The sequence below is a fragment of the Hyperolius riggenbachi genome, chromosome 8 (assembly GCF_040937935.1).
Source record: "Hyperolius riggenbachi isolate aHypRig1 chromosome 8, aHypRig1.pri, whole genome shotgun sequence".
NCBI lineage: Eukaryota > Metazoa > Chordata > Amphibia > Anura > Hyperoliidae > Hyperolius > Hyperolius riggenbachi.
Window position 1 is genome coordinate 229,624,079 of NC_090653.1, and position 144,179 is coordinate 229,768,257.

General features: G+C 44.9%; 1 protein-coding gene across 2 annotated transcripts; it reads right to left on the reverse strand.

The window, feature by feature from the left end:
- Positions 1 to 1,784: 1,784 nt before the first annotated feature.
- On the reverse strand, positions 1,785 to 85,385 carry LOC137527627 (syntaxin-binding protein 1). Of its 2 annotated transcripts, XM_068248281.1 has the most exons (20): positions 85,251 to 85,385; positions 61,329 to 61,378; positions 59,523 to 59,604; positions 58,142 to 58,218; positions 51,993 to 52,071; positions 51,750 to 51,853; positions 49,377 to 49,525; positions 46,976 to 47,060; positions 45,023 to 45,153; positions 44,654 to 44,761; positions 44,511 to 44,571; positions 44,363 to 44,428; positions 42,756 to 42,836; positions 40,906 to 41,044; positions 38,781 to 38,890; positions 36,440 to 36,541; positions 32,254 to 32,339; positions 29,065 to 29,219; positions 14,046 to 14,181; positions 3,322 to 3,410 (listed from the first exon to the last, which is right to left on the reverse strand). In XM_068248281.1, the coding sequence occupies exons 1-19, from the start codon at positions 85,285 to 85,287 to the stop codon at positions 14,072 to 14,074; spliced, it is 1,812 nt and encodes a 603-aa protein (XP_068104382.1). In that variant the 5' UTR covers positions 85,288 to 85,385; the 3' UTR covers positions 3,322 to 3,410; positions 14,046 to 14,071. The 2 variants fall into 2 exon arrangements, with proteins under 2 accessions (XP_068104383.1, XP_068104382.1); XM_068248282.1 differs by lacking the exon at positions 14,046 to 14,181 and having other exon boundaries at positions 1,785 to 3,410; positions 85,251 to 85,383.
- Between the last annotated feature and the right edge of the window lie 58,794 nt (positions 85,386 to 144,179).

A 144,179-nucleotide genomic window follows, 5' to 3' on the forward strand; every position in this document is an offset into this window, starting at 1 on the left:
AAATCCTCTCATATGACCCGTCCGGAGCATAGGCTTACACAACAAATTGCAAATGTTACTAAGGCCCAGATTGCAGCTTCCTGGAGGTCCCCACTTTTATCTTTTCAAAACATTATGAGAAACATAGACTCAACTATGGTCTCGGAGCGCATCAACGCCAGGATAGATGACAAGTTAGAAAATTTTGAGAATACTTGGCTGCCATGGATAACTTTCCGGGGCTTGTCTGGTTTACAAACCTAGACCCCTCTTAGCTACTTTCTCTTCCTCTCGGGAACCCTAACTCCTCTGAGCTTATATAAAACCCTATAGTTATTAATAAATGTACCCAAACACATACATATGAGACCAAATTTCTACCTAACCCTAAAATGTTATCAATAGCACTTGACTACCTAAGTAACAGCCACTGGAGCCTTTACCCTGGATTCCATATTCTATACTACCTTAATCAGCTATTACCATAATAACTACTTTGTTATTCTGTTTCTTTTTCGGTTTTCAATTTAACCTTTGCTATTATTTATGTTTTATATGGCATCTGACTATGCTTATTTGCTGGGGCCTATGTGTCCTGTAAGGTGTTTTTTGTAATTCTTTTGCATACCTGCTGGTAATTATGCTAAATAAAGAGATTTTTGACACCTAAAGAGGAGCTGTCAGCCATACTATCTCAGGAAAAAAAAACAAATATATAAGTAGATAAATACTTGCTCTACTCACATAACATATGTATTGCACTGTCCACATTATGATTCCAGTGAATTTTATAAAGGAAAAGTAGAGAATCCTATTCTAGAAAGCTTCCATATTTACTGTGGCTATTGTGAAGCTAGTCGTGATGTAATATCTGCCCTTAGTCTCCTCTGCCTGATTTACCTGCCCTTCACTATCGAAAGTGCATTGTATCAGCGTGAGAAATTTTGGCCAATCAGAGAGGAACAGAGGTGTGGGAGGGGAAAACAGGAGGGAAAGAGGCTTCAGCCAATCAAGCTGCATTAGTTAAGTCTGAGGGGAAGTAGAGAAGCAAAAAAAGACAACCCAGCATGCCCTGCAACTTCTCTTTTGTGTACCAAATTTTCTGTGTACCAAATAAGAGTCATGTAAACTGGGGAATGATAATTTATCAACAAGAAAAGTAATAGTGATTTTAACTTTTGGATTGCCTGATTAGCATCCTTATTACTTGTTTACCAGATAAAAATAAAGAGACAACGGCCCTAAACATAAAGCCAGGGCAACAATGGAATGGTTTAAAACAAAACATATCCATGTGTTACATCTAAATCCAATCGAGAATCTGTGGCAAGTACTGAAAACTGCTGTTCACAAACGCTGTCCATCTAATCTGACTGAGCTGGAGCTGTTTTGCAAAGAAGAATGGGCAAGGATTTCAGTCTCTAGATGTGCAAAGCTGGTAGAGACATACCCTAAAAGACTGGCAGCTGTAATTGCAGCAAAAGGTGGTTCTACAAAGTATTGACTCAGGAGGCCGAATAATTACGCACAACCCACTTTGCAGTTATTTATTTGTAAAAAATGTTTGATTTTCTTTCCACTTCTCACGTGTACAGCACTTTGTATTGGTCTTTCATGTGGAATTCCAATAAAATTGATTCATGTTTGTGGCAGTAATGTGACAAAATGTGGAAAACTTCAAGGGGGCTGAATACTTTTGCAAACCACTGTATATCTGGTTTCAGGTCTCTAATGTATCATAATTCCTTAGTGCTATCTAAATTTTGTGCAAAGGGTTTTTCACAAAAAAAAAACACTTCTCACCATTCCTTTTTTTAAATATCTTTATTACTTGCAGGCAAAATGACAAACTGTTTCACAGAACAAATATTACAAGAAATGGCAGAGTGAGGCTGAGGGCTTCATGATCTCATTTATGATTCAACGTAGTCTTACCAACTTACCCTCACAATATAAATCTATACAGTAACTCATACAAACATTGACTATTGCCATAGCAGCAAAGCAAGCATCAACTGAAATAATGTCATTTCACGGCAAATAACGCACACATAATCCACTGCCCACTACAACACTAACACAGTGCATTCCAAGAGGGTTTCCGCTGAGGGGGCCATTTTCAACAGGAATGAGTCTTTTCCTCTTTTCCTATTTCAAACATCTGAGTGAACAGGGCTCACTTCCTGTTACAAAATGGCCACCCTAGACTTATAGTTTATAAAAAAAAGGCTGTCCTCCAATCAGGTAAAATCAGAAGAAGCTGATCCACAGAAAAAAAAAAATATTCTGTAGATCATAAATGGTAAGTAAGAAGCTTATTAGGCGGAGTTAATCCGTGTCGGTTTCCAGTTATGACCAGCCTATTTTTGAGGCCTCAGTCTCACTCCCGCTTTTCTATGAACATAAATATCTCTTTATATATTTTATATATGACAGGAACTAAATGCGGACATTTAGTTCGCTACACACAATAAGGATGCAAGCATTCATTTCCATGTGGTGGAGCAGGACAAGCTCACTCAGATACAGAGACACGCATTTCCAGAACACTTAACAAATAATAGGGTAAGCAGGTCAGGGAGTACCGCAGGGCGTGATGATGTCATCAGCTATGTAAGACGAAAGCTACATCGGTAAGTGGGAATGGGGGGCTGTGTCTTCTAGATATGGTTTAAAGACGTAAACTTAAAGAGGCAGAGATGCATGGCATCACTAGATTTTGAACCCATCATTCGTTGTGCTTTGTAACATGGGGGATGCTACAAGTCAAAATGCCCTGCTATATTCCCATACAGCCCGAGAAAAATATGAAAGCAAAGTGCATTGTGGGAAACACAGAAAAGTTATAAACAAAACAATGTAGCAGTATCTGAAAACAGATACTAGGCTACAGAGCTCTAACTATAAAAAGCAAAGCCTAATGTGCAAAGAGAAATTAGAGTATGGAAGATAGGCTATGTAGATGTCCAAGCCGGGGCTGAATGCAAGAAAAATAGGCAATAATCCAAAACACAAGATCCAGAGTGCACCGAGATCATTACAAGTTCCAGGACAAACAGACAGAATACAACCTCCACAATGCAGGGCATAACAGGAAGGAAGGAAGGGGTGAGGAGTACAAAATGGTTGACAATACGTCCATGCCTTAATATTAAGAAGCCTCAGTTGAAGGCCGTGAATTAGCATTGGTTTAAAAGTAGGGTAGGGCTGGAGGAACTCCCTTTCTGCTGGTGGGGCGAAGAATAAACTGAAGAAGATATATCTTCAGCAGCCAGTGGTGGGATTGGTAGGAGAAGGACGGAGGGTTAGGAGGGAAGATAGGCTATAACATCTGGGAAAAGAGGAAATCTAACTGCTGATTTCATCATCTGTCTTATTCAATCTCTTCAAAGCATCCAGGGTTTTCTGAGGGGTGAGGATGTGAGTGGAGCCTGGAACACAACACGGGAAGAGAAGAGAAAAAGAAAGAAACAGTAAGTAAGAAGTAAGAGGGACATCTGATCTTTCTCATTTACACAGAAACCTTTTCTAGCTTGACTATTATGGGCCTCATTTACTAAACTATAAGGACAGGTGAAGTAAAATGAACATTCAATCATCTTAAAGCATATGCTCTGTTTTTTTAAACTGAACTCCAGACCTTTCAAAAAGTTATTGCCATTACATAGTTTTCAATAACGTTCTTATGCTGAGGAAAGCTGTGATTTTCATCACCGACTTCTTCCTTTCAGCAGGGAGACCCCTCTGTTTTGGAAGCCTTGTCTCAGACATGCCCCTTCTAGGTTTTTATATGGAAGCGCAGTGAGAGGCTTTCACGTCTCCCTCCCCAGAGGGAAAGACAGCATTGTGTAAACACACAGCATCATGGGAGGCTCATATATGACATCACGTGAATAGATTATTTTTGTAAGATGAACAAACTTTTCTTTTTTTGACTGCAATATATCTATAGCGTAATTTTTTAGAATGCAGGCTTGGAGTTCAGCTGAATTGTCCAGTACATAATTGGATTTTTGGATGATTGAAGTCAACACAGATTCATTTTACCTCAGTTCAGCACACTTGAATTCTAAGTTCACAGTTACAGAAGTCTTTTTCCAAGATGGAAAATTAGACAAAAAAAAAAAACATTTTAAAAGTGACTGACTTACTACAATTCACTAACAATTCAGTTTTAGCCAAATTTCATGTTTGTCAGTTGAAGGGTGAGTTTATTCCATAGTTATTTTAAGTTTTTACTGGACTCAAACGGGCCAAGTGAGTTAATGTTTTTGCCTACTAGGTAACCTGAGGGGAAATACTTACAGTTCCCTGATCTGGCCCCTCCCCACCTCAACAGAAGGTATGATATACTCAAGACCCCTGACCATGTGGCAGAATTCTAGGATTTCCTGTTTGCATACATTAGTTTAGCACATTGTTTCTGCCAATATTCTGACGCTGTACAATGTTGGCACAAAATTAGCAACACTAATGACAATTTGGTGTAACATACATTTTCTACAGATCCACTTCTCAGATAAAGTTATAATTACTTGTAGGGTGTTTCCTTCAGCTCAAAGAAATGTTGTGGCATTTCCATGGCACTCTCTGTCTTGGATAGCGAGAGTGCCATGGCACTCCTCTGCAGGCGGGCAGGACTATGCTCTGGAAGGCGGTAGACACAGGGATCAAAGAGCGAATTGGTGGAAATAACCCGGCAAGTAATTATAACTTTATCTGAAAAGAGGATCTTTAGAATGTTTATTTTATGCTAAATAGTCTCTGGACTCACACTTAAATGCGTTAAGTTGCGTTGTGCTGAAGCATGGTTTTTGCAATGGGTGCAATGCCACCCACCTCTACGCAACGCATCTAAGTGTGAATATAGCCTAGAGATAGTATTAGTGCCTAACTGCACCCCCTCATCCTAACCTCCTAATACAGATTCACAATAAAGTTCATCTACAATTCCATTGTTTCCACTTTTAAAATTAGGCCTCCTTTATACGATCACTTTAGAGTTCAGTGCTTTGATTGGCTACCGTAATTACCCTAATCTGGTTTTCCAAAGATACATTCACAAAGCTACATGCATATAGCTTCACCCCAAAAAAATTTGATCTGCTGCCCTTTGCTTACATTTTTTTTTCCATATACGGTAAGCGTATTGCATTCTGCACTTTCACCATTTGGTGATCTACATAGTTGAAAACAGCTGATCCTTACTTTCAAAACATGGCTACCATCAATGAATTGCTAATAATTAACGGCAATAATGATGACTGTGATCTCACATGTATGCCTCACAGTCACCCAACAGCAGGCGGAATTGACTAGTCATTTGTCACTCCATATTCTCTGATGAAATTATATAGGAACCAAAATTCTGAATGTCCTGAGATGCCATCAAGTGAATGTGTTGGTAGGATCTGTGATTGCCAGTGCTGCAGGGATATTGGCAGATGTGCCGTAAATCCTGACGTCCCTTATTTATCGCTATACCCAATAACTAGTTACATAGTAATTTTGGTTGAAAAAAGACATACGTCCATCGAGTTCAACCAGTATAAAGTACAACACCAGCCTGCTCCCTCACATATCCCTGTTGAACCAGAGGAAGGCGAAAAAACCCTTTCAAGGCATGGTCCAATTAGCCCCTAAAGGGAAAAATTCCTTCCCGACTCCAGATGGCAATCAGATAAAATCCCTGGATCAACATCATTAGGCATTACCTAGTAATTGTAGCCATGGATGTCTTTCAACGCAAGGAAAGCATCTAAGCCCCCTTTAAATGCAGGTATAGAGTTTGCCATAACGACTTCCTGTGGCAATGCATTCCACATCTTAATCACTCTTACTGTAAAGAACCCTTTCCTAAATAAATGGCTAAAACGTTTTTCCTCCATGCGCAGATCATGTCCTCTAGTCCTTTGAGAAGGCCTAGGGACAAAAAGCTCATCCGCCAAGCTATTACATTGCCCTCTGATGTATTTATACATGTTAATTAGATCCCCTCTAAGGCATCTTTTCTCTAGACTAAATAAACCCAGTTTATCTAACCTTTCTTGGTAAGTGAGACCTTCCATCCCACGTATCAATTTTGTTGCTCGTCTCTGCACCTGCTCTAAAACTGCAATATCTTTTTTGTAATGTGGTGCCCAGAACTGAATTCCATATTCCAGATGTGGCCTTACTAGAGAGTTAAACAGGGGCAATATTATGCTAGCATCTCGAGTTTTTATTTCCCTTTTAATACATCCCAAAATTTTGTTAGCTTTAGCTGCAGCTGCTTGGCATTGAGTACGATTATTTAACTTGTTGTCGATGAGTACTCCTAAGTCCTTCTCCAAGTTTGATGTCCCCAACTGTATCCCATTTTGTATGGTGCTAGACCATTAGTACGTCCAAAATGCATGACTTTACATTTTTCAACATTGAATTTCAACTGCCATGTATGTGCCCATATAGCCATCCTATGCAGATCCTGTTGCAATATGACACTATCTTCCTGAGAGTTGATGATTCTGCACAATTTTGTATCATCTGCAAAAATAGCAACATTGCTCACTACTGCATCTACTAGGTCATTAATAAATAAATTAAATGGTTGCTTTTGGAATTTATTTTCCCTAGAAACACACTCAGGGTGGCAATGCTTTTAGCTCGCAAAGCTTGTGTAACTAATTCTGCAAGATAAAAACTTTTCTCAAATTTTCTGCATATCGCCACCATTATAAACTTTACTTAGGAAATTTCCCTAATACTGTACAGATCTTTCTTTTTCACTCATCCCTGTTGCTAACATTTAGTTTTCAGTAACTGAGACCTTCTCCTCATCACTCTCTGTAACCCTAAGGGCCTATTTCCACTAGCATGCATTGCGAGTCGCATTGCAATTTGCGAATTTAACAACGCATGCATTTTTATGCGCATTTTTAACGCAAAAATCGTGTTGCGATTTTAAAACTGCCTAGCAACATCACATGCCCAGCAACTCATTAGCATTAATTAACTTCCTGTGTAGGGAGGCCTTTCCTGTGTATGTTGGGTTGTAGAAGGTGAGGAAATGACAATGTGCATGCTGGTTAAATTTGCGTTCGGAACACGAATTTCTGCATTTGTAACATGAATAAATGCGGCCCCACTGACTTACATTAGCCACGATTCGCATCCAGATTGCCACGGAATGTGAAAAAAATGCGGCATACCATGTAAAAAAATTTCCGCACCGCATCTAGAAATTCGTATTAAATGGAAATAGCTCCATTCACAAACGTGTTGAATTTTGGATACAAAAATTCGCATTGCAACAGTGGCTGGATCGTGTACTGGTTAAGGGCTCTGCCTTTGACACGGAGACCAAAGGAGAATCCTGGCTAATGTCAGTACCTATTCAGTAAGAAGTCCTGAGCATGACTTCCTAACACTGCAGGGTGGCCCCTTGAGCGCGCCTTTAGTGGCTGCAGCTCTTGAGCGCTTTGAGTCCAACAGGAGAAAAGCGCTATACAAATGTTCGGATCACATCAACAGCAGCACCGGAAGAGCAGCCATGTAGTTCCTCCTACGCTTCAGATTTGGTTAGGACTACAGAGAGAAATGAGAAGCTCTCAGTTATTGAGACATGTAACAATGGAAGAGGTAGATTCACACTATGCATCTTCCATTGTCCCACTAAGGCCAAGAGGGATTCTGCCTTGTCAGCTGAGCATTAATGGGTATTTTTTAGGTAGTTGGACAGTGTGGACAAGAGGTAGACGGGCAAGTTTGTAAAGATGTAGAGAAGGTTAACATGTGCCACATAAAGGTGCCCATTAATGGTACAAGCTCCAGAATGATGGACTGTGCAATCAATCAGATTGGGTGTCGGTAATGGTGCCGTTTGATGAACGATCGTTCTATCAATAGTACTTTCAATCGGAACTTCTGAGATTGTACAGTTAATAGACATCTTAAGATCTACCTGGAGTTCTGCAACATGGTCAGGGGAAAACTGTTTGATCATACCTTGTATCCGATATTTCCAAATATATTTGCATCACTTCCTTAACCTTACTCTGAGAAATACATAGTGAGTGAGACAAAAGTAACATGCTCAAGGACTGCAGTGTTATCGACAATCACACACAGCTTTCATTTTAGCTTTGCAGCCAGAAGAAAAGGATCAGACAGCTTGGATGTTGCCTGTCTGCCTATACAGTTCTCTGAGGGGAGTTATCATGCAGCCTCCAGGTAAGTCTGTTTCCACCTTCATCTGTTGCTGTATATATACATTAATTGCTTAAAGGGACTCCGAGCAGTGCAGAAACTATGGAAAGATGCATATCATTTTAAAGCTCTCTTTCTCCTCTTTCCAATGATATATAAACCGCTGCCCTACGCCTTTTAGTTTTCGCTATTTTCGCGATTGAAATTGCAGCGGCCGCGATTTCAATCGCGAAAATAAAGAAAACTAAAAGGCGTAGAGTGACGATTTAGGTGTCGCCAGAAAGAGGAGAAAGAGAGTTTTAAAATGATATCCATCTTTCCATAGTTACATTGTATTACACAGGACGACACTTTCCCCAGTGTCAGCAGCTCCATTCAGCAGAAAAAATCGTCCTGTGTAATACAAGTAACTATGGAAAGATGGATATCATTTTAAAACTCTCTTTCTCCTCTTTCTGGCGACACCTAAATCGTCGCTCTACGCCTTTTAGTTTTCTTTATTTTCGCGATTGAAATCGCAGCCGCGGCAATTTCAATCGCGAAAATAGCGAAAACTAAAAGGCGTATGGCGGCGGTTTATATATCATTGGAAAGAGGAAAAAGAGAGCTTTAAAATGATATGCATGTTTCCATAGTTTCCGCACTGCTCGGAGTCCCTTTAAATAATGGATGGTGGATAACAGAACACCCTCGATGAAAACGTCTTGACTTGGACCCTTTTAGAGCCTTTGGTATCAATGAGGCGAATTCTCCTGAATGGAACACAACAACTGCCAGGGAAGCAGCCCTCCTAGCCACTGGGTGTTGAGTGTCTGGGGTAAGGGTGTGGCTTTTGTCTTCCTTTCCCTCTGATCTAATGCCACACCTCTGCCATACTGTCTTGATAGTCGCAGCCCACAACCACTGAGGATTATAAGAAGGGTAGCGCTGGATGTGGTAAACACAGAGCATTAGATCATAGGCATCATCATAAACTATGTCTTATCCCCATATTCCTCTCATATAGCCTAGACCAGCTGTAAAATATGAGATGCTACTGTTGGTAAATCCAACTTGAAGATACTAATAAAGTCAGTCAATATGCTTTAATAATGAAAATTATCAAATGCATTGCTCCTCTTAGGGCGCTGTATGGTCGTAATCTGGCTCAATGGGCATTTTGTGATTTGGGTAAGATTTTGTATTTTTACAGACCTCTCAGGAGCTCTGCCCCCCCCCCCCATATGTAGCAAACAGCACCCTTGCACCCCTAAGGTCCAAGGGCCCCACCCCTTCTCACTTACCTCCTGCACAGTGCAGCAGAACCATGTAAATATGTTTACCTGCTCTCATTGCATCTAGTCTCCTCTTCCTCCTGGGAGCCACTTGCTCTGCTGCAAGCATGTCATATAATCAAGAGCCAGAAGGGGGAAGCATAGAATGACTCAGGAGAAGGAGGAGACCAAATGCAAAGGAAAGGGGATGAGGGGGAAGGGAGGAGGAGTGGGCCCCACAGCCCCCGAGCTCCACTGCTGTCACTGGGGTTGCATGGGATATTGTTACACACCTGGGTAGAGGGAATCCTAACACTATCTAATCAGTTAATCATTGCTAGGGTGTAATATATTGCTTATATATGGATGCTGCTTGATAACAATATTGCTATGTTTAAGACCTGAGAGGTTTCAAAAGCTTGTGTTTTCAGTCTGCAGCAGTGGCCATTAAGTGGCAACATTTTTATTAAAACATTTTCACCGGTTCAGTTCTGAGCAGTTCAGTCTCACTCTCAATGTAGAGTAGTAGGAACATTAGCTACTGTATGAGAGTCCAAGTCTTGGGACCATCTCCCCTTTCCTTTAGAAGCACTATGTGCATGCCTGAGCACACATCTTATATATGACTATCCTAGACCACTGAAGGGGCTCTGTACACGTGTTTTATTTTGTATCTGCAAATTAGCTATAGCCATATGGGCCAAATATAGTACCTTATATTACTACAACAGTTCTTGTACCAAGTATTCAAGAAGACAATGTCTGTCTGAGAAGCTTTGAGCAGGCTTATATTATATATTACAGATTGAAGTGGGCATGTCACTAAAAGTTACAGAGGGTGCCATTTTGACCTCCTTTTAACATTTGCTAGTTTTGTGGCTGTGACGCTTTCATTCAACTGGAACCAGTATGGAAATCGGGAAGTAGATAGGGAATCAGCGTACCTAATTAGTATCCTTGTACTTCTTTGTATCTTTGCGCACTACAGATGGTAAACCAGTACTAACCAGTACCCAAAATGGCAGTGTCCATAGTTACCTAATGAGAAGTGCACCAAATGACCCAGCAGTTGAACCAAGCATATTCTGAAAGCAATCAGGTTGAAAAGTGAATATACCCAGCGTATATAACCAAAGTGATGGACACAGTTACTCCTTCATGGGCTAAATATGCTCATAACATTTCACACCACCTCTCTCCTCTGAATTTAGCTCACTGGATTTAGTCTATTGGCTGTGACCATTTGGTACATAAAGTAGCATGAGCATTACATGTCAGACCACATTTCCTGGCAAGGTCGGCACTACAGTAGAAACCATTTATACTCTGTAAGCTTGTAGTTCACAGGAGGCACTGTTGGTCCTACATCTGCAAGGATAGGTACACAGAGAGGAGTATAGCTACGAAATGAATTTTTGAACTTGACATTCATGGGTGATACTTTGCACTAATCAACATGATTGCTTTGAGAATTTGTCTTGTTCATTTTTGGATTTAGTTGGTCTTAGATAAGAAATATTTTCGGTCTACATTTTAGGCTTCTAGATCTTATTTCAGGTTATTTTTAGGCCTTATTTCAGGATGGCTTTAGGCTTAAATTTCACTGTTTCATTGAAGTAATGTCATAAAGGTCACAGTTTTAGCTACAAGAAACAAGTCCCAAGAAAAACAAAATACTGCCAGATGAAAGACTAATAATGAACAAGGCAATCGCCGTGTTTGTTCCACAGAAGAAATTAACTTTCCAAATTACTGCATTTTTTATTACATTTTGGAATAAGAAAAAATATATCTTGTTTTAAATGGGACTGACATTCAAAGCATCTTATACAAGTACATCACCCATAGAAGACAGGCCAGAAGTCACACAGCTTTCCCATAATTCCCAACATGCAATGTCCCTCTTGGATGTCCCTCCCGACTCCCCAACTAGCCTCAAAATCAGCTAGGTCCCCTTAAATCGCATGCATTTAGGTACAACTCTGGCACTTTAACAGAAGAACCAATCAGCTTTCATTCAGTAGACCAAAGAGACGGGCAATGCATGTCTTGCCAAAAGTAACCAGATGGAAGTCAGCTTTTGCATTTCTGATAAAAAGCCATAAAAATGACTCATGGAATTTGAAAGGTTTTATTGGGCAGGGCAAGGCACTTTTGTTAATGGACATGCAGGTATCTGATTGGTTAGTCGTCGTCAGTGCTAACGTTGTCCTTAAATCCATGTAAGTGAACCCCAACATTTCAAACAACCCCACCCCCAAAATCAATGCTTGCTGAGCTGGAATCCGTGACATGCACAGATCCTGTGAACGAGCAATAAAGTAAAAAAAAAGTGAGTTGAATGTGCTGTGGCCTAGTCCTGCCACATTCCCCTGGGAGAGAAGGGGGTTAATGGAACAGCTCTCCATGGAATAACATAGACAATACCAAGTAGATTTTCTGAAACCGAGAGACCAAAACCTTCATGATTAGCGCAAATGCAATGTACCTTGAAATGTTGGGCTCAGCCAATTTGAGACTTAAACTCACAGTGTATCTGTAGCCTATATACAGGAGAGCAGCCATTTTGTCCAGTGATCCAGAGCCAATCAAAATGGCTGCCCTTTAGTTTATAAGCCATGAGAACATTTCAAAAGAGGTCTTGGATGGACAGCTGTGGCATTAATCCGGTCTCCGCCATAGCAGGGTCAGAGTGAGCGTTCTTTGCTTTGTGAATCATGACTTCATGCAGCCAGTGGCAATGTTTTTGTGGGGGGGGGTCTATGGCTACCCCCGTGTCAATTTTTTGCAGAAATTGTTGTGGGGCTGACAAGTGAACCGCTTGCAGAGCTCTATGCTTGAAAATGTTTGTCCCATGGCAATAATGACACAAGACATGGAGAAGAAATAGAGATGAGGATGGGATGGACTGCGGCAGTTGATGACAACTATGACAGAAGCATTACCATGCTTCTTGTGTTAAAGTGACCCCAAAGTCAACATAAGCAATATAAAATTAGCATATGACACTAAAGTACATAATCTGTGGTCACCTACAGTGCAAGATAAACTGAGTGTTTTCTTCTAGGGCCACACCTGGGAAGAGTACTAATTTTGCTAAATGTGTCAGGAAGAAGTCCCAAGTGTCATGAGGAAGTACCTCCCCTTTGACTTTTGAAGCCTTCTCCTTTCCTATTGGTCCTTTCATGTGATGGATGGCTACTGACTAGATGGCTTCACTGACCAGTAGGGTGAAGCTAAGAGCTCATTTCATTTTGCTCTCCACTTAAACAAGTGCCAACCTCAGGAGCTGCTAAAAATGTAGACACACTCTGTTCACTGCAGGCAACCTCAGATCATGTAATATATTATCACATGCTTAGTTTATATCACCCAACTTGCATCAGGGCCACTTTAAAGGTGATATATCACAAAAAGGCAATCTAATATTTATTTTACATTCTTCCCTATGCTGCATTCAGATAACTACAAGTAGCCAATGCAGTGGGAGCAGTCCTGACAACAAATACCGGGCCTTTAAAGATTGTACATAATAGTGTTCTTTGGATTTTCCATCAGTAACAGTTTTTAATATAAGAAAAATGTTTTTGATGCTGGTTAGTATAAAAAGGGTCCTTCATATTTACCTTACATGTCCAGCAGGTGGCATGCTACTGTACTGTTTAGAGTATCAAGCTCTACTTGCTCTGTAGAAGCCATTACCACCAGCATAAGCTAAAATTATTCATTGGGACATTGGGATTGATTTACTTAGCCAACTGCTAAGATATATCACCTGAATGATTAGGGATCTTTTCAAGTGATAGTTTAGCAATAAGCCACATAAAATATTACCACACAGTTATGTGATATAGCAGCTACAAGTTTACATATAAGGTAAATGGAGAAAAGGTCAGCTAAAGACCCTTTCATCTATGTATCTGTGAAGTAATAGACATTTCATCACACTCTTATTAAGCAGGAAATCTGAAAGCCCCATTAGTCCTTCCCCCCATCGTATTAACCACACCTCCTTTTGGGGATATGCAGAGTGCCTGTCCTTCACATTGGGACATGTTGAGTAGCCTTTCTGGCTACTCAACATTCATGATAAAATAAGTAATTAATATAGCTGGAGGATTGCTACTGTTAAGATATTATTTTGTAGTCTGCAATGCTTCAGTTATGGGGCCTATAAGCTAAACAGTATATTAGGATGCCAGTGTAAACAATCAGATGTCCACAAAGAATATCAAGAAAACAAGAGATCATGAAGAATATGTAATGATTTGAAGAAAATAAATGGTAGAGGAAGATGAGATGGAGATTAGTCTGAGAAAGGGAATAAAATGCAAGGAAAGTAATAATGGAGAAAGTATTGCATAGGGTTATAATATAACAATACAAAAGAAGAAAGAGCATGAGTTTAATATTGATCATGGAGTGACATGATCAGCCAGTGGTGACAGGACACATTTTCAATTCCTCCTATAATGACATTTCCAACATAAATAAAAACCAGCAAGCATTTGCTTATTGTAAAAAAACGAGAGAAATTAATCTGTGATGTCCGAGCTGAGGGTGAGTGGGGCAGAGAAATCCACAAGGGGTGGGGGTTTTGGGGGGTTTATTAAAGTCTCTCTTTACTTTTATTAGTCCCAGCTCGTTAGACCTCACTCCATGATGGGAGACGGGTCCTCGAATGACACCCGACTGCTGTCTCGGAAGTCTGGGTGTCTGAGGTCTCCAAGAAATTTGATGGGTGTTAATATGTGAGTGGAACCTGTGAGAGAAGAGAGGGGGGCTGACAAAGGCCTAACACGGACAGGTAGGAGCAGTATGGGGAAGGAAGAGAGGGGGTTGTTAAAGGATTAAGACAGACAACAGACATACAGGTATGAGGCATGAGGTAGGCCCAACGTAAGACACAAAGCCAAAGAAGTAGCAATAAAACAATGAAGATTGCACGAGGACACAGTGGTGACAAGGAAGGTGGTAAGCATCAGCAATGCAGAAGATAGAGAAATAGTAGCTACTCACAGTAAGTAGGTAAATTAAAATTCAGAAAAAAACATGAAGATAATGTTAGCAGAAAGAGGAATAAGAAGGTTAAACAAGGGTGAGGCCTGAGGGAACACCTGGAAGCTTGAGCAAGCAACTTAAAGCACAGTGGAGAAAGTTAGCAGAAGGCAACACACAGGAGGTGAACCAGTGAGTGGATACTTAATTTTGGCTTAGCTAGCAGGATGAAGCAAACAGTAGGTTAAGGTGGCATGAGGATCCACACAGGAGACAGCAGTATGAGGAAGCAAAGAAAAGAAAGAATAAGAAATAGACCTGGGGTAGAGGGTTAAGGCATACGGGGCGGACAACACACAAGAGAAAGTTTAGGGGAGCCTTAGAGAGAAAGGGGAAGCACAGAGTAGCCTTACACACAAGGAGAAAGCACACGGGAGGCAGTTTAAGAAGAAACCTGAAATTATAATGAAATAAACAGAGGAAGCAAAAGTGACATTATAAATGGAGGAGGAAGCACTGGATAGACTCAATGGAAGTGGAAAGCATGGGAGGAGGAAGGACAGGGAAAGCTAAAAGGAGGAGGAAGGACAGGATAAGCTGAGCTAGAAGAAGGAACATGGGAAAAGCTGTAACAGAAGGAGTAAGGACAGGAAAAGATGACATAGGAATTGGAAGGTCAGGAAAAGCTGAGACAGAAGAAGGAACATAGAAAAATCAGAAGGAGCGGGTACTGAAGATAACATTGGAGTAGAAAGGGCAGGTAAAGTGATGACAGAAGAAGGAGGAAGGTCAGGATAAATGGAGACAGAAGAAGGAACATGAGAGAAGCTGTGACAGAAGGAGAAATGACAGGAGAAGATGACATAGGAGGAGGAAGTTTAGGAAAAGCTGAGACAGAAGGAGCAAGGACAAAAGATGACATAGGAGGATCAGAGAAAGCTGAGACAGGAGGAGGAAGGGCAGGATAAGATAATCCTTATCCAATGAGAAAAGGGAGATGGTAAGCTGAGAAAGAAAGAGGGAGGACAAGAGAACCTGAGGTACAAGGATACAGAAGAAGAAAGGGAAAGAAGAAGGATGGGGAAAGCAGAGACAAGCTCGTATAGATGGGAAGATAAGAGAACAGCAGAAGTTGAGAAAAAAGAAGGAAGGGGAAGAGGAAGGACAGAGAAAGGTGGTATATAAAAAGTAGGGCATAGCAAACTGATACAAAGGAAACAAGGACAGCGAAAACTGAAACAGAAGTGGGAGGACAGGAGGAGCAGGCACTGAAGGAGGTAGGTCAGTTGAAGGTAAGAAGAAAAAGGTAGGTTGGGGGAGCTAAGATAAAAGAAAGATAGATGGGAAAAACTGAGCCAGAAGGAAAGCCATGGGCAAAAAAAGGAAGGAGCGGGAGCACAAGAAATAAAGAGGCTGCACCGGAAAGTCTGAGACACAGGAAATTAACACAAAAGAGGGAAAAAGCATAGCATTGGCTGAAATAGGAAAAGGGAGAACAGAAAGTATGAGAGAGGAACAACTGCGGAGAAAGAATTCAAGACACTTAGCAAACCTGAAGTGAAAATACATTTATGAAATAATTAATTGTATGTCTAGTACTAATGTAAAACAGAACATTAGTAACATACAACGGTCTCACATCTTTATCTCCCATTTTTAAGACTGCATTGTAAATAGCAGCCATAACAGTCTGCAGTAACATCTGCTTCATTAAGCTGTAAATAAAACGGTAATGAACTTTTTAAATGTCCAGCACTAATCTGCCATTACCCTTATCAGCTCTCCTTTGCCAGGCATATAGAAATGTTTTGGCGTCTATTTACTTTTCAGGACAGTAGGCAGCATTAGTAAGCTGTTCCACAAGCTCATTTGCATAATACCAACTAGTTTTTTAACACTTGCTGTGCAGAAAAACAGCAAGGGACTTCACGCAATTTCTTAGTAGGACTAGTGCTATATATAGCTATGTTTATGTCATCATGGAGCATATTCCCTAATTGTCTATAATGTTGCTGTGCACAGGAAGCGTATTGAAATGTTACTGTTACTGAGTAGGTAGAGTGTATTGTGCAATTCATGTGACTACTGTTACCTAGGTAATGCAAGCCTCACAAGTGTGACATGCGATAGACTCCTTGCAATACCCTTGTAATGCTTGTGTAACCTAGGCAATGTGGGTTGTGCTACTTGCGCAATGCATGCTACCTACTCAATGTAGGTCACAGCAACTTTACCGACAGTTAGTGAGTATGGCCCCATGTTACATGTCACTTCAGGTGTGCTTTAAGCATGAATCAGAAATAGGAAAGGATAAAACTGAAATCCAAAAGATAGGAAGGTAAGCTGCACTCAGTAATTTGTAAAACAGAAACATTAGAATGGTAAAGAAAAGAAAAACAGGACTTATGTACCATTCACATAAATGCATTTTAGAATCTATGGCTATGGACAAGCCATTGTCTGAATGGAATTATGTTGCAGTAAATTATTTTATTTCAAGACCATTCTCACTTCCCTCAAAACAGAGCCTGTGATGCAGCTCCTAGTTCCCCAGCTGTCATGCTGATCAACTGAAGTAGTGAGTACTTAGGAGTTTTGAAGACAGAGGATCAGCTTTTGACAGTCTCCATATTTTTTCACCACAGGTGGTTTATTTACTGTGATGTTACAGGATAGCTGTAAAAATCAGGGCCAGCACTGCCAGTAAGGCAAAGGCGGCAATTGCCCCAGGGCCCCTGACTGCTGGCAGGCCCTTGACCCCCCACCGCCAGATGCCAGGTGGTGTCCTCCCCCCGCCCCCGACTGCACCCCAGTCCCTCCCCTGCACAGTGCATGGCTTCATTGTAATAACTCACCTGTCCTGCCACGCTACTCCATCAGCCCCAGCCTGCTTCTTCTCCATGACTGGCACAGGTTATTTACACATAACATGCGTAGGGTCATGGTGAAGAGGCAGGTAGTGGGGATGAAGACAAAGCATAGATGGAGCAGTGCACAAAGACAGGTGAGTTAATACAATGCAGCCACACATTGTGCAGGGGGCCCGCAGAGCAGTCAGGGAGAGACCATTCGGGGCGGAAGGGGGGGGGAGGGGTTCGGCAGCTAGCAGATGGGCCCCGGGGGCTAACTTTGTTAGTGAAGGGGGGTAGGGAGCCCCCACGTTACCTTTGCTAGTAGATTTTTGTACAAGATGACCATGAATCTGCAGGCCTCTCTTCACTCTAGACCATACATGTCAAACTCTGTCCCGCGGGCCAAATCTGGCCCTCAGAGCCATAACAACTCCCCACTTTACATTATGTTTGGCCCCTTCTAGACACCAGGGAAGCTATATTGAAGGTGAAGCCCTAGAACACCAGGAAGCCATATGGAGGAGGTGGGGGAAAGCACTAAACACTAGGGAACTGTACAGGGGAGGTTGGGGGCCACTAGACACCCGGGAACTGTATAGGGGAGGCAGGACCACTAGACACCAGTTAACTGTACAGAAGTTGGAGGGGGACAATTAGACATTAGGGAACTTTACAAGGTGGCCAGACATTGAGGTTGGCCCGCGACTAGGTCCCAGTGTTCAATTTTGGCCCACTTTGTATTTGAGTTTGACACCCCTGCTCTAGACCCAAAACCGGAGTGCCTCTAGAACTTAAGAAAGGATGTGGGTTGTATTGTATGGTGGTTAAGTGGTTAGCACTCCAGACCCGGATTCAAATCCAAGTGAAATGTTTGTTTGCATGGGGTTTACATGTTCTCCTTGTTTATGCATGTTTTTTTTTCGGCTGTTTCAATTTCTTTCCACACTTTAAAAGCCTACTAATAGCTTAACTGGCCACCCCCAAAATGGACACAAGATGGTACGCCTGGCTGAGGGGCAGGAAGTATTGGGAGGAGTTTAGTGCACCCTGTAAAGCCTTGCGGAAGATGCCAGCCCCATCTAAAGTCATAATAATTGTTAAAGTATCTGCATTTCTAGTGCATTGCTGTGAATGGAAGCATAAGATCACTGAGAGAGATAGCAGAACAGGGCTCTGGGAGCAATGGATAAGATACAGGAGAGGCACACATGGATATAGCAGGGAGGAGGACACAGCAAGGGGGGGGAAGATCTCAGGGAGCACAACAGAGACAAGTGATTGCATGATGCACTGATGGACAGTTCACTGAGGGATAGACCAGCACTGGAAACGGAGAAGCTTCATAAAAGACAAACAGACTGACAAGAGACAGCAAAAGACAAAACTCTTAACAAAATAGGAAGAGACATCAGACAGACACTTCTCCAGGGGTGAAAAAACTGTATTCATTCTCTGCAGATTGAGATGTTTCAGAATGAAATAGAACATTACGTTTCAATTAATTTGGACATTTTAAAACATTTCCCTCAAGTATCAGCTACCTAACTACCTATTTAGCTGCCAGACTAATAATATCTATGGCCGGTTTCACACTCTAAACTGTTGGCAGCGATGGGACGCATCACGCCCGCCGCACTGCATTGCACCGACAGAACCAGGCCTTCAGGGAAAACCACGTTAGTACACAGTATTCCTGTCTGGCCACCAGCAAAGATGCGCGTTTGCTTCAGGGTATGCGGCAGTGCAAACGCGGAAGTGTATTGTAAAAATCCAGCTTCCGTGCATGCGCGCCACGACGTCTTAAAAAACCCTAAACTAACATGACTTCCAGGCCATTGCAGATCGCCCCGGATCCCACATCAGGAAGGTATCCAGATAAACAGATAGTTTGATTAACAGCTCCAAAGACAGAAGGAGGTTGTCTGTACATTACTTGATATTGCTGCCTGATCAAACTTCCTATTCAATAATTTTATTAAGAATTTTATCGAGAATCGGTGCCACAACACGGCTGCCTGATTGATATTTTGATCAGTCTCTGTCCGAAATCAGTCAAATGGATTGATCAGGAATGGTGGAAAAATCTCGTCGGAACAATCGGGTGCCTGGCGGTATTGGTGTTTGATATAGCGACAACCAATGGACCCAACAGACCCCTAGCCGGTGTCCACCAAGTGTATGTGTCTCCCCTGTGCCCCTGTTCAGTGTTAAAGAATCATCTCTGTGTCATGGCTACTCTTGGCCTCCTCTGGTGTCCAACATCACCATGTGAGCCTATTCCACGTGACACTGGCACATGTTGCTCTCGGTGATACTGAACACCAGAGGAGGTCAGGAGTGAGTCTTTAAACCTAATGGAAGTTTACAAAAAAAAAATGAACCAGATACTTACATAAGGAGAGGGAAGGCTCTGGGTCCTATAGAGCCTTCCTGCTCCTCTCACGGTGCCCTCGTTGCAGCGCCATCACCGCCATTATAATATCCCCGCCGGAGGAGGCTTCGGAAGTCTTTGGGAGCCGAGTGCGCCCAAAGCCTGGCGACTCTGTACTGCGCCTGCGTGAGAGCGCAAGAAATTGTGCTTGCGTGTGCGCAGTACAGAGCCGAACGTCTTTGGAAGCACTCAGCCTCCTTCGGTGGTGGAAAGACTGCTCCGTGGGAGCCAGAGCTGGAACGACGGATCCGTGAAAGGAGCAGTAAGGCTCTATAGGACCCAGAGCCTTCCCTCTCCTTAGGTAAGTATCTGGTTAATTTTTTTTTCACGGGTTCCCATTCACTTTAAGACGGCACAGGCATGAGGGGATTCACTTATACACTTGGGGTGGCCTGGAAGGCAGCGGCGCGAGGATGATTTCCATTAGATTTCATGCTGAAATACTGTATACAGTGAAGTAAACTTTGAAGATGGACAGGGACTTTAATGAGAATAGAATGACTGCATTCTAATTGAAAGAATCTGTTCCTTTAGGCATCGTGGACATTAGACACATTGCCATCCATATTTCGGCAACGCGTGCGGAGGCAGACATGCACGAATATCAGAAGTGCATAGACTGCACTGTCTGATGTTCACATTACATGCCTTGCATAGCAGTGCGGTGCGCAAACTCGCTGCTGCGCGCATTTTTGGCAAAACACACGGCTGACCCATTCACTTCAGTAGGAGAACAGAGGCGCCAGCAGAATAAAAGTAGATACAACCTTTAAAATTTGCTTGGAGGAAGTGGTGGACTTACCTCCATAAAGCAGACACGAAAGACTGTCTGAAAAGTAGCAATCACATTTATTATATAGTACCCCAAAAGTGCAACGCGTTTCGCAGGCCGAGCCCGCTTCATCAGGCAATAAAACGTGGGGAAAAAACAGAATTCCGGCAATAGCAGGTGTAGCGCCTCCCTGAGGAATTCTGTTTTGTCCCCACGTTTATTGCCTGATGAAGCGGGCTCGGCCTGCGAAACGCGTTGCACTTTTGGGGTACTATATAATAAATGTGATTGCTACTTTTCAGACAGTCTTTCGTGTCTGCTTTATGGAGGTAAGTCCACCCCTTCCTCCAAGCAAATTTTAAAGGTTTTATCCACTTTTATTCTGCTGGCGCCTCTGTTCTCCTACTGCAAAATCATGCCCACCCCTGGTGGAGGGGTGATCTACCCCTTTTTCTCATCTACAGAGAGCGACTTCTTAGCCCTGAGTGAGGACAGGTCTAATCTCCTCACCTGCTTATATAGTGGTTGCCTGTGTGGTAACCCACATTTGTGAGTATATTCTTCTCACTGATTTGCCTTACTTCGTTTATGTTTTAACATACTACACTATATTGGGCTCTCGGTTTCTCTACACTTTACCATTCACTTCAGTGAATGGGATCAGCCACGCAACTCATGGAAACGCAGATGGCATGCGATCATATGCGTTGCGTTCCGATCGCATGCCATCTGCGCATCATGATGTGAACGAGGCCTAAGTGATTTTGATGAATCATTCAGCATGAGTCGGGCAGCTAGCTAGAAAGAGTCTAAGGGATATTCAAAGTTTTGCAGTTGGCAACTTCTGAGGGACAAGAATATTTGATCAGTTGTAAAATGCAAGTGTTATTCCTAGTTATCCCCAACGCAATGACACTTAAAGGGGCACTATGCCAAAAAAAAATTTAAATTTAAAATTTGTGCAAACGTACACAAATAAGAAGTACGCTTTTCTAGAGTAAAATGAGCCATAAATTACTCTTCTCCTATGTTGCTGTCACTTACAGTAGGTAGTAGAAATCTGACAGAAGTGACAGGTTTTGGACTAGTCCATTTTTTCATAGGGGATTCTCAGGGATTTATTTTCAAAAGCACTTAGTGAATGGAAGTTGTTCTGTCCAACAGCCAAAAAAGCTGTGTAGCAAGCAGGGAAGCTGGCCAGCATTATTGTTTAAATCCTTTTTAGGAAATATCTTTATAAAGAATAAAAGCCTTGCTGAGAATCCCCTATGAAGAGATGAACTAGTCCAAAATCTGTCGCTTCTGTCAGATTTCTACTACCTACTGTAAGTGACAGCAACATAGGAGAAAAGTACTTTATGGCTCATGTTACTCTGGAAAAAAGTACCTCTTATTTGTCTGTTTGCACATATTTTAAATTTTAGTGCACTTATACTTAAATGTACTTAAACGTCGTAGATAACGACCGCCTCAGACAATAATCTAGCATGTGTACGGTAGCGCCAGACTACTGATCCCAAAAGCGATCCGCCAGACAGATCAACTTGGCTGAGCGATAGCAACAAAATGCGTTGTCAGCGGTACAGTTAACTTGGCGTCTGTACAGCGTTGGCCCAGCAATGTCACCTGAGGGATCAGGTCTCAATCCCTGATGAGAGAAATCAATCCACTGTGTTTGGGCCTTTAGGGGCAGAGGATCAGCAGGGCAGCCAGGTCTCCTGAGCTTAGAATCTGGTGTGTGTACAGATATCCCCCTAGGTGTCCAGGTGTCCACCGAGGGTGCTTCAAAATCTGGCAGACGATATCGTGCACAGCACTGTCATCCTTCTATCCCTCCCAACAGCAACAGTACGTGTCGATCCAGTGTACCAGGGTGACAAGTCTGTACAGAGCCAGCCCCAGGATTTAACTCTATTCTGATGGGCAGCAGTAATTGTGCGTGTTATACACACCTAAGGGCAGTGAGGCATTCATTTAAAAAACAGAAATAAACCCATGATACAAGTGCACGGAATTAGTGTAGAGTCTCATATGAAGTACACTTAAATATAACTGCACGAATACTTAGATGCTTCCTCTTACTTAGACATTGTGCATTGTGTAAAATGTGCACATGTAGCATCACAATGCTGCGCATACGGCACTAGACGTGGTACTGTGAGTTCAGAGTTGGGCTCTGTTTGAACTGACCCACCCAACAACCTTCCAGTGTGGTGCAATCAGAAGGCATTAGTTAATTTAGATTACCAATACCAAATGGGTCTGTTCAGTAAGCTAGCACCTATTCAGCAAGGAGACCTTAGGCAAGACTCCCTAACACTGCTACTGCCTACTGAGCGCACCCTAGTGGCTGCAGCTCAAGGGCTTTGAGTCTGCCAGTAGAAAAGCACAATATAAATATTCTGTTTCTTGTCTTGTAAAAGCCAGAATCATGATTCAACTCCTATTATGAGCTTACTGGAACTGCCAATAATAATGTTAGGTCCAGGTTCCTTTCACATAAATATCCGTGTTTTTTTAAGTGGAGAAACAGTTTTTTCACCGTAGGAGAAATGTCAGCCTTAAAAGATCAAAATCAGTGATAAGAGACAAGCGATTTATACAGTACAGTCATCGAACAACATACACAAGATTATTTCATAAGACTGTCCACAGAAAGCCATTCTGTGCAATATGAGGAGAAGCGGATCTATTGCTAAAATCCCACTCCACATGAACCCTTTGCATAGATGCCACAGTGGAGGCTGCCATGTTCCCTGTTTTATGAAATAGTGTTAGTTTCTTAGCTGTGTGTTAAAGTGAACCCGGGGTGAGAGAGATATGGAGGCTGCCATATCTATTTCCTTTTAAACAATATCATTTGCCTGGCAGCCCTGGTGATCTATTTGGCTGCAGCAGTGTCTGAATGACACCAGAATCAAGCATGCAGCTAATTTTGACAGAAACACCTGATATGCAAGTATTAGAGGCAGAAGATCAGAAGGACTGCCAGGCAACTAACATAGCTTGAAAGGAAATAAATATGGCAGCCTCCATATCACTCTCACCTCAGGTTCACTTTATGCTATAAACAGACTGTAAATAAGTGAATAATCATTCTGTCCTATGGAGAGGGGCATGAGGAGGATGAGCAGATGTCTGACTGCAACCATAGCAGGGTATTATAATAACCTTCTAGTGAGAATTGTCTACCTCAGTGGATTGCTGAACAGGAGTCTGCTGACTTTGGGGACACCTATACACACAGTAGGCTGTCACCCGAAATGATCATGAAGTATCATTTTGGGTAGTGAAAGTCTACTGCGTTTACTGCTCCTGTTACCTTACTTGGTGCTTCTACTATCTCTACCCAAACATATCTATCTATGTGAAAACAATAAGGGCTTGTTCACACCTACAGCGTTTTGGGGATTTTTTAAGCGCCGGCGATTTTGAAAATCGGCCTAAAAGTGCTTGTGCAATGAATCCCTATGAGAGTGTTCACATATGAGCGGTTCAATTCCGATCCGCTCACCAAAGCGCTGCCTGTACCATTTTCTGGGTGATTTCCCTATAATGGAAGGTATAAAGGTATAGGGAAATCGCAAAGCACTTTGTATAGCGATTTCCCAAGTGCTTTCATGAATAAATACATTGGGCTCGATTCACAAAGCGGTGCTAACCCAGTAAAAGACTTTAGGCGTGATAACCATTGCACCACGCTGGTGAAAAGCCAGCTTAGGCGTGATAAGTTTAGATAAGTTTAGATCGCGCACAAAGTGCCGTGCACAAAGCAGCGCCATTAAACTCTATGCGAAGTGCGCCAGACTTTGCTAGCGCAAAACTTTTGATCAGCTGTGCACTGCGGTGCTAACCCAGTTGGTGCTTAAACTTATCACGCCTAAACTTATCATGCCTAAACTTATCACGCCTAAACTGAGTATATGCGTAATAAGGGGCTTTTCAACAGGGTGCTAACTGTTAGCACCGCTTTGTGAATCAAGCCCATTGTATTTATTCATTTCCGCGTACAAGAATTCACTTCCTGACTGACGTCAGTAAGTGAAAAAAAAAATCCCTCTGCAATCCCTTAAAAAAGCGCTTTATACAGCGCAGGGAAAGGCAATTTTAAAAATCGCAAAAAATTGCTCAGCGCTTGAAAAAGCGCAGGCGATTTATAGTGTGAACATAGCCTAAACCCTTTTTTTTCTGTCTACAGTTCATAATGGCATCAATCTTGAGAAGACTTGCCCCTCCCTCATCACAGGAAGCCAGGGTCCATGGTGTAGCTATGGGCCCCAGAGCAAGGCTTACCTTGGGCTTCCTCAAGCACTCTATACATAAATAATGATACGGATGCCAAGACCTGCCAAAGACAGCCGCGGTGTCAGAGATGCGTAAGCGGGGGGGAAGGGGGGGGACAGTTTGTTAGGGCAGAATCAGACACCTTTGAATTGTGAACCCAGCCTGTCAGTTTTTAACACTCATCAGTTTTGTATGAGTTTTCTATGGCTTGGTTCACACACATAAGGGGTACGTTTCCGGTCCAGTCCAGTCCTGTCAGTTTTGTATCAGTTTTCCTTGGGTGCGTTCACACATAAAAGGTGTACAGTTCCAAATCCGTCAGGTAAAACTGATGCAACACTGACATAACAAGTCAGGACTGGACCGGAAATGTACAGATTTATGAGTAAACCAAGCTTTAATGATTACCACTATATAAAGCGCATACAGGGGTGATCATTCCCAATGAAGTGCTAATACAGTGGTGTAAGGTAGGCCCCCTCTGGTCCAAGCGCCTGCTGTGGTCAGAGCTTCTGCTTCTCCTACTGCTACACTACTGGTCTGGGTGTGATATATTTGTACCGCCTTAGCTATTTATTTACCGAATAATAATGTGATAATGCTATACCTTGTCAATCGGTATATTCTGATTTTAGTAATATGTCCGCTTTACCTCATAGCATCCCATAAATCGATTTTAAACTTAAAGCAAATCTGTAGCGTTAAAGGAAAAAAGTCTGATACTTACCTATGGAGAGAGAAGGTTCGGATCCCATTGAGCCTTCCCTGTCTCAGGGCCCTCATTCCAGCACTGTCCCCCAGGGAAGTTACACCACCTCCGTGGGCCCTCAGAAGGTTTTAGGAACCCTTGTGCTCTCAAAGATGGACAGCTCCGTGCTGCGCATGCACAAGTGCGTGAGTACCGTCTTCGAAAGCAACCCGGGGACACAAGTGCTCCCAAAGACTTCCAAGGGTCCCTGATGGCGTATTCGACCACTTGGTTGAATACGTGGAACGGGGTGATATCACTGGAAAAAGGGGATCGAGAGGGAGCAGGGAAGGCTCAATAGGACTTTCCCTCTCCATAGGTAAGTATCATTTTATTTGCTTCAGATTTACTTTAATGTCAGCTTATTGTGGAGTCTGAGTGGCTGCCTTATTAAATAAGTTCCACAGATTTCAAACAGGCATAGAGCAGTCACAGGATGAATCGCACATACAGACGTGAATCTGCACTAACTCCACACTCACCGACGCCCATCCGTACAGCACCAAATACACAGACCCACAGAGCACTGCCAACAGCACCCACTCACATTATACCTATCGTTCTTCTACCAAACGTTAAAATGTGACGGCCAGGATATGACTAAATGTTGTGGATTGTGCATACATTTTTCTTCCATTTCTTATAGGCTGGCTCCTAAGTCTATTGTTGGCTTCTAACTTGAAAACGGGCATCAGAGGGGTGGCCAAGGGGCAAATATTCCCTGGGAAAGTCTGAAGTAACTGGTAGAGACATGAGGACATATTCACTAAAGGAAGCACATGGCAATTTTACCATTACTTACACCAACTACGTAGCATGTGTTGTGCAATTAGGCAACCTACGCTACCTAGGTAACTCTCCGGTTGCTAGGGTACGTTACTTCAGCGCATACCACTAAGGCTGCATCTGAAATGACCACCAGCTCAGTGTGCAGCACCTATATAGACTCTCTGCACACTTCGCATTCAATTCAGATGCAAATCATATGCAAATCTGCTACTACTTATTATGCAAACAGGAAACTCAGAAGGAGGGGCTGGGAGCAGCTAACCTGATAGTTATACAGTTACAAAGTTAAGAAAAAGTGGGAGGAAGGCTGCGCATCCCTAGACACATGCTGCAATGGAATGGTTGATCGCACAGGCATACACCGCCTCTATTAGACTGAAAAATGCATGCCCTGCATCCAAAACAATGCTAACATTTTGGATGCAGGGCATGCATTTTTCAGTCTAATAGAGGCGGTGTATGCCTGTGCGATCAACCCTTCCACTGCAGCATGTGTCTAGGGATGCGCAGCCTTCCCCCCACTTTTTCTTAACTTTGTAACTGTATAACTATCAGGTTAGCTGCTCCCAGCCCCTCCTTCTGAGTTTCCTGTTTGTATAATAAGTAGTAGCAGATTTGCATATGATTTGCATCTGAATTGAATGCAAAGTGTGCAGAGAGTCTATATAGGTGCTGCACACTGAGCTGGCGGTCATTTCAGATGCAGCCTTAGTGGTATGCGCTGGCGTTCTCCTCGCTCTCCAACAAAATGTAAGTTACATGTTTTTTTTGCTTAGCTGTTCCCAAGCTTTTAAATTTAGGTTAGGTCACTTGCCCGGAGGTCTGCCTCACCGTGGCGCAAGTGTCTAGTACTGTATACTTTGCATGCAAACCATACTGGAAGCTAAAGTTCCTCCTAGCGTAATAAATTTTAGCATTGTTTTGGATGCAGGGCATGCATTTTTCAGTCTAATAGAGGCGTTGTATGCCTGTGCGATCAACATTCCATTGCAGCATGTGTCTAGGGATGCGCAGCCTTCCCCCCACTTTTTCTTAACAGGGTACGTTACTTGCTTAGTTTGCATTGCCCTAGCAACACGCGCGCTATATAGATGGCATATGTAACAGTATAATTGCTAATGGAAAGGGAAGGGGAGGTAGCAGGAACCTTCTACCACTAATCCAATATATAAAAGGTGCAAAAGATGGGGGTCACCTACACAGGCGTCATTGCGGATCATCTCTTCTCCTACACAGACATCAGTTGCAGGCCAAAATTATCACAAACTATTCCTTGAGACATCAAAACTCAAATATTTGTATGGGGTATTTACGTTTCCTCCTAACCAGCTCCCAGCTTTAACCGGGAAACAAAACATGGGGAGAGCAAATAACTGAATGATTAATGAAGATATTGTAATCATGGATCATCTGCTAAAAGCTTTCATTAGTTAAACCCAACTTGTCCCATCTTTGCAGAGCTGATTAGCATATTGGGAGATTTTGTGCTCTTCTACTGTAAGCCAGGACCCTTCCAACCTTGGGAAGACCATCACCAGTAAAGCTGGATTACGCTGCCATGCATGTGTGGAAAATCAATCGGGTAGTAGTGGCTGATTCAATCTCAATCTTGATTATATTTCAACTTTCTGATCAAGAATAAATCAAACCAATAGTTTCTACTGACTGATGCAGTACAACACTATGGGGTTGATTCACTATAACAAATAGCGTGCCTTATCAGAGTTAACATGCCTTATCAGAGTTAACACGCCTTATCAGAATAGCATAGCAAGTGCTATGAACTTAAGCCTGCTAATTGGCAATGACAAGAGCTCCACTCGTCCTGCCCTGAGCCCCTGCAGGTCCAATCACATTAAAGGACATCCCCACACTTTGATTGACCCAATAGGCTGCCTGCCACTTGGCAGGAAACTCTGATAAGGCATGCTATTTGTTATAGCGAATCAACCCCTATCTGGCTATTGATATGCCGCTGCTACTCCTCCCACCCGCTCAGTGGAGATTTCCAACTTGTCTGATCACTCTTTCAATCAATAAACTGTCCAAACTTGATCCAATGTTGGTCAACTGGACGTGTGGAGGTAAAAGTTCACCAGCAGATTTGATCAAACGTTAATCGAATCAGCTGGAAAATTAATCAGTATGGACAACCTTTAAACGTTCAAAAACAGTACTGACAAGCTCACACCCACACATACAATCACACTCGCATACGTACACACACAGGCATGCATACACACATGCATACACAGTCATACACACACGCATGTACATACATACACATGCCTACACACACATGCATACACCTCCCATACACACACGCCACATGCATACACACACTCATACATACATGCATGTACATGCATACACACATGCATACACACACATGCATACACCTCCCATACACACACGCCACATGCATACACACACTCATACATACACGCATGTACATGCACACACACATGCATACACCCCCCATACACACACACACACGCAAATACAAACACACACACATAAAAAGAAGCAGAAAAGCACATAAATGGCGACACTCTGAATTGCAGGAGACACATATAAACACAAAATATGCCTAATCATAAACACACATATACAGAGAGAGTCACACAGATAAAGAGTGCAGTAGACAGACATACATAATGGAAGACACGCAGCTACATACACACAGATAAAGTTTTTCTGTCATCATTCCATAAGCAGATCCCAGTAAACCGCACAATGAATTTTCAGCAGTTTTGGTATGCGTCACTTACCTATAAGGACCTCCCATTTGCCACTGGCCTGAGATACCTCATATGCACAGCGCATCTCGCTGAATGACAATCCACCAAGGATGAAGATGATCAGACGAGGTCCAGCTCGGTACTCCCCTGGCGCCTTGTTCTTGTGCCAGTGTCCGTATCGGGCACTGAGGATATAATGTGCAGCAGGTAAGTTATAATATTAAATAATACCAGTAATAAGGAGAGCAATTCTAAAATATTAGACAACAAAAACAACACAGCGGGAGCCATACCTGGTGTAAAATATCACCAAAATATATTATGTAAGGTGAATAGTGAGATGGGTACTCGGGATTGTGACTGCCAATATAAACAGGCAACCACCATAAAGGCTTTGGAGGATTAATTATATGAAAGACACTCCCTTTATTAGGTACTATACAGTGCGTACGCAAAATAAAGGTGCTGGGAAATGGCAGCATATAGAATATCGTTAACATTTACCAATATTGTACTATTTTACAGTGCTAATTTTTATGGTAAATTATCAGTAAATATTTTAGTAGTGCTAAACCTAACCCTAATCTCACACAGAACCCCGCCCCCCCCCCCCTCAATCTATGCCTAACTCCCCGTCGTCCCCCGTCCCCCACGCCTAACCTTAATGCCCCCCTCCCTGACACCTAGCATTAACCACCCACCCCCCAACGCAAATCCCCTTCCTGGCGCCTAACCTTAACCATCCCCCCCAGGGAAAATAACCCTTCCTTAAATGTCATTTCCTTCCCTCAACTCCGCCCCCCCTCCTTTGCAAATCCCCTTTCTAAAGCCCACACCATCTGCGCAAACCCCCTTCCTGCCACCTAACCTTAAACCACCCGCCCCCCCTGCAAAAAAAGCAGCCCGCTATTTATCAGATGCCTCCGGTGCCCAAAAATATCTGCCCATAAACAATATTTGTATGGGCGCCTATGGCCGCGCCCACATTTCCTGTTTCCCTACACAGTATCCAGTCTTTCTTTATCAAAGATAAAAGAAAAAAATCAATAAAAGCAGTTAGCCCTTCATCTGTTAGGGTGTGGGAAACAAACTAAGGATAAAGCAGTAAGGCCTGGAACCCACTACAAATTGCAATCGCTAGCGTTTTTAATGAGCGTTTTGTAAGCGATTTCATGAGACTTTTCTAGCGATTTTAGTAGCGATTTTAAAAAGCTTTTTGCCAGTGATTGTGTAGCGATTTTAATACTGACTGGTCCTTTCAATTAATTTTCTTTTTTTTTTTTTTTACAGTGTGCAGTAATTTAAAAACGCTAGCAAATCACTCTGTGTAGGTTTTGATGAGCGATTACGCCAGCGTTTATATATTTTACATTGCAGAAACGCTAACGCTCAAAAAATGCTGTATGTCCTGTGTTTGCAATTTTGGTAATCGCAATCGCTCCAGTGGAATTTGGCCCATCCATTAACATTAGCTGAGCGTTTAGGGAAATTGCTAGGGTTTTGAAAACCTCCCTAAACGCTCAAAAAATCGCTGTAGTGGGTTCCAGCCCTAAGAGGGGCATAGTAAAGAAAAAAATAATTTAAAAAAATTAAAGGAGGCTTAGAGCCATGATAATTGGTATGAAGGACAAAAATACAGGCTATATAGATGGCTGGTAGAGTTTGAAAACAAAAACTTGTTATGCCTCCAATATGCTGAATTCCTTTGCCCTTATATAACCTCTTCTGATCCTGACTTTCAAATAGTCGAACCCTAAATTATCCCCTCCCCCTGACACACACCTGCTCTATGTGTAGTTCAAACCTCTCCCTTCACATCCGTGCCTTATGTGGATTTGTTTAGTTGACTCTAACGTAAAGCCATACTTTCCTCTCCACTTCACTGATAATTTCAGGTTAAAAGCCAAACCTAAACTGACCCTAACCTCCACCTTGGTTAAAGGAATACTATTGATTCACATATTTTTTTCAATTGACACAGGAATTGTTTGGGAAGTGCTGCTAAGTACTGGTGTATACATTTTAGTAGCAACTTCATTGTTTACTGTTATCAAAATACTTTCAAACTTTACTGACGCCAAAACTGACAGCTGACTGAGCCATGAGGAGAGGGGAAATTCCCCTCACACTTGATCAGTTAACTCTGTGTAGCTCTGTGTGTGACAGAGAGAACAGCTGCAGCTGCTGTGTCCTGAGTTTCTGACTCATGTGTCTGAAGAGAGCAGAGAAAATGTAACTAATTGTCACAGCTTTTCATACTGTTTTTGCTTTCAGAGTTTGATATGTTTGATATTTGCTTTCTGTAGTCTGATATGCAACTCTGGCTGTGCATTGAAGCAGACACTCCTTCTGCAATTGATTTGTCCCAATATAGCTAAATCCTACCCTCAATAAATTACAGCTTTTGCCTCTGATATTTAACATGAAAAGTAGGAAAATGTTTACACAGCTACTTAGACATTATTTGCACACTGTCATTTTAGAACACTTGGGTATCAATAGTATTCCTTTAATGTCTAAGTCTAAACTATCTCAGAAACTATTATAAAACCTACCTTAACCCAACACTTTCGTCTGATAACCCAAACATAATTGAACAATAAACTTACCAAGGCCCTAATATTTCCCCCCATCCCCCCGTCCTCTCTGACCTCCCCACCCAAATACTAATAATACTTACCTATGGAAATAACGTCATGGTAAACGTTTCAGTTTGGCTCAGTGTCAAAAACAACTACCTTACCATTTAACACTTAATGTCCATTTCAAACTAGTGATTGAGTTGCTAGAAGCAGCAACTAGTCTCTAATTATTGTAACTGGCTGCTGTGGCTATTCATTAGTAGTTGCGATTGGTTGCAGATTATTCACTGGTTGACTGGGTGCTAACAGTTAGAATGTATGTAAATCCACTTACGGCAGCTAGTTGCGGTAACTTACTTGCTGCGACTGAATCTCCCATGTTATATGAACAGTGATCTTTACCGACTACACTAAACCTTATAAATCCCCTGAGACTCAGACATCATTTGGAAGTGATCTATTAGGGCCTAAAGACAGCCACCTTCAGCATGACTTCCCAAGCAATTCCTAATATAAAATACTTTGCATTCCCTAAACCTAGTGTTCTTTGAGACTCATCCAGTTGGCTGCTTTGTCTGACTTGTTTTTCTTGAATAAGCTTTCCCTTCGTTAATCTAGATTCTGTGCGCAAACCAACCTCACAGCCGTTGTACTAAAAGAGGCAGAGGAGCGGGTGGAGATGTATGGATAGTGTTTTGTGTCCAGCTTGTCATCAATGGTGTCCTGGAGTAAAAAGAAATTAAGGAAGTCAGACACCATTATAAGAATGTGACAGAAACAGTAAAATACTTGAGGCCATCAACCAAATTAAAGATACCGAATATAAATATGATCAAGTGGTCTTGTCACTTCTCTGGTATCTGTAGAAAAACACAGCTTATCTTATTCACTATTTGTCACTTACACAGAGAATACAGTGCTGTACTAGAGGACAATTGTCTGAAGATCTGGAACTCCCTCCACATGCCAGTGGGCACTCTTCAGTCATTCAAATGGTCAATTTAAAATCTCTTCACATAAACATATCATCTGGCATGACAAATCTTTAACCAGTGACCCAATAGCCCTGTCTCCATCTCCACTATCTGCTTAGGTATTGTCAAGGCCAGATGTATCCTTTTTCGACCCTAGGCCAGCTTTCTTGTGGCTGCTTACCTATGTGCACTCTCCTCTTTTATGGTAGCCAGTTGCTGTCTTGCACAGCTTCCTTGGCCAGCAGCTATCCTTCTTCATGTGTGATCATCATTTGAAGCTTCTCTTTTCATTTCCAGCCCACCCTTCCATATGCAGCAACCGCTCTTATATATCCAGTCCTCCACTTCAGCTGTAGCTGCCTAAGGCCCAGGCATTTGTGGCCATTTCAGAAATCTAGCTTTAAGTAGTAATCAAAGGGCATACAGTGGTGTGAAAAACTATTTGCCCCCTTCCTGATTTCTTATTCTTTTGCATGTTTGTCACACTTAAATGTTTCTGCTCATCAAAAACCGTTAACTATTAGTCAAAGATAACATCATTGAACACAAAATGCAGTTTTAAATGATGGTTTTTATTATTTAGTGAGAAAAAAAACTCAAAACCTACATGGCCCTGTGTGAAAAAGAAATTGCCCCCTGAACCTAATAACTGGTTGGGCCACCCTTAGCAGCAATAACTGCAATCAAGCGTTTGCGATAACTTGCAACGAGTCTTTTACAGCGCTCTGGAGGAATTTTGGCCCACTCATCTTTGCAGAATTGTTGTAATTCAGCTTAATTTGAGTGTTTTCTAGCATGAACCACCTTTTTAAGGTCATGCCACAACATCTCAATAGGATTCAGGTCAGGACTTTGACTAGGCCACTCCAAAGTCTTCATTTTGTTTTTCTTCCGCCATTCAGAGGTGGATTTGCTGGTATGTTTTGGGTCATTGTCCTGCTGCAGCACCCAAGATCGCTTCAGCTTGAGTTGACAAACAGATGGCCGGACATTCTCCTTCAGGATTTTTTGGTAGACAGTAGAATTCATGGTTCCATCTATCACAGCAAGCCTTCCAGGTCCTGAAGCAGCAAAACAACCCCAGACCATTACACTACCACCACCATATTTTACTGTTGGTATGATGTTCTTTTGCTGAAATGCTGTGTTACTTCTACACCAGATGTAACGGCACACGCACCTTCCAAAAAGTTCAACTTTTGTCTCGTCGGTCCACAAGGTATTTTCTCAAAAGTCTTGGCAATCATTGAGATGTTTTTTAGCAAAATTGAGACGAGCCTTAATGTTCTTTTTTTAAAAGTGGTTTGCGCCTTGTATATCTGCCATGCAGGCCGATTTTGCCCAGTCTCTTTCTTATGGTGGAGTCGTGAACACTGACCTTAATTGAGGCAAGTGAGGCCTGCAGTTCTTTAGATGTTGTCCTGGGGTCTTTTGTGGCCTCTCAGATGAGTTTTCTCTGCGCTCTTGGGGTAATTTTGGTCGGCCGGCCACTCCTGGGAAGGTTCATCACTGTTCCATGTTTTTGCCATTTGTGGATTATGGCTCTCACTGTGGTTCGCTGGAGTCCCAAAGCTTTAGAAATGGCTTTATAACCTTTACTAGACTGATAGATCTCAATTACAGTACTTTTGTTCTCATTTGTTCCTGAATTTCTTTGGATCTTGGCATGATGTCTAGCGTTTGAAGTGCTTTTGGTCTACTTCTCTGTGTCAGATAGCTCCTATTTAAGTGATTTCTTGATTGAAACAGGTGTGGCAGTAATCAGGCCTGGGGGTAACCACAGAAATTGATCTCAGGTGTGATAAACCACAGTTAAGTACATTTTTTACAAGGGGGGCAATCACTTTTTCACACAGTGCCATGTAGATTTTGAGTTTTTTTTCTCACTACATAATAAAAACCATAATTTAAAACAGCATTTTGTGTTCAATGATGTTATCTTTGACTAATAGTTAACGGTTTTTGATGAGCAGAAACATTTAATTGTGACAAACATGCAAAAGAATAAGAAATCAGGAAGGGGGCAAATAGTTTTTCACACCACTGTATATTTGGGTTTGGTTAAAAGTAAGGATAGGGTTAGGAATTCAGGAAGGGTAGAAGTGATAAAAGATAAGGTTAAGCGTAAGATGAAGTTTAAGATTAACATTAAGTTAAAGGGAAGGTTCAGGGAGAGGGATAAAAAAATAAAAATCAATATCCACTTACCTGGGGCTTCCTCCAGCCCGTGGCAGGCAGGAGGTGCCCTCGCCGCCGCTCCGCAGGCTCCCGGTGGCCGACCCGACCTGGCCAGGCCGGCTGCCAGGTCGGGCTCTTCTGCGCTCCAAGGCCCGGCACTTCGGCGTCCCACGCGGGCGCGCTGCGTCATCGGACGTCCGCCGGGCTGTACTGCGCAGGCGCAGAACTACTGCGCCTGCGCAGTACAGCCCGGCGGACGTCCGATGACGTCAGCGCGCCCGCGTGGGACGCAGAAGTGCCGGGCCTAGGAGCGCAGAAGAGCCCGACCTGGCAGCCGGCCTGGCCAGGTCGGGTCGGCCACCGGAGACCACCGGGAGCCTGCGGAGCGGCGGCGAGGGCACCTCCTGCCTGCCACGGGCTGGAGGAAGCCCCAGGTAAGTGGATATTGATATTTATTTTTTTACCTCCCTCCCTGAACCTTCCCTTTAAGGGGTAAAGGTCAAGAAGAGTTTTAGGTTAGGTCGAAGAAAGGGATTAAGTTAAGGATTAGGAAAAGGATAAGGGGTAAGTTTAAGCTGCTCCCCTTCCCAAATGGTATATGTGCTGTCTGCTGTCAGCAGGCTCTGAGTGAGGGGGAGGAGCCATTCACAAATCATGCCTAGCCTGCACTGCTGCACCATCTGGAGAACTGCTATGAAGCACTTCTTAATCTGCAGCAGTTTAGGGATGGATTTGCACTTTTCTTAACTGTAGAGCAGCTCTAGAAATCCATGCTAAACTGCCGCTATTACATAGGATTTGAGAAGTTTCTTACTATCATGCAGTTCCTCTGCTGGTTAGAACAGTTTTAGAAGAAAGAACTGCCTGTAATGCTTTGATAAATCTGGCCCTGTGAGTTTCTTTGCTGTTCTCAGTCATATTTCCTATAGCAGCATTCTATTTGAACAAAGTGGTCTGTACAAGCAGATAGGCACCCGATGTAACTAGTTAGAACTCTTTACTGAAGAAAACATGCAGAGTTAAATCAAGCACAACCATCAGATAATGCATCTTACTTAGAACAGAGAGGAACACAAAATGAATACAGGAAATCGCAATACCATAGAGATCATTGCAGCACTTTACATACACAGTGCCATTTTGTGGTTGCTTTACTACACTGCAGTTTAAGTAATCCTGTTGATATGAATCGTAAGAGATCAGAACGCTCAAAACCCCCTATCAATTCGACCAGTGAGTGCAGGATCTGGGAAGCCAAGCCAATCCAGGAATATGCACAAAAGGATCCGCAAGCCAACAGTGGTAGAAAATGCTGGTATTCTTTATTCAGGAATTCCACATGGCAAATGTTAAAAGTCACAAGGTTCAGTTGAACCCTGTGACTTTTAACATTTGCCATGTGGAATTCCTGAATAAAGAATACCAGCATTTTCTACCACTGTTGGCTTGCGGATCCTTTTGTGCATAATCCTGTTGATACTTCCAATACATTCTACCGTGATTGACTAGCTAGAAACGCCTTGCTGGGAACTCATGTTAGGGAAGTGCCATTCCTTTGCTAGACAGACGAGTCCTTAGTGAGTGAAGCAGGTCTGCTCCTGTGACAAGACCTGCACTGCTGGTAATGTGATACATGTGTGTTCTGTCTTTGCAAATCACTTCTTTACATACCTCCATGATGTCTTTGACCACTGGAGTCCATCGAGACAACTGGTAGGTCTGCTCACTAATTCTCTCCTTGCGGTCTGGTTTGCTCCTGCGGCGAAGTGTGGACTAAGGATTGAACAAATGGTTATCTTATGAGATACACATGTGACAATTTACTGAAGGACAATGGCAATGATGTGAACCTGTTTTGTGATAAGAGAAATTAATGGGCATCAATGCAGTTTGGCACCATTACTGTTATCATTAGAGATAGTCAATGAGATTCAATTGAGTCAGGGTTACATGCAACTTTTATGCATCCTGAAACTGGGCCAATCCAAATTGACAGGAAGTTCATTTGACTGCCCTATTTCCATGCTGCATACAATTAGCATGCAGTCTACAGTCAAGCCAGAATTATAAGCATCCTATTGACCATCTTAAGTTATTATGAAGCATCATGATTAAAAATGATCATATGTCCTTAAACGGAACCTGAGGTGAGACATACAGAGGCTGCCATATTTATTTACTTTTCTACAATACCAGTTGCCTGGCAGTCCTGATGATCTTTCTGGTCAGTAGTGTCTTAATCACACACCTGAAACAAGCATGCAGCTATAATCTTGTCAGATTTTTATCAGAAACATCTGATCGGCATGCTTGTTCAGGGTCTATGGCTAAAAGTATTAGAATTAGAGGATCAGTAGGTCCACCAGGCAATGTGCATTGTTTAAAAGGAAATAAATGTCAGCTTCCATATGTCTCTCACATTAGGTCCCCTTGAAACCACTTAATTGCAATGCGCTGCATTAAAACGTCCTGTTTTACCCTGTTAACAGCAACAGGAATGCACCACTGGCGCCGATGTGCACGGGCGCATGTATGCCTGCCGCGTGTATCTGCCGGGACTCAGAAATCCGTGATTGGTGAAGGGGAACATGTGTTCCCTGACCTAATCAAAGTGCCTGGAATGAATGAACATGAGCCCAGTCAGGGGCCATGTCCATTCATAATAATGAAAGTAAAAGATAATGTAAGAAAAAAAGATTAAACACTACCTGATAACCCAGGATAGTGTTTGTAGCAAAAATGAAAAACACAGTTAAAATAAATTAAATTTAAAAATACTAAAATTAATCCCTTCTAAAGCCCCCCTTTGTTTTTCCTTTAAACTGCATAGAAAGTAAAGTAATTATTGAAAACAAATATCAACCCCAAAAAGCCCAATTTGTGTCAAAAAAGCAAGGTTTAGATTATTTGGGTGTGATAAGTAGAGATAAAGTTATCGGCGAATCATGAAATGAAGGAGCGCTGACAGGTGAAAATTGCTCCATAAGGGTAAAAAAAACCTTAATGGTGAATTAGTTAAAGAATGCTTCATGCAGAAGGATTCATGAAGCATCTGATCAGCTGATGAGCTTTCGTACCTTTCTGTTTGGTTGGCCAAGATCATAGGACCATAGCAAAAGGCAGCACTGACCACCCAATCATAAACATGTTGTTCACCTGTTCAAAATGATCACATGTGTCCCCATGAATGAGAAATTCTCAAAGCAGAAATGATCATTTGTAGTCATGTTATATGAAGTGCATGATGGGCAGATCAGTTAGGCTCAGTCTGGGCTGGACAAAAGCACACTTTGTACAGTGGGGAACCTACTGTCTGATCAACCAGGTTCACCAATCCTTTCCTCCTTATAATATCACTGCTAAGCATCTACTACCCTGCCTTCTATATGTACAAAACATAATACAGCATGGATACCTTTACTATAATTGCAATACACAGGGCGACTTTTTCTCAAAGTCAGCAGCTTCATTCAGCAGAAAAAGTCGCCCTGTGTAATACAATGTAACTATGGAAAGATGGATATCATTTTAAAGCTCTCTTTCTCCTCTTTCTGACGACCCCTAAATCGTCGCCCTACGCCTTTTAGTTTTCTCTATTTTCGCGATCGAAATTGCGGCCGCAGCAATTTCAATCGCGAAAATAGCGAAAACTAAAAGGCAAAGGGTGGCGGTTTATATATCATTGGAAAGAGGAGAAAGAGAGCTTTAAAATGATATGCATCTTTCCATAGTTTCTGCACTGCTCGGAGTCCCTTTAAGACTTTCATTTTATATAATCTCTGGTACACTTTAAAATCACTCATAATGAGATGTCATCTTTGCCTCATATTGAATGCCTTGCTATTATTGCAAGTGCGATCTAAAGAATTTGTTGCCTCTTGACAGCCCTTTGAAACCTTCTGGGACATTTCAAACATTTCAAGCACCTTTTTCCTTGCAATTGGCTCTCCCACAAATCCAGACAGCAGCCATCTCACTGCACACTGGCCTCACCATGACGTCATGTACTCACATCAGTGATGATGGGGACCCCTAAGTGGCCCATGTTGGTGATGATCTCGCTGTCCTCTGGTGGAATCTGTGCATGCTGAATCAGCTTATTCAGATTCTCTTCAGTGATTCCTGAAATGAAAGAAAAAAGTTATACATCTTCTTTTTCAGGGCCCGATCAGTGTATGCACCCATTTAATATATATTTTTTATCAAGCGTATGTTTTACCTTATCCATGAAAGGTATTTCATAGATAAGGTGACAAAATTTCAGAAAACTTAGGAGAAAAGTTAATTGAATATAGACCTTTGATTTTTAACCCTTAAGGTTGCCATACACACGTTAGATTAGCAGCAGATAGATCATCAGATAGATTTCTGATCTATCTGATGTGTTTAGGAACAGATTTCCAATAGATTTCAGTATGAAATCTATTGAAAATCGATCTGATGGCATTTATTTGCCATCAGATTTCCATTAGGGCCAAAGCAAAATGATAAGCAATCTCAACAGATCGATCTAGATTTTCCAGCATGTCAGATCGATTGAAATCGATCTAAATCGGCCACAAATCAATCGATTGGTCATTCGATTTGCGATCGATCGATCGGCCTAATCGGCCCAGTGTATGGGACCCTTTACAGTGAGAAAAAGGTAAAAAGGAACGTAACTGAGTTCTAAGGACTGGGACTGTACACACACGTTTATGTCATCATGTCACTTGTAGAGGAACTTTAAAGGAGTTCTTTCGTGAAAAAAGTAGGCAGTTAAAAAATGTGACAGATGACAGGTTTTGGGCCAGTCCATCTTTTTAAGGGGGATTCTCAGGGCTTTCTTTGTTTTCAACAGCATTTCCTGAACAACAGTTGCAAAATGTAACTGACATAATAGTGTGCAAGTGATTAGGGAGGCCGGCTGGTATCTTGCTATTTTGATAGTTAAACTGCTGTTCAGGAAATGCTGTTGAAAACAAAGAAAGCCCTGAGAATCCCCCTTAACCATTTGACGACCAGGGGATTTATGGCTGATCTGTGCTGCGTGGGCTCTACAGCCCGCAGCACAGATCAGGATAGAGCCAGGGTGATCAGACTTCCCCCATTTTTTCCCCACTAGGGGGATGTCCTGCTGGGGGGGTCTGATCGCCGCCGGCTTGCTGCGCTTTGCGGGGGGGGCTCTTCAAAGCCCCCCTCCGCAGCGTTCTCTGCGCTCCGTCCCTCTCCCTCCCTCTCCCTCCCCCTGTGAGCTGCGCAGGACCGATATCCGTCCTGCGCATTGAAGGATAGGCTTCAGCCTATCATAGGCCGGCGATCCCCGGCCAATCAGAGGCCGGGAATCGCCGATCTGCCTTACGTCGGCTCTCCGGCTGTTCACGGAGACACCCTCTGTGAACGGACATGGAAAGGCCGCTCGTTTCCATGGAGACCCGCAGACGACCAGTTTACGCCAATCAGCGTTAGCTGGTCGTCAAGAGGTTAAAAAGATGGACTGGCCCAAAACCTGTCATCTGTCACATTTTCTAACTGCCTACTTTTTTCGCGAAAGATCCCCTTTAACTAAGGATTGACTAAATTCCAATTCGTAAGTGATACCCCCTTTCCCATGAGAAATCTTTACCTTCTCTCGTATAGATCATCGGGGGGGATCGTATGGCGGATATTGTGGTGAAACCCCTCCTACAGTGTGATGTCATGACCAAGGTCATGACAGTTTCCTTTCTGTGAACCTTGTTGCATTGTGGGAAATAACAGCTGTTTCTAACTGCCAACCAACCAGTCTCTCCCTCTGTGCATATTTATTTATATATATATATATATATGTATATATATATATATATATATATATATATATGCAACCTTTTAGCCTGCTAGTGGGTTTGGTTATAGATAATGGTAATTGGCGCTGTCTAGTTTTAGATGATTATGTGCAGGCTAATTGTGGATCAAACAACATGAAACAATGACATGGCAAATATCAATCATTTCTCTGTTCTATTTTCTAACTTCTTACTTTGCAATGTATTGGTTTGTTTCCCCCTACTACTATTTTTCGGTAAAGTTCCTTTTTAAGGTACCCTTTAAAGTTGCACGTACGCCATCTCTAATCAGAAATGCAGACACATGCAAACATAGGGAGATGCATCGCTTACCATTTTTAAGGAAGATATACAGGAGGATGATACGGATTTTATCGTATGTACTGACATTTCCATCCAGCAGAATAGGGACAATTGCCCTCATGGGGTCCTTGATCTTTTCCCCCTCTGCATCTGTGCCCATTGCAAGATCCTGGGGGAAGAATTATAAGTGAATAAAACAGAATACCCTAATGTGCCAATGTTGGATGTAACTTTAAAAATATCGCAAAATATAAAATTGCATTCTTTCTTTTTTTTTTTCTCTCAATAAATTTTTATTGGGTTTTATAAACAATAACAGTACATAACATGCACGACAGTTGTGCCATCCTGTTTGGCACAATAGAAATTGTCATGTTTGTAGTGTATAAATGCCTTACAAAGAATTTCAGTTTCATGACTCACTGTCCAGGAGTTAGATGACACCATTGTTAGGATAGTAAACATTCTCTTAACGAGAGTAGAAATACAAAAGCAGAAATACAAAACAATACATCAAAATAAAGAACACTATTGATTGGAGTAGAACAAAAATTCTCCTATCTAAACGTTTTCTCTAGATTTTAGCATCATGTCTAAGTGTATTCACACCACATGTCAAGGCAGATGCAGTTTTACTTTTATATACCATTTATAGATAGGATTAACACCAGATAGAGAGTATCAGTTCCGGAAGGTCTACTTATGAAGGGGAAAGGGCTCAACCAAATTATTATTTAATTATGTTAAGGTGAGGCTTATTATTAATATGGTATGATATGAAAATGTTATAAAATTGCATTCTTAAAACAGGAGGTATTTGCAATTATTGTGAGAAAGAATGCATGAACTGCGGGGTTACAAAGTGTCAGCTATCTGGGTACTCCGAGGTACAAATATTGCAGTTATTTAGGACTTTTTGCAACCAGTTTATGTAAGAATGTTGTATCTTACTGAACAGCTACAGAATGTACAGACACAACTTCATGGGTATGGAGGGCCATTTTTTTCAGACTACATGGTGGAGGACCAACTACAACACCTGGGGTTCCCACGGTAACAATAGTGGGATAAAATGTATAGATCAAAAGGATTCATACAACAAATAGATTTGCTAATTGTTAGTCCACCTTTCAAAAAATTAAACATAATTTAGCAGCATATCTCCCTAAAATGCTATAGTCTGGCAGCATTTCCCTAAAAATAAACGTAATCTGAGCCTCCTTCCATAGGTTAAGTAGCCAGGGTTTCCGCTCCCATATAGGTATCCAGGGTGCCCCTTCCCGTAAGGATTAGCCAGGGTGCTCCCTCCTTTTCCCACATAGGTAGCCAAGGTCCCCCCTCACCTTCCACATAGGTGGTCAGTGCCCCCCCTAACCTCCCACAGTAAATAGTTAACCAGAGAGGTTTTCCTACCCAGGGAAGTAACTCACCTCAGCGGCAGGAGGATCGTGGGCACATGCTGGGAACGGTAACTCACCTTCCAGGATCCACACACTGCCTCTACCTTCTTCCTCCCTGCCACTGCACCCCCCACCTGCTGCTAAGGTCACCCACCCTTCCCACCCCTATAAAAAGGGCTGACAACATTAAGTTATTGCTAGTGGCGGTGGGCCGCAGCAGGAGTCCTGGCAGGCCGCGTGCGGCTCGTGGGCCACCAGTTGGACGGCAATGTCGTAGAAGTTAATTTTTCAGCTTCTTTTTAAAATAACTTTTCAGCACTTTGCAATTAAAGAAGCACCAAAAAGTAGGTGAAAAGATACTGTCAAAGTTATCTAGAGTATTTTCTCGCTTAACGGTGGTGTAAAAGGCATTTTATTGACAAGGTGTGAAAAAATATTGTGTATTTTTTAAATGTAACAAATAGCCATTCTCTGTCTCACCTGTTCTACACGGCAGAGTTTGTCCACGGTCCCTTGATAATGCTTCATGCAGTCCTCAGCCAGGTGCAGGTGAGTGGAGTACTACAGAGAAATACAGGAATTAGCAATGTCTCAACAATGCCTGCAGCGTAATGCTGCAAAAATGTGTGTACATACAGTACAATACATGCACATGAAATGCCATGAGTGAAGAATATGTGTACTGCCTGTGTAAAAGATAGATAGCTGGTCTATCACTGTCTTTCCTGCTTGCACCTAGGCACAATGAATGGATGCCCATATGTGTAGAATGGAACATGCAGGATATTTCTGTGCACATAAACTGGCGTACATAACTATGGGGGGAGCAAACCCTGCAACTGCAGAGGTGGGTTCATAGGGGCCCCAACTTCTTGCTCTCTCTCTCTCAAATTCAAGGCTCCCATCTTCCCATCTCCAGAGCAGTAGTTGTTGTGGCCACACTTGCTATTGGTGAAGAAAGAGTCATGGCGGTCACTTCAGACAGAAGGACCTGCTGCCTGTGAGACATACCAAGTGGGAAGGGTGTGAATTTAAACATGAGAAGTGCCCCATACATATCTTGATTTGGAAGGAAGGGGCGGTGACATGATTAGTAGTTACGCCACAGCATTTGTGTGTGTGTCCTAAAAAGGTTTCCCCCCTTTATCAAAGGAATGACCCTTAGCTGGATCACTGCACCTCACGTGCCCTGGAATGGTCAGATAACAGAGGAGCACAAAGGACATAAAGTGGGTGAGCTGATCAGAACACGTTTTGGAGACAGGTATGCAGGTCTGTGTGATCAGAGTTTTTAGGTCAGCAAAAAGATTCTTGAGACAAGTATACGCTCTACCTTGGGCCATTCCCCCTTTGACCTAAGGCCAAGTTGCACTCCTACTAGATATTCCAAAACAAAACTGCCTCTAGATATGATTATTGTACACTACTCCCCTCCCCCCCTCCCCCCACTTCCTTTTGCTTTAGATTGTAAGCTTGCAAGGACAGGGCTCTCTCACCTTTTTTGTCTTCCAATTTGTTATACATTTTAGTCATCATGCTACTTTTGCCACTGTAATTACCAATTCTGTATTTTGGTGTATACCATTGTCTGTATTATTATGAACCCCATGTTTGTTTCTCACTTTGTGCAGCGCCGCGGAATATGTTGGCGCTTTATAAATCAACAATAATATCTGAGCACTTCTTAACTTGAATGTATGGGTGGTGGGATAGCACCTAGGTTCTGAACGTGTGGTACGCGTACCCCAGGGGGTACTTCTGATGGTTCCAGGGGTTACTCGGGCTTGATATAATTAACCAAGAATAACAAATTTGGAGTTTTAGAAAATTATAAATATTTAAACAACACCAAATTAGTGTTTTAGCTAATTAAAAGCAATAGTAAATTCTTGAAAATTGTTTAGAACTAATTATCATGTACTACAATTAAATATATATTTGTCAAGGGGTACTTGTGATAATGTTTACTATGCTAGGGGGTACTTGGTGAGTACAGGGTTTTAAAAGGGGTACATGCCAATAAAATGTTGAGAAACACTGGGATAGCACATGGACATAAAACCTTGGAAACCGTTCATATCTCTTACCTTGCTCAGCTCTTTCTGGTACTGGGGCATCTTCTTCAGCATTTGTGAAAGATCTCTCATGGTTGTCTATGACGAACACAACAAAACCTGTTATAACACAAGTTGTCACGTCTCCACCATATAAATGAAAGTAGAAGGCTTCAGTCACCTTGTCACCTGTGTTCATCCTCTTACTGGAAGAGAAATCCTTCAAGGAACGCGTCACCTCTCTAAGGAAGAGAAAACAATTATAAAATATCTCCATTCAACAGACTTTATGATTTTATCCAGGCTTATTGTCCGAGTACTTACTGGGATACTTCTGCAATGTGCTTGTGGCGTAAGGTCACCCAGAGATCATCATCTTCATCTAAGAGGACCTCTTTGACTCTCTGTTCTCCAATACCACTTGTTTCATATCTGAAAAGATTAGGATCTTTTAGAAAATTGGTATGGTAATATCTATTAAATGGAATGGATCAAAAGTAGGGGTGTGCATTGCAGCAAGCGAGTCATACCAGATTTAATTTTTGCAGCATGAGGTTCAGTAACTTCTTATTGGCTACTATGGGCATGGGCCCTATTTTTTATTTGCTTCAAAGTTCTTGTATTACTTGCAGGGTTTATACACTGTACAAGCTTCAGAGCAATGTTATATCTAGCATAAAATCTCTGGCTTACTTATAGACATCATTCTCCACTGGCAGCAGGTCGTAGCTCATGGCCTGGAAGGTTAGTTCATGTAAAACTGGAGAAGAAGGATCAAAACCCCGATCCAAGATGATAAGTTGTGAACGAGCCTTGTCTGGGCCCTGTGAAGAAAGAGAAGAAATCAAAGACTTGAGAGAATTCCACATCCTAGAAATGCATATCAGAACGTCACTGACAGCATAAAGCTCCATGAATATGCGAGATGAAACTTGGCCAAGGCGATCGAGAATCCAGAATGTGTACAGCAGCCCGACCCCTCTCGGCCTGGTGGATCCCTTCAACCAAGCGACAGCTGAGAGGATTGTTCCCACCACTTACCCCGCCCATCACCCTTTAGCCACTCCGCTTCCACAACACCCCCACCCCGCTTGCAACGCGTCTGTACAGATTCAGCCCTGCAATGCCACCAAAGAATAGGGTGCCAATCCTCGCCGGGTGATATGTACAGGGCTTTAAGACAATACCAAAGGCTTGCATCTCCCAGAGGTACTCAAATGCTACTTCATGGACTGTAATCTCTGTGAATGTATAGGGAAGAGCTCAAATTTCTCCAAAGTAATTTTCTCATCAAATTCTACATTTTAACCTGACGTGAAATTTTTTAAGCAAGGTATATATTTTCACAAAAGTAAGAACTTTCTTCAAAATGTGATTTCTCATGCACTTTGACTTCAATCTTTGCAAAAGACATGTTTTCGGATGCTTAAAGTTTTTTCTGAATATTTGTGTGAAAATGGCTTTTCTCATTCCGAATGAGTTCAATGCATTTGGCGAAAATGTATATTTAAATGCCTGTATATTGTTGATGTATTGTCATCTATGCAAAAATATGTTTTCACATGTCCATACGTTCTCATTAATTTTATCATTTGTGCAAAGATAATAGCGAAAAGAAAATGGCTATATTTGCTCAACACTACTCCCATCCAACACAATAGTAGTGTAACATAATATGCCATTATCCCTCAACATTTGCCCTCACACTTCAAAATAAAATGGTGCACTATCCTTTCCACAAGTCTTATAAAATGTCTTATGCTGGAAATACACGGCTCGATTCTGAGTCATTTAGATGGCTCGATAGATAATTTCCGACACGCCCGATCTCTGACCTGATTGTTTCGCTGCTCGATTCCTCATTGAAGACGATGCAAAAAGATACGAAAAATGAGTGGAAGATAAGAGAATCGCCTGCGGAATCGAGCAGGTAATCAATTGAGCAGGAGAATCGAGCGGCAAAATCGAGCCGTATATGCCCAGCATTAGGCTATTGGAGATGCTTCAAGCAGAGCTTTATACCTATCTACCGTATTTTTCGGAATATAAGACGCACTTTTTCTCCCCCAAATATGGGGAGAAAAAGTTCTTGCATCTTATATTCCAAAGGCAGGGAATCCCCGACTTCAGAACGCCTGCCGATGCGCCGCATCATCGGGGACTCCCTGCCTTGTCCTCCTGGTTGGTCTGCCATAAAATTAGGGGGGAGACCTGGAACAGCCTGGCAGTGCTTGGGGGTCCTGGGGCAATTCCCCAGTTTGCCCATATGGAAGTGCCAGCCCAGTTGACACCCAAGGAATTGTTCTCCTTCCACTGTTAAAATACAGTGGAATCTCCACAAGCGAGATGCAAAAGTGCTGGACAGAACGAGGCACTTTGTGGTGGCTAAATCCTAACAGTAAGGTATCAAACTATTGTATATTTTTTGGGGGGAGGGGGGGCACACATTTACCCAAGTTCTGACATATGAAGGTGCGTGGTGTCTGAAAAAAATGCATATACATAAATACGCGCGCATTTTCTGCACATGTGAGTCCTGCCCCACAAGCTACACATAACTCCTCCATTATCCAAATCATGGCCAACGCTTTTAACATTTTTCCTACGTTTCCTTTTGGAATGAACTTTATTTGTCCCATGCCTCACCTCCCCCATTGTTGGATCATCTGCCTTGTACGCATCCAGCTTATCTTGGATCAGCTGCGCAAGCATTGCGTTATCCTTGTAATCTCTGTGGAGAAACACACAGGCTAATTACTTCAGTTACGTAACCTGCTATGCATATATAACAAATTGCACCACACACTGTGGCACTCCGTCAGTGAGCCGTCAGTCCTTCACACACGTAATCAACACTTCCCACATTCACTTCTTTCATCCCTCCTCTGTACCTTCTGTCAGCCCCAATCCTGAGTGCACTTCTTAAACTGTAGCTACGGTAAATCTTTGATGAAAATTTTTATATAAAACATATCAGTGCTACACAAACCATTTTGTCATTTCATTTTGTTAAAACTACTGTCTAGTGTTTACATTTCAGTTTGCAGCCAGTGATGATTCTCCAGAAAGGCAAAATATGCCTATCTGGAATCATGGCAACAGTCAACATATGCAAAATCCCCTTTGTAACTACTGTGCACTTCATCTGCAGACACACCCAGTTACCACTTTCTTTTCAGGTGCTCAGTCAGATCAACTCCCACTAGCAGCAGTTGTCTTTTATGTTTATTTCTACAGGCAAATTATGGCAGTTGTGTTGTGTAGTACAACAGTAGCCAGGTGTGTGTGTGTGTGTGGAAGGGGGGGGGTACTTGGTCCCTGTGAGCTTTATGAGCGCTGTTTTAATCTCTTGCTTGATATGATATGACATGAATATTTTAAAATCAATATAAAGTAGGTATTCTGGCCTAAAACTCGTAATATCTAAAGGTATCTTTGGGTATCTTATACCTGGTGCTTGTATGTGTATGTAGATTAGAGTGTGAGAAGTGAAAAGGTTCAGGAATTTCTTGTAATACTAGACTGTAGACCAGCCTTTCTCACCCTTTTTTTTACCCTGGAGGAACCCTGCAAATAACTTTTGGATCTCAAGGAACCCTTGCAAAAAAATCTTTTGCAGGAGGCATGGTCTTTAAAAGCAGATGAGGTTGTTTATTTCACTAGCTCCTATTACACTGCCATTCATTATACTGTCTCCTTATCCTAGCGCTTTTTATTAATGTGCTCATTATCATTCTGACCCCCAACCCCAACCTATTATAGTGTGCTCTCTATCATACTTCCCCCAACCCCCACCATGGGGAGAAATGCCAAGGAACTCCTGTAGAGCACTCAAGGAACCCTGCTGTAAAGCCATGATGTTCTCAGTCATTTGCTATTTTTTTCCTGTCTAATTATTTCTTTTGGTGCCATAAGCTCATTCACATTCAACATAGAAAGGTTGACACATTCAAGAAATTTGATTTCCGACTGAACGTTTGCCTTGGCCAAGGGTTTTTCCAGTTGCTGATGGAAGGTTTGAGAGGTGCTATTTATTTTATATGGTTTTGAGCTTATCTCAAATTGAATTATTGAGTTTAAAGGTGCCCATTCATTCATTAATGGTACAATCTCCTGAATTATAGGCCATACGATGGTGCTGTTAATGGTCGCGATTGTCAGTGAACGATCGTTCTATCAATTGTTCCATAGATCGGAATTATTTTAGGGTCTGAGCACACCAATGTGCTTCTGTCCACTTTTCAGCAACACACCAGTGTTAGGCCTCGTTCACATCTATGCAGCGCAGATGGCCGTGTGATCGGAACGCAACGTGTACGATCGCACGCCATCTTCTGCGCTACCCGCTGCTGATCCCATCCATTGACAGTGAATGGGTCAGCTCTGCGCTTTGCAGGCAGAATGCATTAAGGTACGCAAGCGCATCATAGCGCATCATACTGCTGCGCAGCGCCTTTGATGTGAATGGCAGAAGGGCTGTCTATACCCTTCTGCCGTTCTTGCGTGTCACCACGTCATACATGCTTCCAAATGCGCACGGAAGCTCGTATGATGTGAACAAGGCCTTGCAGGCTGATATTCTTTACTGAAAAGTGGACAGAAGTAAATTAGTGAGCTCAGGCCCTTAGTCTGATTAGATTGGTAATCATTTTCCCCTCCATTATTGGGCCCGAATGATCGCTTCCTATCGATCGAAACAATCGGATTGGATGGTCGATCATTTAATGGGTACCTTAACCGATCCAGAGATCTGAGTTTACATGGCAGCCTCCTATCTGGCTTGTGCATAGCACTTTTCTTGAGGAAATGTCAAAGCTTTTTTCTTCTTTAAATAGGCCGATTTTAGAACACTAAACTAAAGCATATATTTACTCCTGACAATGGTACTGTCACAAAATAAGACATTGGTGACTTATGATAGTTCTCCTTTAAATCCTCACTACTGTTTATGGGCGGCCATCCAACTCTAGCATGAACTGCCCAGCTCTGATTGGCCAATGGGCCACATGCAATAAACACTTGCTCGCGCCACACCACAACTACGCACCCGCGGTAGCGCACTGCCGGGTATTCTTTCAAGGTGGCACAGAGAGTGGCGAGCTGCTCCGCCAGGCGCTCCAGGATCGGGTTCTTCATCTGAGCCTTATGAGGGCTGTAGAAACTGTGGAATGAGTCGGGGTAATCCAAAGAAAACACCTAAAAAATCCACATTGTAAAACAGCAATCATTAGTTTAGCTAATCCATCACATACATATTCCCTTGTAATATGACTTTTATTTATGTATGTATGAAAAAAAGAGACAGAGAAACTCAGTGGGAAAAACCAGAGCAGGTAATATACTCCTTTCCTTTTTTTTTTATCTATAATTGCGCTTCCCAAACAAAATAACTCATCTAGTTGTCAGATGTGACAACACAGTCTGTAATTCCCTGCAGATGATCAGTATAGAAACAAGCAGGCTTGGCTCAGCCAAGTGAGCATGGGAGAGATTGCTGGGAGACCTCCTGCTACAGGGGAATAATCAGCATCGGGACGAAGATATCATTGGATGACTATTGCCCCCCTAGCAGGGCCAGGCCAAGACATTGGTAGGATGCTCACATGTATGATATCAGTACTGTACAGACCGATAATAAATTATCAGATCAAGCAGTGGTGTGTAGCTAAGAAGCTGTGGGCCCCAGTGCAAGTTTTACATTGGGGCCCCCCAAGCACTCTATACATAACAATTAATATGAGAGCACAGAGGCGCTGAGCTTTGCACCAGACTTATTTGAGTTTTAGGCTCCGTTTCTATTGCCTGATGAAGTGGGAGATGCCCGCGAAACGCGTTGCACTTTCTGGAGTATATAAATCATTTTTTGTTGTTTTGAATATACACAACACTCATGTGTGTCTGCTTGGGGGAGGTAAGTCCACCTCTTCCTCCTCTCATTTTAAACATGTTTGAATATTTTATCTTTTTGACGCCTGTCTGCTTATACATATCATATGGCGCACCAAAACCAATCAAGGGCAACCACAGTGTCAGAGGTGCAAGAAGGGGATGGGAAACAGTGTGTTAAAGAGAACCCAAGGTGGGATTTAATTATTTTAGTGGGGCACAGAGGCTGGTTGTGCACACTAACACCAGCCTCTGTTGCCCCATAGTGTGCCTCCAGGACCCCCCTGCCCGCTGCTATACCCTCCGCAGTGCTAGCGACACACAGCGTGTCGCCAGCACAATGTTTACCTAAGCGCAGTCTGTTAGCGCCACTCCCCCGCCTCCTCTGTATCCGCGCTACCCGCCAGCGTCCCTTCCCTCCCGCTGATTGGAGGGAAGGGACGCGGGCGGGTAGCGCCGATACGGAGGAGGCGGGGGAGTGGCGCTGACAGACACCGCATAGGTAAACATTGTGTTGGCGACACGCTGTGTGTCGCTAGCACTGCAGAGGGTATAGCAGCGGGCAGGGGGGTCCTGGAGGCACACCATGGGGCAACAGAGGCTGGTGTTAGTGTGCACAACTAGCCTCTGTGCCCCACTAACATAATTAAATCCCACCTCGGGTTCTCTTTAATGATTACTACTATTCAAAGCATCTATATAAGTGAATATCATCAGCACAGGACCAATAAAGAGCTAATACTGTGGTTGGTGGGGGGGCTAGGGGCACCTCTGGCCCAAGGGCCCCGATGTGGTTGCAACTTCTGCACCCCCTATTGCTATGCCACTGAGATCAAGCAATAATTATCTTATGTTTACACCTAGCTTTAAAGTAGTAGTTCAGCCTCTCATTTTGTATTCATTAGCCATGTACAGTGTTCTGTGTATTGTATGTCAGTACTTTTCGCAATAACTATACTGAATGCACCCACTTAGCTGCATAATGTAGCTTCTCTACCTGTTGTGAAAATAGTGAAAGTTTATTGGACACACAAGTGTACAAGCTCCTCCCCATGCCATCATCATCAACTCATAAAGTAGTCAGGAAGGGGCAGAGAGAAGGCAGCAGCCAGAGTGTCTCTGCATACAGTAGATCACCTGACCTCACCCTCCTCCTCCCTCTGCTGTGAGATGAATTCTTTGTGTTTAGCATTTCAGCTACAGCAGAGTCTCATAATGATAAGAATCTACTGAGCTGCAGTGCTGTTGAGTTCATCTCTCAACAGCCTATGGAAAAGCTGTAGAGGGAGAGCTATTTACTAGCTAACCAACGCCCAATTTTCTGCTAGCTCAATGGCTGCTGGAAGGATCTGTTGTCACAAAACTTACGTTTCCAAAGGGAATTATTCTGGAACAGCTGTATTAAATATGAAACATTGTGTGGGTCATTTGTTGTACAGCAGCTTCGTTAACAACAGAGCCTTAAATTATGGACAAAAATCAGAAAAATGTAAGGCTGGAATTACTCTTTACATTGGGGTCACATAACACTCACCTGTGACTCATAAGGAAGGAATGCAATGTTAATCTCTGTTAGAGTCTTGATAACTTTTGATGCTCGTGACTTGACCAGTTCATTAAACAGGGTGTCGGGGCAGGCTGCAGAAAACAAGAAGAACATCAGCGGTAAGCAACAGAACCACAACTGATGGGATAACACAAGAGAGGGATGCAGGTTGGCACCACACAGGGGAGGAGGGGATGGCTGAGTGATCAGCTATGTTAGCGATGCACTTACAATCTGTGAAGAAGACATGTGCCGCTTTGTACTTAGAAGAGGTAGGGTCTTTGAAGTCATTGATGAGAGAGTGCACAGACTGCAAGAGAAGGAAGGAGCATGAGAGGAAGGCAGAGGCACATAGAGCAGACAGTGGTGAAATCAGAGTTTACTGTAGCAATGGTCAGTCTGTATTTAAAGGTCCTATCCATGTAGTTGTTTTTCCTCCTCTACCCTTAAAGGACAAGTGTAGTGAGAAGAATATGGAGGCTGCCATATTTATTTCCTCTAAAACAATACCAGTTGCCCGGGAGCCCTGCAGTAGTTGACTGCAGTAGTGTCTGAATAACACCAGAAAAAAGCATGCAGCTAATCCTGTCAGATCTGGCAACAATGTCAGAAACACCAGATCTGCATATGCTTGTTCAGGGTCAATGGCTAAAAGTATTAAAGGCAGAGGATCAACAGGATAGCCAGGCAACTGGTAATGTTTATAAGGAAATAAATATGGCAGCCTCCAAATTCCTCTCACTTCAGTTATCCTTTAAATAACAGATAGGTGCCTCTCACCCCATAGTCCGCTCTCATACTCACCCAAAGGGTCCTCGATTTTGGAGTTGATGTCACCCCCCTTGCTAAAAATTGTGCTGCCCCTCCTTGCATCAGTCAGCTTTCAGCTATCCAGATGCCATCCTCTATTTCCTGGCCTCCCTACAAAGACTAACTTTAAAAAGAGGATGAATGTCAGGCTGTACCCCTCCACCACCCCCTTCTTCCACACTGTAGATGGATGGGCAAGTGTTAAATGTAACCAATGACACAGGTGATATTTGCGACAGCCCCTTCCCCCTCTCCAGGCAGTACTGAGGGAGCTTGGAACGCAAGGGCACACAACAGAAAATGTCATGTGACATCACTAGGACTCCAGCAATGATTTGGTGAGCAGATTTTCTCTTTTATTATGAAATGGGGAAGGGGAGCTGAGGTAAAGGAGATCAATGCTTCGCTATTCATTTAAAAAATATACCTAAAGTTATCAAACTAAAAATATATAAACTTCAGCCACAGGGCATCTATGAATAGTAAGGATGAATTTCTTTCTATAATCAGCTACTTTGCTGGGATATATTTATTTACAACCCTGTTCCTTTTATATAGCTGGCCAATCAAAACAATGGGCCCAGGAGAATAGCAGATTTGTCAGTCATTACCCCGCCCCCCTACACTGGCAGTCACTGCTCTTCCAAGAAGGGCCGCCCCCAGCCTGCTCTGAGGTACCACACACAATGAGCATTCCTCCTTTGCAGTACTACATTACTCTGCAAATACGGTCTTGTACTGGGAGTGAAAATGTTTTATAGAGGTTTCCTCAGAAGTACATCTGTTTGCCATGTAAGTTGGAAAAAATTATCTTCACTTCAGTTATTTTATACTGTGACAAGTAACAGGTGGACATAGGCTGGACTGAGATCTCACTCTGGAGTACATGACAGATACAACAAGATGCCACATGGACATGTTATTATACAGCTGTTCTTCAATACCTATGGGAAGCCTAATTAGCACCCCCGACACCACACACACAGAGACACTCACTTATTCCCTTCCTTCAGAGTATAGCCAGAAACCTAGCTACACATGTGCTACATGAATGCCTGAATATCCTAACCAGAGTCTATAGACAGACACTAAAGAGAAGACACTTTGGGGTTTCCATGGTAACCAATCCAATTTGCTAGCCTCTTCCAGCATGTTACCATGATCAAGACATGCACTTCTTTCTACCCGGCCAATAGAAAGGAGGTAGACAAAGGATCACTGGTTTTAAAAAAATCTTTTTTTCTTTATTTTAATAGAAAACAGTTTATATGACCAGTTTTTAACATTGGGGGAATTACACTGAAAGGTGGGTTTCTAGGGATGGAGGAGGAATAATATTTAACAGTAGAGTATTGCTACGATATGAAGGGGCAATATTGTGGAGGGGTTATGGTTGGGATGGAGGGAAAACCAACGTAATGCGCGGTCAGCTCTGCCACAGAAACCAATAGCACCTTCCTGTCAGGAGACAGAATCACATACAAAATACAAGCATCACCTAACAGTATTGTGGTCCGGGAGCCTTTATTATCAGCTGTTCTGCATAGGCTCACTGTGGCAGATTTATCAAAGCAAATATGATAATTGGAAGAAATTACTGTAGTACTCTAGATATATTCTGAGATTACATTCACTACTTACAAAATAAGACATTCGCAGTAGTTTTGCATCAATTTCTTTCCAGAACTGTCGTACTGGTAGAACAGTGCAAAACTGTCATAGAAAAACTTCTGCAAAGCTGCCACGCTGAGGTATTGAACTGTCAGCTTGCACTGTATGCAGAGCCAGTCATCCACAAGGCAAACATAGGCAGTTGCCTAGGACCTGGGGGGAGTCTAAGGGCCTGGTGGATGCTAGCGCTCACCAAATCTTACCAAAAAAAGCCAGGTGACCATCAGCAGTGGGCAAAAACTGCTATCTTGCCTAAAGCCTCATTTCCTCTTAATCCTTTTCTGCCTGTATGGTTGTTTTATTTCCCACATAATTGAATTAAAGTTTTCTTTCACAGCTGCCAGTCGCATCCCTCCCTTGTAAAGCTCAGCCAGCAGCTATACCAAGCATGGGCAAAGTATGGACTGTGGGGCATATCTGGCCTGTTTACTTTTCTAATCAAGCCCGTGGCAAGGCAGAGACTCAGGAGGCACCAGCCTGTGGGGGGGGAGAGCTTCCCGTCACCTGGCTATACTGTATGCTGAGTGAAGCATGCTAGTATCCCTCACTTATCGGCCCCACCAGGATCCCTCTTCAACCCTCTTGCAGCAAAACTAGTGCAAAAGTCTTCTTATTTTGTAAGTTGTGAATGTACTCTCAACACATGCAGATGATTACTTTTCTCCAATTGTTATTAAATAGGTAGGAATTAGCAAGAAAAACAGTTGCGTTTATAAATCTGCCCCAGTGACTGCTCCCCAAAGCATCCTGTCACGACAGACCTGCTAAATGTTAGTAAAGTGAGGAACATTTTAGCAAGCGTGTTAATCAGAGATGGAGTTCAGGTTAGAAAACGTAATTGATAAAAAAAGAGACACTACTTGGATCCGTATTATTTTAAGCTACCCAGAGACATTACTACCAGTGGCAAACTGTCACCTCTTCAAGCTGGCCAACCGCTGTGAAGATGTGACCATTAACATTGCAGATTATATAGGACTATACAGTCTCCAGGGAAAAGAGCAGGGAAGTGACAAGTAACTGTGGCAACTCACCCAGCAGTGTTTTGTGGAACTCCATTCACTGGTGCATCAGCAAACCGCTGACTGCCAGTCAAAGTTTGTTAGTTAAAAAAAAGATCAAGAGTTCGATCAACTCGTTCAACCCTTTCAACAACAAAATGGAGATTCTTGAAGTTTAACTGCCATTTGAACCTGTTTAGTTCTATTTATGCCTTACTGTATATAGTATAACATATATCTATATACACAAAAAATGATTTTTTTTCCCCTCAGCATAAGGAGATTTTGTGTTATTTTAAATTATTTTTTTCTGTCCAATTCATCCATGTAAGGCCCTAGTTTTTAAAGGATACCTGAATTGAGAGGGATATGGAGGCTGGAATATTTTCTCCTGGCTGATTCTCCACCTCTAATATTATTTGTCATAGACCCTAAACAAGCATGCAGATCAGAAGCTTGTCTGGATTAGCTGCATGCTTGTTTCAGGTGTGTGCTTCAAACACTAATGCAGCTGAAGAGTCCAGCAGGGCTCTGGTATTTTGTAAAAGACAATAAATACTGCAGCCTCCATATCCCTCTCAATTCAGGAGTCCTTAAAGTAAACCTGAAATGAAAAAAAAATACTTACCTGGGCCTTCCTCTATCCCTCCCTCGCCATCCTCCCAGGCCACCTGAATCCCCCACTAGGCGGCCCGGTACCAGGGCCGCCTAGTGTAGGATCCAGGCAACCTGGGAGGACAGCGAGGGACTGATGAGGCAGAAGGGGGCTGGAGAAAGCCCAAGATGTATGTATATATATATATATATATATATATATATATATATATATATATATATATATATATATAATTTTCATCTCAGGTACACTTTCAAAAGATTTGTACACATTCAGTGTTTTTGTATCATCCATGAAAAGCACTAGAAACTGCATGGTCAACTTAAAAGCTTGTCTATTATTTTGTTTTTGATCTGCATATTTATAGTTAGAGACCTATCAGGTTTCACCCAGCAGTTTCACAGCTCTGCCACATTCCCTCCCAACTCAGACATGCCTACCACCCCTATATGCAGTCTCCAGCCTCCAAATCTCTCTGCAGAGTCTAGCAGGAAGCCTGCTGACTGCCAAGTTTGGCAACTTAACTGTGAGAAAACGCGGAAAAGCCGCCGCATGTGTCAAGAGCAAGGCGGTTTGCATGCATAGACACGCGTCTGGTAGTATGGTGGAATGCGGAAAGGCCGCCGCATGTCCTGACAGCAAAGCGGCCATTTCCGCGTCCAACGCGGCGGTTTGCATGCAGCGGCGTGCGCTTGGTGTGGCTGGGTCTGTTAGTGCATATAGGCAGATGGAGAGCTACGCGCGCGCGGGCCTGAACTCAGGACCTTTATACCAGCAGGGGAAGTGTCAGCTGATCAGGAAGATCAGCTGATTCCTGCAGGACTCATGATTGGCTGAGTGGCTCGGGCGGGGCGGCAGAGTCCAGCTACTATATATTCTGCTGCTTGCCAGTTGCTGGTTGTCTGTCATTGCAAACACTTTGTGGAAGCATTCAGACCATAGTCAGATCCTTACAGTGTGTTTGAACCAAGAGGACTTGGGAATTCCCACTGAGCCAGATTACCTTGTACTTTTTATTTGTTAGACCAGTTCCAGGGTGTAGAGATCAAGGCCCTCACACCCCAGACTAGGAATACTGTGTATCTTCTGTGTATTCTCTAGCTTAGTTCCAGGGTGTTGAGATCAAGGCCCTCACACCTAAGACTAGGGAACTCTATTGTCTTTGTGTTATATTCCAGACTAGTTCCAGGGTGTTGACGATCACGGACCTCACACCCAAGACTAGGGAATTGTATTATCATTTATGTTATATTCCAGACTAGTTCCAGGGTGTTGACGATCACGGACCTCACACCCAAGACTAGGAAATTGTATTATCATTTATGTTATGCTCCGGACTAGTTCCAGGGTGTTGTGACTACGGACCTCACACCCAGACTAGGATTGTGCTATTTCTGTACTACGTTAGCCCAGTCCAGGGCAATACCTTTCATATTAGCTGCAGGGCTTCCTGCAACCCGGCCTCGGTCCCTCGCCCAGGGGTCCACAGGCTACAGGAATATCACCCACAGTCAGGGGTGAATTCCTCAGGAGTCTTAGGCCGCCAGCTCCTCTGGTGGTCTCCACTCAGAGTTGTTACTGTTGCACCAAACACTCTCACCATTCTGGTATCCAGAGGTTAGCAATACATCTGTAATATCCCTGATTCTGCTTGTTTCAGCCCACACACAGACACACAGGCGGCCAGAGCATCTGGCGATCGCAGTGGTTGGATATTCAGGGCTGGCAAAGGGGGCCCCCAGGGACTCTGGGACCGGGGGCAATTGCCCCCTTTGCCTTACTTGTAGCTCCGGCCTTGCTGTAAATACTTTTCTGGCTATTGTCCTTCTCTCAGACATTCTATTTACATTTGTCACGTGACTGTGATGTCACATCCAGGGGACGTTTGGAACTGGAAGTCATTATATAACGCTTCTTGATTGTATCGGGTGAATATGAAATACCTCATGTACATTTTTTATGGTTACTATTTTCAGCAAGCAGACAGACTGATGATCTGGTGGCTGAGCTAATGGCTTATGGCTGCAGTCAAATAAGATTACCCTACATTGCAGGCTGAGCGATTTAGCTACATCAGTGTACAATACAAAATTCTGTTCAGTGTTGCCAAAAGAGGGTGACTCCAGGTATTCATCTTCTGCTGTGATTTGTTACTCAAAAACACATAGACTTTAGAAACTGAATGGGTGCTTAAACACATCTTATAAATATGATTATCAGCGTACTATATTCCTGCAGCAGATTTTTTTTTTCTATAATGCTATATTATATGGGAATGGTACCTTTTCTGAAGGTGTGATCAGATACACTGCCTCCAGGCTGGGCAGGGGTTCCCTCCGTTTGTTAATGTCCTCGACAACTGCAACAAGAAGATAATCAATGAAAACAAGCTGCTGACCATGGGCCGGTTTTCAATAGCACTTGCAAAACAGACATTTACCTTCTTAAAACAACCGGTATTTGCGATTATTCGGGTTGAAGTGAGCTCTGAGATGTCCCACAATGCATCACTGCTGAATATGCAAATGATCTCTTTGCTGTCACTGATAGCTAAACACACCTCCAGAACCACTGAGCTTCCGTTAAAGTCCAATTGCAGAAACATGCTGTTTTAACTGACATAGTTTAAAATGACATCTTGCTAAACATTCTGCATTTCTGATATTGCCCTCTTTATTAAGCCCCATCTACACAATACGATTCTTTGTACGATTTGATTATGATTCTATTTACGATCCGATTAAATCCGACATGTCCGATCGGGATTCGATTCGAAATAATCCAATTTGGAAATGTCGGATTTAATCAGATCGTAAATAGAATCGTAATCAAATCGCACAAAGAATCGTATCGTGTAGATACAGCTTTTGATATAGAATAACAGCAACGCTGTGGTGCCCAGTGCAGCAATTCCTTTCATTGCCCTGTTTTATAGTTCTCTGATGCCCCCTGTAGTTCGTTCAGTTGTGCACTGTAGTGTCCCCTTTTGCCCTTACATGCCACTTGCAGTGACCGCCATAACACACTAGAGGGGCCTTTGTTGTCTTTTTGCAATGACATCCCTTTCTGTTTGGATTGCCCTCCAGAGCTCCCCCCAAGAAATTATGGCTTCTTCACAGAGACTTGCAGTAAACTCACTGAAGGAGATAAACCTCCGTAGAAACCAATCTCTCAGTAAATGAGACACTAAAATAGGAAGACACACAAAAATATATCTAAAAAACATTTAAAAAAAGGAAAAGTAAGGGCCATTCAGACGGGTGGCTTCCAGCTTCTCATCTCGCGGCATCTTGTTCGGGGGCTTTCTGCAGCAATTATCAACGTCCTGTCACGATCCCCCGCAAGAGGACATGAAGACGTGGCAGTGAATCGACCCTAGAAGTTGCATGAGGCTTCTAGGGTTGGCTAAAAAGACAATCGGCATCGGAACGCCACGTTTGCGCAATCGATGGTAACCGTGCAATGTTAAACACTCCCATCCACTTGAATGGGAATGTTTAATCGAAGAGCCGAAAACGCCGCCAAGCGTCCGTGTGAACCGGCCCTAAGACCAAAAAGGCCACATTGGTTTAACAAGCCAATCTGATTTTTTTTTTACTTTTCCTTTTAAAACAGTTTTTAAAACAGGCTTGCTTTGTATTTAAACCCTTTCCCTTCTCTTACTTGTAATCCCTTCCGTCATGATATCAGTCATCTTGCAGCAGGACGACAACATGCGTGTGCTCAGTTGGTCCACCACCAGCACCTGCATAACACAGAAAAGGGCTGTAGTTACACAAAAACCAAGAAAGAGATAAATGAGCCTCTATAAATTTCTGAAGGCGCACACAACAAACATAGAATGATTTTTCTCATGTCAATGGAAGTGCTGTATACCAGAATTGTGCAGTCCCATAGGCCAGTGTTTCCCAACCAGTGTGCCGCGGCATGTTGCCCGGTGTGCCGTACAGGTCTGGCCTCTCGCCAGACCTGTACCTGCTTTAGGGTGCAGGAGGGGGGAAGTAGCGCTAGAAGGAGGGGCAGTGGAGACAGCGGTGGGGAGGGGGGAAATATCCCCCCCTCCCTCACCTGGGACCCCTCCTTCTGCCTCTCTCCCCCTCCGTTTAGCGGTGGCAAGTGCGGCTCGGCGGCGGGGAGGCATACGGAGAATTACTCACCACTTCCGCGTTCCAAGCGCCGGCAACGTCAAGTCGTCACACATCTCCGCCTTCAATGCTGCCCACTGTTCTTCCTGATTAGCGGAAGCACAGTGGGCGGTATTGAAGGCGGAGATGTGTGACGACATGACGTTGCCGGCGCTTGGAACGCAGAAGTGGTGAGTAATTCTCCGTATGCCTCCCCGCCGCCGAGCCGCACTTGCCACCGCTAAACGGAGGGGGAGAGAGGCAGAAGGAGGGGTCCCAGGTGAGGGAGGGGGGGGGGATAGTTCCCCCCTCCCCACCGCTGCCTCCACTGCCCCTCCTTCTAGCGCTGCTTCCCCCCCTCCTGGGCATCTATACTGGGGGGAACTGTACTAGCTATACTGGGGGCAACTAAACTAGCTATACTGGGGGCAACGAAACTAGCTATACTGGGGGCAACGAAACTACCTACACTGGGGGCAACTAAACTAGCTATACTGGGGGAAACTATACTAGCTATACTGGGCACTATACTGGGGCACTACCTACCTATACTGGGCACTATGCTAGCTATACTGGGCACTATGCTAGCTATACTGGGCACTATACTAGCTATCTGGGTACTATACTAGCTATACTGGGCACTTTACTGGCTATACTGGGGCACTACCTATCCATACTGGGACTATACTAGCTATACTGGGGCACTATACTAGCTATACTGGGGCACTATACTGGGGTAACTATACTAACCATACTGGGGCAACTAAACTCCCTATACTGGGGCAACTATGCTAGCTATGCAGCCGCCCCCCCCCCATAGCACGGCACTGTCCACTAGGTCGTGCAAACACCCGCGCCGCCCCCCCCCCCCCCCCCCCCCGCCGCCGCCGCCGTTCCCCGGAGAAAAATATGGTCAGAAAGTGTTCCCCGGCCCGGAAAAGGTTGGGAACCACTGCCATAGGCTAATGAAAATAGGTTTTTATATATATTTTTTCTGACCCAGGACCTCATGCTTCACAGGCAGAGGCAGTACCTCTAGACAACTCAGCAGGCTTAGTGTTTATAAAAATAGGTGTTTATACTTTCATCGAAGACGTTCAGGAATGGAGACTCTCTCAACTTACTGTGTATTGAGCTTAAATTTGGAACTGCATGTAAGGACCATTAACCCTTTGTTTTTATGTGGGTCCTGGGTATAATCAAGCCAGACTTGTTTGCAAAGCAGAGGATCTACATGGGGATGTGGGATACTTAGAATGACTAATAAACTGACAAGCTGCAGTTTACAAACATTGCAAATACTGACCACATTATTTTAAATAGCAAGTTATAAATAGGTATGTACCTTCCATTCTCCTTTCTTCTTAACCTTCCTGATCACATCATGCATGATTTCTGAAAAAAGAAAGTGACATTTTAAAACCTGGTCATGTACACAAAATACAGTATACATACACCTAAAGTGTACCTGTAGGGAAAAATATGGCCAAAGTCTACTTAATCCAGAGGCCTCCTCCATCTGCCTTGCCCCACAATCCAGCGCTGTGAGCATCTAAAAATATTCAATAAGGGCTTGTCAAATATGTCCATCCGCGTATGAGTGCAACAGCCACAATGACAGACTGTGCAGTAGCATGGAGCCACTCATGCACAGCTTTTTCCTTCATGTATGAGCGGATCCATGCTACTGCGCAGGCACGGGCCGTCAGTGTGCATGCACAGTGCATCTGCACTCATACATAGACAGGAGTGCAGCCCTGAAGAAGAAGAGGCTCCCAGCTGGCATTGGTGGGCTGCAGGAGGATTAGAGAAGCCTATGGATCATCCAGAGGCTAGCCTCTACTGAGGTAAGTATCTAACTCTTGCTTTTTTTCTCTCAGGTTTACTTTAAAGCATTTGTTCTTTGCTCTTATTTACAGCCTTAAACCTACTATCACAAAAAACAAATGGTAGCAGGACAGCGTTCAAACAGTTAAACACAGCAGCACTTTCTTCTTCAGTGGAAAGCTTGCTGCCAAATCTGAAGAGGTAAAAACTTTACAGCTACAATTAGTAAACATTAGCAGCAGTGCTGAAACTGAACTGCACACATAGTAGAAGCAGAGAGCTGAGAAATGATCACTTGATAGATTTAAATATATAAGTACAGCAGTCAGTTATGCAATAAAATGCAATGGCAGCTTTTAGGCCTCTTGCACGCTGCAAGTGATTCTGATTCAGATTCCGCTTTTTAATCAGTTTTTACATCCGATTCAGATTCCGATTTGCAGTGTGCAGGGAGAAAACTGCAAATCGGAATCTGAATCTGATGTAAAAACTGATTAAAAAGCGGAATCGGAATCACTTGCAGTGTGCAAGAGGCCTAAGAGCAGATAAACTGTACTTTGGGAACTTGTCATTTGTTAATGGACAATATTACCTGTGTACAAAAGCAAATACGGTAACTGTATGGGTAATAAGAAGTTGAAAAACACATTTTTATTGAATGTTGAAGTCACAGTTTTATCCAACTTTAATATTGAACTATAGCTACAATTATACACGTTCAGTTACAGGATCATCCACTATTAGTAAGGCCCCGTTCACATTGCACGCGTTCCCATCCGCATTTCGGGAACGCTGCGGGAGGCCGACACGCACGACATCAGACAGTGCATAACGACTACACTGTCTGATGTTCACACTGCATGCGTTTCGGACCTGTGCGGTCCAGAAAAGCATTCTGCACGCGTTTCCTAACAAAACGCGTGGCTGTCCCATACACTTTTAGTGAATGGGATCAGCCACGCAACACACAGAGACGCACATGACGTGCGTTCCTGTGCGTTGTGTTCTGAACGGAACGCGCCTGCGTTCTGTGATGTGAACGGGGCCTAAGTTGATTCTGTTTCTTTTATCAGCAATACTACTCCCTTTGTCCTCTACAAACACTTTGGTCTTCCACATTTATTTTTATTTAGTAGTGCTGAATTTGCCTTTGAATCATTCCGGTTTCTGATCTGTTCTTTAGATCTATACCATTATTCTACAGAGCAAGATACAGAACTTTCTTCATTCTGCTGGACCTACTTACCCCCTTCCTCTGTTCACTCTGTAGCTGGCGACACACTTATTGATTTTCCTATCAAAATCCTGTCGGATTCAATCACTCTGAAGTAACCTGCCAGAACTCTATTGCCCCAATATCTCTGATCGATCGATTTTCATTATTTGTGGACAAAATTTATGAATGTGTATGCTGTGATCCTGGAAGCGCAGGAAGAGTTTTTGTTGGAATTTATGGATCGGTTAGTTCAAAGGACAACTGTAGTGAGAGGAATATGGAGGCTGCCATATTTATTTCCCTGTTAAGGTGTGTACACACACGCTGGCAACGACGGCTACCCCGGACCCTCCCGCTGGGTGGACGTTCAGCCGACAGTAGTGCGTGTGTCTGCGCTGTTGGCAGACTTATAAGGCTGTTTCTGAAAGATCCGCTGTCAGCAGCGTAAATGATACCAGTTGCCTGGCAGCCCTGCTGGTCTATTTGGTTGCAGTGATGTCTGAATAATGAATCACATACACCAGAAACAAGCATGCAGCTAACCTTGTCGGAACCAGGCAGCTGGTATTGCTTAAAAGGAAATAAATACGGCAGCCTCCATATCCCTCTCAGTTGTCCTTTAGAGATGAAGCAAGCAGTTCGCAGAACTGCTCGCCACAAAGCTATGGGCAGCCTGACCTCTGTACTACTTCCAGGTCGTAATGACCCGCAGTAGTATGCATGCCCTAGGCCGGATGCGTTCATTAGTACGCATGCCCTGGCCCGTCGGTGCATGTCCTTGATTGTGCGCCTTTGACTGGGCACGCATGAGCGTGATGTCATGAAGCGTGCCCGGCTACAGGCATGCGATCAAGGAGGCGCATCGCCGGGCCAAGGCATGCGTACTACTGCGGGTCATTGCACCCTGGAAGTAGTACAGGGGTCAGGCTGCCCATAGCTATTCGCTGGAGAAGTGTTCGCCAACATCACTACTAGGCAACTTGCGTTGCAATGCCAGCAGTGTATATGGTGCTGGGTGCTTGTGTGGTTGTGATCATAATCATCTGGAATGCTCCTAGGCAGTGTTTTAATTTGTTTTAACTTAACCTCTGTTATGTTGTTACAAGTATGAGCAATAAAGTATAATTTAGATAGATCTCTGGATCAGTGGAATAGTTGTATTTTTTGGTTGATAAATTCCTAGCCATGTGATCCCCCAGGGTGTAGTGACTTATTCTTACTGAGCAGTAGGGATTTATAGTTACTGAGCATTCTGTTTCTTTTCTTGGCTGCACAGGCATTTTATGTTCGGTAATCATCAATGAGAGATACCCAGTTCCAGCTGCAGTCCGACTGTAGAGAAACTTTGAGAAAAAAAAAAAACACCCAACCTATACTTGGGGGTGCAGGCACATCTACCACCTAAACTGGAACTGGAGGCCTCCCTAATACTGGGGACATATTCGGATTCCTACACTGGGGGGAGGCCCAATACTAAGCAGAACCACCTAATACTGGGGGCATATCTGCTACAAATACTTTCCATACTGAAGGGTCTGGCCCCTCTGTCACATTTAAGAACTCACATTGTGGCCCACAAGTCACAAAGTTTTTCCACTTCTGTACTAGGCCTATGGAGAGTCTTGACTGACACATTAGGTAAATGTTCTTGCTTATTGCTTTGCATCTAAGTCTGGTGTTTTAAACACAGTCCACAAACACCTCACATAATACTGTCCTGTTTATAGCTCTTAAATTACTTTGCTGTCTTAATCTTCAGATGTATTATAAATAATCCACAATCTGATTCCTTTGTTCACGGCTTCCTGGGCTTCTCAGTGCCGTCACAAGCGGGTCTACCCTGCAATTTCTAACCCCAGCTGCGCTGCTGCAGTCATTTTGTATGTGTTAATTAGTAGATCTAGACGTAGTTTAATTCATATGTGCTAGTTGGGAACGTGAAGATTTTGTAAATTAAACATCAGGGGTGTCTCAGCATTAAAGCCATCATAATAAATCCTCTCTTCACCATGTATCAATCCCAATAGTATGATCTGAGCAACAGGGCCGAATTCTACTTTCCAGCGCCTAAGGCCAGGGTCAACAGCCGCCCAACCCCCCAGGCTAGGTACTGCATCTTATTAAGATCTTATGGGAGAATAACAGGCATAGAGACATCTGTAATCCCCACCTGCTCATACATTCTGCTGTCTCACTCATACATACGTCTGTACACCTGTCTATTATCTGTATTGCCATGGTTGGTGCATATTGTTTGTTTTTAGTTACCATCTTTATAATTACAGTACTGTGTAATTGAATGGTGCTACAGAACATTGATGATGATGGCTCTCTATAAACTAATAATTATTATACTCACCCATTTATTTCCTCAAAATACAGCACTTAGATGGGATTTGTTGGTACTTTTAATATTAAGAAGAACAATTCATATGCTGTTTTATAGCCTACCTGCACAAAGAAAAAAAACACATTGCTGTTGCCCCAGTTTCCTCTTTCCTGCATTGTTGACTTGTTTTTTTTCTTTTGGTGACGTGAGCGCAAAACAAAGACAGTCGTGCAAGAAGGAAGGCGCACAATTTAAGTGATTAATTGCTGTGTCCTTTCAACACAAGCTGATTAACTACTTACAATCTGTTACTACTGAGGTTGTAGGAGGGTAAACTGATTGTGCAGCTGAGACTCTACAAAGCTTTTCTGTTAGATGGTAGGTTATATAGATTTCCAGGGGGGTACCCAAAGACATTCTTTATACTGCATTTGCAAAAAGCACTACTTTACAGACTAGATCCAACTAGTATAATATAAGGTCCTGTATAAGGATACATAAGTTCTTTGAAAAAACACTTTTAAAAACAATGCGTTTTGCGGGTCCTCGTCCGCTTCATCGAGTCAAGTGCTTTGTGTCTTTAGAATAACCTCTGTGAATAAGAGCACCCAGTGGCGTAGCTACAAACCTCTGGGCCCCGATGCGGAATCTGGATGTGCCCCCCCCCCCCCCCACGGCAACAACAGCCCCCCTCCCCCGGCAACACCCGACGCACACACATATCCAAATCCCTATAGCCAGCTATAGGTCCCCCCAGTATAGGTAGCCAGGCATAGGTAAGCCAGTATAGTTGCCCCCGGTATAGGTTAGCCAGGTAGGTGCCTCCAGCATAAGTAGCCAGTATAGTTGCCCCCAGTATAGGTTAGATAGGCAGGCGCCGCCAGTATAGGTTAGATAGATAGGTGCCCCCAGTACAGGTTAGCTAGGTGGGTGCCTCTAATATAGGTAGCCAGAATAGTTGTCCCCAGCATAGGTTAGATAGGTAGGTGCCCCCAGTATAGGTTAGTTAGGTAGGTGCCTCCAATATAGGTAGCCAGTATAGTTGCCACCTGTATAGGCTAGCTAGGTGCCCCGAATACAGGTTAGACAAGTAAGTGCCCCCAGGTTAGATAGGTAGGTGCCCCCCAGTATAGGTTAGATTAGGTAGCTGCCCCCCAGTATAGGTTAGATGAGGTAGGTGCCCCCCAGTATAGGTTAGGTAGCTGCCCCCCAGGATAGATTAGGTAGCTTTCCCCAGGATAGGTTAGATTAGGTAGCTGCCCCCAGGATAGGTTAGAGTAGGTAGCTGCCCGCCAGGATAGGTTAGAGTAGGTAGCTGCCCCCCAGGATAGATTAGGTAGCTGCCCCCCAGGATAGGTTAGATTAGGTAGCTGCCCCCCAGGATAGGTTAGATTAGGTAGCTGCCCCCCCCCCAGATAGGTTAGGTAGGTAGCTGCCCCCCCAGGATAGGTTAGGTAGGTAGCTGCCCCCCCAGGATAGGTTAGGTAGGTAGCTGCCCCCCAGGATAGATTAGGTAGCTGCCCCCCCCCAGATAGGTTAGGTAGGTAGCTGCCCCCCCAGGATAGGTTAGGTAGGTAGCTGCCCCCCCAGGATAGGTTAGGTAGGTAGCTGCCCCCCCAGGATAGGTTAGGTAGGTAGCTGCCCCCCCAGGACAGGTTAGGTAGGTAGCTGCCCCCCAGGATAGGTTAGATTAGGTAGCTGCCCCCCCCCCCCAGATAGGTTAGGTGGGTAGCTGCCCCCCAGGATAGGTTAGGTAGGTAGCTGCCCCCCAGGATAGGTTAGGTAGGTAGCTGCCCCCCCAGGACAGGTTAGGTAGGTAGCTGCCCCCCCAGGATAGGTTAGGTAGGTAGCTGCCCCCCAGGATAGGTTAGATTAGGTAGCTGCCCCCCCAGGATAGGAAGGTAGCTGCCCCCCAGGATTAGGTAGGTAGGTAGGTAGGTAGGTAGGTAGGTGTCCCCCCCCCCCCCCCCATAATGAAGGGGGGAGCCGCAGCTGCGGGGAGAGCAGCCCGACCTCTCCCTCCCTTCCTCTCCCCGGGCCCCCCCCCCCTTCAGATGCAGAGTGCGCGGCGCACGGAAGTGCTGTAGGCAGAACTCACCTCCGTCCCTGCGCCGCTGGTCTCCTCCCGCTCTGTATAGATGTTGTTACACACTGCTTCCTGTTTAGCCGGAAGCAGTGTGTAACAACATCTATACAGCGAGAGGAGATCAGCGGCGCTTGGAACGCAGGGACGGAGGTGAGTTTCAGCCTACAGCGCTTCCGTGCGCGTCACTCTGCATCTGAAGGGGGGGGGGCGGGGAGAGGAAGGGAGGGAGAGGTCGGGCTGCCCTCCCCGCGGCTTCGGCTCCCCCCCCTCCCAATAGCGCTCACGGCGCATGGGCCGCACTCAGTCCTGGCCACTACAAAAAGACATGGGCCCCTCCCCCGCCTCTTCAGGAGCCGGGCCCAGTCGCGCATGCGACCGCTGCGACCTCTATTGCTACGCCCCTGAGAGCACCTCATGAAGAGCTGTCCTTGCGGATCTTCAGAGGATCACATTTTACCTGTTCCCACTTGTGAGTTTCCATTTTTGTTCAACTGCAAATGCAAAGCTGCACAGATTTTTCTTTAGGAAAGCAGCATACGGTTCAATGCAAGTGCCTGGTACAGTTGTTTGCATTGCGCTGCAAATGTATATATAAAAAAAAAAAACACTGAATGAAACAAGTGGGTACGAGGGCTTATTCAGTCCAGGTCATAGGGAGGAGATTCTCACTTTGATACCACTGATTCCACATTTTCTTAGTGACTGTCAGCCTGTGGACAGACTACCAGTTACTAGGGAAGCATGGCTGCAATAGGGATCGTTATTGCGTATACGGTGTTTCGTCACCCGGTCACTTTGTCGCCATTCGGCTTAACCTGCAGCCTCTGAAATTGCGGGCGGCATTAATTACTATTCCCCCTCCGAGTTTTAGCAGCTCGGACGGAGAAGTATTTTCTAGGGATAAAAAAAAGCAAAATTTATTATAAAAAAAAATACAAATAAATAAATAAACAAACAGACAGGGCAGCAGAGATCAGACCCCACCAACAGAAAGCTCTGTTGGTAGGCAGGAAATGGATCAGTGAATAATGGCGCACAGCACCTATGCATAAAAATGGCGCCGCATTAAAAAGATACGCTTATCGCTATTTATCGTTAGTACTGCATAATAATGGCGTACAGCAGGGGTCTCAAACTCGCGGCCCACGGGCCATTTGCGGCCCTCGATACAATATTTTGTGGCCCCAGGGACCCAGAGCTTGTAGGGGCCCCCAGTGGCTACAAGAGGAAAAAAAAATTTTCAAATCGGCCTTATAGTTTTTGAGAAAATCGATTTTAAAGTTGCAAAGGAAAAAAATACACATTTAAAAACTCACCGACTTTAATGGTTAATAGCAAATCCATCTTAAATGCTAGAAACCCTAAATTTGCAGGATATGTTAAGGAGATCATTAGGAATAAGAGGAAAAAACAATTGTTCAAAAAGACCTTATAGTTTTTGAGAAAATCGATTTTAAAGTTTCGAAGGAAAATAGTATACTTTTAAATGCGGTTAATGTCACTTTTAGTAGCAAGCCTAACGGTAGTGTAATTTTACATGTATCAAAAGAAAGAGCAATACATTTCCTGACAGGGTTTCCAGGGGGTCCATACGCAGCCGCAGCGCTTTGGCCAGGGATCGCTATACAGCCGCAAAATGGCTGTATGAAGATTCCTAGCATTTTTTCTTATTTTCCCAATTTTTTTTTTTTTATGTTTAGAGTGTGGGAATTTTTAAAAAAAAAAATATGTGGGGTCCCCCCTCCTGAAACTTTTTAACCCCTTGTCCCCCATGCAGGCTGGGGTAGCCAGAATGTGGAGCTCCGACCGATTGGGGCTTCACACCCTGACTATACCAGCTGCAAAAAAGATCCCTTAATGCCGATTTTTGTTCCAGGGTATCTGTTGGGGGGGGGGGGGGGGGAGGGCAAGTTTATTTTGCTCTGGGGCCCCATTGTTGCTTAAACCGGCCCTGCCTGCTGGCAAAAGCAAAAGAGACACGGAAGCAAACTATATTTGCCCATTTTACCTTATAGTTCGCTTCAGTGCTCCCAAGTAATCCGCCGCATCCCCGCCGCTAAACAAGGGCTGCAGACCCCCAAATCCCCCGCGCAAACATCCACGACTGCGCTGAGGGGCAGAGCTACAGCTGGAAGCTCCTGACGTCAATCGCCGAATGGATCGCCGCCTCTCCCCCGCCCCTCTCTGTGAAGGAAGAGTGAGAGGGGCGGGCAGAGGCGGCGATCCGCCGCGATTGACGTCAGGAGGGGCTGAGCTGAAGCTGAAAGCTCTGCCCCTTCCAGGAAATGCCGGCGGATTGCCCCCCGGGGCGATTTGGGGGCTCTGCAGCCCTCGTTTTGCGGCGGGGACACGTGAACTCCCTTATGCGGCCCAGCCTCATCCTGACTTTGCCTCCTGCGGCCCCCAGGTAAATTGAGTTTGAGACCCCTGGCGTACAGGGAAAAAAGAAGAAAAATGGCACACAGTAACGTTATTTATCAATAGTGGCACACACTAACGTTATTTATCAATAGTGCCGTTCATTTACGAAACAGTAGACGTTATTGCCCACAGTAACGTTATTTATCAATAGCGCCCTACATAAGCCAAACTGCAGAGGTTATTTAACTGCAAAACGGTGAATGGATTTAATGTAACACTGTCAAGGTTAGGGTTAGGCACCACCGGGGGGGATGGTTAGGGTTAGGCACCACCAGGGGGGTGGTTAGGGTTAGGCACCACCAGGGGGATGGTTAGGGTTAGGCACCACCAGGGGGTGGTTAGGGTTAGGCACCACCAGGGGGGTGGTTAGGGTTAGGCACCACTAGGGGGGTTTTAGGGTTAGGCACCACCAGGGGGGTGGTTAGGGTTAGGCACCACCAGGGGGGTCTTAGGGTTAGGCACCACCCGGGGGGTGGTTAGGGTTAGGCACCACCAGGGGGGTTTAGGGGTTAGGGATAGGTACAGAGAGGGTTCTGTGTGTTAACGCTAAATAACAATAAGGCTTTAACGTTAAACATTAATAAGGCTTTAACGTTAAATAGCGATAAGCGGCAAACGGATTAGCGGCAACACCGTGCTCCATTATTTGCAGGCGCCATTTTCAGATGGATTCGGCAGGAAAGGAGGGCGGAAATCACTTAAAGCTGCAGTGGCTTAGTTCGTAAAAAAAATAGCCTGGTCATACGGGGGGGAGACTTGTGTAAAGCCTGTGGTCCTTAAGTGGTTAACATTGTAAAAAAAAATGTGTGTGATATTTTTTAATATTCACATATAAAAATGCTTAATTTAAAAAAAAGAAAAAGAAAAATGAGGGATATAAAACACCGTGCTTTTCCACACAGCACCTGTGTGCAGCTGAGCAAATAAAGACAAAGGCACAATGGCATAGGAGATAACACAGCTGCCTCACACAGTGAAGGGAGATATCACATTCAGCTATAGTTCTGTACTCCTCTGTCTTGCTGGTAGCATCATGAACAGCTTCTTCATAATGCGGTTGTGTGGCAACCGGCTGTATAGCGTTATTTTACCACATGCATTGCTAATCAATGCAGTATAACTGAACCTACAAAGCTCTCCACGATCTTTCTCCCCTGTACATCTGCTCTTATCAGCCTTGATAAAATCCCCGACTGAGCATTCAGTCTGGCTTTGCTCAGGAATCATTATAGCTGAGTCTGTCTCCTCTGATGTCTCTTCAAGCCCAAGCCTGCCCCCTTGTGGCTCTGCTATAATGACTCAGCTATAATGATTCCTGAGCAAAGCCAGACTGAATGCTCAGTCGGGGATTTTATCAGGGCTGATAAGAAGCAAGCTGAACAGTGAAGAATGAAACAGACAGCAGGGTAAGAGTTTTCTCTAATATTCCCACTGATATACAGTATATGGTAAAATACATGAGGGCGCTTCATCTCTGGTTCACTTTAAAAGCTCTCTCAAAACTCACTTTTTCTGACAAGCATACGCTCTAATTTAGGCTATTCCCTCTTTGACCTCAGGCCAAGTTGCACTCCTACTAGATATCCTAAAAACACACCACCTCTAAGTATGGTTATTGTACAGTACCCCACCTCTTGTGCGTCTGCCATTCATTTAAATTGTAAGCTAGCAAAGACAGGGCCTCTCTCACCCTTTTGTATCTTGGAATTTGTTATACATTTTATTCATCATGTTACTTTTGTCACTGTCATTACCAATCCTGTATTTTGTACCAATTCTGTATTTTATGAATTGGTGTATACCATTGTTTGTATTATCATGTACCTCATGTTTGCTTCTTACTATGTACTGCATCATATCATGTCACTTTATAAATCAATAATAATGAAACAATAACAATCATTGTGCAATGCTCAGCAATCCTAGCAGTGTCAAACAGACAAGTCTCAAAGCAGTATACCGGTGAGGGCCTGAGCCAGCCTTTCTCAAACTTTTTGAGTACATATTTTAGATGAATGCACCCCTTTTCAGGTGGCTATCAGGATGGGGACCCCATTCAGGGGACAGCATTACAAGTGGAGGAACAGATTTCACAAAGACAAGTAATACATCTAACGGGGGAAGAACGTTCACCACATATAGTACAGATTCTGAGTAGAGCTCTGGGCTTTTACCCCACTTCTAATACTGATGTATTTAAGACTATTGTGGATTTGCATTTATATGGTAGACGCATCTTATTCCAGACCTTGGGCTTGATTCACTAACCAGTGCAAACTCGGTTACTGTAAGTCTCCTTAGCACGTGAAGTCATTGCTTAACACACTAATTTGCACGCAAAGCGTTGCGCGCAAAACTTTACTCGCGAAGCGCAAAACTTTACGCGTGTAAACTCTTACGTACATATTAGAGCGTGAAGAGGCAGTTTGCACGTGCTAAGGGGCTTTTCACTGGCGTGCTAACACTTAGCACGCTTTAGTGAATCAAGCCCCTTTTCTGCGACCTTCAGAGGCTGTGGGACCCCTAAGTTCGGCTAGCATGGGTGGTCGGTCAATGACTTGGTGGCAAGTGATCTTGAAAGGGAATCTGCCTCTGATCCTGAAGACAATATGGATATCGATTGTTTTATTCCTCCCCCACCCTCTGGGTACTATGCACAGTTTAACCTCCTTGCCGGTTATCCTGAGCTGAGCTCGGGGTAACCCACGCAGGAGGATTGCTCAGGCCCCGCTGGGCGGATTTTCACAATCAGACAGACTGATAAGGCTGTTTCTGAGCAGAAACCGCCTCATCAGTCTGCAGACAGACTGTACACACGCTGGAACGCCTGCCCAGTGGGAGGGTCTGTCGTTCCAGCCTGTCTAGCGTGTGTACGGGCCTTTGGACTAGTTCAAAACCTGTCACTTCTGTCAGATTTCTTCTACCTACCGTAAGTGACAGCAACATAGGAGAAAAGTCATTTATGGCTCATTTTACTCTGGAAGAAACATTTTTCTTATTTGTATATGTTTACATGTATTTTAAATTTTACACCTTTCGCAATAGTGGTCCTTTAAGCTTTGGACTATGAAAGGCTATTCCTCTGGCCCATGTAACACAGGTGACTCTCTGTGACAAAGAAACTATTAGCTGTAGATTCTACAGGTTACACATAGTGCAGCAGATCAGGACTACCTGACACTATTCTGATATTGAGTGGTTATACCATTCTCAAAAGGCTTATGGTCCGTACACACGCCTGATCAAAGGTAACGACGGGTCCGTCGTCACCTCCTGCTGGGCGGATCGCTCAAAAACAGCCTTATCAGTCCAGCGACAGACTGTACACACGTTGTACTGTCTGCTGAAAACACGCCCAGCAGGAGGTGACGACGGACCCCTCGTTGCCTTTGATCAGGTGTGTGTACGGACCTTTACACTATTTTATCACCTAACTGAAGAATGCTTTTATTACACGCCTTACGCTACTTGTGTAAAAATATGTAAAGCTATAGTGCTCTTTCGGCAGTTTTACTGCTGATTAGTGATTCTTTACTGCTGATTAGTGATTCTTTCCCATAGATGCTTATTCATATGCTTCAGTAGCCTACAGGAAGTCAAACTTCCATACATCAGAAATTGAAATTGATTATTGTAAATTATATCATAAATAATGTAATAAGTATTAAGGCAGTATAACTGAGGCAGAGAATTTGATTTCCATATCGTGGGATAAGACATTCCCCTGCCACACCTCTAATCATGCTCCTGCCACACCTCTAACCACACCCAGTGGCGTAGCTAAGGAGCTATGGGCCCCGATGCAAGTTTTACATTGGGGTCTTCCCCCCCAAGCACGCTATACATAACAAACGATACAGCGCCCCAAAACCTGCCAATGGCAACTACAGAGTCAGAGGTGCAAGAAGGAAATGGGGAACAGCTTGTTAATGATCACTACTATTCAAAGTATCTATAGAAGTGATTATTATGAGCACAGGATCAATAGAGAGCTAATACTGCCATGGAGGGAGGGCCCTTCGGGGCCCCTCTTGCCCAAGGGCCCCGATGCAGTCGCTATCTCTGCACCCCCTATTGCTACGCCCCTGACCACACCCCCACCACACCCCTCACCATGTACATCGCAAAGAATTCAGAATCAAAATCGTTTTATCATTCAAACCACACCGGTCCATTCTATGATCATTAGTTTTCCTTCATATTAGCATTTAAAAATAAGAAATATATCAATTTAATTGATGGGAAAAAAGTTTAGAGTCAGTAAAACACATTTTTCAGCAGAAAAATACATACATATACAAATATCTGTACAGCAGTCCTGAACGAGGGACACATGAGGAAGAAAGAGGGGACAGGGGTATTTGGTTCCCAAAGAGGGACTGCTCCTCTGAGCTATGTATATACATGTCCCACTGGTGACAATCTGCCTTAAAGCAAACCTGAAGCGAAAATAAACTGATGACATAAACAACTGTAACTATGTTTCTACTCCTAAATAGAACTTTCATGGAATCCCATAGTCTTATTTTGTATTTAAAAGTTTAAAAATAAGTTATTACTTCAGCTCCCACCAAGGCAAATCTTTAACTACTGAACGTTTTATCTCTCCCTGCTCTCAGAAGGGTTTCTTAGGCCGGTTGCACATCGATATGGTGCAGTGATCGCTTGGCTGGGGAGCATCACCATACCTCATAAATCTTGCTTCATATGACCCTGCACCATGGTGTGGAAACAGGGTCATATGCATAGGCCCGCCCCTTCTAGTGACATACTTCCTGCCAGGCAGGAAGTACGTCACTTGGATTCCTGTCGGTCCACACATTCACTGCATTGCCCATTGCGTTGCAGACTTTGCAACAGCATTGCTGTGATTTGGATGCTTATGTCATGCCGCATCGCATCCACTATGCAAGTATCCATAGACTTACATGTCCCTTGTGACGAGTAGCGGCTGGGAACACAACTACAATGCAATGCAATACGTTAAGAGCCTGTTTCCACTACAGGCAGATTGGATGCAGAATGGATGCAGAATGGATGCAGAGAAACTGACTCCAATGAATGCCTATGGGAAAATCTGCAACAGAAAAATTGCGTTTAGTGGAAACAGGCCCATAGGCATTCATTGGAATCAGTTTTTATGCATCCAATCTGTGTGTAGCGGAAACAGGCCCTAAGTGTTCAAGGGGCAATGGTCATGCATGTCACTTCCTCTTCCTGCTTCATTCAGTGATGCACTTCTCTAACAGAGAAGACAGGGGTGACACGGAGGTTATAACATAGCTAAGATGACAGCCGCGATTTTTAAATTGAAATCGAACGAAAACTATTTGGTGTAGAACGGTGATTCAGGCATCAAATTAAAGATGAGAGCACAAGCTACAGAAAGGTATGCGACCCGTACTTTGTAGTACAGGTCGGAATCTTAAAGGCATGCCCATGAGCGGTGCTCAGAGTCCCTTTAAGATCCATAGTGTCGGATGGTCACCAGCATGGGATGTATTGATGATGTATTGTTCCCCTCTACACCACATTCACCTTGAGCCTCTCCCTCATATGCCACACTGTCATACCTTCTCCTCCCTCCATGGCCACAGTCTAGCCACAACAGTAGTTTTGTGGTGTGTTACCGATGGAACAATGCACTTCCTGATGTTCGTGGAGGTGCAGTGCAAGCATAAGTCTATGGACTGTATGCTGCACTGTACGTGTCATGTTGCATTAAAACCATGCAATGCGAATTTTCATCACTGTTGACACTATTTCTGTGCATGCGCACCACATCAGATCTAGGGGTTGATTCATTATAACTACCACGGCCATCACCATAAGTTACTTGAGGGAGCGCGAGGTAATTGTAACGAGCGCATGGTACGCAGAGAGGACCGCACGTAGCGTGCGCTTGTTACAATTATCTTGCACTCCCTCAAGTAAATTACGGCGACCTCCGCGTGAGTTCTCAACTTATGCAAGGTAAACCTAATTGCCGTGCGATACCATGTAGTGTGACCATGAAAGTCCACTAGCGCTGCTGCTACTACTACATTAACATAGTAGCGGCTGCTCTAATGATTTATCGTAATCTGGCTACATAGTACTGCACGGCAATTAGGTTTACATCGTGTAAGTTTAGAGTGCACGCTACGTACAATTACCTCGCGCTCCCTCAAGTAACTTGCGGTGATGGCCACAGCAGTTTCAAATGAATCAACCCCATAGTGTGAAAGTAGCCTTAGAGTTAGAAAAAAAAGGAACACAGTCTCGTTCTAGGTAGGATTGAGACTGCCCATCCACATGTTCAGCTTATCATGTCACATGTCACATCAGGTACCCTTTAAGAACTACACAATAAGGGTATATCTATATAAAACTGTCCTGTAAAATGTATGTGTTTCTCTTTTAAATAGAATGTTGAAAATAGTTTTCCCTTTTAAAAGTTGCCAATGTTGTCTCCACTGTCCTACACAATGTAACTTCACACTGGCGTGTCAGATTCCAGCCTCCATCTAATGCACCCATCATGAAGCACAGTATTCATGCAGCACAAGCAGCACTGGCCACAGTAATGTAGTCACATATACCCAATGACTCATCGTGTCTTATTTACATTGTAGGTCACCTCTACTTACATTGCAGGTGACTGGTAGATGCTCCTCAAACCAAATGAGACTTCATTTTGTATCTCTTTACAATTCAGTATATGCAAACTAGCTGGTAAGAGGTAATTATCTCTGTACTCTCAGTCCTCAAATATGCAACTGACGCTCTGACAGAAGTCTGCTCGCTAGAGGCTGCTGATGGGACTCCGGAGACAGACTGTTGGGCTTGGAACCCACTAGGAGCGGTTTTCTGAGTACTTTGTGATTTGAAAAGCTCTATGCTCTAAATGCTATGGGCAGGGCCGGCCCTAGACTTTTTGGCGCCTGAGGCAAATTTATAAAAAAAATTGACGCCGTAACCACCCCCCCCCGCCCCCCCAGGGAGGACTCACCTTATCCGCGTTCCAGCGTGCGCTCCACTGACGTCACTTCCTGCATTGCCGCCCACTGTAATGTAAGTGGACGGCGATGCAGGAAATGACGTCAGTGGAGCGCACGCTGGAACGCGGATAAGGTGAGTCCTCCCTACCCGTGCCTCTTACGATTGAGCATCGGCTGCTTCCTATTACAGCTGGAGGGGAGCGCAGATCGGGGGACCCAGGCGAGGGAGGGGGGGTCCGACCCCCCTCCCCACCGCTAGGCCCAATACCCTCGACCTGCCCGCTACCCCTCCGGCTCGGCGGCCGCCCCCCCCGCACCCACGGACGGGCGGGTGCCGCCCCTAGAAGTTTGCCGCCTGAGGCAAACGTTTCACCCCGCCTCATGAGCGGGCTGGCCCTGTCTATGGGAGTGATCCCACTTGAGGGTTGTGATTTTATAAAAATCCCCCATAGCATTGCATTAGCAAGAGCTTTTTCAAAAGACCAGCACTTAGAAAAGGTTGCTAGTGGGTTTGAGACCTAAATGTGAATGAGAAGCTGGTCTCCCATCACATTTCACCTCTGGTGGCTGGAAGAAGTAAGAGCAAACTTCTATCACCAACCCCTAGGCCACTCCACTTCTATACAAAAAATATATTTCTTACATGTCATTACCAAGGGCATGAGTACAAGTCATGAGGCCCCCCAATAAAACTTTGATTTATTTTTTTTGCATCTTCCAACTTATGCCTTCAGGAGTGAGATACCGATCAGTCACAACAAAAATGTCCAGGCACAGAAACAGCTCCTTCCCACAGGCAGTAGCCAAGCTTAAAGGAGAACTGAAGTGAGAGTAATATGGAGGCTGACGTATTTATTTCCTTTTAAGTAATACCAGTGGCTTGGCTGTCCTGCTGCTCCTCTGCCTCTAATATGTTTAGCCTTAGACCCTGAACAAGCATAGCCATATCAGGTGTTTCTGACGTTATTGCCAGATTTGACAAGATTAGCCGTATGCAACTGGTATTGTTTAAAAGGAAATAAATATGGCAGCCTCCATAGACTTCTCGATACAGTTGTTCTTTATGCAGAACCTCGCTGCAGAGCTGCTAGGACATGAAAGCATTACAGCACAGAACTGAATGTTATCAGTACTCAACCTGCTTACAACCACTTTAACTTATATAAAGTCCTTGACTTGTAATATCTACACTGACTGTCCTTGTATTGTTTTGTCTGTGTCTGTTAAGCAGCTGCCAAGTCAAATTCCTTGTAAGTGCAAATGTATTTGGCCAAATTGACAATACAATGAGCAGATTGTGTAGGCAAACTCTCATACTACATGTAAGGGGTCAAATTGGTCATTGATTGGCCAATCAGCATTTTTGGCAGCGTTTTGGGATCGCCGGCAATTCCTAAAAATGCTTTGCCAATGAAAGTGATTGAGGGGGAACCCATTACTGCGATTGCGATTAGGGGATTGGGGCTAATCGCAAATGCAGGACGTGCAGCATTTTGAGCGCATATATTGCATAAATTGCTTATCAAAGTTATTATGCAGCACTTTGGGGGGATGAGCAATCGCAGTTTTAGTTTCAAATAGTTTTATTGGGTTAATAGAAACCATTTACACAATACAGCAGAGCAATCGCAGTTTTAATACAGCTCAAAATACTCACCCAGTGTCTTGATTTCCTCCTTCCGTCCGTAGCTCCACCCCCTAAAGGAAGAGGTCACAGGCGCTTCTCTGATTGGTCCTAAAGAACCACCTATGACCTCTTCCTTTAGGGGGCGTGGCTTTTTTATCTAGAAAAATAGAAAAAAAAGGAACCGGAAGCGCTGTACAGTGCTTCCAATCACCGGGGAATCGCAAGCACAATCACCCTAGAAATCGATGTACACATTTTAAAGTGTTGCAGTGATTCCCTGTGGGTTCCAGGCCTGAAGATGTGTACCAGCCTTTAGATGCTGATTACTATTCTTATGGCTTGCATTATTATTATGCATTTGCACAGTGCTGACACATTTTGACAGAGCTTTTAACATCAAACAATTCATATCACCAATTGTCCTTCAGTGGAACTCATAATCTGTGGTCCTTAAGTGAACCAGAGACGAAGCACTATGAGGTATTTTACCATATATGCGCTTGGAAGAACAAAGAGAAATCGAGAGCCCAATATGGTGTAGTATTGTTAAGTTGGTTGTGGTTTAAAGTAAAATAATTAGAAATACTCACAAACATGGGTTACCCATAGGCAACCACTTCAAGTGCAGGTGGGAAGTATTAGAACCTGACCCCACTCAGGTTATTAAGATGTCGCTCTGTGTAGATAGGAAATGGGGTGGCACCCCTCCACCGAGGGTGGAATCAAGATTTCAGCAAGGCTTGGTGTACAGAGGCGCCAGAGTAGAATAAAAATGTTTAAAAACCGTCTAAAAGAGGGGGATGTTCAGGTGGACTTACCTCCCTCGAAAATATAGAACTCAATTGAGTCACAATATATCAATACAAAAAACATTGTATTTAACTCCAGTTAGTGCTTTTTACCATATAGATCAATGGAAACATTAGAGAAAACACCTACCATGCTTTCTGTTTCATTCTGCACTGCACAGCTTGTTTCTTATCAGACCTGATAAAATCCCAGACTGAGCATTCAGTCTGGCTTTGCTATAATGACTCAGCTATTATGATTCCTGAGCAGAGCCAGCAGGGGGCAGGCTTGGGCTTGAAAAGACACGAGGGAACACAGACTGAGCTATAAATATTCCTGAGCAAAGCCAGACTGAATGTTCAGTCGGGGATTGTATCAGGGCTGATTAGAAGCAAGCTGTGCAGTGCAGAATAAAACAGAAAGCAAGGTAGGTGTTTTCTCTAAAGTTCCCACTGATCTATATGGTAAAATACATGAGGGTGCTTTGTCTCTGGTTCACTTTACTAGGGATGAGCAGGTTAATTTTTAAAGTTTGATCTCACAGCAAATTGGTCCGTTTTCACTTACCAATCTTTTTCTTGAAATTACTGTATATTTTGCTTTAAAATTTGCGTTTTACATTTCTCCCCGCAGTGCCTCACTTGGCTATCACACTCTCTTCGCACCCTATCAAGAAGCTTTTTATGTTCTTCCCAACCCCACTCCCAGCTCTCCAATTGGCCTTTTCACCAAAATCCATCAATTTAGGAAGTGCTTTATCCCTATTCTCCCCCCCCCCCCCCCCCATCGCCCCCCGCCCCAGATCAGATCTTGCTCTCTCTCCATCTGCCCGGCACCTCCAATCAGCTCTACACCATACTGTAACTTTTTATTTGTGAATTGCAGCCTATTGTAGAGAGATAGGGGAGTGAGGCAAGGTGACAAGAAGGTAATTAATAGATACCCGGTAGATAGCAATAGTTTGCTTGTAAGGGTCGGTTCACATTTGTTATAAAAACATATCCGTGGCTTCGTTTTTGGGCCTGGACCAAAACCAGAGCTACGGATACCAATGTTAAAAATAGCGGCCGTCTTCACACACTTCAAAAACGGATCCGTGGGCGATCTGGGGGGATCCGTTTTGAAAAACTGAACGGAGAGTCCGGATTTGTCGGGACTTCACAGACCTGGGATACACAGAGGGGTAGTGAAAGGCAATGCAAAAACGGATCTCCCTCTACACAGAGAACGTTGCACACAGAAACGGAGGGAGATCCGGTTTGCCTACTGCCTGCTCCTCCCCTCAACGTCATAGGTGTCCCCAGATGGGCTGGAGGGGGAAGCAGCCAGGAAGGGGGGCAGCGGGCACAGCGGCGGGGAGGGGATCGGACCCCCATCTCTCACCTGGGTCCCCCTTTCCGCGCTCTCCCTTTAGCTAGTTTCCTTAATTTCAAGCCTATAGCAAGCGGGGAACTCACTACCTTGCGTTCCACCGCTTGCCGCATCACTTCCTGCAATGTCGCCCTCTGTACTTCAGTACTGCCCACCCACGGCTATGAGACACGGATACGTTTTAAAAAAATGTAAACGGACTGGAAACGTGCTGCAAAAGGGCAGCACGGATCGTTTTTTGATCTGTTTACATTCCGTTTTTTGTAAACCGGTGCCCGTACCACGGATTGCGTTCTGCAACCGCACTAGCGTGGACCAAGCCTAAATCTAGTATGGTGGCTACATTAGATTGTAAACTCTACTGTCCAACAAATGGACGGTGTCTGTCAAATTACCTTGAGTAACAATTTGATATTACATCCATAACATATTACCATAAACAATCAAATATGTATACAGAAATGCATAGGTAACGACAAAATGTTATAATACTTTCAAAATGATATTTACTGTACTAACATTCCCAATATCAAGGCCATGCTGAAGTCCCATAATCTATTAATACAAACTGCTTTCAGTAAATGAGAAACTGTAACTGAAATGAACTGTGTTTATATAGGATCCTGTGCTGCCTGATTCATGTAGGCATGCTCACCGAAAGGAAGCGGCCAGACCAAATCCTCCAGGTTCACCTGTGAGTCCTCCTACTGGCAGTGAGTTTGTTTACAAAAATTACCTTCTGAATAGGAACAATTGTGGGGGAAGGAGGGCCATCCGTAGAGAGGGGATGAGAGAACTGTTCAAGGACAACTGAAGTGAGAAGAATATGGAGGCTGCCATATTTATTTCCTTTTCAACAATACCATTTGCCCGGCTGCCCTGCTTATCTAAATGGCTGCAGCAGTGTTTGAACACCAGAAACAAACATGTAGCTAATCTTGTCAGATCTGACAATAATGCCAGAAACACCTAATATGCTGCATGCTTGTTCAGGGTCTATGGCTAAAAGTATTAGAGGCAGAGGATCAGCAGCACTGCCCCACAGTTGGTATTGTTTAAAAGGAAATAAATATGGTAGCCTCTTGTAATTATACTCATGTAATTATTTATTACCATAACATAAGAGGAACTCCAGTGAAAATAATGTAATAAAAAAGTGCTTAATTTTTACAATAATTATGTATAAATGATTTAGGCCTGGTGTACACCAAGCGGTTTTTGTAGCGTTTTCCAAACCGCTTCCGCCTGTGAAAACACTTGGCTAATGTATTTCAATGGGATGGTGCACACCAGTGTTTTGAGGTTTTTAGCAAACCGCAAACGTGAGTCCTGCTGCACTTTTGCGGTTTGCAGAAGCATTTTTGCCTCAATGTAAAGTATAGCAAAAGCTCAAACCGCTCTGGAAAACGCTACATCAGAGCGTTTTCCAGGCGTTTTTGTTACAGAAGCTGTTCAGTAACTACTTTTACTGTAACAATATTTGTAATCTGCTACACAAAAACGCTCCAAAAAAACACTAGGCATGTTTAGAAAACCTCTCTAAACATGCCTAGAATCGCTCTGAAATCTGCTCCAAAAACCTCTAGCATTTTGAGGATCTGCTAGCGGTTTTGGTGTGCACTGGGCCTTAGTCAGTGATTGTCCATTGTAAAATCTTTCCTCTCCCTGATTTACATTCGAGTTCGGGCTGGTCATGATTTGAGAAAGGACCTGTATTGGCCCGAAACGCCTGTGCGTCATCAATTGATACAGACCCAGACATGCCTTTGTATTTTGATATGATGTTTTAATGGAGCTGAAATAAAGAAACATTTTAGATGGTGCTGATCATATGGAGTGACCTGATTTACATTCTGACATTTATCACATGGCGACATCTTTACTGCTGGCAGGTAATATCTGTGGAAAGAGATTATGCATTTTGGCAGTTGGAAAACAGCTGTTATTTCCTACAATACACCGAGGCTCCCACAGTGTGATGTCAGCACCCTGGTTTTGACATCACACTGTGGGAGGGGTTTCACCACAATATCAACCATACAGAGCCCCCTGATGATCCGTTTGAGAAAAGGAAAAGATTTCTCATGGGAAAGGGGGTATCAGCTACTGATTGGGATGAAGTTCAATCCTTGGTTACAGTTCCTCTTTAACTATGAAATCCTATTATCTCCAAAAATCTCTCCATAAACATTTCCTGAATCCCTCATCACTAAAGGTGCCCATACATCTAGCAATTTTGGCAGCAGATCAACCAAAAGACAGATCTCTGCACAAATCTGATCAGAGAAAGATCTGTTGGCCGCCATAAACCAATGTCCAGTTTCTGACTGATTTCAACATGAAATCTTGCGGGGAGCGGCCTTGTGATGCCACTACGCCGGCTGCTGTCCCCTAATGTTTTACGTGTGTGTGTCCCCTCGATGCTGGAATACTTTACCTGCTGCCGTCCATGCTGAGTGTCCTTGTACTTCTGCATTTGCGTCCCCACGTGGTTGCTGGTGTAGCACGTGGAGTGCGTGTGACGTCCCATGTGCTATATGCCGTTAGTACAAGGACACTCGGCGCAGATGGTGGTGGGTAAAGTATAACTGCACGGGTACAGGGGGGGGGGGGGGAACGACATAAAACATTGGAGGGCAATTACTCAAGCCATTACCGCATGTCGGCCTGAGATTTTTACAGCATGTTTAAACAATATATGCAACCAATTTAGGCCCTAAATTGTCCACATTGTCAATAATGCCTGCGTTTGGCTGCTCCACTTATCATCAAATTCTATAATAATTATCGAATCTGATGGTGGATCGGACAAGTCAACAGGTGTATGGCCACCTTAAAGTGAACCAGAGATGAAGCACCATCATGTATTTTACCATATACTGTATATCAGTGGGAACATTAGAGAAAACACCTACCCTGCTGTCTGTTCCATTCTTCACTGCTCAGCCTGCTTGTTATCAGTCCTGATAAAATCCCAGACTGAGCATTCAGTCTGGCTTTGCTCAGGAATCATTATAGCTGCTTCTCTGATGTCTTTTCAAGCCTAAGCCTGCCCCCTTCTGGCTCTGCTATAATGACTCCTGAGCAAAGCCAGACTGAATGCCTCAGATTTTATCAGGGCTGGTAACAAGCAAGCTGAGCAGTGAATGATGAAGCAGAGAGCAGGGTAGGTGTTTTCTCTACATTTCCAACGGATATATATGGTAAAATACATGAGGGTGCTTCGTCTCTAGTTCACTTTAACTCTCTTGTAGGCAGACTCCAAATTTACATTATATTAAAGTAAGCACAGTGACATGCTATATTTGTGGATTTAGCTGTCGCTGCACCACAGTTAATATAGCTGATCAGTGCATCACATACTGTAGCTGTACCATATGACCTCTACATATGACTCTGTCCTATAACTGCCTAAATGAGATTCTATTTAACCCCTAATAAATTATGTATCAGCACATCTGCTCAGTCGCTGTTACAGCATTCATTACGACATACACAAATACACACTAACACACAAACTCGCCAACAGACCACCAATCATCCCTTGCGTAACAGAATAAACTTGCTTCAACTTAATACTGGAGACATAGAATATTAATTCATTATACATGAAAAAACGCACACTCACGCATAAGAATAAACAGTCCTTCAATGTAACACTGATAGTAATGTAATATTACGTACTAATGGATCTGAGTCACTAAATATATAATAGTCATAAATATATTAATAACATATTTACTGCCACTATTGCTTAAAGATCTTTACTGGCGCACACACACCCTGCAAATGGATTGTAGCAATTTCTGCAGTAAATATTACTGTATAATGGATGCTGATATCTACTGTATTTGGATCTTGATAAATCTATAGACAGACCATTACTCAGTGAATGGCAATTACTGCAGTACATCGCATTACGGTCCTATAGGGGACCCTGCATTACATGTCCTGCAATGAAGAGGTTAAATAACAGCAGGCCAATAAATGGCATTTGTAAGCCACACTCCAGTGATCCCATCAGAATGGATCACCCCCTGGAGACATGGGTAAGGGGGTGCTGAAGGAATGATGTGTGCAGCAGACAGATTATAAGAATGGAGAGTGGTAGTGGCAGTGGGAGGGGTACCAGGATGAGAGGGGGAGGGGCTGGGGCCATGATGGATGATGCCAGTGCAATATAGTGATGCTGCCACTATATACAGTAATACTATTAGCACTGCTTGATCTTATAATGGAATAAACGTGCTCAGAAGGCAGGTGGGCTGCAGGATTAGCTGGAGATGGAGACAGGCAAAGAAGCAGGGATGGGGTGATTACAGGAGGGAGGGGTCAGGATGGATGATTGATGTTGCAGTGTACCATGGGGAGCGAGCTGGCCTCTTTCTGGGGTGTATTGCGAGGCAAACAGATCGGGTACCAGTGCCAGTCACCAGGGGGAGGCATGCCTGGCATGGAGGGACACACAGGGATGGAGATGCCAGGCTGCTGCTGCTGCAGGATTCAGACACAGATCCGCAGGACACAGGGAGGGGTCTGACACATAGACATGCACAGCACAACAACTAGGGCACCTGTGCCCCCTCCCTCCCATCACCCCTACACATCATCATCATCTTACTTTCTCCCACCACCGCTTTCAGCCCGCTGGGTGCCATCCTGATCCGGTCCAAGTGCTGATTCCGACCCTTAGTGATGGAGAGAGCGGCGAGAGATGCTGTCAGCTGACTGCAGGGGAGAGGGTGGGGGGGGGGGGGGTGGAGAGAGTCACTGCTGGAGGTGGAGGAGGAGGATGGGAGGATGGATCTGCTATCAGCTGACCATATAGTGGAGACACAGGAGGAAGAGCAGGAGAGAGGCTGGCAGCTGTATGGAAGAAGAGGGGAGGGGATGCTGCAGAAGAGAGGAGGAGGGTGGGGTGACACCCTGTACCAATAAATTGTCATCAGGGTCGCTCTGTCGTACTATCCACTACTGACACGTTTCCCCCTAGCAGGCTGCACACGGTCATTCTTTCTTTTATAACACCATCAAATAATACAACCAAATTCACCTGTTATGACGCTTGAAGAACTACTCCTGTTCCCTACACACTTTGTGCAGCGTGATAATTGGATAATACGACCATGTGAATATTCAACTTCACTCTATGATAGATCAAATCGAATTTTGTATTATTCTTTTTAATGTTGCGGAATGACAATGAAACAATTAGGTTAGAACATTTTTTATTCATTTTAATAGGTTTTCACTTCTATTTATGGCCCATGCCACCTAAGCCGTAAAATGTCAGTGAAAAAATTCCTAGTAATTGTCTGCTGCAAATGTGCATCTATAGGATGTACCATCCAGCAGCAAATCCCTCTAGCAGTGGCCATCTGAAACAGAATCACGTGGCGACTGGCATCGCCTTTGGAAAAGCTTTTTTAAATAGGAAAATCACTGAAAAGGCTTTGTTCACATCTAAAATCGAAATCGCTGACGGACGCGTTTTGCGATTTTGAGAGTGATTTTTTTCCCCTCCCGGCGCTCACCTGCGCGCTAGGATTTTGTATGAAGCGCTTTTGCAGGGAAATTTCTTTTTTCATTTCCTGACACAAGTCAGGAAGTGAACTCTTTGACCCGGAAAAGAATACATACAATGTATTAATTCTTAAAAGGGATTTTGTGAGCGTTTTGCGTTTTTCCTATACCTTCCATAGCAAAATTGCCCAAAAAAATGGTGCAGGCAGCGGTTTGGTCAGCGGAGAGCTGATGAAACGCGCAGATATGAACAGTCCCATAAGGATTCATTGCACCAGCACTTTTAAGGCGATTGTCAAAATCGCCAGCGCTTAAAATATAGCAAAAGCGCCCTAGTTGTGAACAAGCCCTGAGAGTCACCCCTTTGAGGTGTAATTTACAGTATAACGTATAATAGGATTTTGTACGTGTTTTTGCACGCGATAACGCATTTGTCTTTTTGATGGTGGCATATATGAGGGATTTCAGTGGCATCATCCACATCAATGTGAACGCTGCTTTTTTTTAAAAGCGCTACAGGAGCAATTTTGTTGTATAGAAAAATATGCTCAAAATCATGTACACATTTGCAATTTTATTTGCTTTCACGAATGCATTGTACAAGCACGGTGCGTAGGTGTAATATTTGACTCCTCTCTCCCCTCTATTCCTCACATTCATTCCTAGTCCCTTACCAGCTCCTGTCATCTCAAAAACATATCTCGCATCCGACCTTTTCTCACTCAGAACACAACTAAAATGTTAATACATGCTCTTATAATTATATCTCGTCTGGACTATTGCAACATACTACTTTGTGGACTACCAACAAACAGACTGGCACCCCTCCAATCTGTACTGAATTCGGCTGCTTGTCTCATTCATAGGTTAGATAGGTATGTTCCCCCAGTATAGGTTAGATAGGTAGCTGTCTCCAGTGTAGGCTAGAGAGGTAAGTGCCTCCAGTGCAGATTAGAGAGGTAGGTGCCTCCAGTATAGGTTAGATAGGTATGTTCCCCCAGTATAGGTTAGATAGGTAGGTGCCTCCAGTGTAGGCTAGAGAGGTAAGTGCCTCCAGTGTAGATTAGAGAGGTAGGTGCCTCCAGTGTAGGTTAGATAGGTAGGTTCTCCCAGTATAGGTTAGATAGGTAGGTGCCTCCAGTGTAGGTTAGTTGGGTAGGTTCCCCCAGTATAGGTTAGATAGGTAGGTGCCTCCAGTGTAGGTTAGATAGGTAGGTTCCACCCATAGGTAGGTGCCTCCAGTGTAGGTTGGATAGGTAGCGGCGGGGAGAGCGGGCATAGTTTAGTTAAAAACTCACCTTCCGATTACCGACACGCATGCACTCTCCATCTCCTTCCTACTTCCTGTCCTGGCGTCCCTCGCATTGGTAACAGCGCCCCCTGTAATGACATCGGTCACGTCATCACAGGGGGCACTGTAACCAAGGGGACGGACGCCGGAGGAGGAAGTAGGAAAGAGATGGAGGCTGTGTCTGCGGAGATCGGAAGGGGAGATTTTGACTACACTATGCCCGCTCCCCCGCTGCTCTGCCCAGTGCCCCCTCCTGCCACTCAGTCTGATCTGCAGAGCAGGGACAAGGTCCTCCAGAACCCAAGGCTGAGACACCAAAGTGCGCCCCTCCATTCCTTCCACCCCAGCTGTCACACACTGATTGCTATTAGACTAAGAGGCCCCTCCCCATCCCTCCCATCCCAGCCATCACACACTGATTGCTATTAGACTAAGAGGGTCACAGGGCCCACAACCTCCCCAACACCTTAATATCTAGTTATCTGGCTTGCAGTCACTGCCATGTATCCCCTTTTCTTATTTCTTTCTGCTTCATACACAATTAGGAATGACAGCTGAATGAATTGTGCGCCCCCCCCCCCCTACACTGCGCCCTGAGGCTGGAGCCTCTCCAGCCTATGCCTCGGCCCGGCCCTGCTGATCTGGGACACCATGGCAACAGGTTCAGGGTCGGTGCCCCGGATCAAAGCCCCTAGCGACGTCACAGGCTCTCTCACCCTTTTGTCTTTTGGATTTTGTTTAACATTTATCCATATTAATTATGTCACTGTTATTACCAATTCTGTACTTTGTACCGATTCTGTATTCTGTCCAAACTCTGTATTTTGTATACTGGCGTATACCATTGTCTGTTTTATTTTGTACCCCATATTTGTTTCTTACTTTGTACAGCACCACAGAATATGTTGGTGCTTTATAAATCAATAATAATACAATGGGTAAGTACAGTACATTTTGCCGGTTTTCAAAAGCTTAGAAAACTGTACTTAGCAGTTCTCCAAGTGTTTGCAAGGCAGCTGTCAGTGGTTGCAATAAGGCCAAAAGCCGCTGCACTGTGGAAGATACCATTGTGTCTCATCCACATCTAGGCAGATGAGGGGGGGTTTCTGCAACGTAGATGCTTCTAGTAACTTTTCTTTAAATGCCCTCAACAGCTTATTTGTGCTTCTAGAAAACAGTACAGTAATCGGTATCCATGTGTGCCCCTAGATCAGGAATGGGCAAACTTGGCCCTCCAGCTGTTAAGGAACTACAAGTCCCACAATGCATTGCATGAGTCTTACAGCCACAGTCATGACTTATAAAGGCAAATGCATTGTGGGACTTGTAGTTCCTTAACAGCTGGAGGGCCAAATTTGCCCATGCCTGCCCTAGATAGTATTATTAGGCAGTCATGTGTGCAGTCACAGTAGTAACTAGATAGTAGTATTAGGCAATCATGTGTGCCCCAAGACAGTAGTATTAGGTAGGCATGTAAAGGTGGCCATACATTAGGTGAATTGGCAGCCGATCGACCATCCAATTTAATTATTATAATCAAACTGGATCAAAATCTTTGCCGCCAAGTACATGCCCGACCAACAAAACGACCAATTTCGGGACAGAAATTAGTCGCTTTCTCTATCACGCATGCTGCAAGATGTCGGGTTAAAGTTGCTTGGTCAGGTGCACGGCGGTACGGCGGAGATTTCCGGAACGAGCGATGAGACGACGAAACCCCCACCGCAATGTATAAATGTGCCCCTGTGTGCATTTATACGTTACCTGTCCTGTTGCAGCCTTCGCGTGGTGTCCCGTAACCTCCAGGGCGGCTATCCATACACGCTACTGGCACATAGCGTCTGACATCATGCTTGAATCTGACAGGAATCAGCCTGTAGTATATGGGCAGAATCAACAAGAGACAAATGTATCTCTAATCAGATTCGATTAGAGATAAATTTGTCTCTTTGTCGATTCTGCCCATAGTCGTCAGGTGTATGGCTACCTTGTATTGTAAAATTTTAAATATGTCCTATTGGATCTACAGGGTGAACTATGTCACTATGGCTTGAGAAACTTTCCCCTGTATAACTTGCGTTCATTGTGAAGATAACTGTATTCATCCTGCTTGCTATTCTAATAGTACCTATGTTTTATATAATTCGCTACTGTATTTGTCTTTTCTTATTTCAATAAAAAAATGATTGATAAAAAAAATTTTTTTAAATATGTGCAAACATAGACAAATAAGAAGTACGTTTTTTTTTCCAGAGTAAAATGAGCCATACATTACTTTTCTCCTATGTTGCTGTCACTTACAGTAAGTAGTAGAAATCTGACAGAAGCGACAGATTTTGGACTAGTCCATCTCTTCATAGAGGATTCTCAGCAAGGCTTTTATTCTTTATAAAGATATTCCCTAAAAAGGATTTAAACAATAATGCTCGCCAGCTTCCCTGCTCGCTGCACAGTTTTTTGGCAGATGGACAGAGCAACTGCCATTCACTAAGTGCTTTTGAAAATAAAAATAAATAAATCCCTGAGAATCCCCCATGAAAAGATGGACTAGTCTAAAACCTGTTGCATCTGTCAGATTTCTACTACCTACTGTAAGTGACAGCAACATAGGAGAAAAGTAATTTATTTATTTTTTTTAAAGATTCTTTATTTTATTTTGAAGAAGAAAAAGCATTTTAAACAGAACAACAACAAGTGGTTCATCACAGTCTTGAACAAAATAAATACAGATAACAATAGCACTTAGTGGGGAGGGGCATTCCTAGCCACAGGTCAGATATAATATTCCAAACTATTGTGCACAACAGTTAAAATCCTATGCCCAGGGGCCTATCTCTTCCCCCACTATTAATGCTTAAAGAGTAAAACTGTAGTGTTACCACTATTAAATGGAGTATATGAAGAGGGGTAAGGGGAAAAAAAGAAAGAGGGGGAAGGAAAGGAGAGAAATAGAATGGGTCCTCTGAAGTCCCGATCCAGAGAACCCTTTAGAATGAAATAAAGAAGGAAAGATTTATAGAAAGATCTGCGCCGGACCGAACCCAAAAAGACCTCACGTCATCCAGTAAAAAACTCAAGTTTACGAGGAAAAATGTGGAATCACCCCATAACGAAGGGGAAAATGTAAAATATTTATGTATCCTGGGGAATTTGTAGGTATTCTTCTGATACTAGAAACATATCCCAGTGAATCCATGTACATGAGAAGGCCTCATCCCTATCATGTAAGGTGTGGGTCAAAGACTCCATCTGATAGACAAACTTTATCTCATTAATCCATTCCCTTATTGAAGGCACAGATTGTGATTTCCAGTGGCGAGCAATAAGGACTCTTGCAGCTTGGATCAAATGGCGAGAAAGAGAGCGCTTGAATTTTTTAAAGGGTTTTGGGGTATTATGGAGCAAGTAGTATGAGGGATCTTCAATCGGATCTCCATCTGTTAAAATTTTAATGTATTTCTGGACCGATTGCCAAAATGGTTTTATAGCTTCGCAGTCCCAGAATATGTGGGTTAATGAGCCTACTGCATTGTCACATCACCAACATTGAGAGCTAGTATTAGGGAAGATTTTATTTAATCTGCTCGGAGTCAGGTACCACCTGGACAAGATTTTATACTTGGACTCTTTGATCCGAGAGGACATTGAGGCAGATTGATTTAGCGTGAGTATCTTCTGCCAACGCTCATCAGAAAATACACAGTTAAGTTGTCATTCCCATTTAGATTTGAGTTCTAGTGACCAGGTGGTATCTGAGAGCAGAAGTTGATATAATTGGGAAAGTGTTTTTTTTATGGTGCCCTTAGATAAACATAAATTCTCAAAAGTAGAGAGTGGTCTAGAAAGTTGCTCCCTATTTCCCAGAGAACTGAGAAAGTGGACAAATTGCATGTGACTCCATTCGGGCAGCACGGTGGCGTAGTGGTTAGCTCTCTCGCCTTGCAGCACTGGGTCCCTGGTTCGAATCCCAGCCAGGGCACTATCTGCAAAGAGTTTGTATGTTCTCTCCGTGTCTGTGTGGGTTTCCTCCGGGCACTCCGGTTTCCTCCCACTTTCAAAAAACATACAGATAAGTTAATTGGCTCCCCCTAAAAAAATTGGCTCTAGACTACAGTACATTCACTACATAATATAGACATATGGCAATGGTAGGGATTAGATTGTGAGCTCCTTTGAGGGACAGTTAGTGACAAGATATATATATATATATATACACTGTACAGCGCTGCGTAATATGTTGGCGCTATATAAATACTAAATAATAATAATAATAATTCGTCCAAAAATGGACATGAACGTGAGTCACGTATCTGTGAAAGTGGGATCCAAGCTTTATTTTGTATGAGGTCACGGCACCTAATTATGTCACCTATTCTCCAGCAGGCATAGCTTTGAGAAGAACAGCCTGGGGGGAATAACGGGTTGTTTAGTAAGGGCACCATAGGGGAAGGCCAAGGAGATAAATCTGGGAGATGGCGGACCCTAAAGAAAGCATATAAGGTGGAGTTCACACAGAGATATTCATTTTGTATTTTAAAAGAGGACCAAGGATAAACACAAAGCTCCGTGCCAACAAGATCTTGCTCCAGTTGTACCCATCTTTTCTGATTGGAGTTCCTGTGCCAGTCAACTAAGCGAGTCAAGGATGCTGCGGAGTGATATTTTCCCATGTCCGGCACAGCTAAACCACCAGAATCTTTGGGCAGAACAAGTGCAGTGTAACGAATGCGTAGGGGCTTGCGTTTCCAGATGAACCGTGCAAACTGCCTCCGTAAAGTCTTAAAGTGTTCCGCTGGCAAGACTATTGGTATGGTTTGGTAAAGGTATAGTATTCTTGGTAAAATGTTCATTTTTATAATGTTGATCCTTCCTAACCAGGAAAAGCAAGGCTTGTCCCAACGCTGTAGATCAGAAGTTAGAGTATGGGTCAAAGGGACAAAATTGAGTCTGTACAAATCATTTAGTGAAGAGGGAATACATATGCCAAGATATGTAATAGCTTGTGGTGGCCATTTATAAGGAAAGTTATTTTTGATCTGGGAACTTAAATTAGTTGGCATGGATACCCCCATAGCTTGGCATTTGTCTGGATTTATTTTAAAATTAGAAATGTATTGGTATGATTTTATTTCCAGTTCCAAAGAGGGGAGGGAAGTGTGGGGTTCTATCAGGTAAAATAGCAGATCATCCGCATAGGCCAACACCTTGTGCTCTGAAGAAGGTAGTTGGGGGCCTCTGATATTCACATTCTTGCGGATAGTTCATAGGAAGGGTTCTAATGATAAGGCAAATATTAAAGGGGAAAGGGGACAGCCTTGCCTTGTACCATTGGCAATAGGGAAAGAGGTGGAGACAACACCATTAACACGGACCTGCGCAGACGGGATGGAATAGAGTGACATAATCCACCGCAACATATGTTGACCAAGGCCTATATGTTGAAGTGTAGCCTCTAAAAAGCTCCAGTCAACCCTATCAAATGCCTTTTCGGCATCGGTGGATAAAAGAAGCAGAGGGGTATGTGTCTTATGCGCCCATTGAATAAGATCAATTGTGCGTATGGTGTTGTCTCTCGCCTCACGTCCTGGTATAAAACCAGCTTGGTCTGGATGAACTAGTGAATCCATAAGGGGGGAAAGCCTGTTAGCCAACACTTTGGCAAACAGTTTCAAGTCAGCATTTAAAAGGGAAATGGGACGATAATTAGAGCACAAGGTGGCGTCCTTACCTGGTTTAGGAATAACCGCTATCTGTGCAGATAGCATGTCTCTGGGTAGACTAGAGGGAGGAGCCTCTTCCGATACTAAGGCATTAAGAAACGTCAGTAAGTGGGGGATGAGAATGTCTCCAAAGGTTTTATAATAATCAAGTGGGAGGCCGTCAGGACCGGGGGCTTTGCCAGTAGCGGAAGACTTTATTGCCTGTCTAAGTTCAAAGTCAGTTATAGGGGATTCTAGATCACTAACGGTTTGTTCAGTCAATTTGGGCAGGCCAGCAGCTTGTAGATAAGTGTTTATGGCCTGAGACCTTGCCTGGTTAGGAGGATCAGAGTTGTTAGATGGTAAGTTGTAAAGGGAATGGTAATAATCCCTGAAAACCTTGGCGATTGATTCAGATCTATATTTTTTAATTCCCGAACGGTCCTGGATATGTGCCACATTAGTGTGAGCATAGGTTTCCCGGAGGGCCCTAGCTAGCATTCTACTGCACTTGTTGCCAAACTCATAATATGAGCGTTTGCACTTAAGAGCCAAGTGTTTCTCCCTGTGGAAGAGAGAGGTTTTCAGTTTTTCCCTTTCCAATTGCAGATTTTGCAAATCAGCACATGATAAGGTTTTCTTGTGACGCGACTCCAGTACTCTAATAGTGTTTAAACTATGAAGAATGTCTTCCTGTCTTTTTTTGTGTCTGAAGCTCGCCTCTTGTATCATTTTCCCTCTAATGGTGCATTTGTGTGCTTCCCAGATTGAAGAAAGCGGGACTTCTTCAGTAGTATTTGTTAAAAAATACTCCTGAAGGGCATTGGAAATGGAGTGTTTAAAGTCCTTATCTTGCAGAAGGGAAATGTTCAAACGCCATTGTCTAGGGAGGTGAGTTTTAGGGCGAATACCCATTTACAGTGTAACCGGAGAATGGTCAGATAGCGTCATATTGCCAATCTCTGAAGAAATTTGTTCAGAGAGTAGATTTTGAGAGATAAAAATATGATCAATACGCGTATAGGAATTGTGTAAATTGGAGAAAAAAGTATAATCGCCCCAAGATGGGTGCTGGATCCTCCAGATATCGACTAATTGGCGCTGAACCAATTCCCTCCTACACTTAGCAATTGCTCTGTTGGTCAGGGAGCTCTGACCCGTAGAGCAGTCCACAGATGGGTCCAGGATCATGTTAAGATCGCCTCCCAGAATTAAGCTTCCCTCTGCGAAGCTATCAAGGGCATCAAGGGCACTGACCAAAAAAGCCGGTTGCCCACTATTAGGGGCATAATAAGTGCCAAGTGTAAAAGTTCGGGATAAATAAGTACCTTTTATAAAAAGGAAGCGGCCGGAGTTGTCCTTGTGTTCCTGCAAGAAACGAAAGTCGAAATCCTTGGACAGTAATATTGCTACACCTTTGGTTTTTGTGTCAGGCGAGTTACTGAAGAAGGCCTGAGTGTAATACTTATCAGTAAGTTTGGGGACAGTATTGCCTTTGAAGTGCGTTTCCTGCAGGAACACAATGTGCACACATTGTTTATGAAGTTGGCGTAAGCGGGCTCTACGTTCTTCAGGGAGGTTAAGTCCCTTCGTATTCAGGGTTTGAGTTTTAAGGAACATGAGGATGTGAATAGCGTGCTAAGGGTGAGGTCAGGGTCGGCCCAGCAAAGATCTCTAGAAAACAAGAAAGAGACAGGAGAGGAAGAACATAGAAAAAGAAGAGAAAAAGAGTAATGGGAAAGGAAAAATCCATATCCCGTAGCATATTATTAACAAACTAAAAATTATGCAACATAGATCTAAAACATTTGAAATAGCCTGTAAGGCCATAATGGGTGGGTTACGAAGGGACATTCCACACACAAGGAGTATCTCGGAGTCCCGGGCATACACGTCTGTATAAATGGCTATGAGCCCATGAGAAGCTGGAAAACTGATAAACTGATTGATATTTGTATAGTCTTAAGATATGCACGGGGGGAGGGATGGCGGGAGAATAAAAGGAAAATATACGGGAGTGGGTATTGATTAAACCGCCATAATGATGTGTCTATAGGGACAGGATTAAACTCTCAGCGGAAATACAGCTGTGTATGTCACAGGGGTTGCGAAACATAAAAGTGCCCATTGAGATAAGAACCTATATCATGATGCACATGCAATATAACCATTAAAGGTAGAAAACAAACCAGCCACTGTGTGAAGGATATACGTTTCGAACTGGGTAAGACAAATGAATGCAGGGAACGGGTGGTATATCAGCTATCGAAGTAAGTAAGTCCAGAACACCAGGAAAAAAAAACAACACAAGATTAAAAAATGTGAGTCTTAGGTCCACTAAGTGCCTAGTTTCAAAAAGAATTTTATTTTATTTTTTACTTTACCGGACGTTTCCTTTAAAAAAAACCTAGTGCGTGGATCCTCTCTTTGACTTTGGATTACTGATCATTGGGTACAGCAACTAAATGAAAGGAATACAAAGGCTTCCATATTTATTTCCTTTTAAGCATTGCAAGTTGCCTGACAGTCTCCCTGATTCTGTGTCTAATTTTAGCCCTAGACACTAAACAAGCATAATAGACAAATGAATGCAGGCTCCGTGTTACAACCAGGACCAAAGGATATAATGTACAAAGTGATCCAATCCTCCAATGCCAATGTCAGACAATAGAAGGAGGAAAGGTAGCATCCAGAGCAGCTCTCCCAGTGGTGGGATTTGACAGGTGTCTGTATCAGAAAAAGGAGAGAGAAGAGAGCGCTTCTATGGTGCAATACCTTTAATACAGTCTGCAAATTGCAAAAGAAATGTATGCACAAGATAGCAAAAATTTGCAAGTGTATCTCGGACGTTAAAACCGTGGCCAGCGGGACATCAACAAGTGTACGTGGTAGGTCTGCAATCCAGGCAAGCTCTGTGTGCCGGGTTTTAATGACCACATCAACAAGGGTACGTGGTAGTTATGGAGTCCAGGCAAGCTCTGTGTGCTACAATGACCAGAGATGAACAGAACTGGCAAAAAAACTGGTATTGTTTAACCTCCTTGGCGGTAACCCCGTGTGTGACACGGGGTAAGCCGCCGGAGGGTGCCGCTCAGGCCCTGCTGGGCCGATTTTAATAATTTTTTTTTTGCTGGACGCAGCTAGCACTTTGCTAGCTGCGCCAGCACTCTGATCGCCGCCGGCCCCTTTGCGATCGCCGCTATCTGCTGCGGCGCGGGCCCCCCCCCCCCCCCTCCAGACCCCAGCGCTGCCTGGCCAATCAGTGCCAGGCAGCGCCGAGGGGTGGCCCGGGACTCCCAATGACGTCCCGACGTCAGTGACGTCGGTGACGTCATCCCGCCCCGTCGCCATGGCGACGGGGGAAGCCCTCCAGGAAATCCCGTTCTATGAACGGGATTTCCTGATCGGAGATCGCCGAAGGCGATCGAAGCGGGCGGGGGGGGTGCCGCTCAGCAGCGGCTATCATGTAGCGAGCCCTCGGCTCGCTACATGATTAAAAAAATTTTTTTTTAAAAAAAACCTGCTGCGCTCCCTCCTGGCGGTATTTTTCATACCGCCAAGGAGGTTAAAAGGAAATAAATATGGCAGCCTCCATATCACTCTCTCACTTTAAAGTGTGCAATCCTCTGAATATTCCACCTTTTAATCCATAACATCAACAAAGTAACCTTTATTTAAGTGTTTAGTAGAATAACACTGTACATGTTGTCTCAATCCCTGCTTCCCCAGAACCGCAACAAAATAACCGTTATATGAGTCTTTAGTAAGGATAACTCTGCTGCCATCCCAATCCCTGCTTCCACAGAACTGCAACAAAGTTGAAGCTGTTCCTCAGCTCCAGAACTGCTACAAAGTAGCCGGTCTCCTGACCGGTGGCCACTACATTTGTAGCAAATACTTTTCACTGTAAGGCCTCTTGCACACTGCATGCATTTCAGATTCCGATTCCGCTTTTTAATCTGTTTTTACATCCGATTCCGATTCAGATTTTTAATCTTAACTGCATGCTGCGTTTTTTGATCCGTTTTTCTGTTGAATGTATTCAAGGAAAATCGGAAACGGAATCGGAATCGGAAACGGAATCGGAATCGGAAAACGGATTTGCAGTGTGCAGGGAGCCTAAAGATGGCCACTAATGGTCCAATTTCTAGGAAAAAATCGTTGGAGCGATCAGAAAATCTGATCGGATTGGTTGAAAATAATCTCAGTTGATGGGCACAATCGACTATGAACGATTACAAAAATAGTCGTCCAATTGGATTTTTGTCAAACCAAAATTTGGATTTTCTTGATTGGTTGTGATAGATAGGAAGCAAAGATTGGTTCGTTAATGGTGTAGTGAACGGTTTTTCTTCCGATCAGAATCTCTGATCGCTCGAGCGATTTTTCGCTAGAAATTGGACCATTAGTGGCCACCTTAAAGGGCTTGTTTCCATACAGCGCAGAGCCTCGTGGCTCCCGGCGGGGGGCGGGGCTTGCAATTCCATACATTATACTGAAACTATGCGCAGCGATGCGCAACTATAAGTTAACTATGCACAACGATGATGGAAACGGCAGACAGTGCAGTCTATTCACTGCTGTCCTTGCGATTGCATTTCCATAAGCATGCATGCTCTCTACATCGGCCTGCCAAAAAAGGACTTGTACCGCCTACAGATGATACAGAATACTGCTGCCAGACTGTTGACCAACCAACCCCGTTACTGCCACATGACACCAGTCCTGCACTCCCTTCACTGCCTACCCATAAAATGGAGGATCTTATTCAAGATCGGCCTACTGACATTTAAATCACTGAATAATCAGGGCCCTGGATACATGAAAGAAATGTTACAGCTGTGTAGCAATTCCCGCAATCTCAGATCCACAGGTTCTAATAATCTAGTCATACCCAGAGTCCACCTGGAAACCTTTGGTCCCAGAGCCTTCTGTCATGCCGCTCCTACATTATGGAACTCCTTACCTCAGCAGATCAGGACAGCTCCATCTCCTGGATGTGGATAGACTGAAAACCCACCTGTTCAGTTTGCCATTTGCACAAATATAATTTAATGTGTTAATACTTTCATCCTTCTACCAATTACTGAATCCCAGAGAACCTAAGCACTTTGAGTCCTATAGTAAAAAAGCGCTATAGAGATGTTATTGTTATATGGAAATGAGCCCTAAAAGTACCTCTTCAGGTCCAGCTTTTTTTTTTTACTTGCTCCCTCTGACTTCACCTAATGGACTATTATAAGCTCCTCAATTTTCTGGTTAGCAGTGTGCCGATTAGCAGTTTAGTCAGAGAAGCTCTCGCTATGCACTGGATAGCAAGAGCTTAGCCAATAACAGGCCCTCCATTCATCCCGCCTTGAGCCCCCTCGGGTCCAGTAACTTAAAGCAAATGATCCCTTCACTTTGATTGGCCCAATAGGCTGCCTGTTGTATTGCTCTTATTTGTATTGGCAAGAAAGCTGCTGATTTTAAATGTGTTACTATTTGTGGCTTCTCTCATATTGTATACTGTTGTATTATTATATTATTGTTGAACTCATGCTCCCCCCAAAAAAAACATTTTTGGCATGAGATCAACAATAATATAACAGTAGTGGATAGTACTCTCACCTTGCAGCGCTAGGTCCCCGGTTCGAATCCCAGCCAGGGCACTACCTGCATGTACTTCCCGTGACTAGTAAACTAGACTAGTAAAAAGGCTCGCCCGTTAAAAAACGGGCACCAGGCCATGGCAGTGCCCCCCCACGCAATGCGTGCACAGACATGTCCCGATTGCCCATACACCATCACTGCCCAAAGTATATGCAAACAGGGAGATGTTGTTTGCTTGGCAGTTGGAAAAAGCTGTTATTTCCCACAATGCATAGAGGTTCACAGACAGCAAACTGTCCGGTCTGGTAGCAGGGACACACACACACACAGGGACATGAGACGCAGAGACACTTGCAAATTATTATATAGGACTAGTAAACACAAGCCCGTTTAAACGTGCTCTAGGTCTGTCACTCTATGCCACCACCGCCGCATGTCAGTGCGCGTGCACCCGTCCGCACACACGCCCGCCTCCCTGGCCCCTCCTCCTGTCCCAACGGTTGTCCGGGTCCGTGCTGCGCACATGCGCAGTAGCAAAAAGCATGAACACAGGGACAGGTGTACGCAGGGACACGGGTTTATTAGATAGGATTCCCTACTGGTGCCACCCTCCCTGTTTTACAGTTGTAACAACTCCAGAAAAAAATGTATACAGGTACAGTAGGACTCGTGCATAGTGCTTCCACAGACAGGTGCATCTGTTCTGCAAATGTGTGTGTGGCGTGCACACTTACACGTGCGCCGTACGGGTCCCACTCATCTTCGGGCATATTCTGGTACACAAGTACTAAAGCCTTCACAAGTACTCCCAAAGGCGTATTTGACCAGTCGGTCAACACCTTTAAAACATTTGCACTCAAAAGACCCCACAGGATCCATAACAATAAGGGTTGGCAAATGCCAGGCTCTCTGTAAATGTAGATTGTTGTACGTGGAATAGGGAAATAGAGGCCCAATAAATGAATGATGGAATTCAGAGTTTGGAGAGTTATAATGAACTAAAATGTGATGAAATAACTATATTTGGATTTTGATTGAAAATATGCCCTAATGCATCTTTTGGAGCAAAGAGAAAAACTATTTTTCAGGGGAAACATGGTGGCAATGTTGCTGTGACTTGAGATACAGAGTCCTCCTGAGTACACCTGGTTCTTTGTCTCGGACAGTTGGATATCCAGCAGCTGCATCAAGAGGGACATTGTTGTTCAGCAGAGTGTGGTGGTACCTTCACCTTGTGGCTGCTGCAATACTGAGAACAGCAGACACTTGTTTCATCCACAAACACGGGAAAGTAGAACCAGTGTGGTAATGAGCTTACAACTTCTTATATCTGATACACGCCTTGCAATTTCCCATCAGACAGACAAATCCATTATTTACAGATGGTCTGATCTGATTTCGAATTGTTTGTTTCTGAAAAAACATGTCCTTGCTCCCGGTGACGTCAGCGGGAGCGAGGACACGGCCGTACATTTCCAATACAAGGATCGCACACACGTCGGTAGGTAGGCTGGTGCTGGACCCCCAAGCAATGTACACACAATTGATCCTAACAGAAGTCATTAAAATATAACTTTTATTAATGAATTATTAAAATAATTTTTTCCATATTTGTTTTCATTTTATAATGCATAGAAAGACCCCAGATTAGATCTCTGGTACAATTGGATTGGTGGGGGGTCTTTTAACTATATGTAGTAAGAAAAAGCACCTTACTCAGATTTAGGTCTTAGAGCATGATCACTGAAATTGTGTATTAGTGTAAATGCTCAATACAGTACCAGAGATCTAATCTGGGGTCTTTCTATGCATTACAAAATGAAAACAAATATGGAAAAAATTATTTTAATAATTAATTAATAAAAGTTATATTTTAATGACTTCTGTTAGGATCAATTGTGTGTACAATTAAAAATCAGGTTCGTGTATTGTCCCCCAAGCAATGTGCAAGTAATTTTCATGAAGGAGTCCGCACACAAACCGTAGAAGCAATAAACATGAAGTAATTATTCTCCCATCACATACATGTGCAGACACGGTCTGACCTGCTTAGGTCGACGCACGTTTCGAAGCCACGCAGGGTCCCCTTTGTCAAGACAGATAGCAGATAAGACATACACCTTGTCAAACCAGTATACAACTATAGATATACCCCCTAATCCTTTTGGAACAACCCCTGGGCAGTTCCATCAATCACAAAGCTGTTAAATTCAAAATAGCTGTTGCAATTCAAACATGTCTATTTGCAATTCAATTGCATTGCCTGAATGTCAATAGGTCTACCGACCTGTCAATCAATCTTATGACACTCCGATGGGTGGTTCCATCAATCACAAAACTGTTACAATTCAAATAGCTATTACAATTCAAAAATGTCTATTTGCAATTCAATTGCATTGACTAAATGTCAATAGATCTATCAGCCTGTCAATCACTCCTATGACACTCCGATGCACTGCATGTCCCAGCAAGGTGTTCATATGAAACAGCATATCCAACCAACCTATCCTTGCTTTGGAAGGTGTGACCACCTCCCTGGTAATCATGTATGTGACTATGTGTAGCCGAACGCGCCACGCGCGTTCGCATGGCCCGCCCCTGTTGCCATAGCAATCTCTAAGGGGATTACGTCGCATTGTGGGCTATGTTGCATGTACACAATTGACGTGCGATGCGTCACAATGTACGCATGATGCCATATGATGCGTTGCAACGTACGCATCGCGTTACACGATGCGCCGCAATATGAGCCAAACCGCTATAGTTGTATACTGGTTTGACAAGCTGTATGTCTTATCTGCTATCTGTCTTGACAAAGGGGACCCTGCGTGGCCCTGAAACGTGCGTCGACCTAATGTATGTATGTGATGGGAGAATAGACACGGCCGTACAGGCGCAGTGGTTTGTGACTTTAAAGTTGCAAATTCTGGAAGTGAACCGGCGGTGGAAACCGGCGCATCGGTGAGTGGCTGCGTGACGTCTGCGGGGGACCATTAGAATTTTTATTTTACATTGTGATTTAGGATTACTCAGTTATCTATACTGGAACTGTCTTTCACCTCTTTTGGTGATGTTTTAATTGTTTTAATAGTTTTTGGATTTTTTCTGTCCAAATAAAGATTGTTATACTTTTGAATACTTATTGTCGGTCTGGTGCTGCTTTATGGCTATCTTTCGTTTTCCTTTGAATGTCCCAAGATAAGTTCAACTCTTTTTCCCCCTGTCCCCCTTACAGTATTCCTTTAAAGAGGAACTTTAACCAAGGATTGTACTGCATCCCAATCAGTAGCTGCTAACCCCTTCTCCCATGAGAAACCTTTACCTTTTCTCTAATAGATCATCAGGGGGGTCTGTATGGCTGATATTGTGGTGAAACCTTTCCCACAGTGTGATGTCATGACCATGGGCCTGACAATTGGCTGTCTTTGAACCTCGTGGCATTGTGGGAAATAACAGCTTTTTCCAACTGCCAAGCCAGCACTATCTCCCTCTGTACACAGAACTCTCAGTAACGAACATTCTGTACAGATCTACGGCAGAATTAAAGATGTCACCATCACCACCAGATACATTTCAGAATGTAAATCAGCAAGAGGAAAGATTTTACAATGGGCAAACACTGACTAAATAATCTGTAAATTAATATTATAAAAAAATAAGCAATTGTATTCATTATGTTACAGTGGGATGCGAACGTTTGGGCAACCTTGTTAATTGTCATGTTTTTCCTTTATAAAGCGTTGGTTGTTACGATAAAAAATGTCAGTTAAATATATCATATAGGAGACACACACAGTGATATTTGAGAAGTGAAATTAAGTTTAGTGGATTTACAGAAAGTGTGCAATAATTGTTTAAACAAAATTAGGCAGGTGCATAAATGTGGGCACGGTTATCATTTTATTTATTCCAAAACCATTAGGACTCATTATTGGAACTCAAATTAGTTTGGTAAGCTCAGTGACCCCTGACCTACATACACAGGTGAATCCAGTTACGAGAAAGAGTGTTTAAGGGGGTCAATTGTAAGTTTCCCCTTCTCTTTTAACCTCTTGAAGACCATGGTGTTAAACCCCCCTAGTGACCAGGCAAAATCCTGCTTAATTGGCCACTGCAGCTTTAAAGAGACACTGAAGCGAAAAAAAAAAATGATGATATTATGATTTGTATGTGTAGTACAGCTAAGAAATAAAACATTAAGATCAGATATATCAGTCTTATTGTTTCCAGTACAGGAAGAGTTAAGAAACTCTAGCTGTTATCTCTATGCAAAAAAAGCCATAAGCTCTACGACTTTCAAAGTCATGGAGAGGGCTGTTTTCTGACTTTTATTATCTCAACTGTAAGTGAACTAATTACTTTTTATCTGCCAGAGGAGAGGTCATTAGTTCACAGACTGCTCTGAAAGAATCATTTTGAATGCTGAGTGTTGTGTAATCTGCACATATTATAGAATGATGCAATGTTAGAAAAAACACTGTATACCTGAAAATAAAAATATGAGAATATTTTCTTTGCAGCTTAACTTCTAGTAATTATTCATAGTACACAACCAATTCACTATATCATATATTGTTTTTCGCTTCAGTGTCTCTTTAAGGCCAAGCTGCAGGGCCGTACAACTCTGCACACAAGTGATTCCCCCCCCCCCCTTTTCTCCCCACCAACAGAGCTCACTGTTGGTGGGGTCTGATCCTCCCCCCCCCCCCCCCCCCCGGGTTTATTTTTGTAAAAATAAATATTTATTTGCTTTTTTTTCTAATATTTCTTGCTATTTTTTTCCCCAAATCCCCTCCCTCCCCCCAGCCGGCCAATCACGGCGATCGGCTGTCATAGGCTTCTGCCTGTGAGAGCCGATTGCTCTCTTGTCCCCCAGGAGGACAGTCGTGTCACACAGCTGTCCCCAGTACAGCGCTGCTGCTGATCGCAGCGCTGTACAAGTAAACACATGGCGGTTTTGCCGTGTAACAGTCTTCCGAGCGGCGATCGCCGCTTAGAGACCGAAGGCAGAGCTCCACTCCGCCCACCAGGCAGGAGATGCGCGCGCAGCCTGCGCGTGATCTCCTGCAAACTGCTGCCCCAGGACTTTACACCAGTCGGCGTTAGGCGGTCCTGGGGCTGGCGCCGCGGCCACGCCCATCGGCGTGACGCGGGCGGCAAGAGGTTAATTTCCTCTGAAGAGTAGCAACATGGGGGTTTCAAAACAACTCTCAATTGACCTGAAGACAAAGATTGTTCACCTTCATGGTTTAGGGGAAGGATACAGAAAGCTGTTTCAGAGATTTCAGCGGCCTGTTTCCACAGTTAAGAACATATTGAGGAAATGGAAGACCACAGGCTCAGTTCAAGTTAAAGAGAACCCAAGGTGGGATTTACTTATGCTAGTGGGGCACAGAGGCTGGTTGTGCACACTAACACCAGCCTCTGTTGCCCCATGGTGTGCCTCCAAGACCCCCCTTCGCGCCGCTATACCCCCCGCAGTGCTGGCGACACGCAGCGTGTCGCCAGCACAATGTTTACCTCTCGCCTGTCTGTTAGCACCGCTCCACCGCCTCCTCCGTATCGGCGCTACCCGCCCGCGTCACTTCCCTCCAATCAGCGGGAGGGAAGGGACGCGGGCGGGTAGCGCCGATACGGAGCAGGCGGGGGAGCGGCGCTAACAGACAGGCAAACATTGTGCTGGCGACACGCTGCGTGTCGCCAGCACCGCGGGGGGTATAGCGGCGCGCAGGGGGGTCTTGGAGGCACACCATGGGGCAACAGAGGCTGGTGTTAGTGTGCACAACCAGCCTCTGTGCCCCACTAGCATAAGTAAATCCCACCTCAGGTTCTCTTTAAGGCTCGAAGTGGCAGACCCCAAAAAATCTCGGATAAACAGAAGTGACGAATGGTGAGAACAGTCAACCCACAGACCAGCACCAAAGACCTACAAATCATATTGCTGCAGATGGAGATACTGTGCATCGTCCAACTATTCAGCGCACTTTACACAAGGAGATGCTGTATGTGAGAGTGATGTAGATGAAGCCTTTTCTCCGTCCACAGCACAAACAGAGCCGCTTGAGGTATGCTAAAGCACATTTGGACAAGCTAGCTTCATTTTGGAATAAGGTGCTGTGCACTGATGAAACTAAAATTGAGTTATTTGGGCATCATAAGGGGTGTTATGCATGGAGGAAATACAACACAGCATTCCAAGAGAAACACCTGCTACCTACAGTAAAATATGGTGGTTCCATCATGCTGTGGGGCTGTGTGGCCAGTGCAGGGACTGGGAATCTTTTCAAAGTTGAGGGACGCATGGAGTATCAGCAGTTTCTGGAGACGGGAATAGGTGACAAAGCTGAAGCTGCGTCGGGGCTGGATCTTTCAACAAGACAATGACCCTAACACTGCTCAAAATCCACTAAGGCATTTATGCAGAGGAACAAGTACAACGTTCTGCAATGGCCATCTCAGGCCCCAGACCTGAATATAATTAAAAATCTGTAGTGTGAGTTAAAGAGAGCTGTCCATGCTCGGAAGCCATCAAATCTGAATGAAATAGAGATGATTTGTAAAGAGGAATGGTCCAAAATACCTTCAACCAGAATCCAGACTCTCATTGGAACCTACAGGAAGCGTTTAGAGGCTGTAATTTCTGCAAAAGGAAGATCTACTAAATATTGATTTCATATCTTTTTTGTGGTGTCCAAATTTATGCACCTGCGTTTAAACAATTATTGCAAACTTTCTGTAAATCCAATAAACTTAATTTCACTTCTCAAATATCACTGTGTGTGTCTCCTATCTATATATATAAAATCGGATGTACAGTGGGTTGCAAAAGTATTCGACCCCCTTGAAGTTTTCCACATTTTGTCATATTACTGCCACAAACATGAATCAATTTTATTGGAATTCCACATGAAAGACCAACACAAAGTGGTGTACACATGAGAAGTGGAACGAAAATCATACATGATTCCAAACATTTTTACAAATAAATAACTGCAAAGTGGTGTGTGCATAATTATTCGGCACCCTTTGATCTGAGTGCAGTCAGTTGCCTATAGACATTGCCTGATGAGTGCTAATGACTAAATAGAGTGCACCTGTGTGTAATCGAATGTCAGTTCAAATACAGCTGCTCTGTGAGGGCCTCAGAGGTTGTCTAAGAGAATATTGGGAGCAACAACACCGTGAAGTCCAAAGAACACACAAGACAGGTCCATGACAGGTCAGGGATCACGTTATTGAGAAATTTAAAGCAGGCTTAGGCTACAAAAAGATTTCCAAAGCCTTGAACATCCCACGGAGCACTGTTCAAGCGATCATTCAGAAATGGAAGGAGTATGGCACAACTGTAAACCTACCAAGACAAGGCCATCCACCTAAACTCACAGGCCGAACAAGGAGAGCACTGATCAGAAATGCAGTCAAGAGGCCCATAGTAACTCTGGACGAGCTGCAGAGATCTACAGCTCAGGTGGGAGACTATGTCCATAGGACAACTATTAGTCATGGACTGTACAAAGTTGACCTTTATGGAAGAGTGGCAAGAAGAAAGGCATTGTTAACAGAAAGCATAAGAATTCCCGTTTGCAGTTTGCCACAAGCCATGTGGGGGACACAGCAACCATGTGGAAGAAGGTGCTCTGGTCAGATGAGACCAAAATGGAACTTTTGGGTAGGGATGCTCATTCGGATTCCACGGAAATGTAATTTCCGAAATTCCGATCGGAAATTGCATTTCCGCATCGGAATGCGGAAATCGGTAATGCAAGTGTGTTAGGCGGATTTCCGCCGGAAATCGCGGAAATTTCCGCCGGAAATCGCGGAAATTCCGCCCGACTTTAACATCGATTTTCTCAAAAACTATAAGGTCTTTTTGAAAACTTTTTTTGCATCTTGTTCAGGAGATTCTGCTTAATAAACCCTGAAAATTTGGTGTTTCTAGGACTTAAGGGGGATTTGCTATTAACTGCTAAAGTCGGCGGATTTTTACTGTAATGTAAAATGCAGAAAATCCGCATCTGCCTATTTTCTGCATTTACATTACAGTAAAAATCCGCCGACTTTAGCGGTTAATAGCAAATCCCCCTTAAGTCCTAGAAACACCAAATTTTCAGGGTTTATTAAGCAGGATCTCCTGAACAAAATGCAAAAAAAAGTTTTCAAAAAGACCTTATAGTTTTTGAGAAAATCAATGTTAAAGTCGGGCGGAATTTCCGCGATTTCCGGCGGAAATTCCGTATTGGAATGCGGAAATTCGTAGCGGAAAGCGGAATCGGTATTTGGCAATGTCGGAATGCGGATTTACCGCGGAATCGGAAATTGGCATTTCCGACCATCCCTACTTTTGGGCCAAAATGCAAAACGCTATGTGTGGCAGAAAACTAACACTGCACATCACTCTGAACACACCATCCCCACTGTCAAATATGGTGGTGGCAGCATCATGCTCGGGGGGTGCATCTCTTTAGCAGGGACAGGGAAGCTGGTTAGAGTTGATGGGAAGATGGATGGAGCCAAATACAGGGCAAACTTGGAAGAAAACCTCTTGGAGACTGCAAAAGACTTGAGACTGGGGCGGAGGTTCACCTTCCATCAGGACAATGACCCTAAACATAAAGCCAGGGCAACAATGGAATGGTTTAAAACAAAACATATCTATGTGTTAGAATGGCCCAGTCAAAGTCCAAATCTAAATCCAATCGAGAATCTGTGGCAAGATCTGAAAACTGCTGTTCACAAACGCTGTCCATGTAATCTGACTGAACTGGAGCTGTTTTGCAAAGAAGAGTGGGCAAGGATTTCAGTCTCTAGATGTGCAAAGCTGGTAGAGACATACCCTAAAAGACTGGCAGCTGTAATTGCAGCAAAAGGTGGTTCTACAAAGTATTGACTCAGGGGGGCCGAATAATTACTCACACCCCACTTTGCAGTTATTTATTTGTAAAAAATGTTTGGAATAATGTATGATTTTCGTTCCACTTCTCACATGTACACCACTTTGTATTGGTCTTTCACGTGGAGTTCCAATAAAATTGATGCATGTTTGTGGCAGTATTGTGACAAAATGTAAAAAACTTCAAAGGGGCTGAATACTTTTGCAACACACTGTATGTATGTATGTATGTGCCGCGATCACGCGAAAACGCCTTTACCGATTTGAACGAAACTTGGTATACAGATCCCTTACTACCTGGGATGGTATGTTCTGGGGGTCTCGTGTCCCCCCCTGCACACGGGGGCGGAGCTACAAACAGCCAATCAGATTTCACCCATTCAAGTCAATGGAAAAAATGTAAAAGGCTGCCATTCTCACAGTAATCAAGCCAGATTCCCCACATTTGGCACAGTTGGTCACTTGGTGACCGAGGTTACAAATCCAGGAAAAGTGGGCGGAGCATAAAACAGCCAATCAAATTTCAGCCATTCATCTTAAATGGGAAAATGTAAACTGCAGCCATTCATAGACTGTTAATGGCAGGGTTCTCAAACTTGCCACAGTTGGTCACTGGGTGAATGCGATTAAGATGCAAGAAAGTGGGTGAAGCCTACAACAGCCAATCAAAATTCACCTATTGATTTTCAAGGGGAATATTTAAACTGCTGCCATTCTTACACTGTTAATGGCACAGGCTTCAAATTTGCTACAGTCGGTCTTTGGGTGACTGGGGTCCAAATTCACAAAAGGGACGGGGCCACAAACAGCCAATCAGATTTCCTTGGTGGATAAACTGCTTCTATTCACACATTTTGATGCCAGGAACCTAAAAGCTCACAAACTTGGTCATTCAGTGACTGTGTGTCCAGGTTACAAAAAGTGGGCGGAGCCAAAAACAAATTTGACTAGGAAAATATAAACTGTAGCCATTCTTACACCGTTAATGGCAGGGTTCTCAAACTTCAATGGGTGAATGAGATTAAGAATTTGGAAGGTAGGTGGAGCCTACAACAGCCAATAAAAATTCACCTTTCGATTTTCAAAGGGAATATTTAAGCTGCTATCATTCTTATACTGTTAATAGCAGATGCCTCAAACCTGGTACAGTTGGTCACTGGGTGATTAAAAAGGGGGCGGGGCCACAAACATCCAATCAGATTTGTTTATTTTACAATGGGAATATACAAAGTATTGATACCAAGGAATCCAAAGCTGATAAACTTGATAGAGTGACTGTATGTTATGGTTAGAAAAAGTGTGCGGCGCCAACAACTTAATTTTTTACATGGCAGGGTTCCCAAACTTGACACAATTGGCCACTGGGTGACTGGGATTAATATTCAGAAATGTGGGTGGAGCCTAAAAACAGCCAATCAAAATTTACCTATTTATTTTCAAGGGGGAACATTTACATTGCTACCATTCTTACACTGTTAATGGCAGAGGTCTCAAACCTGATACAGTCAGTTATTGGGTGACTGGGGTCCAAATTCACTAAAGTGGATGGAGCCACAAACAGCCAATCAGATTTTTTAGATTGATTTCAGCCATTCTGTTATTGGCAGGGTTCTCAAATTTGACACAGTTGGCCACTGGGACTAATATTCAGGAAGGTGGGTGGAGCCTACAGCAGCCAATCAAAATTCACCTTTTGATTTTCAAGGGGAATATTTACATTGCTGCCATTCATACACTCTTAATGGCAGAGGCCTCAAATCTGGTACAGTCAGTCACTGGGAGACTGGAGTTTTAATTCTGAAAAGGGAGTGGGCCAAAAACAACCAATCAGATTTGTTTAATTTCAATGGTAAAATCCAACTTATTGATGCCAAAGACCACAAAGCTCATAAACTTGGTCAGTGAGTGACTGTATGTCAAGGTTAGAAATAGTGGGCAGAGCCAAAAACAACTTTTTACATGGGAAAATATAAATTGCAGCTATTCTTACACTGTTAATGGCAGGGTTCTCAAACTTGACACAGTTGGTCACTGGGGGACTAGGTTTAATATACGGAAAAGTAGGAGGAGCCTACAAGAGCCAATCAAAATTCACCTATTGATTTTCAAGGGGAATATTGAAACTGCTGTCATTCTTACACTGTTAATGGCAGAGGCCTCAAACCTGCTACAGTCGGTCATCAATTCACTAAGGGGGGGGGGGGAGCCACAAACAGCCAATGAGATTTGCGTTTTTTTGGATAAACTGCTTCCATTCACACAATTTTGATGCCAGGAACCCAAAAGCTCACAAACTTGATCATTGAGTAGTGACTGTGTGTCAAGGTTACAAAAAGTGGGTGGAGTCAAAAACAGATTTTTCTGGGAAATTGTAAACTGCAGCCCTTCTTCGTTGTTAATGGCAGGGTTCTCAAACTTTGCACAATTCGTTACTGTGTGACTGGGATTAATATTCATTAAAATGGGCGGAGCCTAAAAAAGCCAATCAAAATCACCTGTTGATTTTCAAGGGGAATATTAAAATTGCTGCCATTCTTGCACTGTTAATGGCACAAGCCTCAAACCTGGTACAGTTAGTCATTGGGGTTCAAATTCAGAAAAGGGGACAGAGCCACAAACAGTTTCATTTCTTGGGAAAATACAAATTATTAGACAAGACAAATAACATTTATATTGCGCTTTTCTCCTGGCGGACTCAAAGCGCGAGAGCTGCAGCCACTAGGACACGCTCTATAGGCAGTAGCAGTGTTAGGGAGACTTGCCTAAGGTCTCCTACTGAATAGGTGCTGGCTTACCGAACAGGCAGAGCCGAGATTCGAACCCTGGTCTCCTGCGTCAGAGACAGAGCCCTTAACCATTACACCATCCAGCCAACATACAGAAATTATTGATGCCAATGACCCCAAAGCTCACAAACTTGGTCATTGAGTGACTGTGTGTCCAGGTTACAAAAAGTAGGCGGAGCCAAAACCAAATTTCACTGGGAAAATGTAGACTGCAGGCCTTCTTACACTGTCCATGGCAGGGTTCCCAAACTTTGCCCAGATGGTCACTGGGTGACTGAGATTAATATTCAGGGAAGTGAGTGGAGCCTATAATAGCCAATCAAAATTCACCTGTTGATTTTCAAGGGGAATATTTAAATTGCTGCCATTTTTTCACTGGTAATGGCAGATGCCTCAAGCCTGCTACAGTTAGTCATTGGGTGACTGGGGTTCAAATGCTGGAGAGGGGCAGAGCCACAAACAGCCAATCTGATTTGTTTAATTTCTATGGGAATATACAAATTATTGATGCTAAAGACCCCAAAGCTCACAAACTTGGTCATTGAGTGTTTGTGCGTTAGTGTTAGAAGAAGTGGGCGGAACCAACACCAGTCAAATACATACCTGGGCAATGCCGGGTCATCAGTAGGTGGAATACAAATTTCACTGGGAAAATGTAAACTGCAGCCATTCTTACACTGTTAATGGGAAGGTTCTTAAACTTTGCACAGTTGGTCACTCAGTGAATGGGATTAATATTTAGAAAAGTGGGTGGAGCCCTACAAAAGTGTATAAAGCTTCACCTATTGCTTTTCAAGAGAATATTTAATTGCTACCATTCTTGCACTGTTAATGGCACAGGCCTCAAACCTGGTACAGTTGGTCATTGGGTGACTGGGGTTCAAATTCAGAAAAGGGGGTGGAGCCACAAACAACCCATCAGATTTTTTCATTTCAATGCAAATTATTGATGCCAAAGACCACAAAGCTCACAAACTTGGTCATTGTATAATTGTTAGGGTTAGAAAAAGTGGGTGGAGCTGACACCAGCCAAATACATACCCGGGCAACGTCGGGCAATCAGCTAGTATGATATATTTAACTGACATTTTTTATCGTAACAACCAATAATTTATACAAGAAAATCACGACGATTAACAAGGTTGCCCAAACTTTCGCACCCCACTGTATTTTCACTACAGTTCATCTTTAAGGCCAATAGGAGAAACCTGATTTACGTTGATGTTCATGTTGTTGAACTTTCCACTCAATTCCACTTCTTATGACTGGAAATATTTCACATTCATTTTTTTCTTGTTCCACAAATTGACTGCAGGAATTTCCCTACCCTATAAATCAGAGTTATGTTTAAAAAAATGTGTGTCAAATTAAAACCTTGTATAATTTAAACAGTATACTCCCACTGACAGCAATTGGGAACTGTTATAATTATATGTTACATGGATAGTTCTGATCCTTTATACGCCCAATAGAAGTGAAGGAAGGACTAGCTTACACAATTTTAGCTGTATCTGACACTGCAAGTCAGAGTATACCGAGAGGCCTGTTGTGTGCTGTCAGTTCAGAGCTAAGCTGCAGGTTATGTCTTGGTGAATCTCTGCAGTGTGTCAAATCTCACAAAACTGCTGCAGAATACAACATCAGACTGAATTTCTGTAAAATGAGCAATCTCTCTCTGAATGTCTGCAGAGTACCAAATATCAGCACATCTCTGTAGAGTATCAAACACTGGTAAATCCAGCGAATCTCAGTGAATCTTTGTACAATACCAGATCTCAGTTTTGTACAATACCAGATCTCAGTGAATTTCTGTACGAGAACAGATCTCAGGGAATCTTTGTACAGTAGCAGATCTCAATGAATCTTTGTACAATACCAGATCTTATGAATCTTTGCAAAATACCAGATCTCAGTGAATCTTTGTACAGTAGCAGATTTCAGGGAATCTTTGTACAATACCAGATCTCAGTGAATCTTTGTACAATACCAGATCTTATGAATCTTTGCACAATACCAGATCTCAGTGAATCTTTGTACAATACCAGATCTTATGAATTTTTGCACAATACCAGATGTCAGTGAATATTTGTACAATACCAGATCTCAGTGATTGAAAAGGAGAGAAGAGCATGGCACTAGACACGCCAGGTGGACTGGAACCGCTGGCGCTGAAGATCACGTGCTGCTCAGTGAAATGACAATGTTTCAGGAGAAGAAAGAGAGGCACTGTGCCCTTAAACACACCTTTATTTGGTTCCAATGGACATCACATACAGCAGCGTACAGTGAGGGTTAGGTGAGGCCTGACAGCCGTTTCGCGTGCTAACGCGTCATCAGAGGCACTAACGTTAGTGCCTCTGATGACGCGTTAGCACGCGAAACGGGTGTCAGGCCTCACCTAACCCCCACCGCACGCTGCTGTATGTTATGTCCATTGGAACCAAATAAAGGTGTGTTTAAGGGCACAGTGCCAGATCTCAGTGAATCTGTGTACAATACCAGATCTTAGTGAATCTTTGTACAATACCAGATCTTATTAAATCTCAGTACAGACCCCCCCCCCCCCCCTTTTTTTTTCTCTTTTTGCAAAAGAATAAATAAGTACAATAGCAGGTCTCAGTGAATGCACACTGTCATATCTGTAAATCTCAATACAATACCAGATCCTGTAGTAACTCTTTGTACAATACTGGATCTTAGCAAATCTCAATACAATACCAGATCTCAGTAAATCTCCGTACGTGCCCCCCCCCCCCCCCCCCCCATCTATTCTTTGCAAAATAATAAATAATTATGATAGCAGGTCTCAGTGAGTCTTAGAAAAATGCTGGATCTCAGTGAGTGTCAGTACAATATCATATCTCATTAAATATCAATACAATACCAGAACTCAGTGAATCTTTGTACAATACCAGATCTCAGTGAATCACAGTATGATACCAAATCTCAGTGAGTCTCAGTGCAAGCCATACTAAATCTCAGTGAATCGTAATGTAATACCACATCTCAGTAAATCTCTGTAGTCTTACAAATAAACCACATTTAAGCCAATGTGATGTGAAATTAACTACGGCACACTGATTATTTTTTACAAAGACACCTGTAAGGTGTATTGGGCAGAATGTGAATAGTTATTTCTTGAAGGTTTTGTGTTGGACGCAGGAAAACTGGCAAGTGTAATGCTGGATACACACCATGAGTTTCCGCGTCGAATGCGTCCGTCGATACTCGCCGATTCGATTATTTCCGAGCATTTCCGAACGAATTTCAATGATTTTTAGGTCGATTGCCATGTAAAGTATGGCAAATCGACCTAACGATCCATCGAAGCTTGAATCGGACATGTCGGAAATAATTGAATTGACGCGTATCGATGGACGCATCGAACGCGGAAACACATGGTGTGTATCCAGCATAAGGATATGAGTGACAGAAAAGCCAGATTCTGATGTATTAATGACTGAATTAGTGCATCTCCATGGGGTTTTATGGGGTGTTCCCAGTAGGTAGTGGTTAGTACCCACCACTATTTTCACTATTTGCTATTTTCTATACACTACTCCTACATTTTTGGAGTATAATTATAAAGCTATAAAGTGAAATAAAAACATAACTATGAGTAAAATCCTTTATTAATCTTAATTAACCATACTTACCTTTTGTTGATTCCATGACCTTTTGTTAATCCCATGACAATATCCTCGGAAATTATGCACCGGAAATAGTGTATCCTTGGATGCTGAGGAATTACTCTACCGTTGCTACTACACCCCAGCTCACGTGCACGTGTCTCAGCACTCCTCCTCAGATCTGTGTTTTAGGGGTTGCCAAGCTATAGGGGATGTTTGGACTTTCCCAAAAGCTCAATCTTTCTTGAAATATATATGCCTTATATATTTGTTAAAGTTGCATATAGACCCCTTAGGTATTCTATTAGGAGACAAGCCTTCTGGAGTGAAATTCCCCTGAGCGGTAACTGGACTTACCTGGTGCTTTCTCCAGCCCATCGTAGCCCCCGAGGTCCCCCAGCATCCTCCTGGCCCTTTCCACAGTCCCACTGGGGCTCCAGTGAGGCGGTGACTTCGGGTGATATCGCACGTGCGCACCCGAGCCACGTCATAACGCCTTCCGCCGTAAGAGTTCTGCACATGTGCGGTTCTCTAAAGACGACTGCGCAGGACTCTTATGGCGACTGGTGTGATGAAGGGACGTGGGTGCGCACTCACAATTTTACCCGAAATTGCCGCATTACGGGAGCCACCAGCGGGACTGCAGAAAAGGCCAGGAAGATGCCGGCGAACCTCGCAGGCTACTGTGGGCTGGAGGAAGTCCAAGATAAGTCCAGTTTTCTTTTTTTTTGTTACCGCTCAGGGTCCTACTAGCCAAGTTATGCTTTCTGGGCATACAGTATTTTGGCTAAAATCAAGTATACTGTGCAAACCTGGTCTCTGTGTATAGATTGGCAGGATAAAGTGGGCTTATCTTATGTACTCCATTAATTATAGGTTGTCCCTGGCTCTTCTTTTCTGGCCATTGCTAGATGTATATTATTTGCTATACCGCCTGGAGACACCCTAGGTAGATTTCTGAATGTGATATTATATGACTTCTCTTTATCTGTAATGTTATATCATTTCTTTCTTATCCTATTTTTCTTTGTACCCCTTGGGCTCAATTGGAATGATGTGGATAACACGCTTAAGTCATATATCCCTTCTTAACCTTACCCTATTCCCTCCCATTTATCAGGCACCCCTTTTAGATGTACGCAGGATCCCCTTCCCTTTCTTGTTTTCCATCTTTGCTATAATAATAGCTATGTGCAGTGGCGTACCTACCACAAGGCTGCAGGTGCTCACAGACCCAGGTGTAGCCAAGGCCAGGGGTGCCGCTGTGGTGCTCAGCCACTGTGTTCTTCCACCTGGGACCTTTTTCATAGTTTGGGAAAATATCAGCAGGCAGTTGCAGGAAACTGTACTACTTCTTGCACTAGATGTAGCACCCCTCCGCCTTCCAGCCCCATGGGCAATGTGGCTCCTCGCTCTCTACACACAGCCTGCAGTGTGTGAATGTGCAAGGCAGCAGGGTGAGTAGAGAGAGCGATTGCTGTGATGTAGCTGGGGCATTAACAGGGAGAGGTGGCAGAACTTGTCTAGTGCTTCAGAAGTCTCATTAGTAGCCATGTGCACTGGCTGCTGTATTACCAGAGTTCCCTGTACTATTGATTATTTATCCTGATCAGAGCAATTGATCAATAATGCAGTGCAGTCTGCTGTTGCAGAAGCCAGTGATGCAGGCGCTGACAGCCAACTTCTGTAGTGAGCAGATAAGCAAGCTCCAGACAATTTAGATTAGCTTGATTTCAGGTAAGATATCTCTTTTCACAGCTCCCCCTCCCACCCAGTTGTCTTCCCCTATGACCCTTTCTGCTTTTCAGATTTCAGTGGCTTCTTTTAACAGCATGTCCCTGACAAACAGCACTGGTGATGTATGTAGTCCTGGTGAGAGGTCTTCCTGAGAGATGTCTTCCTGCCATTTATCCTCTCTCACCAGGCTCTCTGTCTTGTACCTCTTTATCTCCCCCTCCTCCTATGCAACCCCCTCTTTCATATGTCCCCCTTTTCTGACTGTCCTTAGAGGAGCTCACAATCTAATTGTACCATATTTATAGTCTAATGTCCTACCATATTATTATTGTGTATTTATATAGCACTGAGTTCTTCTACAGCACTGTATAGAATACAGAGTTTCATAACGGTAAACTCCACCCACATCTTGACGACTCCTTTTCCCCCCAAAACCCCCCAAATTTGCAGACCCCCAACCCATTAACCCTCCCATAAAAAATTAGTTGTTGTCTTTTTTTGGGGTGGGAGGGGAGATTGTCTGTAAATAATCAGCATTGGGTGTCAAATTCCCTAGGTACGCCACTGGCTATGTGTGTATCAGGAAAGTAGGCAGCACAGCGATCCAGCCTGCAAGGGACCTGGGACTCCATAATACTGCTCCGAAACTCTGGATCCACAACACACTAACGGCAGGCATGCTGTTTCAACCACTACTCTGGCTTTGAGAATCCCAGACTCGCCACTGCTGCCCAAACTGTTTGGCCGCTGCAGCTGCCCCAGCTCTGACCATCAGGAGACCAGCCCCAGGAGAAGGACAATGCACTCACGGGCGGTGCTACACTGGGACCCCCCCCCCCCCCCCCCGTTAATTACTGTGCCCCCCTGAATGCCTATGCTCAGAAGCATACAGTTAACTGTTTCCAGGCTCCGGCAGTGTACAGTGAACTGGGTCTGTAAGAAAAACAAAAAACTCCATGTCAGCCTGAGTCTATGTAGGCATTAAGTATACCAAGGGTCTTATCTATTTGCCATAAATATCTCACAATGCTTTCAAGATCCCTTGTAATTAATGTATCTAGATCATACTTGTATTTGCAAAAGTGATCTCTCTACCTCCTTCTGATTGTATGTTCTAACATATACAAGAATAGAGTCTGAAGAAGGCTTACAAGCTACAAGATTACTGTTACTAACATAAGGAGTTACACACATAATGTGTCTCTCCCTCCTGCCTCTTCCCCCTCCCCTTGCTTGCAGTCGTGAGACACAGGCTGGGGTCTGGAATGATTTGTCTGTGATCTGTCCACACAGGAACAGCTTGCTAACAAATAAAGATTAAAGCCTGCCAGAAAACTAGCCAAGTAGTCAATTTTATCGCCTGACAACCTCCGACCCCCGACAAGCCCCGACCTTCTGCTTAGTACATCTTTTTGGATCTTTTTATCTATGACTACCCCTGTCCTGTATTTACTTTATGCTAATGTTTACTGTACCATTATATGTGTACTGTACTATCACCAACCCTGTAGTGCCAAAACCAAATCCACAATTCCGGGTACGACCCCTATTGTACTTGGTGGAATAAACCCTATTCTGATTCTAAATGGAGTAACCAAGCAGCTTGGGTGACCCAAACCACTAGTTATGTATAGGGGGATAAAAGAGACCAAAAAGCCCTCCTACTCTTAAGAAATGCTTGGTGAAATTTGCCTTCTTAAAACAGAAGGAAATTTGCAATAATTCAGCTATGAGTGAATATTTGTGGTTACCCACAATGCACCACTACTGAATATGCAAATTATCCCTTTTCCTCCTGTAAGCCGGGCAAGCATCCAGAACTGCTGGTGTATAGCAAGTCTATAGCTTTAAATATTACACAGCCACACCAACCCCCACATGTAGACAGCCTGTTTCTGGCTTTTGGCCTTCATCAGTACATGTCAGGGACTGATATGGTCAGGGGCGTAACTACATCCCACCTGGTCCCCCCTGCAGAAATTCTGACTGGTCCCCCCCCCCCCCCCGGGCCCGCTCGGGGCCGTTTTGTAGGGCCGGAGGGGTCGCAGCATGAGGGAAAGCCATACTGCACTTCGGCGGGGAGGGGGCCGGTCCTCCCCCCTCCCTCACCTCGGGCTCTTCCCTCTGCGCTCCCCACCAGCATTGAATACTGGGTATGCAGGCGGTGGGGCAGCGGCAGATACATACCTTCCGTGCGCTCCAGCGTGGATGTTCCTCTCTCTAGACTCTGACGCGACTTCCTGTATAAACAGGAAGTCGCGTCAGACACTAGAAGGAGAAGTGTCCACGCTGGAGCGCACGGAAGGTATGTATCTGCCTCTGCCCCGCCGCCTGCATACCTGGTATTCAATGCTGGAGGGGAGCGCAGAGGGGAGAGCCCGAGGTGAGGGAGGGGGGGAACCATCCCCCCTCCCTGCCGAAGTGCAGCATGGCAGGGAAGGGCCTGCAGGCCCTATTGTTACGCCAGTGGATAAATATGGCTGTATGGGATGGGGCTTGGACCAGTACAACAGAGTAACCAAGCAGCTCGGGTGACCCAAACCACTAGAAATGTATAGGGGGATAGAAGAGTCCAAAAAGCCCTCCCACTAATAGGCAATGCTTATTCTAAATTGAACGTGTTAATAACTTCTAGTTGTTGCTGAGATTGCATTAATATACTGTTCCACTGGAGGGCAGCAGAGCTTAGCTTTAATATAACAGCTTACACATTCACCAAGTACAGTACTGGCTTCACGCCATGGTTGCCAGGCTATCCTATATTTAGACTATTAAGCTGCTTTGCGAGAAGAAATATGTCAGATATAAGCCCCAAACAGGCTCTTCCTCAGCTTAGCTCAGGTGCCTTAGAGAAGTAGAGAAATAAAATACAATAATAAAACAATATCTTCTTTTATCTGATGGCGTTCTGACTGACGTAATAAAGAACTGGACACAACAATGAATATAATCTACAGCGTAGAGTTTGGAGACCAATGGACCCCCAGATTATTCATGTTGTAAAATACCCTTGAGGAGCTTACTCAGGAAAGTATGTTTTTGACAGTGATATGCCTGTGACTGATGGGCTTCCATACCAAGTGTCTCTCGCCAAAGATGGATGAAGATGCAATGGGGCCCTAGGCAAATTAGTAGATTTGAAGCCCCCTTGTGGACCTTTTGGTAAGCTGAAGTGGAGAGAGGTCAAGGAAAGTGGCAGTAGGGCCCATTAACACCCACTTGGCCCAAGCACCTGCCTTGGATGCCTGGTGGATGATCCTGCTCTGCCTATCACTAGGGGTTGAGTTCTTTACAGACACTTTGCTGGCCTGTTCTGTTGCTATATAGTAGGAAGGAGGGCCACCTGTGTAGCACATGACAGAACAGCACAGAGTGGGCAGGGTGAGGAGGCTGAGACAATACACCAGTCTGATCTCCCACCAACGCACTGATGGGGATTATAGGGCCGCTGTACACATATTTGATTGAAAAAAGACATACGCTCATCCAGTTCAACCAGGAAATAAGGCACGACAGTAGCCTGCACCTTCACACATGATTGTTGATTGAGAGGCAAACGCTATCAAAGTAATCAAGTTTACTGATGACACCACCATAGTTGGCCTTATCTCTGGAAATGATGAGCACGAATACTGCGACCAGGTTGACAGAATTTGCCACTGGTGTTGGGAAAATGGCATGGTCCTCAACACTGCAAAAACAGTTGAGATGATTATTGACTTTAGAAGGCACGCTCTCCCCCCACCCCCAATCAGCATTGATGGCACGGAAGAGAAAAATGTTCCCTGTGCACGCCTCCTAGGTAGTGTTGGGCGAACAGTGTTCGCCACTGTTCGGGTTCTGCAGAACATCACCCTGTTCGGGTGATGTTCGAGTTCGGCCGAACACCTGACGGTGCTCGGCCAAACCGTTCGGCCACATGGCCGAACTAAGAGCGCATGGCCGAACGTTCCCCGAACGTTCGGCTAGCGCTGTGATTGGCCGAACGGGTCACGTGGTTCGGACCCGAACGCGCTCTGATTGGCCGAACGGTCACGTGGTTCGGGTAAATAAATACCCGAACCACGTCATATCTCCGCCATTTGTCTGTGGGTTTAGCTTTGGGTAGGCAGGCAGGGTAGTTCGCGCTCCAGCCACGCTAGCCAGGGTCCCCCCTGTCATTGTGTCACTGCTGGGAACAGTAGTACACCGCTTGCTCAGCCACACTATATAGCATTCTGTTTACTGCCACTCTGTGTACCTCGCTCAGCCACACTATATAGCATTCTGTTTACTGCCACTCTGTGTCTGCTGGGAATAGTAGTACACCGCTTGCTCAGCCACACTATATAGCATTCTGTTTACTGCCACTCTGTGTACCTCGCTCAGCCACACTATATAGCATTCTGTTTACTGCCACTCTGTGTCTGCTGGGAATAGTGGTACACCGCTCGCTCAGCCACACTATATAGCATTCTGTTCACTGTTCTGTGTCTGTTTGGAATAGTGGTACACCGCTCGCTCAGCCACACTATATAGCATTCTGTTTACTGTTCTGTGTCTGCTGGGAATAGTGGTACACCGCTCGCTCAGCCACACTATATAGCATTCTGTTTACTGTTCTGTGTCTGCTGGGAATAGTGGTACACCGCTCGCTCAGCCACACTATATAGCATTCTGTTTACTGTTCTGTGTCTGCTGGGAACAGTAGTACACCGCTCGCTCAGCCAGAGTATATAGCATTGTGTTTACTGCCACTCTGTGTACACCGCTCAGCCAGACTATATACCATTGTTTACTGACACTCTGTGTACACCGCTCAGCCAGACTATATACCATTGTTTACTGACACTCTGTGTACACCGCTCAGCCAGACTATATACCATTGTTTACTGCCACTCTGATTCTGCTGGGAACAGTAGTACACCGCTCGCTCAGCCAGACTATATAGCATTGTGTTTACTGCCACTCTGTGTACACCGCTCAGCCAGACTATATACCATTGTTTACTGACACTCTGTGTACACCGCTCAGCCAGACTATATACCATTGTTTACTGAAACTCTGTGTACACCGCTCAGCCAGACTATATACCATTGTTTACTGCCACTCTGATTCTGCTGGGAACAGTAGTACACCGCTCGCTCAGCCAGACTATATACCATTGTTTACTGACACTATATAGCAGACTATATAGCATTGTGTGTACACCGCTCAGCCAGACTATATACCATTGTTTACTGACACTCTGTGTACACCGCTCAGCCAGACTATATACCATTGTTTACTGCCACTCTGATTCTGCTGGGAACAGTAGTACACCGCTCGCTCAGCCAGACTATATACCATTGTTTACTGACACTCTGTGTACACCGCTCAGCCAGACTATATACCATTGTTTACTGCCACTCTGATTCTGCTGGGAACAGTAGTACACCGCTCGCTCAGCCAGACTATTTACCATTGTTTACTGCCACTCTGATTCTGCTGGGAACAGTAGTACACCGCTCGCTCAGCCAGACTATATACCATTGTTTACTGACACTCTGTGTACACCGCTCAGCCAGACTATATACCATTGTTTACTGCCACTCTGATTCTGCTGGGAACAGTAGTACACCGCTCGCTCAGCCAGACTATATAGCATTGTGTTTACTGCCACTCTGTGTACACCGCTCAGCCACACTATATAGCATTGCGTACTCTGCCAGTCAGTGTGTATATTGCTGGGATCAGTAATACTCCACTCACCGTCAACCACTATATGAGCTCAACATGAGTTCCCCAGAGACCTCCGCTGTGAGCAGCACTCCCAACAACAGCAACAGCCAACGCCCCACGCAAGCTATAACATCCACCCCAGCAGCCAGTGGTCAGCAGCAGCCCTCCCCGGAGGAGAACGTTGTGTCCATCAGTCCGTCGCCAGAGCGATTAATGAGGGCTGCCATTGAGGAGATGATGGGGCCTGATGTGGAGGAGGAGGTCTGGCTCAGGCCAGCATCCCAAGTTAATGTTGAGGACGATGAGGGGTCTGTGTCTGGGGATGTTGGGGTGGCAGAGGTGGTGGGTGGGTCAGACTCAGGAGAAGAGTTGTATGATGAGGATGATGATCGGGACCATCTGTATGTGCCTCAGAGTCCGACCCCGGAAAACATGTTGTATCGTGTGTTTAGGTACTAAAATCTGCGTTCCCTCCCAGTAGTGTTGGGCGAACAGTGTTTGCCACTGTTTGGGTTCTGCAGAACATCACCCTGTTCGGGGTGACTATATAGCAGACTATATAGCATTGTGTTTAATGCCACTCTGTGTACACGGCTCAGCCACACTATATAGCATTGTGTTTACTTCCACTCTGTGTCTGCTGGGAACAGTAGTACACCGCTCACCCGCCACTGTATAGCATTGTGCTCTGTGTCACTGCTGACAATAGTGGTACACCGCTCACCCACCACTGTATAGCATTTCTGTACTGCCACTGTACTGCTGCCAGTCAGCGTGTACTTTAAGGATAAGTGAAATGAGGAAGAAATCCGGTGAAAGAGGGAGGGGCAAGGGAAGAGGTGTTTCCCCTGACGGTTCACGTACAGGCCACAGGGGAGCACCCAAGAAAACCCACTCAATACTGCCCATGTTGTCCAGGACAACAACCCTCACAGATCCAAAAGAACAGGACCAGATAATTACTTGGATGACCTCTCAAGCGTCCAGCAGTGGGTTAAGCAGCACCAGCACATCACGCACGAGGTCCGAGTCCTCAGCCAGTTAAAGTCTGGGCTTTCTTTGAAGACTGCACTGAGGATGTTACCATGGCGATTTGCAAGGTGTGCAAGACCCGCCTGAGCAGGGGGAAAAGTATTAACAACCTCTCCACCACCAGCATGAGCCGCCACATTCTATCCAAACATCCCACTCTGTGGGCAAACGCGGCAGGACAGGGTACCACCAGCAACACTGCCTCCCTTGGGTTCACCAGACTCACCACCAGACCCGCCTCAGCAGCAGCAGTAGCCCAGCCATTGCGTGGTTCACAACATTCACAAACATCAGACGATGCTGACACTGTCACTTTCCGGACTAGTGCTCTTGAGGTCTCCCAGTGTTCATCAAACACAACAACCAACAGCCCTTCGGTGTGCAGCGCTACGGTTGAGTTGTCTGTCTCTGAGATGTTTGAGCACAAGAGGAAATTGCCAGCAAATGACCCCCGGGCCGTGGCAGTAACAGCCAGCCAGCATAGCCAAGCTTCTGGCCTGCGAAATGCTGCCATATCGAGTGGTGGAGACAAACAGCTTCAAGGGCATGATGTCAGTGGCCATCCCACGTTACGTGGTTCCCAGCCGCTACCACTTTGCGCGCTCTGCAGTGCCTGAGTTGCATGAGCACGTGGTCAGCTAAATAACCCGAAGCTTGAAGAATGCCGTTGCCTGCAAGGTTCACCTCACCACTGACACCTGGACGAGTGCGTTCGGCCAGGGTCGATACATCTCCCTTACCGCGCACTGGGTGAACCTTGTGGAGCCTGGCAGCGATTCCTCACCTGCTACGGCGCGGGTGTTGCCCACGCCGCAAACAGCTGGATAACAACAGCAGCACCTACCTCTCTGACTCCTTCTCCTCCAACGCATCTCAAAGCTGTACCTCATCCGGAAATGCTAACCCAGCACCAGCAGCAGTAGGATCGTGGAAGCAGTGCAGCACAGCTGTTGGCATGCGTCAGCAAGCGTTGCTGAAGCTGATCTGCCTTGGGGATAAGCAGCACACAGGGGAGGAAATTTGGAGGGGAATAAAGGAACAGACGGATTTGTGGCTGGCACCGCTGGACCTGAAACCGGGCATGAAGCTAGACACCTGGCACGAACTGGCAATGTACGCAATAGAGGTGCTGGCTTGCCCGGCAGCCAGCGTTATGTCGGAACGCTGTTTCAGTGCTGCCGGAGGCATCATCACAGATCGGCGTATCCGCCTCTCCACAGAAAATGCAGACCGTCTGACTCAAATTAAAATGAATCAATCCTGGATTGGAAACGACTACGCAACACTCCTGGACCCCAACCAAGTAACATGACCGATGAACATCTGGGATGGTTTAGCGTTTCCGGTCCCTGTTTATTGAACCTCTCATCTGTATTACATTTATGACTGCATGGCGGCAAAAAGCATTGCTGCTATATCCGCACGCTTTTTGTCCTCATGCAAGGCCTGGGTTGTTGTGTCTCACAAAGCGTGGCCTTCTCCTCCTGCGCCTCCTCCTGTTCCATCACGTGTGCTGCTGCTGCTGCTGCTGCTGCTGGGTTACCGTTGCCGGTCCCTGTTTATGGAACCTCTTATCTTTATTACATTTATGACTACATGGCGGTACAAAGCATGCTATCCGCACGCTTTTTGTCCTCATGCAAGGCCTGGGTTGTTGTGTCTCACAAAGCGTGGCCTTCTCCTCCTGCGCCTCCTCCTGTTCCATCACGTGTGCTGCTGCTGCTGCTGCTGCTGCTGGGTTACCGTTGCCGGTCCCTGTTTATGGAACCTCTTATCTTTATTACATTTATGACTACATGGCGGTACAAAGCATGCTATCCGCACGCTTTTTGTCCTCATGCAAGGCCTGGGTTGTTGTGTCTCACAAAGCGTGGCCTTCTCCTCCTGCGCCTCCTCCTGTTCCATCACGTGTGCTGCTGCTGCTGCTGCTGCTGGGTTACCGTTGCCGGTCCCTGTTTATGGAACCTCTTATCTTTATTACATTTATGACTACATGGCGGTACAAAGCATGCTATCCGCACGCTTTTTGTCCTCATGCAAGGCCTGGGTTGTTGTGTCTCACAAAGCGTGGCCTTCTCCTCCTGCGCCTCCTCCTGTTCCATCACGTGTGCTGCTGCTGCTGCTGCTGCTGGGTTAGCGTTGCCGCGTGGTCCCTGTTTATTGAACCTCTTATCTTTATTACATTTATGACTACATGGCGGTACAAAGCATGCTATCCGCACGCTTTTTGTCCTCATGCAAGGCCTGGGTTGTTGTGTCTCACAAAGCGTGGCCTTCTCCTCCTGCGCCTCCTCCTGTTCCATCACGTGTGCTGCTGCTGGGTTAGCGTTGCCGCGTGGTCCCTGTTTATTGAACCACTTATCTTTATTACATTTATGACTGCATGGTGGTACAAAGCATGCTATCCGCACGCTTCTTGTCCTCATGCAAGGCCTGGGTTGTTGTGTCTCAAAGCGTGGCCTTCTCCTCCTGCGCCACCCTCCTCCTGTTCCATCACGTGTGCTGCTGCTGGGTTAGCATTACCGGTCCCTTTTCCTGGAACCTCTTATATGTATTACATTTATGACTGCATGCCGACAAAAAGCATGTTACCTGTGCAAAGAAAACAGACATTTCCCGCATTTAAAAGACAGTTTTCCCTTTGAAACTTTAAAATCGATTTTCTCAAAAACTATAAGCTCTTTTTGCTAAATTTTTTTTCCTCTTGTACCCACTCCCAAGGTGCACATACCCTGTAAATTTGGGGTATGTAGCATGTAAGGAGGCTTTACAAACCACAAAAGTTCGGGTCCCCATTGACTTCCATTATGTTCGGAGTTCGGGTCGAACACCCGAACATCGCGGCCATGTTCGGCCTGTTCGGCCCGAACCCGAACATCTAGATGTTCGCCCAACACTACTCCTAGGTACTACAGTCTCCAAGGACCTTACTTGGAAAGCCAAGACGACCTTCATTCAGAGGAAAGCACAGCAGAAGCTATATTTCCTATGCCAACTGAAGAAGTTTTGTATGGCCCGGGAACTTCTGATGACCTTCTACTCTGTCACAATTGAATCTGTCCTCTGCTCATCCATCTTGGTCTGGTATGCTGGCTCCTCTGCCAGCGACAGACACAAACTACAGATGGTCATAAGATCAGCGGAGAGAATCATCGGGAAACCACTTCCCTCACTGGATCAACTCGACAACTCCAGACTGTATTCCAGAGCTCTGAGGATCTGTGATGATTACGTACCTAGGGTATAGGAGACCAATACGCTGAGGACAGCAACCCTTGCGGCTCACCGACTGGCTACCCTGGAAGTGAGACAGGGGAGTCCAGTAAGCAAGGGGCAGGAGCGCTTGTGAAACCAGCGGCGTGACGACTGAGCGCGTGACCAGTTTGGAAACACAGCACTCCCGCAGGCTGAGTCTGGTACTGCAATGACTCAGACGCCAGGTGAGTTCAGAAGCAGACACCAGGTTAAAGATGAGGCTGGGTTTGAGGCAGAAGTCGGCAATGGTGCAGGTACTCGTACAGGCCGGGGTCTGGCAACTAATCCGGTTCTCAGGCAAGCAAAGGTCGGCAGCAAATCGGGTAATCATCCAAAGCCAAGGTCAGCAGGGAATCGGGTAGTCAGGCAAGCCAAGGTCAACATCCAGGAAATCAGAAACGGGCAGAGCAGGAACTCACGCACGGGAGTGCAACACACACAAAGCTGCAATACTACAGCACCGAGGTGTTGCACTCTCCAGACTTAAATAGGCCGCTTGGTGCGAACAGCGCAACGCGTCACGCACATGCGCATGTGCAGACGCACGCAACCATACATGCAGGCGTACGCACAGGCGCACACGCGCGCAAACACCAACAATCAGCCATGCATAAGCAGACCATCTCTCACGCGCTCGTACGCAGCATTCATGCCAACGCCTTGCAGCGCCGACGCTTACGCTGCGCAACGCAACGCGCGTGGGCAAGTACCGACAGACCGCCATGCAGGGAGGCCCGCCGAGACCCACCAGGATAACTGCCAGCATCCATATGTGCCAGCCGCCTCGTCTGGACAGGTAACTGACCGTGACAGGATCATAAATAATCCGTCTCACCCAGGCTTCCGCTTCTTCAGTCGGCTTCCTTGGGCGGGAGATTCCAGTCCATCTACACCAGGACCTCAAGACACAGGAACAGCTTCATTCCCTCTGCTGTCAACTCTCTGAACTCTCTTCTTCTGCCCTCTATAAGTAGCATTAGGTAGCACATGATTGCACTGTTGCACTCTGCACATTATTTGCGTTCGATCTCTGCGTCAATAATATATGGTTAAACTGCTGTATTTTGTATTCCTATTGTATTGTTGTGTTTTGTATTCTTCTTGTATTTTGTACATGCCAAACCCAATTCCGGGCACATCCAGTCGTGCTTGGCGAAATACATTTTTGATTCTGATTCACTTGAGAAAAATTTAGATTTATGTGCATGTGGTACCACAATCTAGCATGTACCTAAAGTGACTTAGGAGTACTAAACTGAAGAATACTCCATGTTAAGGAGGCGATTGTACACACAGCTTTATGCCTCTCTGCCTCCTCATTAGTGTAGTGCTGTAATGTCATCGATAAAATTACCATCTCTACTCATACAGTGATCACTGGGGTCTTAGCCAGGGGGAGCCAGGGAGATGAGTTCGCCTACCCACATTGCCAGATTCTCCCAATGTTGAAAGGCATAGGCCCTGACTGGCCTCTCACTTCACCTATCCCTGATCCTGGGCCAGTGGCGTAGCAATAGGCCCTATTGAATAGGGTATGCAAAGGTTGCGACTACAACAGGGCCCTTGAGCCAGAGAGGCCCTGATGTGCACTTCCTCAACCACAGTATTAGCTCTCTGTTGGTCCTGTGCTGGTAATGATCACTTCTATAGATGCTTTGAATAGTAGCAATCATTGACAATCCGTTCCCCATCTTCATCTGACCCTGTGGTTATCCTTATCTAGAGTGACCAGACGTCCCGGATTGCCCGGGACGCGTCCCAGATTCGGGGTCCGCTGTCCCAGGCTGCATGAGGTCCCGGGAAACGTCCCGCTTTCAGGAGCGGGACGTCCCGGCCTCGGGACTCTGGCCACTCTATCCTCATGAACTGGCAGCCGTGCCAGTTCATTGCCCGCAGCCCCGCTCCAGCCTCCTTCTTCCGGTGTCTGTTCCGACACCGGCAGGCGAACAGTGCTACGGCAAGATGGCTGCCGAAGCCCTGTACTGAAGACTATTTGTGTCTCCATTACAGGGCTTCGGGCGCCATCTTGCCGTAGCCCTGTCAGCGCGGGAGACGAGCAGGAGCCAGGAGGAAGGTGGTCCCGGGAGCAGCGCGCCAGAGGCCGGAGACTTCTGCCAGGTGAGTAAATGCTTTCTTTTCCAGGTGAAATGTTTGCCCGCATTGCGTTTCTTTTCTGGTGAAATGTTTCCCCGCATTGCGTTTTTTTTTCCAGGTGAAATGTTTGCCCGCATTGCGTTTTTTTTTCCAGGTGAAATGTTTGCCCGCATTGCGTTTTTTTTTCCAGGTGAAATGTTTGCCCGCATTGCGTTTTTTTTTCCAGGTGAAATGTTTGCCCGCATTGCGTTTTTTTTTGTACATGTACTGACATGTTGCCCGCATTGCGTTTATTTTGTACTGACATGTTTGCCCGCATTGCGTTTATTTTGTACTGACATGTTTGCCCGCATTGCTTTTATTTTGTACTGACATGTTTGCCCACATTGCGTTTATTTTGTACTGACATGTTTGCCCGCATTGCGTTTATTTTGTACTGACATGTTTGCCCGCATTGCGTTTATTTTGTACTGACATGTTTGCCCGCATTGCGTTTATTTTGTACTGACATGTTGCCCGCATTGCGTTTATTTTATACTGACATGTTGCCCGCATTGCGTTTATTTTGTACTGACATGTTGCCCGCATTGCATTTATTTTATACTGACATGTTGCCCGCATTGCGTTTATTTTGTGCTGACATGTTGCCCATTACGTTTATTTTCTGGTGTCTGGGGTAACTGTTACTGCATTTATTATTTAATGGTCATAGATGGCTATGTTTGCTGCTTTGTGGTTACGGTATACTATTAGCATCACACAGTTTCTGCACACCCATGATGCAAAGTCTCGTTTGTCCACATCATGGCGTAAACACTGCTTTCTTATGCCTCGCTGTCACATCATTACGTTAGCTCCGCCCATACAATGTCATGACCACGCCCATTTTTCTGTGCGCTCCTCAGTCCTCCCCACTTTCCCCTCCCCCCCCCCCCCCCCCCCCGGTCTCCCCCTCTGCCCACGCCCCCCCTCCCCGTCCCAGGTTGGACCCACAAAAATCTGGTCACTCTACCTTATCAGATTTTCGTGTGCCTGCCGTATCAATAGTTATGTATAGAGTGCTTGGGGGGTGAGCACATCGTAAAATTTGCACTGGGGACAATAACTCCTAAGCTACACTGATACATTCTACCTGTGGACGGCATGCATGGAATCTGAAGCATGGAATGTAAGTGGAAGCCAGGTCTTCACTATAGCACCCATTCCCAATGAGCAACATACTCTTTGCTGGGGCATCCACTAGGCTGTGGCCCTCAGAAGTGCTCCACTGTAGACTAGCCAGAGCAGGTGACTCCACGGTGGTGGGAGAGTTTGCTAGTAAGTGACAGGCAGGGATTGGCCACTGAACAGGCCGAGGTATATGCATGTGGCAGATAAGGATTGGTCATTTAACAAGCAGGGATAAAGGCAGGCAACAAACATCAGGAGAGGGTATTTATGCTTATCGGCAATTTGCACACTTTGCAGCAAGACAGTGCACACCTGTGACCTGTGCACACTCCACTGTACACCTACTCATACCAGTGGACACGGCATCAGTACTTATGTGCACTGACTTCTTCGCAGGAAGCGCAGGGACACGTGGAGACTTGCTCACAAATGGGAAACAGTGATCATCAGTGGTACATAGCATATTGTTATTGACATGTAAGGAGACCCCACGCTGCTGCTTTTTTACTTACAGTTACATGACAGACGTACTGGCTGTGCTGTAACAGTTAATACTTCTTTCTGATGTCACACATGAGAAACACCCTACTGGCAGCTGTCAGTTCACATTCCTGATGCAAACGTTGCTCAGCATGACATATATTAAGATGTGATGAGTGTACTGCTAGAGCTGCACTACATCTTTAGAGCACGCCTGAAGTGAGGGAAATACGGAGGCTGCCATATTTACTTCCTTTTAAATAATGCATATTGCCTGGCTGTGTTACCGATCATCTGCCTTGAATACTTTTAGCCATAGACCCTGAACAAGCATGCAGATCAGATGTTTTTTTTTGCGGTGAGTTAGTTGGCATAACCCTGCATATCCTTGCATGCGAAAGCGAATGCAGATTTGCTTGAGCAGTGTCGCATGAATAAGCTAATTAGGCCTCATCTGAAAAGCCAGGTATATAAGGGCTCACTTGTTGTTTGAGCACACACCCTGTTGGCAAAATGTTTTCATTTTTCTTCCTTCTGGAAGCAGGTTGTGGATGACCCTCTCTGCACTGGCTGTCTGCAGCCTGTTTCCCCATTGGGGTGTGGAACTGCGACGCCGCCCCTGAGCTTCAACAGGCTTGGGGTGACCCAAGCTTCACTCCCCCCCCCCCCCCCCCTTCGTGGTGCTCCCAAGTCGCGCATATTTGGCCTGGCATAATAATGCACTTGGACGCAGTACGAGATAAGGTAGGTCCTATCCTTTGGGAGGTGGGTGGGGGCAGCTTTCTCTGGCGGTGGCAGCGCTTGTGGGGGGGCCGCCCCGCGCTTCTTAAACTCCCCCCAGGGGGGCGGCTACAGAGTTTCTGAGCAGTGAGAGTGCTTGGAGCTCTGTTGGCCCCCCTTTTCCTGGGATCCTGGGGGGCCTCCATGTGGCGATCCTGGATAAGTGCTAAATGCTGCGCAAACTAATCCCCCTCAGGGTAAAACATTTTTGCAGTGAGTTAGTTGGCATAACCCTGCATATCCTAGCATGCGAAAGCGAATGCAGATTTGCTTGAGCAGTGTCGCATGAATAAGCTAATTAGGCCTTATCTGCAAAGCCAGGTATATAAGGGTTCACTTGTTGTTTGAGCACACACCCTGTTGGCAAAATGTGATCAGATGTTTTTGCCTGAAGTCTGACTGGATTAGTTGCATGCTTGTTTCAGGTGTGTGATTCAGATCAGCAGAACTGCCAGGCAACTGGTATTGTTTAAAAGGAAATAAATATGGCAGCCACCATACCCCTCACTTCTGGTATCCTTTGATGTCGAATAGCACCACTTTTTTGTAGGTTGTGTTATATTATCAAATGATTGGAGCATGTTGCTATTCACAAGCCCCACTTATCAGAAGGATGACATGGTTGGAAATGGATTTAGCTGGACCATGCAACAGGCTAATTCGCAAGGTGCCGGAGCAGCATGCTCATCGCCTGTTGGTGAGTGCTTTGTGTACAAGACGGTTTGATTCCGGTTTATTGCAATAATCCTTGACAAAGAACCGCTATGACATTCCCGAAATGTTGGAATTAAGTCTTTGATGATATATTCAAAATAGTTTTGCATAAGAATTGGCCTATTAGAAATAGGTTGGATTTTATATTGCACACCACTGCACAGCAGTGTGGGGTAGCAAACTGCTTTTTAAATATGCCTGTAAGTATATACCTAGCTATCTTTTTATACATCTGTCTATACAGAGAAAAGCACTGGTCCAAGAACGGAGCCTTGGGGAATTCTGAAACAGAGGGAAATGGAGGAGGAAGAATTGCCACTGAAAGAGATTTAGAATGAATAGCCAGCCAAATAGGAAGTGAACCAAAAAAACTGCAGTATCACCAATAACAACAGATTTCTGGGTCTGGAGTACAAGAGGATAGCCCACGGTCAAAATGTATTTATTTATTAATTATTTATTTTAGTTATAAAGCACTGGACATTAGTTAAAGCGGAATGAAACTGTAACGATCGGTGAAGCACAGAGAGGATCTGATTACCGGTGATCTGCAGTATCACTGGGAATACAGATGTATACCAGATTATAAGTGATCTGCAGTATCACCGATAATCCGATATACCAGCTAACCTCTGTTCACCTGAGTAGAGTGTAGTGTTTGGTGTAACAGTAACACTTTGAGGACTAAGCCTCAGCGCAGTAAGGTATACTGCACGGATTCCTTCCGAAGACCTGGACTCTCCAAGACGGGAGGAGTCAGGCTGCGAGTAAGAAGGATTGTCTAAAAGTAACACTCTGGAGGAAGTGTCACTGATAGAACGGGGAACCGCCTCCAACAGTGAGGTCGGTTCTCGAGGTCGGACAAGCCAGGTCGAACACACACGGACAGATAAAGTACAATATCAAGAGGCAAAGGCGGAGTCAGGTACAGGTCAGGCAGGGTTCGGCAACAGGGTATCAGAAATATCGAGGTACAAGATCAGTAGGCAGAAGCAGAGTCTAAGGACGAGCCGGGGTTCGGCAACAGAGTATCAGAAATATCGAGGTACAAGATCAGAGTTCAGGAGGATAGTCAGGCAGGCAAAAGGTCATAACAGATAATCACAATCAAACTAGTACTTTAAGCTATCAACAGAAACTAGCTAAGTGTAGGATTACAGCTCCAGCTGGTCCCGGCACACTTGCGGATCTGACTACGGATCTGGGTGCTCCCACGTATGTGATCGCAACGCCAGATAACCAGCAACTGAATAAGCAGCAGAATATATAGTTGCTGGACTCTGCTGCCCCGCCCGAACCATTCAGCCAATCATGAGTCCTGCAGGAATCAGCTGACCTTCCTGATCAGCTGACACTTCCTCTGCAGGTATAAAGGTCCTGAATTCAGGCCCGCGCGAGCATAGCTCTCCATCTGCCTAGGTGCACTAACAGACCCAGCCACACCAAGCACATGCTGCTGCATGCAAACAGCCGCTTTGCTGTCAGGACATGCGGCGGCTTTTCCGCGTTCCACCACACAACCAGACGCGTGCAAAACGCTGCGTAGGATGCGGAGTCAGCCGCCTAGCTCTTGGCACACGCGGCGGCTTTTCCGCGTTTACTCACAGTAACCCCCCCCCCGAGGAATGGACTCCGGACAACTCCTACCAGGTTTCTCGGGATGTAAAGCGTGAAACTCTTTCCTTAATTCGTCCGCATGCATGCGGTTCCCAGGTACCCATTGTTTCTCCTTAATGCCATACCCTTTCCAATGCACCAGATATTGTACTGAGTTCTGTACAATTCGCGAATCTAAGATTTTCTCTACCTCATACTCGGGTTGGTCCTTCACCATCACAGGAGGAGGAGGAGTAGGACCCACATGAACCGCAGGTTTGAGTAGGGACACGTGAAATGACCTTACGCCCCGCATGCTGGCAGGAAGATCAATGGCATAAGTGACGTTGTTGATCTTCTTGGTCACAGAAAATGGACCCACAAACCTGGGGCCCAATTTGGCAGATGGCAGCTTCAGGGTCAAGTGACGTGTGGACACCCAGACTAAATCCCCTGGCTGAAACTTCCATTCCATGGAACGTCTCTTGTCCGCTTGACCCTTTTGACTTTGGAATGCTTTCTGCAAATTCTCTCTAACAATTCCCCAATTGCCCCTGAGTGACTTCTGCCAATCCTCCAGTGCGGGAAACGGAGAAGAGGCAACTGGCAGCGGGGAGAACTTGGGCGACATCCCTGTCACAATCTGGAACGGAGAAAAACCAGAAGAAGAACTCTTCAAATTATTCTGTGCGAATTTTGCAAAAGCCAGAAACTTTACCCAATCATTCTGTGTCTCCGCAACGTAACATCTTAAGAACTGTTCTAAAGACTGATTAATTCGTTCGGTCTGCCCATTGGTCTGTGGGTGGTAGCCTGACGAGAAAGACAACTTCATGCCCATTTGGTGGCAAAATGCCCTCCAGAACTTAGAGATGAATTGGACTCCCCGATTGGACACAATGTTTTCCGGAATGCCGTGCAGCCGGAAAATGTGGACGATAAATAGGTCGGCCAATTCCTGGGCCGAGGGGAGTCCTTTCAAGGGCACGAAATGGGCCATTTTGCTGAAGCGGTCGACTACCACCCAAATGACCGACATGCCTTCAGACCTGGGGAGTTCACCCACAAAATCCATGGACAAGTGGGTCCATGGTTCACTCGGGGCGGGCAAAGGCTGCAAGGTACCGACAGGTGCCTGCCGGGAGGGTTTACTCTTGGCACATACCGCACACTCCCTGACATACTCCTTGCAGTCTGTTGCCATAGAAGGCCACCAAGCACACCTGGCGATCAGATCCTGCGTTCTGGCAGCACCAGGGTGACCAGCATTCTTATGGGCGTGAAACATTTGTAAGACCTGTAGACGAAAAGGCAGTGGGATAAACAAAACCCCCTCTGATTTTCCCTCAGGGACATCCTGCTGAAAGGGACCCAAAGCTTTTGTCCAATCCTCCCAGGTCTCTGTGGCTGCTAATACCAGCCTTTGCGGGATGATGGACTCAGGAGCGGGGGGCTGTGCTGTCTCTAATTCGAAACATCTGGACAGGGCATCTGCCTTGATGTTTTTGCTGCCTGGAGTGTACGTGATAATAAATCTGAATCTCGTAAAAAATAAAGACCAACGGGCCTGTCGGGGACTTAGTCTCTTAGCCCCCTCGATGTATTCCAAATTTTTGTGATCAGTATAAACCGTGATCGTGTGCTCTGCCCCCTCCAACCAGTGGCGCCATTCTTCAAATGCCAATTTAATGGCCAGAAGTTCCCGGTTGCCTATGTCGTAGTTTTTCTCTGCCGGAGAAAACCTACGGGAAAAATAAGCGCATGGATGCAATCTGCCTTGTAACCCTGACCGCTGAGACAGCACCGCCCCTACCCCAACCTCCGAAGCGTCAACCTCCACAATAAAGGGAAAGGACGTGTCTACATGTCTTAAAATAGGCGCTGAGCAAAACAGTTTTTTCAAGTGCGAAAAGGCTGCCACAGCCTCAGGAGACCAGTGGGTGGTATCTACCCCCTTTTTTGTGAGACTGGTGAGAGGGGCAATTATCGTGGAGTACCCCTTTATGAACCTCCTATAGTAGTTCGCAAAACCTAAAAATCTCTGCAGGGGCTTCAACCCCACTGGCTGTGGCCATTCCAGGACAGCTGTGACCTTGGCAGGATCCATTGACAAGCCTGAGGTGGAAATCACATACCCTAGAAATGTGACAGTGGTCACCTCGAAAATACATTTCTCCACCTTGGCATACAGCATATTTTGCCTCAATTTGTCCAACACGAATTTAACGTGGACCCTGTGCTCGGAGAGGTTGTTGGAATAGATCAGTATATCGTCAAGGTATACTAGCACAAATCTACCCAACACCTCCCTGAATACCTCGTTGATTAATTCTTGGAAGACGGCTGGCGCATTGCACAACTCGAAGGGCATCACTAAGTACTCGTAATGCCCGTCGGGAGTGTTGAAGGCCGTCTTCCATTCATCGCCCTTTCTAATGCGGATCAGGTTGTATGCACCCCTCAGATCTAATTTTGAAAAGATCTTGGCGTTCGTGACCTGCGTAAATAAATCGTCTATCAATGGTAACGGATATCGATTCTTCACCGTGATTTTATTCAGGCCACGGTAGTCGATGCAAGGTCGAAGCCCTCCGTCTTTCTTCTTAACAAAAAAGAAACCGGCCCCTGCAGGTGACCGGGAGGGGCGAATGAACCCTTTGGCTAAATTGTCACGAATGTACTCCTGCATCGCTATTTTCTCTGGTCCAGACAAATTATACAGGTGACCCCTAGGGGGCATACAACCGGGCACGGAGATCAATGGGGCAATCGAAAGGGCGATGAGGAGGTAACTTGACAGCAGCCTTGGGACAGAATATATCCGAGAACTCGGAGTATTGCTCGGGAACACCCTCCGCATGAAACATGGTCTGACCTAAAGTCACCTTCCCTAGACACTGTTGGGAACAGAAGTCTGACCAACTAGTTAATTGTCCAGCAGCCCAATTAATCTGTGGCGAATGGAGCTGCAGCCAGGGCATACCCAAAACAATTGTGGAGGGGGTCATGTGTAATACAAAGAAACTTAGATTTTCGTTATGCAGAACCACAATAGTGACTTCCACCTCTGGTGTCTGAGACAGCGGACGGTCCCTTTGCAGCGGGGAATCGTCCACAGCAGTAACCTGGATAGGTGGTCTTACTGGGGTGAGCGGAATGCCCAACTTTTCTGCGAACTCTGAACTCATAAAGTTAGCCGTGGAGCCTGAATCAAGAAAGGCCTCTGTGGCTTCAGATTTGTCCCCCCACGTAATCGTACAAGGAAGGAGTAAATGTCTTTCTTTTAGAATCAGAATTTAGAATCAGAATCATTTTATTTTGCCAAGCATGACTGGGTCAAGCCCGGAATTGGGTTTGGCACAATGGAGCGGTACATAGAATAAAGAAGGGAAGACGTTAAAATGACAGTAATACCTCGTACTCCAATATGGACATACACAATATGCAATCATACAAACACAATATACAACATACAATCAGCATTGGATATACGTATAGCTCAGTGTTACTCTTTCAAAGACACGCTGCTAAAGACTGTCGCTCCTATGCAGGTGGTAAGGCACTGAAAGAGGATGGTAGAATATTAAGAGAGTTCAGGAGGCTAACGGCCATCGGGAAGAAAGAGTTCTTGTGTCTGGTGGTCTTGGTGGGGATGGCTCGGAGTCTGCGCCCCAGTGGAAGTGGGGTGAAAAAACAGTGGCCTGGGTGAGAGGGGTCGCTTGCGATCCTCAGTGCCCTGGCTCTCAGCCTTGTGTTGTACAGGTGGTCAAGTGGAGGCAGACGTCTACTGATGATCCTCTCCGCCGATCTAATGATCCTCTGTAGTTTGTGCCGGTCGCTGACGGTGGCTCCCACATACCAGACCAAGATGGCGGAGCATAGGATCGATTCAATGGTGGCAGTGTAAAAGCATGTTAGAATCTCCTGCGCCATGCCGAACTTCCGAAGTTGGCGGAGGAAGAAGAGTCTTTGCTGGGCTTTCCGTTGGGTTGAAGTGATGTTGACCCTCCAGCTGAGGTCGCTGGAGATGGTGGTGCCCAGCAGGCGAGCGCAGGGTACTCTGGCCACCTCTGTGCCGTCAATGTAGATGGGGGGAGGGGAAGGAGCCGACTTCCTAAAGTCAATTATAAGTTCAACGGTTTTGGCTGTGTTGAGCACCAGGCTGTTCTCCTTGCACCAGTGGCATAGTCTTTCCACCTGTTGCTGGTAATCCTGGATGTTGTCCTTGGTGATGAGGCCAACAATGGTGGTGTCATCCGCAAATTTTATGACTTTGACAGAGTCTACAGTGGATTTACACTCATTTGTGTAGAGGGAAAAGAGCAGCGGGGACAGGACGCAGCCCTGGGGTGCCCCTGTGTTGGTTATCACTTCTCGTGAGTAGATGTCCCCCAGCCTGACAGCTTGGGATCTGTTAGAGAGAAAGTCAATGATCCATAGACGTAGGGTGGGGTGGACCCCAAGTGTGGCCAGAACATTCTGAAGAGTGCGTGGGCATATAGTGTTAAATGCTGAGCTGAAGTCTAATAGCAGTACTCTGGCATACACGTCCTTCCTGTCTAGATGGTTGTAGATGTATTCCAGACAGATGTTTAGGGCGTCGTCAGTGGACCTATTTGCCCTGTAGGCGAACTGGAGTGGGTCTAGTAGGGGCACGGTGGATAGCTTGAGGGTGGATAAGACCACTCTCTCTAGGGTCTTCATGATAACGGACGTCAGGGCTACTGGCCTGTAGTTATTGAGGTCAGAGATGCCTTGCTTCTTAGGAACAGGAATGATGGTGGACCTCTTGAAGCACGCAGGGACCTTGCCCTCTGTCAGTGACCTGCTGAAGATGGCGGAGAGGATGGGGGAAAGTTGCTCAGAACAGGATTTGAGGCAGGCTGGGGACACGCCGTCGGGTCCCGAGGCTTTCCTGGAATTTAGCGTGGACAGGAGGTGCCGGACGTCTGCCTCCCTCACTTCCAGAGAGAGTGAGTCCCCACTTGGGTCGCTGTGTGCGGGGGCTTGGGGGGGAGGAGGAGGTGGGTGCCCCCCAGGCTCAGCCTGCCTTTCAAACCTGTGGTAGAATTTGCTAAGTTCTTCAGCTAATTCCGGGCTGGGTGTAGCATGTTGCAGGGGAGGCTTGTAGTTGGTGGCAGCCTTAAGCCCTTGCCATACAGCTCGTGAGTTGCTCGAGCGCAGGTTCTGCTTCATCCTCTCAGCAAACTCCTTCTTCGCGGCTCTCAGCTCTCGCTTCAGAGCGTTCCTCGCCATCCTGAATTCCTCCTGGTTTCCCGCCTTGTGAGCCGCCTCCTTGCGTTTCCGCAGTAGCCGCAGCTTGTTGGAGAACCACGGTTTGTTATTCGGGTAGACCTTGAAGGATTTGGTTGGGACGCAGGAGGCCTCGCAGAAGCTGATGTATGAGGTGACGTTGTCCGCCCACTCGTCCAGGTCTGGAGCTGCCAGGGATTCCCAGTCTGTGCACTCAAAGCAGGCTTGAAGGTGGAGCTTGGCCTCGCTGGACCATACCTTGGAGGACTTCACGACCAGTTTTGCCAAATCCAGGATTCTCCTGTATGTGGGGATGAGATGAACAAGGCAGTGGTCGGAGGAGCCCCAGGGATAGCCTTGTAGGCATTCTTCAGTGGCGTGTAGCAATGATCGAGGGTGTTCAGGCCTCTGGTTGGGCAGGTAACATGCTGATGGTAACGTGGCAGCTCTTGTCGAAGGTTTGCTCTGTTGAAGTCCCTCATGACTATGAACAGTGAGTCTGGAAGGGATATTTCCCACTGCGAGATGGTGTCGCTGAGGGTAATCAGGGCAGATTTTGCGTCAGCATCAGGGGGAATATACACTCCGACAAGGACATAGGAGGAGAACTCCCTCGGTGAGTATGCTGGCCTGCAGTTCACGAGTAGAAGTTCTAGGTCTGGGGAGCACCTCCTGTCAAGCACTGGTGGGGTGGGGCACCATGAGGAGCTGACGTAGAGGCAGATGCCACCGCCTCTTTTCTTCCCAGAGAGGGAAGGGTCGCGGTCTCCCCGTATGAGACTGAAGCCTGGGAGGTGTAAGGCGTTCTCCGGGATGTTCTCATGTAGCCAGGTCTCCGTGAAGCAGAGTACAGGGGTGTTTCTCCCGAGCTCCCACCTTCCGCAGAGGAGACGTAGTTCATCCAGTTTGTTAGGGAGAGAGCGTACATTCACCAGGAGTACCGAGGGGATGGCTGACCTTAAGCCCCTCTTCTTGAGTCTCACGCGGGCCCCAGCTCGACAGCCCCTACGCCGTCCGCCTGAACAGGGCCAAGGAGCGGAGTTCAGGACTTGCTGTATGTAGTTCTGGACCTGGTTTGGCAGATTGGCCTCAGGGAGTGGTGGGCCGCGATGTTCCCACCACAGAAGTTGCTCCCTGGAGTATGTGATGCGTGTGGTGGTGTGGGGGGCTGGCGCGTGGCCGATGGCGGGAGTGGGGTGCCTACGGGAGGTGGAGGAGACTGGCATTGCAAACAGATTATCACGTGCGCTGTGCAGTACAGACTGTCGCCTGAGCAGTGCGATGCAATCCGTCGTGTGAGCGGTACAATACCGTCCGTCAAAACAGCAGTGCAATACAGCCTATCACCTGAGCAGTGCAATACAGTCCGACCTTATGAGCAGTGCAATACAGTTCACCACCTGAGCAGTGCAATACAGTCCATCACATGAGCAGTGCAATGCAGCAGTGCAATACAGTTCATCACAAGAGCAGTGCAATACAGTCCATCCATCACATGAGCAGTGCAATACAGTCCATCGCCTTAGCAGTGCGATACCGTCCATCACCTGAGCGGAGCAGTAGTGCAGACCCTAGTGCAGTTGTAAGGGTAGCACTCCATACAAGATCAATTATAAGCTAACAGTCCGTATAGATGGCAATTATGAAATGGAAAGCCATACCACACCAGCACATAACAGTCCATGCTCAACACCTAACAGTCCACTGCACAATGTGAAGTTCAGTGTGTGCAGGCAGCAAGCAGGTGGGGAGATGTGTGCAAGCAGCACATGTTCTTACAGGTATGTTGCCAGCAGGGTCAGGGAAGCGGGGTGGCAGGCAGGCAGCAGGGTAGCAGAAAAGCAGATGCACAGGCCTCGAGGGCGTGCGTGGTGCAGGTAAGGGGTGCATAGGTGGCAATAGGTGCATAGGTCGCCAGTTCTAAGCCCTAGGGGCCCACAGTAATGCTCTCACCTGGTGATGCTGATGTGGCATATCTGTGGCAGCTTGGAATGAGGTGCTCTGCTGCTGGTGAGAAGGCTGGAGCTGGTGAACCTGGATGGAGGAGCACCTGGCAGCTGCGACAAGGTTGCAGGGAGCGTGTGGGAGTAATCCAGCGCTGTGGGTGGCCGCTCCGGGCCAGCAGAGGACTTGGTTGCAAGGGCAGTCTGAGGTGCCAGCGGGGGTGAGCTCTCCGCAAGATGGCCGAGCGGCAAGATGGTGGAGGAGCACGTGAGGAGCACGTGGCCAGCAGCTCCACTAGACCGCGGCTGAAGTGTCCTGGGCGGAGTGGCAGCCGGGGGGAGCGGTCCAGGAGGCCGATGGAAAGATGCTAGCACGTGAGGAGCACGTGGGTAGCAGCTCCACTAGACCGCGGCTGAAGAGTAGAATGGCAGCCGGGCGGAGCGGTCCTGGAGGCCAATGAGGAGACTCGCCGGGGAGGAATGGACCAGCGCGGCACCAGAGAGATCCAGGTCCAGGAGGCCGATGAAGAGATGCCGCCTCGCCGGGGAGGAATGAGCCAGCGCACAACAGAGAGTTCCTGGACGCTGGCAGCGTGGGTGGCCTCGCAGGGCTCGAGTCGGCAGCGAGAGTGGATCCCGGTCCTCACTACTGGAGGGCTCTGGCAGCGTGGGGAGGTAGTTGGCTGCTACAGGGAGGTTCAGCGGTGGCTTGCTTGTGGCTCGGCTTGTTGATGGGAGCCTGACGTCCTGGGAGGCTGCAGCGGGCGGTCGTGCCGATTCTGGCAGAGCTGGAGAAGGAGGTAGGTGGCTGGCTGATTCATCTAGCTGTACAAACAAATATCTGACTAAACTACTGCTACTACTACTTTAACTACTACTACTAAAACAACGAGGAAAGCGAAAAAACTAGCTAAGGGTAGCGAAAATCAGGAAAAGAGGCAGAAATGTACCAAAGAGCTGGGAGCTCCTGTGTGCCGTGGCAGCTAGGTCAGCGCCAGGGATGTTTTAGGGGTGTGAGTTGGGCGCCCAGGGTGTCACCCCTTACAACTCCTAGGCGGTAGTGTTTCCCGGCTTATTTCTATCCGGTTTAATGGGACAGTCTCGTACCCTATGCCCCCCTTCACCACAGTATAGACATAATTGCTCAGACATTCTCCGTCTTCTCTCCACTTGGGTCAACTTAGACCGACCGATCTGCATCGGTTCAGGTGGCGGCAAGACCGGAGACGATGAGACAGCAGGAGATGGAGTTACTAGGGGTACAGCAGGAGGTGCTGCGTAGGAAGTCACCCTGACACGATGACTGCCCCTAGTTTGTCTCTGATGGCGTAGCCTACGGTCGATTCGAATGGCCGACGAGATGGCCTCATCGACTGTCTTGGGCTCGGGTTGGCTTAACATTAGGTCGGAGACCTCATCCGACAACCCAGACAGGTAGTAGTCTAACAGGGCATAGGTGTCAAACCTGGCCGTAACTGACCACCTACGAAATTCGGCCGCGTAATCTTCGACTGGACCCCTGCCTTGCCGCAAAAGCTTAAGCTTCCGCTCAGAGGTCGCAGCAAGGTCAGGGTCGTCGTAAATCACTGCCATGGCTTTAAAGAATTCCTCTACCGAGGTAAGGGCTAAGTCACTGGCCGGCAAATTGTACGCCCAGGTCTGGGAGTCACCAGTTAGTAAGGTCTTAATAAATATGACCCGTTGGGTCTCAGTTCCCGAGGATCGGGGTCTCAGCTCAAAATATGATAACACTCTACTCTTAAAATTCCGAAAGTCAGACTTGTGGCCGGAAAATTTATCAGGTACGGGCATACGTATGTCATCACTAGGAGGGGATCGCACCGAATCAACTGACGTCTGAAGGGTTCGCACAGAGCCTGATAGGGCATCAATTAAGGCTTTGTGCTGGCCCAGTGCTTGATGGATGCTATCCACCGAAGTGGCAAGCACAGTCAGAGGGTCAGCGCGTGCGTCCATCTGTTTTTTGGTCTGGCGTTCTGTAACGATCGGTGAAGCACAGAGAGGATCTGATTACCGGTGATCTGCAGTATCACTGGGAATACAGATGTATACCAGATTATAAGTGATCTGCAGTATCACCGATAATCCGATATACCAGCTAACCTCTGTTCACCTGAGTAGAGTGTAGTGTTTGGTGTAACAGTAACACTTTGAGGACTAAGCCTCAGCGCAGTAGGGTATACTGCACAGATTCCTTACGAAGACCTGGACTCTCCAAGACGGGAGGAGTCAGGCTGCGAGTAGGAAGGATTGTCTAAAAGTAACACTCTGGAGGAAGTGTCACTGATAGAACGGGGAACCGCCTCCAACAGTGAGGTCGGTTCTCGAGGTCGGACAAGCCAGGTCGTACACACACGGACAGATAAAGTACAATATCAAGAGGCAAAGGCGGAGTCAGGTACAGGTCAGGCAGGGTTCGGCAACAGGGTATCAGAAATATCGAGGTACAAGATCAGTAGGCAGAAGCAGAGTCTAAGGACGAGCCGGGGTTCGGCAACAGAGTATCAGAAATATCGAGGTACAAGATCAGAGTTCAGGAGGATAGTCAGGCAGGCAAAAGGTCATAACAGATAATCACAATCAAACTAGTACATTAAGCTATCAACAGAAACTAGCTAAGTGTAGGATTACAGCTCCAGCTGGTCCCGGCACACTTGCGGATCTGACTACGGATCTGGGTGCTCCCACGTATGTGATTGCAACGCCAGAAAACCAGCAACTGAATAAGCAGCAGAATATATAGTTGCTGGACTCTGCTGCCCCGCCCGAACCATTCAGCCAATCATGAGTCCTGCAGGAATCAGCTGACCTTCCTGATCAGCTGACACTTCCTCTGCAGGTATAAAGGTCCTGAATTCAGGCCCGCGCGAGCATAGCTCTCCATCTGCCTAGGTGCACTAACAGACCCAGCCACACCAAGCACATGCTGCTGCATGCAAACAGCAGCTTTGCTGTCAGGACATGCGGCGGCTTTTCCGCGTTCCACCACACAACCAGACGCGTGCAAACCGCCACGTAGGACGCGGAGTCAGCCTCCTAGCTCTTGGCACACGCGGCGGCTTTTCCGCGTTTCCTCACAGAAACCCAGCATTTCTACTTTGCTCTAATAGATTATTTACAGCATATTATATACAACCAGCATTTTTTTTTTACTAGAACTGCATTCAAAGGGTTAACACAGGCTTTAGAAGCTTCCCTGCCTGCAGAGCTGGCCGCTTCCAAACTTTACATAATGTTATCTTCTGTTTAATTGTATCAAGTGAGAAATGTAAACAAAGCCTTCTCTCACACTGTCTGCAGGGTCCCCTGAACAAAGTCAGACAAGTATAAATACTTTCTGATGCTTTCTGATTAAGTTAGAGGATGAATAAAGCAGTTATAAATAAAATTCAAAGTCAGCTCTCAGAGTAAAATAAGTGTACTTTAGGAACGTATAATTTCTAAATGAATAATGATACTTATGCACAAAAGCAAATATGCCAACCGTATGGCATATAAAAAGTAGGAAAACATATTTTATTGAATATTATGCCAAGGTTTTATACCGCTTTAAGGTTGCAGACAATATTTAGGGGTGACATACAGCAATAAGACAATGCATGCAAACCAGATCACGCAGTACAGTATGAGTACAAGGTAATGCTTAGTTAGTCTCTGGATGGGAGCATGGAAATTAGGCAAGTCGAGTTCACTCAAAAGTTCACTCAGATCCATAGGATGGGTGTACAGTAATGGAGGTGCGTAAACAGGTTGGAGACACAAGGAGGAGGACCTTGCCGAAGGCTTACAATCTAGAGGGAGAGGTAGGGACACAAAAGGTAGGAGACAAGAGTTCAGCTGCAGGTTTAGAGCATCACTTTGGGTGCGCCAGAGTGAAAAGGTGCGTTTTGAGGGCCTTCTTGAAGATGTTGAAGGAGGGGGAAACCCTAATGGGAGGGAGGTAGGGAGTTCCATAGTTAAAAGCAGCAGAAAGACCCAGGAAAAGGAGGAAAGATAGGTTGCACTCTGACTTGGCTCTAAAGAGGCTACTGCAAGGCCGTATTTATACTTTTTTGCCCCTAGGCCAAGTATGATGAGGCTCCCCTTCCACTTCTAACAGCACCCCACCCCGATTCCATGAGCAACCCCCTCTCCCATGTGTAACATCTGTTGACTGCAGCCCCTCTCTTTCATGTTCATCTCCCTTGGTCATCAGCTTCCATTTTCACGTGTTGCTCCCTATTTGCAGCTTTCTCTTTTATAATGTAGCAACCCGTATTTCATGTCCAGGTGCCCCCTTAGGCTGCAGCCGCCCAAAACCCGGGCCTCTGTGGCTTTTCCAGAAATCCGGCCCTGGGTTACTGGCCACTTTTGTGAGACCTGTGT

Excerpts from the sequence above, each read along its gene's own strand:
- LOC137527627 (XM_068248281.1), bottom strand. The coding sequence starts at position 85,287 with ATGGCACCCAGCGGGCTGAAAGCGGTGGTGGGAGAAA. Across the intron at positions 44,429-44,510 it reads GGATGAACACAGGTGACAAG|ACAACCATGAGAGATCTTTC; the intron begins GTGACTGAAGCC and ends TGTTCGTCATAG. Across the intron at positions 14,182-29,064 it reads CAAATGGGAGGTCCTTATAG|GTTCCACTCACATATTAACA; the intron begins GTAAGTGACGCA and ends CTTCTCTCACAG.